The 128,403-nt window shown below is 35.8% G+C and overlaps 1 protein-coding gene across 3 annotated transcripts; it reads left to right on the forward strand.

Moving 5' to 3' along the window:
• The first annotated feature begins 18,189 nt into the window (after nt 1-18,189).
• ATP5MC3 (ATP synthase membrane subunit c locus 3) lies at nt 18,190-118,748 on the forward strand. Of its 3 annotated transcripts, XM_074215666.1 has the most exons (8): nt 18,190-18,468; nt 19,491-19,619; nt 50,801-50,913; nt 98,632-98,688; nt 115,072-115,185; nt 116,315-116,392; nt 116,981-117,174; nt 117,885-118,748. In XM_074215666.1, the coding sequence occupies exons 4-8, from the start codon at nt 98,644-98,646 to the stop codon at nt 117,997-117,999; spliced, it is 546 nt and encodes a 181-aa protein (XP_074071767.1). In that variant the 5' UTR covers nt 18,190-18,468; nt 19,491-19,619; nt 50,801-50,913; nt 98,632-98,643; the 3' UTR covers nt 118,000-118,748. The 3 variants fall into 3 exon arrangements, with proteins under 3 accessions (XP_074071767.1, XP_074071768.1, XP_074071769.1); XM_074215667.1 differs by lacking the exon at nt 50,801-50,913; XM_074215668.1 differs by lacking the exons at nt 18,190-18,468; nt 19,491-19,619; nt 50,801-50,913; nt 98,632-98,688 and adding an exon at nt 114,805-114,899.
• The last annotated feature ends 9,655 nt before the right edge of the window (nt 118,749-128,403 follow it).

Below are 128,403 nucleotides of genomic sequence, written 5' to 3' on the forward strand. Positions count from 1 at the left end.
GAAGAAGGCTGAAGCCAGATAAGTGACAGAAGGTCTAAAATCCAGGGGAAATTTTTTTGAAACTAAAAAATATTTCACATCTAGAAATTCAAGATAAGGAAATGTTTCAAGGGAACCAAAAACCACTGACCAAAGAAGGTGCAGAATGATCTGAACCCCATAGGAATTTACAGGGAGTCAAAGAAGATGCTTTTCGTCAAGTCATGGAATCTCACATGTCAGGAAATGAAGAAGAAATATTCTAAAACAGAATAAATATCCCGATAGATTGTCAGTCTGAAATCATATCAGTCACAAAGCCTCTAGGTTGATAAGACAACTAGCTTGTAGTGAATTGAAGTCAAATGATTCTGAGGAAAAGATATAGAAAGTATCAGTGAGGGATTAGAGAAAAACTGAGAAATAGAGGCAATTATACTACAGTGAAAGGAATACTGTATTTAGGGGTACAGAATCTGGATTTTTGAGCCCTCAATCTGCTATTTATTTGCTGTTTTGATACTAGGCTAATCACTTGACCTTTCTGAGTTTAATTTTCTCATTTATAAAATGGAAATAATAATTCTTTCACCACCTGCCTCACAGGGTTGTGGGAAGTAAATAAGTTAACATGTGTGAAAGTGCTTTGTAAAGTGCTGTATAAATGTCAATTATTATTACATTTGGCTCAGATAAACAGGATTAACTTTTAAGACCTCTGTAACTTTGTGACTTCCTTTTGGTTTATAATTTTAAACCCCTATTAGATGCCTTATGGATAATGGCTGATTTTTAACTGGTCATTTCATATATTACTGGTTAAGAAGGTAATAATGAGTAAGTGCTTGACCACTGAATCATATTTACGGGGTCACTGAGAAATTCTAAATGGAATTAAGTCCTAATTTTGACATTAATGTCTTGCATGGTGACTCATTGATTGTAATGTGTGTGTGTGTGTGTGTGTGTGTGTGTGTGTGTGTGTAAAATGAGATTGGGATAGAGCTATCTTTATTAAGGTAGTCATTTATTTTTCAGAATCTCTGATGAGTTTGTTCATTGGATAAAAACATAAATGGGAAAATCATGAGTGAAATTTTATTGGCATCTGCTGTTGAACATATTTTAACAGTCATGTCAACTCACCAGACTTCTCTCTTGATTATCTGATGAATTTTTTTCTCTATATGTGTCTGATTCAGTAAATAGTAAACATTTTGTCATAAAATATTAGTATATTAGTCTTTCACATAAAACACCGTACTCTTTCCTACCCCACCCCCACCCCCATGGCATTTTCTATAAAGCACTGTCTTTTCTTAAAGGGTCATTTCATCTGGTGGCTCTTTTTCTTAAATGAAACTCATTTGTTCTTCTATTTTCATATGTTTCCTATCTGCAAGAGATGGGTTACCATGGAAACCTGAACTTATTTTTAGACAAATGTAAAGGCAATCTTAAACCATATGTATACAACTAAGAACTAGAATGAAATAAAAACTCATTTTAAATAAATCTCGTATTATCTGCATTTTTATATCTTAAATAATATTTTTATCTTATTCAAACAGGTGGACCATGCCTTCTGCCACCATGACAATAGGCAATTGGCACAGGAAATTACAACATTTAGAGTAACTTCTTTAGATTTCTGTAGCAATAAGAAATATCTTGTTTTCTGAAGATCCAAATATTTGAAAGAAATTATTTTGTTAATTCAAATTTCACTGTGAAGAAGGAACCAGGCTTTTGGTACCAGGGATGTGTAAGTAAATATTTAACACCTAGCTCTTCCCATTCCCTGCCCTCCCCAACGTCTTTAACAAACTTTTATGTTTGATAATGCATTACTATCATTTTCTCCATCACTTTCTTAAACCTAGACAATCAACAGGACAATAAACCAAACCCTGATCAGTAACTTGAAGATATCTGAGTTATAAATGCACAATAAAAATTTAACAATAGGCTCAGAGAAGGCTTCCTGAGCTGACCAGCTTCAAGGACTACTTTACAGTCTTTAAAATTGCATAGCAAAAGTCAGTGGAATTTGAAAAAAGAATACAAAGCTATAATTGTAATTTAACCCCAAGAACTGGCCTTTTCAAACCTTGTTATTGAAAACTTGGCATGGTAGAAAAAACAATTAACTTGGTCAAGAGTCCTTGATTTAAGGCACATCTCTGCATTTCACTAGGTGTGCCACTGTGAGCAAAGCACATAAAAACATTGAAACTGTGGTTTCCTTTATCTTTGAAAAGGGGATATTACTTGTACTTCATACCATACAGAACAATTGAGAGTGAAATCTTTTATGAACAATAAAGAGCTAAGTATCAGCTATTTTTTAATTATTTGTTAATAAAGCAACAAAATGCAGTTGATTTAGAATCAAAATGTGTAGAATCAAATTCTGGCTCTTCCATTTATTCCCTCTGTAACCTTTAAGCAGATAGGTGGGCAATCAGTCAATAAATATTTAAGAGGCAAATCACTCAATCTTTATGAGCCTCAATTTCTTCATCTGTAAAATGAGGGAATTAAATTCTATAATCTTAAAGCCTCTTCTATGATCTTACCTTTCTTCAGAAGAGAGACAGACAGAGAAAGAGAGAGTAATGGACAGAGAGAGAGAGAGAGAGAGAGAGAGAGAGAGAGACAAAGGAGTGATGATTAGAAGTAGAAACTACTACAAAATTGACTCTTCTAGTTTTGCACAGGTGTGTCATATTCATCTAATTTTCTATTTGGAGCTAACATACTCAACAATCTGAAATCTGCATATGATATACTCAACTAAGGATCTAGAGACAATAGATATATTTGTATTATGTTATCATTTTTAGTAATATAATTTTTCACTTGCATTCAGACTTTCTCTGATAATTGATATTAATTAAATTTATATTTCCTGTGTAAATTAAATGTCCTATCAAAATTGCCCTGAATATTCATATAACGTTTTGAAATGTATTTTGAAATGCATATTGGCAAGGGGTATGAAATTTTGCATTTTATGAGTATAAATACATCTCTTTAATGACAATAAATCACCATGAGTTTGATGTACTAAATCCATAATTAACAGATATGCTTGCAAACATTCTGTCTTGATTTTATGAAGAAGTTCTGTGTCTGCTAGAAAAAGAGGTAAATAATAATTGTAATAGAGTTGTTCTATCAATTAATGGAAGAATTTCCTAGTTCTTTGGGGGTCTCTCTACTCATCACAATTATTAACTATGATATAATACTATCAAAAGTTAGTCTTCTTTATCATTGTATTTTAGCTACTTCCCCAGTGTATTAGTTACAATGCATTCCTACAGAGTATATCACAGTTTGATGGATAGCCCAAACTTGATAGATAACTATATTAAAGCTCCATTTATCATTTGCAATGCCTCAATTCACTAAAGGAACACAATAGTCACTGGATTCCAGACCAGGAAAACCACAGATTGTTTTTAAACACTATCGTTATTTTTTTTTTTTTGCTAGTGGTAGCATTGCCATAGGAATCCTTACACGGTGTTTTCCTCCTAATAAACAGATAATTTATAAAGAAGGCAGAGACAAGATGATACAGTAGAAATTTAATCTTACTACTCAGTTTCCTTATCTGTAAAACAGGGGAGGGAAAGGAAGGAGATAAGACTAGATGATCTCTCTTACCTTTTAACCCTGCATATAGGATCTTAAGAAATCTTTCTTTTTTTGTATGTCTATTCTGATTGGTCTCTCCCATCTCTAATAAAAGGAATAGTTTTCAAGACAAAACAGAATTCAGTTATGCTCTCAATTTACTGCATCTCAATTAAGGGGCGGGGGGGGGAGGGGTAGTACCTAATTATTCCTACAGTGACTTAGTCCCAATTGTGTAAAGTATAATACAAAGTCATCAGGAGAGAGATCAATGCAGAGCATTTACTTCTGTAAAAAAAAAACGGAGAATATGAATCATGGGTTTGTGGGTGTGGAGAGAGGAAAGAGACTGGGAGGAATTGAGAGAAGGAAGGGAAAAGAAAAAGAGAAAGAGAGAGAGAGAGAGAGAGAGAGAGAGAGAGAGAGAGAGAGAGAGAGAGAGAGAGAGAGAGAGAAGAGAGAGGAGAGACAGAAAGAGACAGAGAGAGGGAGGGAAGGAGAAAGCAAGATGATAAGAAAGAGAAGAGAAACAGAGAGAGAGAGAGAGAGAGAGAGAGAGAGAGAGAGATTTTCTTAAGCCATCAGCATAGCAGTAGAACCCGTGCCATGCTTTTACACTGGGGAAAGATGTTCATTGCAAGACCCAGATGCCAAATGAGAGAAGATGTACAGTGCTTCCTGCCGCAGCATCTGCCTCTTTGGCAAGTTCTCCACTTTGTTGCATTGATTTGCTCTGGATTTACTCCTTAATCTTTCAGCCAGTTAGAGTGTTGGGGAAGTCATAACCCTTTTACAACAATTCTTTTAATGTGTTCTTCAGCACTTGAATAATTTTTCCATCATTATGTCTATTTTCAAATTCCTATGAAAAATTCCAAGAAAATCAGTTTTTGATAGTAGAGGAAAAAAAATATTGCTGTAGGTATCTGCTATTAGAGGTCACACTGGTAAGGAACTCAACTCACTGACAGGAAACTCACAATCATGACTAAAAATCTCTCTAATCAGATATACATGTAATAATTTTTAAAACCAAGAGAAAAGCAGTGGAATGAAGTTGAAAAAGAACAGGATCTGAAGGTAGAGGCCCTAACTTTGAAGCCAAGCTCTATCTTGGATCCTCTACCTGAATCCAGAAATACCTTGAGCAGACAGCAAATTTTCCCCATCTGTAAAGTGAGTCACCAAAAACTAAAAAATGTAGACCCATAAAGGACCTGAGAGACTATCTAATCAAACTCCCTGTTTTACAAATAAGAAAACTGAGATCCAAAGAGAAATGTTAATATGTCTGAAATCATACAGGTATATCTTTTGAACCCATGTCTTTTGATTCCCAACCTGGTGCTCCTTCCAAGTATTTGAAGTAGTTGAGCTCTGAAATCCCTTCCAACTCTAAATCTATGAGCTGTGTTCTACCATAAAGTGTATAAACTCTATTCCAATAAATGAAAATGTATTTGAAGGGTTAATCCAGTACCTGTCCAATTAGATAAGCCTTTAAGGAATATCATCTATAAGGAATATGAGTTAAAGCCCATACCTTGAGCAAAAAGCCTTCTTTGGGCATATCAGGAATGTGAAAAGCATATAGAGATACCACTGTGTATTTTTATGCTCTACCTTTCACCAAAGGCTTTTACAATGATATTAAATGTTAACTCTGTATGGGTTAATCCCAAGATGCAGCAGCAGTCTTAAGGTTAATCGTCCTTTTAATTAAAGGATAAGTCAGTTATTGAACACAGAAGCTAATCACAAAAGGATTACCACCGAAAATGAACATAGTCTGTGCAATTAGTCTGATAATTAAGACTTAAGTACTGGACAGAGATCAAAGTGCTTGTAATATGCAATAAAGTTCCTGGAGTTGTAAGGATTTTCAAAATGTTAGCTCGTGCTTTATTACCCCCTTCCATTTATTGTGTACCCATGATAGCAACAAACACATTTCCCCAATGGATGTCAGCATGTATAGCTGCAACAGCTGTTACTGCATAAGCCTGGTGTTTCTCACAATATGATTACTCTGTCAACGACGACCATAAAAGGTGGCATCTGTATTCATCAAACAGAGTTATCAATAAATGTAAAGCCATACAACAATTAGAGATCTCAAAGGAAGAACAAATCCAACCAAAAAAATGTCAACCACACTATTTAATTACTAAGATTGTTAATCAATAAAATGCCTTCATAACTTTTAATTAAAAATTTTATTTGAACTAGATGTTTAGAGGATCTGATTCTTTGTTTCTATTACATTTCACAGTTGTACTAGGAGAGGACTGGTGGCATCTGTGAACAAGCATCCTCTGGGGGACATTTCATGTCTGTAATTGCATTTTGTCACCTACAGAGGGTGTTAAGAATCCTTGTTAAAAATAAAGGAAATAGTTAGGAGACATCTCACAGTAGCCATTATTATGGAGCAAATTACCAGGTAGAGCAATCCAGAAGCTGTCAAGAAAGGTTAGCAAGAGACAGTGTCAGGAAATCAACCATTCAGCAATTCATCATGGCCCAAAACTAGCTCTAAAAGGGAAACCTTTAAAAAATGGAGAGAGAAGGCATTATCTTATAAAGTCAGAACTGCTGCCTTTGTTTACAGGAATGATTAAGATTATAAGGACGATTCTTGTAAAAAATAAAAAGATGAAATAATAAAGGAAAAAATTACCTGATTAAATCACACAAATACTAAGGCAAGGAGTTTTGAGACTATACTAGTTAGAATTCAAACGATCCATTCTGTATATATTATTTTTATTTTTCATTTGTTTTATCATCAGGTGTAGAAGGTGACTATTGAATCCCCAAATCACAATCTAGTTTTTTAAGCTGAACTGGAACCTCATTCTGAAAAGGCCACGAAACTGTAGAATTAAGGCACTCTCTTGTTTTCCCTTTTACATTACGTTATTTCTGCATTGTAAAGTATCTCCATTTGGTTTAGGAAATAAGAAAATAGATAAGATTTTTTCCCAACAGATTTTCTATGAATATTTCCATTAGAACATCAATTCTAGTCTTCATCAATTGAGGAGATTGGTTACTGTTTATTTGATTAATTTAAGATGAACAACATCCTCAGACAATTAACATGAATGCTCCTAGTTTCCTTCATACTGCTTCCAGAATAATCTTTCTTATGCATAGATCTATTCATATTGTTCCTGTGCTCCAAAATCTTTGTTGGCTCCCTTTTCTCTCCCTAATAAACTTTAGATTCTTTTGATTGGCTTTCAAGATCTTCCACAATATAGGATCATTCCACCTTTCCAGAAATATTTATAATACTTCTGTCTATTCATTTTATAATTTCAAATGTTCCATATAAAGGGAACAAGGAACTGCTTTAGAATATCCCCACAAAGGAATGATGAAGACTTTTGAGAGTTCCTTGGAAAGCAAGGAAGTCAAATCAGTAAAACTTAAAGAAATTAATTCAAGCTCTTTACTGGAGGGTCAAATACTGAAGTTTGAAACTTAAATACTTTTAGTCACATAACGGAAAGATGTCATTAGAAAAGAACCAGATGTTAGAAAAGATTGAAGGCAAAAGGAAGAGAGGGGAGTAGCAGAAGATGACATGAATAAATAATAGCATGGGAACAATAAATGAGTACTTAGAGAGATAGTGGAGGACGGAAGGACCTGACATGGTATGGGCTATGGAATCACAAAGTGTCAGACATGACTGAACAGCTGAATAACAAAAGAAGTTTGTGTTTGATTTGGTTATGAAGATAATTCGAAAAAGTTATTCTGTTCTATTATGTTCTAGTTGGTCTCTGACACGTTGTAGCTATGAGATCCTGGGCAAGTCACTTCACCTCTAACCTCCTTAGTTTCTACAACTCTAAAATAGGAATAATAACAACAATATTATTGTGAAGATCAAATGAGAACCATGCCAGGAATAGTCTCTTGCTAGTCTACTCAGACTAGTGACCACCCTGACTTCCTTTAAATTCCAACTAAAACCCTACTTCTGCAGGAAACCTTCTCTAAACCCTATTAATTCTAACACCTGCCCTCTGTCAATTATTTCCTATTGATCCTAGGTATAGCTTGTTTTGTTTGTTTATTTGCATGTTATCTCCAGCATTAGACTGTAAACTCCCAGAGAGTAGGAACTGTCATTTGCCTGTTTTTATAATCCCAGCATTTAGCGGAATCAAAGACATAGTAGAATCTTAATGTTTGTCCTTCATTTTCAAAGAAGACCACAACAGTAGGGAGCTGATACCATGTCAAGCATATGAATTGGATCTGAGTGATGGCAGGGGGAGGAGAAGCTATGCTAAGTCACCAGTATCACTTTCTCCTCCAGAACCATCTTGGTTCAATGCCCAGATATGAATGAGGACAATTGGAGATGGCCCTGGATTTGGGGCAAGTTCACACTTGCCCAAATTCACACAGCTTGTTAAGTGTCAGAGGCTGGATTGGAATTCCTGTCCTACTGATTCCAAAGCCGGTACTCTATCCACTGTAGCATCTAGCTGCCCTGGTAGGCTTTTAATAAATAATGATTAATTGATATGCCTCTTTCAGACTCAAATAAATCTGGCAAAATGATAAATGAAAAGGAAACTAAAGCTCTAAATAGGCTATTGGAAAAACTAAATTTAATAACCTTCGGAAATTATTGAATGGGAATATTAAGGAATTACTTTTTTGTCAGCATCAACCAGAACCTTTTAAAAATTAATACTATGTTAAGGCATATAAAACTCACAAATAAATGCAGACATTTCAAACATATTCTTTATAAACTATAACATAATTTTTAAAATAGTCAATAAAAGAAATTAGCAAAAGATATGGATATAAATAACTACTAAATAAAATGCATTCAATGATAAATATGTAAAAGAAAAAATAAGAATAACTAATTATCACACATAAAAGATATACACAGTGATGAAATATACCAGCATTGTAAGGTAGAACTAAAGAAGACCTGAGAAGAAAACTTATATTTCTAAACATGTATATAACCTAAAGAGAATAAAGAAATAAGCAAGGATTTTAAAAAATAAATTTATGCTATATCAACAACCAGACCATCAATGCTAGGAAATAATTTTTTTCTTCTCTTTTTCTTTATTTCACTCACCATGGAAGCTATGCTAGCAATTACTTTCCTCCTGAAACCATCCAGTTTCTTTCCTCTCCAAACACTTTTAAAAGATGACTTCACCTTTCATTTTTTCTGTTATAATAGCAAGTATATGCAATGATCTCCCTTAAGTACCCTCTTGCACTTTTACAGATTTCTTTTATATCCTCTCCTTCCCTTCAGTCTCAAAGGAATATGTGAAGTTTGGCCCCGACAAGGATTTCACATCTTGATCCTAATTAGGTGAATATTTTTTTTAAAAAACTTGTACTAAACAAGTACAAAATAAAATTTGAAAATCAATTAGTGATAAATAAAAATTGCAACCCAAAGGATTACTGAGGTGAAAAACAAAAGAGTCGGGGCAGTTAGGTGGCACAGTGGACAGAGCACTGGCCCTGGAGTCAGGAGTACCTAAGTTCATATCCGGCCTCAGACACTTAATATTTACCCAGTTGTGTGGCCTTGGGCAAGCTACTTAACCCCAGTGCCTTGCAAAAAACCTGGGGGGGAAAAAAAGAGTCCTCTTTTTAAGAACTAGTAGTATTAATAATATTTTAACTAAATTAATACATTTAAAAGAGGAAAAACAAATTATCAGGTTAGAAGAGGCAATTCATAAGAATAGAGAACAGGGGTGTCTAGGTTGCTCAGTGGATAGAGCACCAGCTCTGGAGTCAGGAGGACCTGAGTTAAAATTTGACTTCAGACACTTAATAATTACCTAGCTGTGTGACCTTGGACAAGTCACTTAACCCCATTGCCTTGACAAAGAAAAGAATAGAGAACAAAAATAACAATTATCAGAAATTATTGTACCAATTTACATACCAATAAAACTAAAAAATGAATAAATAGAATATTCAACCCAGAGAAATTTAGAAATAATGACTGAACTCTCAAAAGAAAAAGAAAAAGCTCAGTCCAAATGGATTTATGAGAGAATAGAAAAAATAGAAATAAATAGTGCCAATCCTACAGAAATTCTTCTCAAAAACAGAGGAAAAAAAATGTCATTCTTCCAAACTCCTATAAGACAAATATAATCCTGATCTTAAAGCCAGAGAGGAATGGGGCAAAGAAAGAAAATTATAGAATCATATCACTGAGTCAATATTCATTAGAAGTGAATGTAAATACATGAAATGAATCCAGGAATTATTACAAAGTTGAATCATACCAGGAAGACAATGATGCTTCAGTATCATAACCATAATTGTCAAAAATTGATCATGCCACTGACCAAAAGAAAATATATTATATATAGTCAATATAGAAAAAGCTTTTGACAAAATTTTCATTTGTGATTTTTAAAATTTTTTCCTAAAAGGCATAGGACTCATGGTTTTCTTCAATAAACCAAATATCTTTATTTAATCTAAAAGCTATTATTATTTCTGACAGAAAATACAGGAAACTTTCCAAATGAGAACACAACAGAAACAAACAAGTCCTCTAATTTAACATAGTATTAGAAATGCTAGTCCTTTCACTAAGTCAAGAAAAAAGTCAGGGGACTATGTACTGATAAAAAAAAATGCAAAAATGCCTTTATTTTGTGAATGTTATGGTGATTTACTTAGAAAATTCTAAAGAATCAACAAAAATGTAATGACATTTGATAAAATTTTTTTAAAAGTATCAAGAATCAAAAATCATGACTTGCAAAATATCCAAAACTTGGAACAGCTAAAAAGATAAGCATAAAAAGTCAAAAATGAAAAAAAAAGATGCAAATAAAAGTTTGTATCTTTTTTTGTTTTAGGTTTTTTGCAAGGCAAATGGGGTTAAGTGGCTTGCCCAAGGCCACACAACTAGATAATTATTAAGTGTCTGAGACCGGATTTGAACCCAGGTACTCCTGCCTCCAGGGCCTGTGCTTTATCCACTGCACCACCTAGCCACCCCAAAAGTTAGTATCTTTTACAACCGTACACTGGAGGGAGATTGTTAATTATAAATTAGAGGATGATGATGATGATGATGATGGTGATGTTTGTCCTTTATTCTTGAAAAAGACCATGACATCAGGAAGGTAATGCCATGACATGCATATGAATCAGATCTTAATGAGTGGAGTGCTGTTCTAAGTTCCCAGACTCACTTTCTCTTCCAGTCATCTGGGACCATTGGCCAAATGTGAATCAGGATGCCTGGAGATAGACCTGGATGAGAAGCAATCAAGATTAAGTCACTTTCCCAAGATCATTCAACTATTAAGTGTCTCATATTGGATTTGAACTCAGGTTCTCCTTACTTCAAGATAGGTATTCTACCCACTGCCCCATCTAGCTGCCCCAGAAATTATATAGGCATATCATGAAAGATATAAAAATTTCAATTGTAAAAATTGTAAATGCTTTTGCACAAACAAAATCTATGTCACCAAAATGAGAACAAAGATATGGATTGGGAAAAATCTTTGCATTAAATATTTCAGACAAAAGTATGATATCCAAAATATAGAGAAAATTGTTGCAAGCATAATAGATTGATTCATTCTCCAACAGATAACTAGCCAGAGGATATGAACAAATGATTTTTGGCTCATATCCTACATCACTAATAATCAGAAAAATTCAAATTAAAACATATAAATTTTCAACAGTGTGAATGGAACAATACTCAGGCTACTGAATTTGGAGTCCAAGGACACAACAGGTATCTGGAGAAATATTTAAGCTGGGCCATTGTACAATGACTGTGCACTTAAGAGCATGAGCAGTGATAAACTAGGATTACCATTTGCTCATCTTCCTCCTCTCAGGGTTCAGAGGTCAATCAATTAAAACAGAGAAGGCTCTAGAATTAATAGGGATTGAGGAAGACTTCCTATAGAAAGGATCAAGTTGGAGGAACTTTGATCCTTAAAAACATTTTTAAAGCCACACAGAAAATGAAGATATTAGTCATTGCATATATTTTGATTGAAAATATAGAGGGATGAAATAGAAAAGTCCTATTTTTAAAAAGTCTGCATTTTGCAAAGGTTAATTGACAGGTAGTTTGAATGAAGAGGTTGAACTGGCAGTGAATTGCTAAGTTCTTATTTAACAGAATTGGGACATGGACTTTACATAATGCATGAAATATTTAAATCATAAAATGTTAAGGGAACCTTCATTAAGATAGTGAACAATGAATACCCTATATGAAGGCATTCTGCTACATCTTATATATCTGTGGTATTACCTTTATGAAGACAGAACAGTGCATATAGCTTGATTGAATTTCAAAATAAAACCAGTCTCTTTCAATATGAATTCCAACAGATGTTCACAAATATCTTCTATAGATTTTAAAATGCAAATTATTTTATATTAATGAAAACATTTGCATACAATTGCATTCTTGTCTCTAAGTATATTGTCTGTACATATAGATAGAAATATATAAAATCACTAGCAAACAGATTAGCAAAATACTAGATGTTGGACATTCTGAATGAGGTTCTACTTTGATACAATACTTAAATTTCTCAATCCATCAGTTCAATGCAGTTTCAAGGCACAGAATCATATTTCCTTCTCAAATAAATTATGTTTTACATCAAAGACCACACAGATTCCTACTTAGCAAAATAGGAGAATGTCTGAATAGACCATAAATGTGAAATATGAAAGAGAAAAAAATGAGACAGCCAATAAAAATAAAGATTTGTTAGTCTACTCAAAACTATCGTCAGAATGGCACTACTAACACATTAACCAAGATCAAAAGAGAATTAAAGTGATGCAAGAGAATAAGAGTTTAATGTTCATTTCTCTGTAAAGCTGCCTAAGTTCATAATGTAGAAAATCCTAAAAAAAATCCTGAAAATCAGAACTGGGGGATTAAATCAATGTTCTTTTAAACTGTTATTTTTGTGGGGGGGGGGGTTGGTGAAAAAAAATTGTGCTTCCCTGATAATACAGAAATAAGACATGACAACTTATGAAAAGGTTTTAAAATCAGGGGTGAAAAGATGGAAGGAGAACAGGACATCTTTTCACTCATACACTGAAATCATCAAATGCATATGGCATCTTACTAGTTGTTAAGGAGCAAAGATCAAAGGGGCAAAAGAAACCAAAGCCTGGCATGGTCTCCAAGTAATAAATCAAGTGTGAAATGAATGAGAATCCCTCTGTCAATAATATCTGTAACTTCACCTTGAACTTTGTCCAAATCAAAAAATTCACTCATTTTTTTAAAAAAATATTTTTTCAAAAGAGAAAACCGAGAGAGATAGTTTTGTCACTCATTGATCCAATACCTGATACCAAAGTTTATATCTGGTATAAAGATTTCTGGATCTTACAATAATACCTTTCTTGAAAGACAAGTTACTAATAACTATTTGTAGGTCAAAGTATGTGTTTCATATTTTCTTTAAAATATCTCTGCCACAATATTATATTTCCACACATTCATCTGACTTCCAAAGGGTTAGGAGATTTGTGCAAATAATGGCAAGATATTATCATTCCAGGCTAGGTGGCATAGTGGATAAAGCACCCGCCCTGTAGTCATGAGTACCTGGGTTCCAATCCAGTCTCAGACACTTAATAATTACCTAGCGTGTGGCCTTGGGCAAGCCACTTAACCCCGTTTGCCTTGCAAAAAAATAAAAAACCTAAAAAAAAAGATATCATCAGGAGAGATAGCAAGAAGTGGAAAGAGGATAAGACCTGAAGTCAGGGAGAGATCTGGATTGGAACCCAGGATTTGACCCTTACAAGCTGGATAGTCATAGGTAAAATACTCAGTCTTTCCTAACCCTGGCATTCTCATCTGCATCATATTGGCAAGGCTTATCTCTTATAGGGTGTTATGAAGTGTGTTTTATAATCTCTAAACTGCCCTGTAAATGGGAATAAGCCTGAAGAGAAATAAATCTTTCAGACCTTCTTTCACTGATAATATGTCAACTTTTAGATAAGCTATTATTTCTCAGTTTATTATATTCAGTTCAACAAATATGAAGTCTCTGATATATATACATATATATATATATATATATATATATATATAGAGAGATAGAGAGAGAGAGAGAGAGAGAGAGGTAGAACTCCCAAGATATTTGGAATCAGAAAGACTTGGGTTCAAATCTTGATTCATATGATTACTAACTGTATGATCCTGGGTAAGTCACTCAACTTTTACTTGCCCCCAGTTTCTTCAGTTTATAAAGTGGGGATAATATTAGGATCTACCTCCCAGAGTTGCTGTGAGAATAAATTGAGATGATGCTAGTAAAGTGTTTGGCATATAGTCAGAGCTTGTTTCCTGCCTTCCCACAGGCTAAGAGGAAGACAAAAAGAAGAATAAATGCTTTTCTTCCTACGTGGAACAGATAAGAAATGTGAATAAACAGCCATAGAACATAAAAATGCAATAAAAGAGTTACAAAATGGTATGTTAGTTCAAAAGAGAAAGAGGTCCATTCTGAAGTGGAAGAAAACGGCTTTGCTGAGCAGATGGTATTTGAACTAAGCCTTCAATTTAGTTAAGCATTTTAGATGTGAAAGCATCGAAGAAAGGAGGTGAATATTCCAGGCACGAGGAACTGTATAAACCCAGACAGAAAAGCAGGGAACTGTAAGATATCAGAGAATGTCAAATAACTGAATATGCTGAATAGGGTGTATGAAGGAAAGCAATTGGGTGGTAATTCTGGAAATTGTTGCAGACTTTCAAAACCAATGCAAGAAGTTTAAATATTATTCACTATATAATGGAAGGTAGGGGAAACGCTGGTCTCAGTCTCCTCATCTGTGTAAAAACTCTGCAAATTTTTTATTAACCTGCAAAACTTTTTTTTTAGGATTTTGAAAGGCAAATGGGGTTAAGTGGCTTGCCCAAGGCCACACAGCTAGGTAATTATTAAGTGTCTGAGGCCAGATTTGAACTCAGGTACTCCTGATTCCAGGGCCGGTGCTCTATCCTCTGCACCACCTAGCTGCCCCAACCTGCAAAACTTTAATTACCAATGGTCCTTATTTTTTAACAACTAAGCTTTAAAAATGGATTCCTCTTCTCCCTCTCCCATCATCCTACCAGCCCAAGATTCCTTCCTAGCTTTGCTCCTTTTTCTTAGGCCAGAAAAGTTGCCCAAATGAGGTTGTAATCCAATCCATGTTGGGAAATTTAGATATTTTACCAACTCACATTCTAATTTAGGTTGGGAAACATTAGCTTAGATAAACACTAAAATCCACTTCCTCTAGAATTCTGAGTCTACTGTAATAATCTAAAGGAGAAGAAAGAGATAATTCTTCCCTTCACAATTGCAGACAGGCATTCTTCCCAGAGCTTCCATTTTATGGAGTGGCCAGGATTGTCCTACTTTCATTCTCCTCCAGGACCTGTTCTGGAATCTCTCTGGACCCAAAAATAATGTTCTTTCTAAGTATGGCTCTTCATGGACCTTCTTGTAGCACCTGGGCCCCCTCACCCTGGGATAATCTACTGTGGCCTACTCACTATGAAACATCTCTCCACAAGATTTGGCTACCTTCTTCTATTGTTGAGCTCACCCTGGAGTTTCCATTTCACAGAAGGGCCTGAGCTGACCTGCCTTTATTCTGGACTCTGTTCCTGGCTTCCTCCTCACTTCAAAACCATGGTATGCACAGTCCCATCGTTCCCCAAGCCCATTCCTTCAGCTTCACCCATTCGACTGCATGAAGAATCCCCTTAAAGGAAAGGACTAGCTTGTTTTTGTTGATGTCTCTGGTGCTTAGCACAATGCCTAGAACTCAGTAAGTGCATAAGAAATGCTTATTTCCTACCTCCTAAGGAAACTTATCTGTAATTTATAGTCTTACATAGTTGCTCATGGCTCTGAGAAATCATAAATAGCCTTTGTCACTTAACTTTTATATGCTGGGCAGGAATTAAAGTGCTGATTTCAGGACTAGCACTCTGTCTACTATGCAATCCTCCCATCATCCATTGATTAGGGATTGTAACTATATCAATAATGCAAAGAAAATGATGACCAAGACAGAAAACCAAACCTCTCTTAGGTAGCTCAGTGTGCAGAGCACCATCCCTGAAGTCAGGAAGACCCTATTACTTACTAATTGGATGATTTAGAGTTAACCTTTGCTTACCCCAGTCCTCTCATTCATAAAATTGGAGTCATCATAGCACCTTTATTATAAAGATTTATTGTTTGTCCTTCATTCTTTTTTAATTTATTATTTATTTTCATCCATATGCAAATGCATACTTCCAAGTTACAAAATTTCCTTCCACCCTCCCTTCCCACCCCCCTCCCCTCAATAGGGACAGTCAGGTTAGCATTTTACATACATATTTTGATAAATATGTTTACAAATTGGTAATTTTTGGCATGAGGAATTAGTATTAAGGGAAAGAGATACATAAGAAATAATTTTTATAAAGTGTTCATCAGATTTTTTTGTGTTTTCTTTTGTTTTTCTTCCTCTTGTTGGGTATAATATAGTCCATAACCAGGCAAATACAATTGTCCTAACTCTCTAGACTGTCAAGACAAGTTGCTGCCATCAAGGTTGTTCATCTCATAATGTTGTTGTTTGTTGTTCTCTTGATTCTACTCCTTTTGCTCAGCATCAGATCCTATAAGTCATTCCCTGCTTCTCTAGAGCACAATCCTTTATGGTTTCTTATAGAACAATAATATTCCATAGTATTTAAGTACTTGTTTAGCCATTCCTCAATTGATGGCCATCCCCTCAATTTCCAATTCTTTGCCTCTACAAAAAGAGCTGCTATGAATATTTTGGAATAAGTAGGACTTTTCCCATTTTTTACAATATCTTCTGGATATAGGCCTAGAATTGGAACTGCTGGGTCAAAGGGTATGAACAGTTTTATTGCTCTTTGGGCATAGTTCCATATTGCTCTCCAGAAAAGTTGGATCCATTCACAACTCCACTAGCATTGCATCAATGTCCTAATTCTCCCACAACTTCAATGTTGATCATCTTCCCTTTTCCTCATCTTGGCTTGTCCTTCATTTTCGAAGACCATGACATCGGAGCATGAATTGGATTTGAGTGAGGTGGGATTCTGTATTAAATCACCAGCCTCACTTTCTCCTCCAGAGTCACCTGGGTCCAGTGGCCAGATATGAATCAGGATGACTGGAGATGGCCCTGAATGTGAGGTAATAAGGGTTAAGTGACTTTCCCAAGATCAGTCAGCTAGTGGAAGTCAAGTGTTTGAGGCTGGACTTGAACTCCTGTCCTCCTGACTCCAAGGTCAGTTGGCACAGTGGATAGAACACCAGCCCTGAAGACAAGAGGACCTGAGTTCAAATTCAGCCCCAGACATTTACTATTACCTAGCTGAGTGACCTTGGGCAAGTCACTTAACCCCATTGACTTAAAAATAAAATACAAAACATGATTCATAGTTCCCCCCAGCAGAAAAATAAAAGATAAAATGATATTTAAAAAACACTTTGCAAAATTACATAAACCCTCTTGTCATTGTTACTTTGTCCAAATATCCTTGTTTCAAGCATCCCTGACAGTGGCCCAGCAATTATATCTGCCATATCTTTCAATACCCAAAGATATAGTTTGACATACCCTGGTAACTTAAACTCAATGAAGGTCAGCTAGGAACTCTCTTTCTCAAACTCTATTCATCTTGGGTTTTTTTCAGGTTTTTTTTTGACCTGTACTTATTAGTTCAAATACTATAATTAATAAAATAATTTAAAACTGAAATAATAAGCTAATAAATTAAAAATAAATTAATGTAATAAATTTTAACATAAAGCAAAAATATTTTTTTAAAAAACAAGAGCAAAATAGGACTATCCCCTCTCTGCCATCAATTGCCATCAGATGTACCTTGAAGAATGAGTCTATCACTTTAGATTCTCTCTCTTTTCCAGTGTACCTTTATCAAGGTAATACATGGGGAATGATTAAGAGGCTGAACTCTGTTAAAATAAATAAACCTGGATTGGTAGGTCAACCTAGCAGTAAGAATTATAATCCACATTTTGATAAATTCCAAAAAGGAACCTGTGCTTTAAAAGAATCATTTCCAAGAAGTTCCATGTCTATGGAGACCAGGATCATACTAACAAAACAAGTCTAATGGAAAATACTGTTTTTAGCATGAGCTTTCATCAAAAATAGCCAGGCTCTGTGCTAAACACCAGTCATTAAATTATTATTTCATTAAATCCTCACAATAACCCAGGCAGGTAGGTGCAATCACTATCTCCATTTTACAGATGAGCAATCTGAAAAAAAAGAGAGGGTAAGTTACTTGAGCAGGATCACACAGCCAGTATGTATGTGAGGTCATATTGGGAACTCAGGTCTCCCTGACTCCAAGCAGTGTTCTCTGTGCACTATGGCATCATCTGACTGTTTCTTCTTCTGTGGCATGTCTGCTAACCAGTTGGGCATCACAATTCTTTCTCTCTCTCTCTCTCTCTCTCTCTCTCTCTCTCTCTCTCTCTCTCTCTCTCTCTCTCTCTCTCTTTCTCTTTCTCTTTCTCTTTCTCTTTCTCTCTTTCTTCTCCCTTTCCTTCTGTCCAAGCTAATAATCCTTATCTTGGGTTGCTCTAGCCAAAGGAATTTAATTGTTGATCACTGAAATTTGGCTAAATATCTTGGAGTTTACTAAGCCCCAAAAACCTCTGGCTCTCATTGATTGACCAACAACAAGTCCCAGTTCCACCCCACTTGGTCACCGATGGACCTTGACTGGCTAGAATGAATGTAAGTAGAAATTATCTCTGTTTTGGCCAGAAACCCTGAAAGTTTTACCATCCCCAATTATTTTTTCAACTATTCAAAATTGCAGAACAATTCTTTGTTTAATTTCTTTCTTACTTGCCTTAATCATTGGATGGGTATTGCTTCAGTCAAACTGAGTCCTATTAAAAAACTTAGATTAAAAATGTCAGTGCATCCAGGGCCATCTCTCGTTGTCCTCATCCATATCTGGCCACCAGACCCAAATAGCTACAGAGAAGAAAGTGGGGCTGGTGATTTTGCTCAGCCCACCCTTACTTAAATCCAATTCACTTGCACATGATATCACTTCTCTGATATCACAGTACTCTCAAGAACAAAGGACAAACAATTTTTTCATTTATAAAGATTTTCCATTTTTAAAACAGAAATAAAAATACATGTAATAATACCAAAAATTTATCAAAAAATAACATGAAAACTTTAGGATTTTCTGATAAAAAGTACAGTGCTAGTGTAAGCTAATAGTGTTATTGCTAAAACTACAACTATAAATATGCTTATGCATCAAGTGAATAAAAGACTTTGTAACTAAGGATGAAATTTGATTGATGGGATATAGCTTATGATTAGTCAATTTTCATGGGGCTATTGTAAAAATTTAAGACCTCTAATTTAGAGAGTCGAGTTTATGATTTTGTAATTTTGGCAGTATTCATAATCTCAGCATAATTTATATGTCTCTTGCATTTGGGGTCAAGTAACATTGATTATGTTCTTTTTTGGCTTCCTGGATGAATTATACCATAGTTATTAAGATAGTAGCAGTTTTATGTAAGTAAGAATACAATTACCTTCATTATTCATTTCTGCAACAAAAAACTGTAAAAAGATTTTACTTACATTCTGAATAAAATTAAATTAATAGCCCCTACACTTGATAGAATGGGAAGATTGCCAGCCTAGAATTCAGGAAACCTCTGACTCGGTTTCCTTCTGTATAAAATTAAGGAACTAGATTAACTCTTGCTCAAAATTGTTCCCAGTATCTAACAGCACCATTTGGAACTAGAACTGTTCTCAAAAGACTACAAACCAAAAGTCCTATCAAGGAGGCCAAGGACTGGGGCCAAGAACACCAAGAGACCCAGACTGCAGACTGGAAAGAAGAAAAGGTAATATTATTACATTTACCTCACTCACTCCACCTAGATGGCTAGAGACCAGTCACCCATCTAGACCACAATATTCAGATGTCTTTGTTGTTGTTGTTGTTGTTGAGTCATTTAATTGAATCTAACTTTTTGTGACCCCCACTTTAGGGCTTTTGTTTTACAAAGATACTGGAGTGGTTTGACATTTCCTTCTCCAGCTCATTTGTATAGATGAGGAAATGGAGGGAAATGGTTAAGTGATTTGCCCAGAGTCATACAGCGTGTAATTATTTGAGACCAAATCTGAACCGAAGAAGATGAGTTTTCCTGATTTGAAATCCAGTGCCATTTAGATGCCTTTATTCTACAAATTCCTACCCTCTCAATAATGTCATTTATTAGATATTTTGGGTTTTTTTAATTTTCTTTTGTTTCAGATTTAAGATTTCATTTAGTTGACAATTCCAGGTGAGAATATCCCCTCTACACATGCAGATCAAAAATTGTTCTGCAATCTATTACCTTAGAATACTATATGGTACTAAGAGATTAAACCACTAGCCTAGAGTAAAAGTGTTTTGTTTTAACCAGAATTCACCCTTAGAGAAAGTTTAGTAGAAGGTGGCTCTTGTCTCTAAGTTTATTTACTGAGGAGATGTGTTCATGGTCTTGCACTGCTTTAACCTAGAAGACTACTCCAATTCATTCAGAGGGTCACCAAGATCATGTCATAAGATTGAGAGTAGCATTTTCATTGTGAGTGAGGTGCAAGGGACTAGGGATGGAATTTTTTATCTTAAAAAGGTGGACCAGGGGCAACTAGGTGGAGCAGAGCACTAGCCCTGGAGTTGGGAAGACCTGAATTCAAATTCAGCCTCAGACACATAATAACTACTTAACTGTGTGACCTTGGGCAAGTCACTTAACTCCATTACCTTGCAAAATCCTTCCCCCCCCCCAAAAAAAAATGGAACCAGGATCTCAATTTAGGTTCTGAAAGCACCAGGGTCTAGCTCTTAGACCCGATTTCCGTCACCTTTGAGCAGCCCCCTGCTCTCTTTGGAAGCTGGCAGTCAGTTGATGGGAGCTAGGATTTAGCCCATTTGCCACTGAAAGTTTTCAATTTGAAATTATCAATTCCCGAATCTTTGGCCTGAGAAACCAAACCCCCCATCTGCAGAGAGGTTGGCTATTCTTAGGAAGAATACTCAAAAGACATAAAGAATAATTATCAGTTGTTCTAACATTGATACACTATATGATTAATATTCTATACTAGAACAGGACCATAGATGGTACAAAAAAAATTTAAGAATTTAGTCTATATTCATCTGTGAGGAGGGGAAATAATATCTTAATATGCAAACACATTTCTTTCCTAAAGTCAGATGGTTGTATCTTCCAACATGTCTTATTTTGAAAACTGTCAGGAAAAGGAAGAGGATCATATTTGGAGATGATAACCAAAATTTAAGATAGGTTGAATTTTATTGAAATCAAGGTCATTTACATCATGATTAAATCACTAGCTGAGAAGGCTAGCTTAATCACCAGCAGTACATTTTTATTGTTTCATTTGACCTATACATGTTCTTCACTGCCCTTCATATACATATTTGTATTTATATGTAGACATAAATATGCGTATATAAATACACAAACATGTAAATATATTTCATTTTAGAAGGCATCTTGACAGTTTAAAAATAGCATTTTTCCTTCAGATTAATTTTGCAACTCCATTAAAAGTTGAATGATAGATTGTCAGAATTTTTCAATGTGCTGATTTGTTTTGCTGAATTTTTTTTTATTCTTTATTGAAAGGGGTAGAGAAGAGTTATATTACTAGATGTTGTATTTCAAAAAGCAAAAGAGAGAAACAAAATTTATTTAAAAAATAAATCCATGATTATTTGGTCATTTATTATAATAAAGCATAAACTTTTGAAGTTGTGGAAGGATGAACTATCTCTAGTTCAATAAGTGAATTATGAATATACTACCACTATATTTTAATAATACAATGATTATTTAAAATAAGAGATTTTAATTTGTTTCCATTATCTTAAATACTCTGGAATAATTGTTAAAATACCACCTGGGGCACATCCTGCCACACATGGCTACTCCATGTTCAAAGTGCTCTGGGGGGGGTGGGGTCCTACCGCCACTCAAAATCATAGCTCACAAGCCCCTACTGATAAGTGTTTTCTTTTACTGGTCACACAGAGGGCACAATTAGTTCAAAGCAAAGGCTTTTAATGAAATAGCATAGTAAGAAAAACAGTAATAGAACATTTCCTCCATAAAATTGGAGAACACTCTCCAATAGATACAAACCAGCACTGGACAGAGCAGATACACGTACGATGTATGTGGGAGGCACATTGGGGAATATTTATATAGCTAGTACATGTCCACAGAAAAACATACACTTCAGGAGAATGTACAGCCAGGGCATACGTATGAAAAAACATACATATAGAATGCATGCAAGCCAGAGAAAAACATGGACATAAAGAGTATGTGTCCAAAGTATAAACATAGAAGAACAAATCTTCTGAAATTGCAGGGGAGCCAATCTTTTTTAATGAGGTCAGGCCCCCTTAAGAACAACAGAAACAACAACAAAACTAGCATTTATATATCCCTTTGAGATCTGCAAAGTTTTATAAATTATCTGTCATAAGAGAAGCATGACTTGCCCCTCCATGTGTCTGCATTAGCTGCATGTGTTTTCTGTCTTTAAGATGACTCTACACTTACACCCTGGCCACATATATATTCTCTAGGTGTAGTTTTTTCTACAAATGCACATATCTTGAATGATTCCTCCATGGAACTGATCTTATGGAAGGAAGATTTTGGATGTAGATGTCAGTTATTTCTCTTTTTTTTTAAGAATCAAAGATTATTAAAATTAAACAGAAAAAGTCTTAAGGATTTAGTTCAGAACTTTCATTTTACAGATGAGGGAATCTCTGAGGAAGTAAAATGGAATGCCCAAAATCAATCAGACAATTAGTAGAACAGGGAATAGAAATCTAATTTTCTTTCACCTGACCAATTATTTACTCTAAAATTATGGTGCCTTTCAACAATTTAAGGACTGACCCTAAGACCAAATACCATTAATGATTATAGAAAATAAACTTCTCATGGAATTCATTATAACTTCTATGCAGCTAACATATATCTGAACACATCTATGTATGGATTACATATATTTATATACACATACGTATATATATATACAAACATACACACATATATAGCTTCACCCCTTAGTCTTCCTTCTGAATCCCAATCTCATATCACCATCTATTGAATATTGATCCAGATTGGCCATGCATCTAGGACTTAAAGTTGTAGAATATTGACTTAGATGCTAGAAAGGCAATTATGTCCATTATGGCACAGTTAATATACACCAATTACAGGACTAAATCCAGGTCTTGCTGTTGTTCAGTCATTCAGTTGGACCATAGCAGGCTAGGCTCTTCTGTCTTCCACTATCTCTCAAAGTCGACCCAAGCTCATGTTCACTGCTTCCATGACACTTTCTATATATCTCATCCTTTACCATCCCCTTTTCCTTTTGTCTTCAGTCTTTCTCACCATCAGGGTCTTTTCCAATTAGTCTTATCATCTCATTATGTGACCAAAGTATTTAAGCTTCAACTTTAGTATTTGCTGTTGTAATGAATAGTCTGAATTAATTTCTTTAAGTATTGACTTATTTGATCTCCTTGCTATTCAAGGAACTCAAAAGTCTCCAGCACCACAGTTTGAAAGCATTGATTCTGTGTTACTCAGCTTTCCTTTTAATAGAATTCTCAGAGCTTTACATTGCTACAGGAAAGAGCATCCCCACAATTTCCCACCTTAACCACCCCAAAAAGAACTATGAATAATCTTGTACATGTGAGTCTTTTCCCCTTTCTTGGTGATCTTTTTGGGATACAGACCTAGTAGTGGTATTACTGGATCAAAGGGTATGTACAGTTTTATTTCATTATCTCATTTATTATTATTATTATTATTATTATTATTATTATTATTATTATTATTATTCAAAGGTTCATATGAACTTTTTCAGCAAGGTCATGTCTTGTAACTCTTGCTTCTTGACCCACATACAGGTTTCTCAAGAGACAAGATGATCTGGCTTTATCATTTCTTTGAGGATTTGTATCATTTTATTGTGATACACACTTTCAAAAGCTTTAGAGTTTCTGGAACTCTCTTGATTTCTCCATAATCAAGGGAATCTTGGCAATTTGGACTCTATCTCTGCTGCCTCTTAAAAACCAGTCTGTTTATCTGGTAATTCTCATTCACCTGTTGCTGAAGTCAAATTTGCAAAATCTTAAATATAACTTTGATGGTATGTGACATGAGTTTGATTGTTCTATAATTTGAACATTCTTTGGCATTGTCCTTCTTTAAGATTGGGATATAAACTGATCTTTTCCAATCCAGTGACTACTCTTGTGTTTTCCAAATTTGCTGGCATATAAAATGTGCCTATTATGGCCTTTTATAAATGAAAAAAATATTATGTAGCATTATTTAAAATTATCATATCCATTGATGCTATCTTTTTTACTCTATAAATCTATTTTATATGTTTTTATTAATGTTTTATAAAAAATTAAAAATCAAATTTTAATGACATCCAGTTTTTAAGATTATTATATTATATACTTATTTCTTCTTCCTTTACTTAAAATCTGGTTTAAGACATTTTTAAAAATCATTTTTACATTTATCTTAGAAAGGAAATTTTGAAATAATGCTATTTTAAATTTTTTTATACTCACTTAAACCCATACTTTGATAGAAAGCATAATAAATCTGGGTTGTATTCATCCTGACTTCTACTTATTACCTGTGTGACCTTTGCCAAGTCACTTAACTTCCCTGTGATTCAGTTTTCTATCTAAAAAAAAGTTTAGATTAGATTAGATTATCTCTAAATTCCCTTCTACTTCTAATTCTATGATCTTCTAAAGTCAAAATAAAAATATGCAATTGAAAATCAAGCATATAAGGGATATGGAATATGTTATGGAACTTGAAAAAATATAGCTTGTTTCCTATATATACATAAAGTAACCACTTTCTTTTTGTAGCTAAGTTGTATTACAGGTACCTACAAAATTGTATATGTAATTTTTATGTGTGTACATACAAATACATAATTATATTTCAAGAAATAATTATAACATGTAGATTATCTACTTCTGAAACAGTCATGTAACTAGGGATTTTTCAGGTAAATTCTGAAACTTAATTACCTTAGTTTAAAAGGAGTGTGGTATGGGGGGAGTACCTAACAGGGAGCCAGGGAGCGGGGAGAGAGAGGAAAAGAGTTGTGAGATAAGAAGAAGAAGAAGAAGAAGAAGAAATGAGATAATGAGATAATAATAATAAAACTGTGCATACCCTTTGATCCAGTAATACCACTACTAGGTCTGTATCCCAAAAAAGATCACCAAGAAAGGGGAAAAGATTCACATGTACAAGAATATTCATAGCAGTTCTTTTTGGTGTGGTTAAGGTGGGAAATTGTGGGGATGCCCACAAATTAAAGAATAGTTGAACAAATTGTGATATATGAATGTAAAGGAATATTATTGTCCTGTAAGAAATTACAAGTAAGCAGATTTCAGAAACACCTGGAAGTCTTACATGAACTGATGCTGAGTAAAGTAAGCAAAACCAAAATATTGTACACTTTAACAGCTACATTATGTAATGATCAACTGCAATAGACTTAGTCCTTCTCAGCAATACAGTTATCAAAGACAGACAATATGCAGATCAAAGCATACTATTTTCACTTTTTTAAATTTGTTTTTTGTTTTTTTACTCAGGGAAGTTTTTCCATTTTGTTCTGATTCTTCTTTCACAGAAAGTCTAACATAGAAATATGTGTAATATGATTGTACAAGTATAAGCTATGTCAGATTATTTGCTATCCTGAATAGGGAGAGGGAAGGGTTGCAAGGAGAAAACTTTACAAAAATGAATAATGAAAATTATTTTTACTTAGAACTAGAAAAAAATAAATTTATTTTAAAATATAAAAAGAAAGGAACTAAATATAGGAATAAATATACATCAAAATATTTATAGTAGCATAATAATAGTAGTAGTAGTAGCTAGTGGTAGTAATAATAAAGAACTGGAACAAAGTATATGCCCATTGTTTGGGGAATGACTAAATAAATATGGGAATAAGGATTCCACAGAATAAAAATTCTTCTTATTTATTATTTCTTATAGTTAGTAATAGTTATATTTATTCCTAAGTAATACTGTATACTTAGTATAAGATACTAAACAAAATTAAAGGGAGTACATTAATATATTTCTTTCATAGTACCTGAAGAGATGACAAAATGTACCACTCTGCATGTACACATTGCATGTAGTCACACTTGGTTAATGTGTTACTTTTACTAAATTGCTTTTTTCCTCCTCCATTTCTATCCTTTGTGGCAAAAGATAGATGTCTAGGAAGAGAGGTAGGAGAAATATATTTGGAAAGGAAGATGGTGTATTAAAAATAAAAGTTATCAATGTAAATTTTGAGAGGAGTGTTAAGCACACCAATTCAAATATGTTTATCAAAAAAAGTAAAATACATTTTTGCTACCTATAAGTTGCTTTTATTCTAGTTATTCTTGGCTTCCATTCACAGTGCTCTCCAGGAAGTTAAAGAGAAATTCCATGTGCAAAAAGTCACACATACACACACACACACACACACACACACACACACACACACACACACACTTCATAAAGTATGCAAATACAGCTGAAGAACATGGAATATGCTTTTAGTATGAATAACACAAATTATAACATATGAATAGAATGCAATATTATCACAGCATAAGAATTTGGAGGACTTGATATCAAATCTTACCTCAGACACTTACTAGCTGTGCGACCCTGGGCAAGCAAAAACCTAATCTGAAGAGTAATTTATTTCTAAGTTGCTCTGATCTTTGCTAAATACCAGATGTATTCTTAAATTCAATATTTTTTCAAAAATTGACTAATGTAACAACATTACTAAACTTAACTGACTTGAAATCTCCCATGACACTCTCCTACTGCTTCAAGTAAGAGTTAGCAATGAGAAATACGTTACAATGGTTTGACCCCAGTGGTAATTGCTTTCGCAAAAAGGAAGAAGAGTACAGGATTATTAATTAAATCATCTTATCTTGAGGAAGACCTTTTTTTTTCAGCTACATCAAGATCATCAAAATGTTCTGTTTTCTCTAACCAGTAGAGTGATCTTTACAGTGAGGAGGAAACAAAAATGTGTTAGTAGAGAAGTGAAATCCAAGATCACAATCATAAATAGAAATTTTTCTTAGCTGGAGAAAAAAAACACACAAGATATAGGTGGAATGGGATTGGGATGGACAGTGGTGACACAAAGGAAAATCCAACCTCAAATGTGCCTGTGTAGCATAAGGGAGGAATCTAGCCATTTCCCCTGTGGTAGATGTGTCAGATGGGGAGATGATTTGTAGGCATCGGGGTCCACAGGATGATGGGTTCACAGAGGATCTCTAGAGGAGACATGAGGAAAGTAATTGTCACAGAGAAGAAGCACATGCCCCCAATCGTCAGCATTGTGCCTTGTGATACCTCTACCTGAGATGATTGAAATTGTAGGAAAATATAAACCCAATGAACTCAATTAGGTTTAGAGTTACTAAATCTAAATGAATCAAATGCCAGTGTACTACAGACTTTGGTAGTGTGATTGCTGGACCATTGTCCATGGTCTTTAAGGAATTATGAACAATCAAACAGGTACCATGGGACTCTCAAGATGAGTAAAGGTACTGCTTCCCCAAAATAAGAAGATAGGTTCTGCTTAAAACAGGGAGGTATGTGACTCTGTGGTTTGAGTGTGGATCTAGAGTCAGGAAGGCTGAGTTTAAATACTGCCTCCAACACTCAATAATAAAGTGACTCAAGGGCAAAACATTTAACCTCTCTGCCTCAGTATCTAGACCCAGCATGCTATCTTCTTCACCACCTAGCTGCTCATTTATAGAAAGAATAATTACTTCAAGTTATGGTTGTCTAAATGAGTAGGCTGTTTAGTGCATGTATCAAAAAGAAGTGTAGTATTCAGTGGAAGTCTAGAGGAGCCTGTCCCATATTGTTCAACATTTCTATTATTAACTGGAATAAAAATCATAGAAAGCATATCTATCTTACTGAATTTATAGGGAACATGAAGCTTGGTGGGATTCCTTATATGAAAAATTGATAGCATTAATATTCAAAAAGTTCTCAAAAAGGGGGCAGCAAGGTGGTGCAGGGGATCAAACACTGGCCCTGAAGTCAGGAGGAGTGTCTGAAGTCACATTTGAACTCGGGTTCTCCAACCTCCAAACTCATTGAAAAAAAAAGAAAAATAGAATTCTTGTAATATTCATGGTTAAGTAAAACAAATTCCCACACTGAAATTGTCTCTCTTTACATCACCTCTTTGTTGGGAGGTGGAGGCAGCATTCTTCGTCATAAGGTCTTTGGACTCATTGCTGGCCATTATATTGAACATACATCAGATTCTTAAATCCTCCCAAATTGTTAAAATGTATATTTTTCTGATTCTGCTCACTTTCCAGGTTTCTCTGAAACTCTCTTTCATTATTATGTCACCTTTTTAATGTATATGTCTCATGACCCTGTGTGCTGCACCTTAGGCAATCATTATTACTATCATCCAAGTGCGTGTCAGTGCCATTCATTCTATTACACAGAATCATAACAGCAGTTACAGATGTCTTCTGATGTTTTTGTAATCCTGACTATCTAAGATCTGCTCAAAAAACAAACTCCAGATCTTTGGACTCAGTCTCTTAAATGTTGGGTTGTCCATAAGCAAATTATTATTGATCAAATTTACAAGATTCTGGATAAAGTGTCAAGATGTCATCATTTGACTATCCCAGTGAAACCCCCTGAAAGTCAGAAAACATTACAGTGGTAGTACCTACCCACCCAGTCCTTGTCTACAAGGTAAAGATAGTCAATTCATCTTCCACTGAAAATTTATCATCCAAAGCTCAATACCAAACTTCTGGTTCTTCTCTATACAGGGACATTTTTGTTTCATTTTTTAAAAATTATGAAGGTGGTAATTTTGTTTTAAATCACCTCATTCTCAAATGTCGTTCTATCCCTGCCCTCTAACCAGAATGCCATTCCTTTTATCAAGTTAAAAAAAAGAGGGGGAAAAGCAGAATTTTTTTAAAAAATCAACTGAATCAGATGGTATATGTAATATTCTACACTCATAGTTTTCCATCTCTTACAGAAAAAAAGGGAGATGATCACTGTGAACTAGAACAACCATACCACAACCCCAGTTAATATTCTATGTTTCTTATATAGTTGCTATTATGAAATCAAAATTTAAAAATCCCTATTGTGATGACTTCTCTCAGTATCAGTTTTCACTACCCTCTCTCCCTGTTCAATTCTCCCTTCTTGAAATAATTTTTTAAAATATTTTCAATTTTTATTTTAATTTCAGACTTAGTCATATTAAATATTAATAAGAAATTTAATTTTTTAATTTTAATTTAATTACATAATTTTAAAGTACCATCTTATTAGGGAAATGAATAAACTAGCTCTTTGGTAAAATTCAGCTCAATTTAGCATTTCTTTCTTTTCCTAAGCAATCAACTGTCCAAGGTAGCTTCCTTGAATTGGTCATGAATCTTTTTGGAGAAAAACCACAAGATGATAAAGATCTTGTCGCCGTACAATTTGGGGAGTGGGGGGATGGGAGTGAACAAGGATGAATTAAGTGCCTATTACATGCCAAAGACTACATAAAGTACTTTATGAATACCATCTAATTTAATCTCATTTAACACAGATTCCATCTCATTAATCCCTGTCCAGTAGACAAGGGTTTAAAATATACCCCCGGGATATTACACAGTAATTTGAAAAGTATACTTACTTGTAGATGTTTCGGACAGTAGTTAATTCCAAATTAGATTGAATTACAATGAAATTTAGAGAATATTTAGTCCAATCTCTATTTTATATTTGGAGAAACTGAGGTTCAGAGAGGGAATGAGACTTGCCCAAGGTAGTAGGTAGCATTTAAACCCAGGTTTTCTGGTTGCACATCCAGTCTGCAATGCACGACCCAGCTTCTTTACTTGTAATCAGCATTTATCCAGGACACACATTAAAAGCAATTTAACCCACAATCCTTCCAATGAAAAATATGACTGACCTAAAAATAAAGATATTCCATTCATTGATTCTGAAGTTTATTTTCAACAAAGACAATAGTTTCTGCAGAAAGCTTTTTCTCAAACACGAAAGGAGGAAAAAAACTAAACCTAGTTTCCTGTGGGTTGGGTCCCTTGAGAATATGAAAGGGATAAAAAAAAAAAGTTAATTGTTAACAGTTCTGTCTATGTGTCACTTACAATTCACCGCTGGATTTCTTCAGGCTAACACCCTTTTAGCGGTAGCATTCAGCACATTGAGGCCAGACCAGACTTTTATTACTTACTTCAATAAGGAAGACGGTAAGCTTAAAGGAAAGTATCTTTAAGATTTATCTCTGTGTTCTGGAATAGGCAATTCAGTCACGCACTTAATCCCTGTTCTTAATCTCTCCGGGCTGTCTTTCTCTGCTGCAGTCTAGACTCTCTGGTTAACCCAGGACTTTAATGGCAGTTATCAGACAAACTGCTTACAAGGAGAGTAGCACATCCCATTTAGATCGATTTCACTGAGTAGGGAGTTATTCTTGAAATAATTCGTGAGATCAGAAGAAATAAGAACTAGTTAGTTCCTATGCACTAGAATTCAATCAAATTGTTTCCAGAACTGAGGGTGTGAACAGAAAGGGAGATATATGCATGTGTATTTCTAGACAGTATGTATTTTTTTTAAGATAGACACAATCCTACTTCATGGGAATTTAAATTGATTTATATTTACATTGGGCATTTTGTATGCCTAAAAGGAGATATAATATATACTATATAAGATATAAGATATAATCTATTTCCATAATATTTTGTTCTAGGTCAAAACCTGAAGATTTCTTTAGCTCTGATGAAAAGTAAAGGATCCCCAAACAAGCTTCATAAAAGTTCTAATTTTTTTAATTTTCTCAACCGATAGAAATCTTATCAATTTTAAAAGTGAATCTTAGGTATATGATTTGGATCATATTTCCTTTGCTGAGCAGATGCTGATAAGTTTTCCTGAATATGCTATAATACTAATGTATAGAATAGAGTCATGGAATTATATAACCTGGAGTTACAGAATTTTAAGGGAATCATAGAATCAAACTTACTCTTTTTACAGATGAAAAAAACTAAGACTCAAAAAATCTAGATGATTCTCTCAAGATCAGAGAGCTAGTTATCTTAATTGTGATCTAAATTATTGTAGTCAAATTCAATTTATCTAAATGATATGTGACATTGAATTCACCTTTTTTCCCAAAAATTTTTTTAAAAGCCTTTAGCTATTTGGAAAGAAGTAGTGCATAGCTTATAAAAACAAGACCTTTCACTCAGACACATTGTCAACAGTTTTGTGTTCTATTTCTCCAAGTAAAGATAACATAATGGTGGATAAAATATCAGCTGGCTGTCATAAGAATTTATGAATACATATTTTCTTGAAATACTTTGGGATTCTTAAGAAAAAAGGTGTTATATCACAACTCAAAATGTTATTATTGAGTTAGAGCCTTTTATATACTTCAAACACCATAGAAACAACCAAAATTCAGAGATTTCTTTTTTATAGCAATGGAAACATTACATTTGGAAAGAAATGAATCAATTTTAATCATTTTCATTCATGTTATGGCCCCTTGGATTTTCTCTCCCAAAATAAATTTTTTTTTATTTTTAATTACCTATTAATTTATTTCAGTTGTTAGAGTTCCCCCTGCTCTGAAGATCTTCCACTGGCAAGTACGTAACTATTTTTTGTTGCTGGTTTTTTTTTTAAGTTTTTGCTAGTCAATGGGGTTAAGTGGTTTGCCCAAGGCCACACAGCTAGGTAATTATTAAGTGTCTGAGGCTGGATTTGAACCCAGGTACTCCTGACTCCTGGGCTGGTGCTTTATCCACTTCACCTTAGCCCCCCCCCAATAACTAATTTTTAATTGAATTGAATTTTGTAAAAAAATATTAATCAACATTATTATAGTTTGAGAAAAGAGCACATAAATTATTTGAGGTTGAAAAATATGACTTTTGTAAAAGTTAGAGGTAGACAGTTAATTTGGGAATTTGGAAACTGGCTAAGCAACTTGGGGATTATGGGCAAAAGAAAAAGAAAAAGGTTAAACCCAAATCAGTTCAGTTTACTATTTGTTAGAAATTCTGACAAAAGGGGCAAAGTCAGGAGTACCTGGGTTCAAATCCAGTCTCAAACACTTAATAATTACCTAGCTGTGTGGCCTTGGGCAAGCCACTTGCCTTGCAAAAACCTAAAAAAAAAAAATTCTGACAAAAGACTGTGTGAGGTCTGCTTGAGAATATTTACTATAATTTTTCATCATTCTTGGTTTATTATTTTTATTTTTAAAATTATCTATGAATTTTAAATTATCTTTAGAGAGCCAAGCTCTTCTTGATTGTAATTAGCATGGATGGGTTGTACACTATAGTCAATAACTAGCAAATAGATTCCTAAACTTGTATAATACATAGATTTAACACATAGAAGAAGACAGAAAAATTGAACATACATAAAAATAAAATAACAGGTTAAAAAGCAAGTACTATTTAATAAACTACAAAAAATCTAAAAGGAAGGAAGAGAGAGAGGGAGAAAGGAAGGAAGGAAGGAAGGAAGGAAGGAAGGAAGGAAGGAAGGAAGGAAGGAAGGAAGGAAGGAAGGAAGGAAGGAAGGAAGGAAGGAAGGAAGGAAGGAAGGAAGGAAGGAAGGAAAGGAGGTAGGAAGAGAGGAGGGAGGGAGGAAGAAAGTAAAGAAGGAAGAAACACAAGAAGCTTAATGAAGAGTAGAAAGAAATAAAAGCTAAACTGAGCTCCCCACTGGTCTGGAATCTTTCCAGCAATCATAGGTTTGAAATAATTAGCAATTCCTCTCTACTCTCCCAATTTCAGCAAAGGGCTCCTCCTTTTCCAAATGGAAAGATTAAATTATAGAAATTGGGGGAGGGGTGGAATTAACTTTTTTATCATTTTAAATTTCATTTTATTTTTTATTTACTTTCAAGTATTTTCATGGTCAGGAACTGATTGGTTCCTTTGACAATACATATGCATGATACAAGGAGCCAATTTTCACATAGTCCTGCCTTAGGGTAATTACAGGTACAAATGGGTCCTTATGGGATCAATTTCCCCATGATACAAATTCAGTTGCCTATCCCTGTGTGCTGAAGGAAGCTTGCCAAGTGCCATTTGTATGCAGCAATTGTCCTGCAAGAAACTTCAGTGAAAACCTTGGAAAGGAAAATATGAGAAGAAGAAAAATAATGTTTCATCTTTAGAATAATTAAAGATAAGGAAGGAAGCAAATCCAAAATCATGTCATTTAGATAAGAGGGCACAAGTCTACACTCTCACAATTGACAGATTTAGGATTGGGATCAATCCCAGAGATCACCTTGGCCAACCCCCTCCATTTTACAGATAAGGAAGTTGAGGCAGGGAGAGGTGAAATGACCTAACAAAATCTTACAGAGAATAAACAACAGAATGAGAATTTAAACTCAGATTCTCTGACTCTTTATTCAGCTCTCTTTCTATTGTGTAGTCTTAGATTTTCTAAAATATTTCCCTTCTGGGAGGAAAAAAATGAAATTCTTGATCATCATCATCATCTGCACTCAAATTCCACAATAATAGCTTTCATCTTCAGACAAAACTCAATAAAATCCTTCTTTCTGTCATACAAAGTAATTCATTGCCCAAGGGCAGGGAAACAGAAAAGAGAATAGAGGATAGGGTGATGCTCCCTGAGTTCCAGAAGGAAGAAGAGTTCAAGAGGACGGAAACTATGCCATATATGGAGGGCAGAGGGCTCAAAAACATGGAGGTGGAAGAAAGAAGTACATCAAAAAAGAAAAATGATTTACCCTTTTCCTCTGGATACTTTTTTATCCAAGTTTCCATTGGCAAAAAATGGTTAGTGTAATTATTCAGATGCTTCAAGAGAAAGTTCCCATTTTATTTGAAAACTAATGCCTTTGGCTTTAGCTATGAATATCCAATCATTTAGGTTGCTTTTTCTGCTATTTCTGGGTCTCTATGGTATAAGTAGAGTTATCAGAACTCAAAACAATAATTTTGTTCAAAATTGATCCCTCTAACCCAAAGTGCTTGATCCTCATTATGTCAAAAATCTTGATCATTTTTAGCAATGCTTGCAAAGTAGACAAATCAGTCAAGTAAACATAAATGACAAAAGATTAAACTATAGACTCAAAGTTTAACAGCAAGTCTTTTCTTTTTTAGTCCATGTTACATCATAGAACACTCCTCACACTATTCTATTCGAAGTGAGAAGACTTGGTGCAGAGATTAATAATAAAAACTCTTATTTGGCCATCATTTGCAAAGCTAAATCATTTGGACAGCATTTGAAGCTAAATAATTTGTCTATAATCACAGTCAGTGAATATCTGAAACAAAATTCAAGTCCACGTTTCCTGATTCCAAATTCCTTGTTCTGGTTCTTTGATTACACCAGGGGAACCTTTATATAACAGGTCCATAAATCATGGTTGAATCAAATAAAGGGCTGAAAAATACTAGAACCATGTTTTCATGTCCTGGGTTTGCAATGCAGCCATATTTATAAATTCTGGCAACCTAAACAGAGTTATATGAGTTAGGCTTGACTGGCTTCTAAAAGAAGACATTGGATAGTCAGGGTAGATATCTAAAAAAGAGACATCTGTCTTAGAGCTATTTGTCATGGATAGCTATGGCAAATCTCATTTTTTTAAGAGATTTACTTCTGTACAGGACCTACCAAGACCAAATGCTCAAGGGCACTTACTTAATATTGCTTCATAAAATGGAGCCACCCAAGCCAACCTCCAGCACAAGCTATGTAGCAGAAGACGGGCAAGCATGACATCCTTTGCAGATGAAGATGATTCTAGTGAACTGTCACCAGTAGAATGGGCTCTTCGAATTGTTTTTTTCAGTGGTGACATAATAGATTTATGTGGATACAACCACATTTGTTTGCCCAGTTCCCTCTGTGACTGATGGTACTCATTTTCAATGTGTCAGACCAAGGTTAGGAGTGTAAGCCCAAACTATGTAAAGGGTACAAAGTTTACCAGCACTTATGAAGATCAAACCTGCAACATTGTTGAACCAACTGAGCTAACTTTTTTTTCTTTTTTCTTACTATGAAAACTAAACATTTCACCATTCCTAAAACTGGATAGGTTTTTGATGATGGTCTTGAAGAGCTAAAAGACTATATAGGTTGGTGAGTATACAAAAGCACAATTTTGTATGTGGTTGAACACATATGAGAGCAAAATTAAATCTTAATACCTTTAAGGCTACTTCCCTCTCTCAATTCTGTAATCCATGTTGTACCTGTAACAAACCTAGTCAAAAGACTAAGGGCCATTCAATACTCCAGAGGACTTAAACCTTTTAACTGTCTGTCCTCTTGATCTCTTAGTATGAACCTTTTGGAGAATTAAGTCTGTATCCTTAATTATTGGCACACTGTGAATGTTGACAGATCAACAGAGTCACATCATTTGTGGGTTGAATGTACACAATTGTCCACATGTTTGGAGGCTCCCTGGCCACCAAGCTAATTATAGTCAGGACTCCTACCAGAGGTGAAAAGCCTCACAGGACTGTTTTCCAATCATCATCTTTCCAACTGAGCTGAACTAGTGACACTAAAAAACCAGCAATTAAAAGCCTCAAATTTAGGGATATGTTCAGGTTCCCAGGTCCCTAAATGGCAAAGGTTAAGTGGATTATGTGGAGATAATTCACTAAAGTCCAGAGGGAAAAGGCTGATTGCCTCAGTTCACTGGTTACTTCAAATTTATTCTTGTTCCTCCCAGGCTGGTATATTTTTTTACAGGAGCATTATCAACAATAGATGTTAATAAATTAAGACAATGGGGTTTAAGGAAGGACTAAAAACAATGCATTTGTAAATACTCTTTAGAGACCATTAACAGATCTGATATTCCCATAACACGAAATATCCCCCCCCCATCAAACATTCACCAAAGAATCTTAATATCATTTTCTGCAAACAGGTAATGCTGACCCCACGTTAAAAACTTTTAAATCCTCAATATATAGAATTCACTAATTAAACTGAAAGAAAAAACAGCTATGTGAACGTACACCTTTAGTGTCTGTATTATGGGTGTGAGCATAATTCTAGCCGTAGCTATCAACCCCGCCTGGATTAGAGCCACCAGTTACACCTCGAGCTGTGTGGTAACACCTCCATAGTGTTTCCAATTAACTTTGTAAGTTTTTAATCAGGGACAAATGCATTTTTGCAAATTCAATTTACCTTTTATTGCTACACCATAAACTGTCTTGCAACATTCCGGAACTTTGTGAACATTTTACTTGCTACTGACATAAGACAGCTGTCGGACCTACAACAAAGGCTGAGGTTTATGAGCAACCTGAATTAGGATGTAGGTTAAGCAATTAAAGTAACCAAGGGGGAGGGGTGAAGAGGAAGATAGCCCTCTAAGCTCTACCCTTCACCAAGAGGCTGGCAGACACACCTTTAGAAACTCTCCAGGTTAAAATGTGAGCAACTGAGAAATCCTTTTCTATGTTATTTAAACTCACAGTTATGTTGAAAGAAGGAAGGGAAGTGAAAAGGTCAAACACATTTCATTAATAAATCTACACTGCTATTTATTTTTCTTTTTAATCAGATTCAAATGCATCCTGTTAAAGAGCCACAGAGTGATTAGATCATAAATCTAAATGACCTTGAAGATGATGAAGGAAATGCTTATCTGTAAAGCAATCATCATACTGCCAGGTCTATCCTTTACACATTTCTGCAGGTGTAGGGAAAATGTTTAATTTCAAATCATTTGCAAGGATCATGGAAAATAAAATACTATTTTATAGCATTTTAGGTAATAGACAAATTGGTAGCATGATAATATCTGAAAATATATTTTAATTATGTGTTTGCTTCTGAAGTATGAAAATTAAAAATTAGGAGAAGACAGAGGAATATTGACCTGGAAATATCATTACTGAAAAAAACCACATCAAAACCTTTCAAGGTTAAAAAAAAATTAAATTCCCATTGCTCCTTACACCAACCTTTGGCTACTTCTATTTCTAAATGACAGTAAAAGTATAAGCTTTCATAGTATATGTTGTGCTATATTTAGATTCTAAAAAAATAAATTTTAATAAATTTGAGCAGTGCATTTCTAGAATTTTTAAAACTAAAATAGCTAAGAATATTTTCACTTGATTTTTTTAGGCTTATCAACCTAAATGATATTTTATAGAGAAGATCTGAATCTTCCCTTTTTGTTTTTGTTATTGTCAAATTGAAACAGATTGATTTATTCAAATAGTAAGTGGGAAAGAATTTTTCAAACATTTAGACTTTGTGTTCAAAAGAATAAACTGTACTCTAATACTGGGTACAATCATTTTTATTCTTTTTGAGATATACATGACTGTTTTTGACCTTTTCTGAAGTTCAAACTTTTTGACTAAACTGCTTTGATTCTTCCAAATCCAAAGGGATTTTTGTTAGCTTATAAATCTGTTATAATACACAGCTGTCAAAACTTATTGAGATGAGGCTTTGATTTCATTCTCCCATTTTTCTTTTTCATTACATTTGCTAACTGTGATATTGTCATTGTGACCCTCCACCAAAGATGGTTTTCTGCAGCTGCAAAATTCATCACCTGGTAGCTAGCCTTCTGACCTCATGGTAGAAAAGATCTTCATATTTAGCCAAGCAAGTACTCAAATGGCAAACATTTGGATGCCTCTAACATTGCTTTCAAGAGTAATGGATCGCCACCACCCAAGGAGTCATCACAGTAGAAAATTTTGTTAAAGAAATAAGAAAAATGATTGAGAAAACACTTTATTAGAATATGAAAAGCAGAGAAGGAAATTGGACATTTTGACTGATTATTTTTCACAAGCAGTTTGGTCACTAAATTATGAGCTTTTTAATCACAGCAATCTATGAAATAGATAAAAATGCAAAAAAAATGACAAGACTTTTGCAATCTCCCTTCTGATTCCACCATGATGATAGATAGCAGTGTTGGAAAGTGAGACAGAAGGCACTGACTCAGTTTTTGTAAAAATGAGTTTAAAATCCTCCTAAAAAAACTATAGCATAGCACTATAAACATTTTCACTGTAATTCAAAATAGAAGACATAAAAAGAAAAAAAGGAGGGAATCGCAGATTTCTCTTTGATAAGCAAGTAAAGAAGTTAGCTGTGTTGGATTAAATGTGCACCAAAGGTAAGAAGAAAAATAATATATATTTTTATAATACTTTAAGATCTGAAGTAGACAGAGCAGTAGTATTATCTCTGCTTTTGTAGATATGGAAACTGAGGCACCAATATGTTAAAAGATATATTCATGATCAAATGTCATTAAGTATCTGTGGTATGACTCAAATTCAGTTCTCTTGATTCTATGATCAACACTTCATTCATTTTATGGGTGATCTCTATAAGAAGCATCATTTCTTGAATATTTAGTTCTCCTGACTATATTCATTTCTAGATTTCAGAAGTCACATCATCCTTAAAGGTCTTGATATTTGTTGGGGGTGGAGCTTTGAGAGTCATTTTACAGTGTTTTTTTAAAAAAAAAATATTTATTTAAGGCAATAGGGTTAAAAGTGACTTGCCTGGGGCGGCTAGGTGGCGCAGTGAATAGAGCACCAGCCTTGAAGTCAGGAGTACCCGGGTTCAAATCCAACCTCAGACACTTAATAATTACCTAGCCATGTGGCCTTGGGCAAGCCACTTAACCCCATTGCCTTGAAAAAAAATCTAAAAAAAAAAAAGAGTGACTTGCCCAAGGTCATTCAGCTAGGAAATTATTAAGTGTCTGAGACTGAATTTGAGCTCAGTTCCTCCTGACTCCTAAGCCAATGCTCTGCACTGTACCAACTAGCTTCCCCTTCTTAATAGTCTTTCAATGATGGTATCAGGTTACAAGTGAAGAAATCAATCATGGAGTGCATATTAAAACAGGTACATGCTGAGGGGTAAAAAAGACAAAAGTGAAAACAGTAGAAACAACTTACAGGTGAAAATAATGTGCAAATGTGTATATGTACAAAAAAAAAATAAAAGGTGATTTCTCTGGGGAAGATACTAGTAGCCCAAGGGATTAGGAAAGATCTCTTGGTTATGTTTGAACTAAGCCTTAAAAGAAATGAGGGATACTGAGAGACAGGTGAAAAAATTGTCTTCTAGGACTGTAGTTTGTTGTTGCTTATCCTTCATTCTCAAAGAGAACCATGACATCAAGGATGTAAGTGAATTAGATTAAATGAGGGAGAAAGAGCCAGTGTGAAGGTATGGAGGCAGAGGATGGACAAACAAGGTCAATTTGACTGAATCCAAAGAATCAAAGTTGATAATCATGCAACAAGAAGCATAGAGGAATATGGTGGGCATGAGAATGCTTCAAAATGTATCAATGGCCAAAGCAAAATAAAAAGCAAAAAATCCCCAGTTATACAAAAGAGGCAAAAGTGATATAAAGAAGTATGACCAAAAGAAAAAGTTAGTTGTGACAGAGCAAGAGTGAGAATTAAAAGTAGATAGATTTTATCCCTTGCACATCATAGGTACTTAAATGTTTGTTGAATTAACATTGTTACCCAAATGCAAGTTTTTTTCAGTTAATTTAAATATATTTTTCATTACATTTCAATGCTGTTTACTTCCTTTTTTATTTCCATCTATATAAATAACCTTTTCAAACTCCCATGAAATAATATTTGGAAGTTGCTTTGCCACTACACACATGCCCTTCAAAATAAAAAATCACTCTCCAAAAGGCTAAAGGATAGCCTTTCTTTTGCTGCAAACCATTGCTTCTATTACTACAAAAGTAGCAATCGAATGAATTCCTTCTTTTGCCTTGACTATTTCAAGATGCACATATATTACATCTCTCCCTCTACTTGACTATAATTTATGTTTAGCTTTTTAAATGAAAGCATGCTAATAATAATTTCTCATGCAAAAGGGGGAAGGTTATAGAGTTCTATATGATATGCAAATTGTTTCCATTAAAATGGTTCTGGAAAGAAGATTTGTATACTATCTGCATTGTTCAGTGATAGAAAAAATAGTGCTCTTGAAATAATTAATTAGGGATCATTGCAATTATCATTTTGGATACTGGTTGGGGAACATCTCGGATCAATAAACATTAGTGTCTTCACTTTCTCCCCACCCAAAAGAAAAAGAAAGAAGAATTCCTCTGGTATTCTCAGGCATTGCTTAGCATACTAACATCTGCTATCATTGAAACAGCTCAATCAATAGAGAAGAGTAATACAATAATTGCTGCTACATTTTCTGTAATTCCTCATTGTGGAAGCAGCAGCATTTCAATAACATACAGAGAGACTATTTATGGTGCTGGAGCTAAGAGGTTTCATCCCTGCACAGAATAACAAAACTCAGCATTGATATTTATTAACCCTTAATATAAGCAGCTTTACTCAAAGCAAAAGATGCAGCACAGCCTCTGACATATACACTGGGTTAAGTCCTACCTGTTACACAAACAAGCTGTTGTGACCATTGGTGAGTCACCTAACTTTAACTTCAGCATCTCCAATATCTCTTTAAAACTACAAGTTATAGATGAATTGCAGCTTTGGGTCTTGGGAAAGGGGAGGAAAGAAGGGAGTTCCTTCACACCAGTGAGGTTCTAGATACAAAACAACAATAACAATAAAGAAAAAATTCAGTCCAATAAGTATTGAGTTTGAGGTGAAATGAGATTCTACTTTCCTGAAGGAAGCCAAGAAATTGTTCCTATGCCAGGTTAGGGAGCTGGGTCACTGAACACATCAAGGAACTTAGAGGAATTGAAATTATGGCACTTGATTATTAACGCTATTTTTCTACACAGAGAAAGAAAAATCAGCAAGAGTAATGGAGGACATCAGGGTCAATTGAAGCTTAAACTAGCCTTCAGTCAACCCCCTTCAATGGGACTCCAGGGCTATTTAAGCTAACAGACTACTAGGATTTCTCCTTGTTTTCCTCTTGAGTACTATCAGCAGTAATTCATATCTGAATAAGATTAACTGATTAATTTTCTCCCCAGTAGATAAATTAAATCTCCTGTATTTTCCTGGGAGGAAAGAATTCAAAAGGATTGAGAGGGAATAATTGAAGCTCTACTCACTTTCATAATCATTTTCAAAGATATATTAAACAACAGATTTTTATTTCTATTTTTTTCACTTTCACAAATTAGCATGTCATAAACTCTAAACTTAAAGAAATCTACAGATAGTAAATTAATTTTCAGACTATGAACCTTATACATAGTAAGTACTCAATAAATAATTATGGAATCTATCCATGAATATGTCTTGATAAAAATAGATCAATTAAAAATATGACTCCCAGAACTTCCACACAATGTCAAGTTTAGCACTTAAAAATATTGTGGATTCTAAAATTAATGTACATGTTCTAAATTATTTTCTTAACTTATCTACAAAGACATAAAAAAGGACAGAACTAGCGAGTCAATGAAAGTAAGGGTAGTGACAGTGAATTAGTGCGAAGGTCAAAAGATCTGGGTTCTAGTTCCAACTCTTCCATTAACTCATGTCATGACCATCAGCCAATCATTTTACTTCAATGGATTCTGTTTTCTTGACTGTAAAATAAATGCTATATAGTAGACAGTCTTTAAGATCCTACCTAATACTAACATCCTACAGTTCTATAAATAGAATGATCCACTAACTCACTCTTTTGGAAAAATACTGTCTACAAACGAATGACATTGCCTTTTTTTAAATAACTTTCCAGTTTGCTAACAGAGATAGAAATGAAAAATCTTCTCAGGCTCTTAAATTCTTCTTGGATAACTTGGATTTCCTTTCATATGAGGGAAATTCAAGATAAAAGACTGAAAGTTTGCAGTTTATCTTGATAATTAGGGATCAAGTACCATAAAACTATTCATGGAACTACTTGGGAAATAAGACATTCTTGTCAATTGAATGAAATACTTAACCCTTAATTTCTCTTTCATTGTTTGTGGTTGAAAATCTTTCTAAATTATACATCAATTTTCCTGACATAGTCAGTATAGTCAATTAATTCAACCCACTCAATAATGAGTATGTTGTTGCTACATCATGCCATCCTATTAAACATCAATTCTCATTGTAGAGCCCTATACAAATAGTTGTAAAAGAACTGGAAGACTAGACTAAAATTTTACACATAAGTATATAGTATAAAGTTTTCCTTTTCTGATCTTATTGCTTGTTGTGCTACCTCCTAATTTAGCTTTTCTTGTGCTGTATTATTTTTATGCAACTTCTGTGTTCTCCCAGAGAACTTATCTATGCTTGTGAATGGCATATCACTCCAGTGTCTTTGCCAAGAAAACTCCATATGGGGTTCTCAAGAATCAGATACCACTGAAAGACTGAACAATAGAGAGTGTAAGCTCCCTGAGGGCAGAAATTGTTTCATTGGTTTTTATCTCTCACCCATTACTGTACCCACATTGAAGGCATTTAATCAAAATTTGTTGTGTTTTAATCAAGTTGAATTTTAAAATGTGAACTTGTTTTGTTGTCACTTGGTACATTCTATTAACAAGTTCATATTATTATCATTATTGGAAGAATTCAGTTATTTCAATTCTGGTTAATTGCTTTGCTAAAGAACAACCATTTGTACTTGTTACAATCCTACCTGATAAATGAGAATGTGTGTGTGTGTGTGTGTGTGTGTGTGTGTGTGTGTATTCATAAATATATGTATATATATTTTAGGAAGGGTTTCCAATAAACCCACCTAATTGCCCCAAACCATTTGAGTAATCTCCTGGGGTTATTTTCCTTCCTGAACTGCAAAAGAGATATACAGACTGCTACATACTTTATTACTACTGTTTCCCCAACTGATGAATAATGCCCCCCTTAGCATAATAGGTCTTCAATGTAGAAAAGAAAAAAGCTAGATTTTACTACATTAACTATGCTAGTGAAAACCATGTTTCCCAATTCTTTCTTCTCACCATCAGATCTGAAATCATGTAAGGTACCACTGTAAAGAGATCCTTGTGTGTTATCTATTTCCTGACATGCAAAATTCTTTCCCAGTAACATGAGGCACTGGTAGGAAAAAGAGTCCTTGGTGCACTGAAAAAGAAGGTTTTCTTCTAGTAGGAATCAGTTGGATGGCTATTACCACCTGGCCCTGCTAATGAGTAGAGCTGGGAGAACAAAGCTGATGAATATTCCACAACAGATTTAACAGTGTTCCAGGACTAAGCATGGGGAAATCTTTTGGGGACTGTTGATCATATGAAAATACATTGCTCATATTTTACAGAAACAGCATTTGGCTCTTCAGTTAAAAAAATTTTTGAAAAGAAATTTAATCCAGATTGGTTTTATTTGTACTTGTTACCTAAATAATGTATAATTTCAAAAGCTATTTGTACAAACCCTGAATATATTCTCTCCCTCCTAATTTTTTTTTGTATTTACCCATCTCTTCACAATATTTCATTCTCTCAGACAAATATAAGCTCCTTGAGAGTAGAGCCTATTTTCTTCCTGTCTTTATACCCCACCTTGCAAATAGTAGATCCTCAATAAGTGTTTGCGCAATAAATAATTTAACAAGAAATTATGAAAATTGTTGAAATAAGGTTATTCAAAGTGATAAACCCCATATTGCCCAAATTCTATACCTGTCCTTGGAGAAAATAAGTCAATTCACCCTGAAAGTTAATTTCCCCCCCTTTTATTCAAATATATCAGGCCAGGCCCACAGTTGGAATAAAGATCATAGTCAAGAAAATCTAGGAATAAAAGCAAATCAGGGATAGCTAGGTGGTGCAACAGATAGAATATCAGGTCTGGAGTCAGGAGGACTCATTTTCCTAACTTCAAATCTGGTCTCAGTCATTTCCTAGCTGTGTGACCCTGAGTAAGTCACTTAACCCTGTTTCCCTCAGTTTCTTCATCTCTAAAATAAACTGGAAAAGAAAATGGCAAACTACTCTAGTGTCTTTGCCAAGAAAACCACAAAAGGGGTAACAAAGAGTCAGATATGACTGAAACAACTGAACAATAACAACATCTGATCTGGTGAATGGTTAATGCAAATGTAGGAATAATGTCATGACAAATTTTTCTTCAAAACCATAATAGAGCTAGCATCTCATCAATTCCCTGTATCGTTCCTGACCACAACTCTCTCCTCTGCCCATGTTCTCTCCTAGACCCTCCAGAGGATCAGCTCAATACCCTTGGGGTCTTCCATTTAAATCTTTTTTATATTTCATGGGTAGTGATTTTTTTTCTAAAATTACCATTATTAAAATGGCACTAACAGTTATATAAAATTATAGTTGCTACAATCTTGACTTATAGTCATTTCCTGGGGCACAGGTGTAGCACAAACACAAACATTATTGCTCCCAGCCATTATACTTAATTCAGAGAAAGAAGGAACACAAACAGCAAATTTAAACATATACTGGGAGGGAGGGAGTTGAGCTTTTTTTCTTAAAGTTCAAAGTACAGTTTCCTCTCTCCCCCCCCCCCCAGGGAGAGCCTATAAAATAGCTTTTAGGAGAGTCTTAAGTCTTGAATTCTGTCTTGTAGAAAGTATCATTAACTAACAGGGCAAGTCATTGAAGGCTTGTTTTCTGATGAGACACATGATAAATTAAAAAAACTCATGAACACTGGAACTTGCAAAAGAACATCCTGGCTGGGTACCATTTTCTTATGTTAATTTTGGAGATGACTAAGTGAATCACAAAGGCCCCCACCTTCCTGATACAGGAGTGATGTAATTTGCCTGATAATGTGCTCAAGTCACCTTTTTGTTGTCAGTCAATGGACATTTATTAAGTGCCTGCTGTATACAAGACACTGGTCTAAGGTCTGGAGCTTTAAAGAAAGTCAAGACTGTACCTGACCTTGAGGTAGGTTCTCACAAGAAATTGTGATTGACAATATAGGAACAATGGAGGAAGAAAAACTAGTTTTCTGAGTATTTCAGATGGATTTCAACTGATGACAAGGAACCTGGAAAACAGATATCATTCTTCATTCTGATTTAGATGTGTTAATTTCTCACTAATCTATGACCAGTTTTATTTTATCAAAAGACAAGAATTCGAAGAGCCTAGAAATTAGAATGGTCAGAAGCCTTAAGGCTGGCCCAATTTAATTGTCAGGGCTCCCTCTGCTGGCTGTGAAAGATTAAAAAAAGATAGCCGTGATCCTTATTGTTAGTGTATTATCATTATTACTACTATTTTATCATTTATATTGAAGTTAAATTTATTACATGACAATTACCCAATAAAACCAGATGCTTTATTTTAAAGCTCACCAAGTATTCCCAGTGAAGATTAAGTAGAATTTTTGTGCTTGAATTAATTAGCCTCTCTTTTATTATAGAAAACAGAGCTATTTTGTATTTAAAAACAAATATTTGCCAGAGTTGTAAGGAGCAATTTATTACATCTTTCATAGGAATGATTGCCAACAGCTTGTATAAAAAAAGTGGAGGAATACATTATGGAAGTGATAGACAGTATTAGCAATAACCAAACTTATTTCACTCTTATCCTACCTTTTCCCTGCTCCCAGTAGATTACCTGCTTTCATACTCACTCCCTCCCAAACACACACACACACACACACACACACACACACACACACACACACACACACACACACACACCATCAAGGGACATTTTCTAGGCCCTCCATCCTAATTCCAGGAAAAAAACCCACTAAATCTGAGATCACGTGAGGTGCTTTATATCAACATAACAAAAATTTTCACATCAATAATTTCATTTAATACAATAGCCAAGGAGGTTTGTAAGATATATATATTTTACTTCCCATTTTATAGAAGAAGCAAAAAACAGGCAAGACAAAGAATAGAATCAAGATCTCCTAACTTCCATTCCAGGGTCTCTTCATAAGACCACCTGTTTCAACTGGAGAAATGTTTGCCAAAGGAATGAATGTACAAAAGAATTCCTTCCATTGAAGCAAACCATAAAGCACTGATGTCTTAGTACATAAGCCCTGGAGGGTTATCTGTTACTTACCCAGAGTCAAATAACTGGTATACCAGAAGCAGGATTTGAACCCAAGTCTTTCTGTCTCCAGGCTGATAATAATCTGCATTCCTTTTCACAAAGACCTCAGGGAAAAATTAGAAATAATTTATTTTGTCCCATGTTCTTTTCTAATTGTTGGCTTTACCTTTATGTAACTGTCCATTTCAGTGGTAATCTTATGATGTTGAGGCTTCTACTTCATCTGTTATGACCATATCTTCCAAAGGTTTTAGGCAAAAGTAAAACTGCTCTAAATTTTCAACTGAAAGGTGATGAGTTCACAGATAAAAGAAACTTTTTTCATTCCCTCAAGAGAAAAGATCACTCAATGTGCAAGTTACAAAACTGAATCAAATCTGTTTTCTGGTCTGTTAGTGCTCACAGGTGTTGAAATTAGGCATTGTTCCCTTTTGACATTTTAAATCTACAGGTCTGGGAAATATCTTAACTTAGCAAGGTCAAGGTAAACCACTGCATTCTGTGTGATTGTCCCGACTTGTCTTGCCCCTGGATTTCGATGGCTGGAGGAGAGAGTGTAACTGATAACTCTGTGCAGCTCTGGCTCACTCAAATCCAATTCATGTGAAAGTCAAGACATCATCCTTAGGGCAGCTAGGTGGCACAGTGGATAGAACACCGACCCTGGAGTCAGGAAGACCTGAGTTCAAATCCAGTCTCAGATATTAATTACTTACCTGCATGACCTTGGCCAAGCCACTTAACCCCACTGCCTTGGAAAAAAACAAAAACAAAAAAAAAGACATCACCTTTGTCATATCATTGGTCCTCTTCAAGAAGGAAGGACCAACAAGTACAACTTTCTTTGGAACCATAAATTACAATTTTGTTTCTGAAACATGTATACAAAATGTGCCTGGGTAAGGAATATAGAAGGCATTCAATTTATTTGGGAGAAAAAAAACAGCAATGATGACTCCAGGACAGGAAAAGGCCATTGTTAGGAAGAATAGAGTCAAGCTTGGTTCAGCAATTGAAAAATAAAATACACCCTCTTGCAGCATTCTACTATAACTAATTATTCTTGCTAGGCATTAAAATCCAGTCATTTCTACATTGCTAAAGAACTGAAAGTATAGCCAACACCTAGAGCAAAGCCTAGTTGCCCCATCTCAATTACAGCTCTGGCCTTCTTTATATTTTCTATGATATGGGTAATTACAAAATGGACCATGTGTGTGCATTTAATTTAGAGCACAGGGAATAGTCAGTGGACTTTTATTTTTTTCTCAAACTGACTTCTATTGGTCACTCTCAAGGCAAGAATGAATGAACATCTCTAGTTCCCTTGAGCCACTGAAACAGACATGTCTTTGCAACCAAATCACGAAATACCACTTTTTTTCCATGCAGAAGTGAGCAACCTCTTAGCAAAGTTTAATAACAGAGTTGAGACCAAAGATTCCAGTCTAACTACCAAGCCTAAGTGAAATAGGTTTGATAGTCTCACTTCAGTGCATAAGATGAAAGCACTCTGGCACAATTGATAGGATGTTCATGGGGAGGTAATATACAGATCCCCAGATTAAATTACTTTTCACCCCCAAGAGATATTTATAGGGGTGATCTATCAAGGTTACAGTGGAGTACAGTGACATGACAGTGAGAATGCTAGCCCTATGTAAGACTATAAAGATACCTTACATTTTATCTTATCTCAACTGACAATCTTTCATTATAAAATATTTTCAATACAAGAAATCAATTCTATATAATCATCATTTTAAAATTTTAATGAAAAGTTAATCATGCCTATTTAGTCTATTACTGAAGTAGGTTTTGCATTTTAAAATGACAGACAAAAAATACCAGAAATAGGAAATAATTGTGTGTATATATATACATAAATTAATTTTATTGATAATATAACCAGATTCTTCTGCATATGATTATGTTATTGTTAATATCTTATAATTAACATGGTGAAAAATTTGACCTCTTCAAGATCTTTTATGAGAAAACCACAAATACAGTTTTATTTTCCTAGTGGAAAAAAAAGAAATAAAAATAACTAAATGCTTTTTACCTCCCTGAAAATTTTCATTTAAAGGAGTTAATGGCAATAAAATCAAGGCTACTACTACATATTTTGCCAAAATTATTTTTTTTTGAATTGTTTCTTCTTTCTTTCTTTAGGTTTTTTTTTTTTTGCAAGGCAAATGGGGTTAAGTGGCTTGCCCAAGGCCACACAGCTAAAATCGTTTCTTCTTAATAAAGGATCAAAAGATCTTTTTTTTTTTAGGTTTTTGCAAGGCAAATGGGGTTAAGTGGCTTGCCCAAGGCCACACAGCTAGGTAATTGTTAAGTGTCTGAGACCAGATTTGAACCCTGGTACTCCTGACTCCAGGGCCGGTGCTTTATCCACTGTGCCACCTAGCCGCCCCCAAAAGATCTTTTCAATCTTTTAAGTGCTTTTAAAGTTCAGTAACACCTTATTTATCTAACAACCTCAGTTATCTGGAACACAGTCAAAACTCATATTTAAGCAAAAAAAAAAAAAAAGACCTCGGAGGGGCTAAAAAAGATGAATCAGAGTGCAGCAATTAAAGTTCATACATTTGAGTTTCACTCAAACTCTATATACCTTGATCACACACACACACACACACACAGACACTTTTAAGAGGCCTAAATGATTTTCCAGTTCACAACAGATTAAAAACACCAAAGTGAAAACACCAAGTAGGTAGGTGTTATGGAGCAGCTAGAGTCAGGCCCACTAACATCAATTATTGATCATCTTCAAAAGGAATGGACGGGAAAACTATTAAAAGCAAACACAATGACTGAAAAAATAAAAACCTACAAGCCTAGGGAAACAATCCTGAGATAACAATATTCCTCAATACTAAGGACATCATGAATTTTCCTATACTATAGCTATTAATATTCACTATGATACCTTTGTAAAAAACCTTAAATTATTTAATTATTTTAAAATGTTTAATTATTCCATTGTTATTTAAATTAAATTGTTTAAAATTATTTAATTATCAATTAAATTATTTAATGTTATTGATTTAAACATGAATTTTAGCCCCCTCTGCCAATTCTTTCATCACGCTTCCATAGTCATTTTAGAAGGAAGTATTTAGAAGGAAAATTCATTTTGAATTTTTGTCTGCTTCCCAGGTCATTATGGCCAGAAACTTTCATCTCCTTCTAGTGCTGATGAATGTCTCCATCCACAGGTTGGCTAGTCCTCACACACCAGACAATCCGTTGACAAGGCAATACTCAAAGGCTTTCCAGCTTTATAGGTCTTGTCAGCGTTTGCACTCCCCTAGTACCACCTCTGAGAGTCTACAGATGCCACTATGATACAATGAACCATCACAGAAGGAATTTTCACTCAGGGAAGATTTCCATCCAAAACAAAGGAAAATTATTTTCTTTAAAGTTTTAGTGTTGAAAGGGAACAGGACTTAATTTACTCATATTTAGCACATTCCCTGTTGAAGCCAGTTAAGTGAAGTGTTAATATATGACACTATATAAATATAAGGTATTTGTAATCATACTCAGAACAAAGAATTGCTCCATGTACACCTGGTGATGAGACCCATCAGTTGAGTAACACAAGCCATGAGGATAAAGTTGTTATACTGATTTTCTTGCAAGGTTTATGGAAATCTGTCTCGTTGTACTATAGAGTCTGATAAACTTATTAAGTCATAAAAGAATATAGTGATTTACATTGTAAAGTGAAACCCTACCCTGGCCAGATCTAGAAACACTAGGAAAAATTGTCTCCTTCAAGAAGAGCTGGGTCATATGTTGAATTTACATGGCACTGGCCTTCCTTCTAGAGAATTCAAAGTGCTTTCCCAGGTTGTCCATCATTTTCCTCATTTAACTATATGGGGAAAATGCCTCCACAAAAAGTCCTCAAATAATAACTGGAAAAAGATCTCAGATTTTCCAAGATTTTGCTTGGGAAAAATTAAGTTTTGTCAGTCCCCCCATGTTCTGCTAGATGTAGGACCTGATCCATTTGATGACTGCCTCCAATGAGACATTGTCCATGTCTGTCCATTCTGTGTCACTCTTGTCCATTTCCAACTATAAATGTACCATGGGGGTCCACCTGATGTCCTGAGGACCACCCTCTGATTTCTTGATGCCTGGGTGGCATAGTGGATAGAGTGCCAGGCCTATAGGCAGGATGGCCTGAGTTCAAACTTGACCTCTGACACATTATCTGTATAACCCTGGCCATTTAACCTCCATTTGCCTCAGTTTCCTCATCTATAAAATTGGGGTAATAATATCACCTACCTCTCAGGACTGTTGTGAAAATAAATGAGTCTTATTCATTATGCTTTGCATAGTGACTGGACACAATATAAATTATTCTTACATTCATTATCATTAATAAATTATAAAGCATATTATTAAGTCATTGTTATAAATATTATTATTATTATTCAACAATGGAGCATACAGACCATCATTCATCCTCTCTTCCTTTATGATAAAATCATCTCCTTTTCTTTTTTCCCTCCTATCTCATATTTTTAATGACCCCTCCCCTTTTTATACTGCTTCTCATTTGTCATGTGTGTTCACAGTCAGCTCATAATTTGGCTCTAAGTCTAAGCTTTGCACTTTGAGTGCTCTTTAACTGGAATTCAGGCAGCCTCCCCCAAAACATAGTGGCACAAAAAAATATTAACCTTTGTTGCCAGAAGCAGCTTTGGGGTGGTGGGCAATTTCCCAAAGGTAATTCCCTTGATTCTCCTGCTAACTCTGACAGATTCTTCCATGATGAAGAGGATTCCAATATGGACCTTGTTTACTCCAAAGGTCCACTGAAAATCAATCTTTGCTAGTTTGCAGAAGCTCAGCACCAGGAAGTTTGACTACCAAGTGATATTTGATTTTGTTTCATTTTTTTCCATCAATAGCAATTTATTAAGACCAACTAGTTAGGTACAGAGAAATCAGAAGTCTTCACAACTAGAAAACTACTCAAACCATTGAAATCATTTCCTATTTGTAATACTAAGGTCTCACATTTAATACAGTTATTGAATCATTGCCTCTTACCCAGTTCTGTGAAAGGTGCTATAAGAAGCTTTTTCAATCTTTCCATATTCTAGTAACTTTACTTTCCTCTAAGGTTTATCTCCAATTTTTCCTCTCTATAGTTTCTTGTATGTGGTTGTTTATATATGGTCTCCCCCTTACACTGTGGGCACCCCACATGGAAAGACTTTCTTTTGCCTCTCTATGTATCTCTTTGCTTTGCACAGTGATTGTCACAGAGGAGGCGCTAAATAACGGTTTATTGACTGACTAATTCTGAAGCACATGGAAGAAGTTGAAAGCATGGGCCATGACTTCAGGGAGTTTACAACCTTGTTAAGAAGATGAAAATAAGGGCGGCTAGGTGGCGCAGTGAATAGAGCACTGGCCCTGGAGTCAGGAGTCCCTGAGTTCAAATCCGACTTCAGACACTTAATAATTACCTAGCTGTGTGGCCTCGGGCAAGCCATTTAACCCCACTGCCTTGCAAAAAGAATCCTAAAATAAAAAAAAAGATGAAAATACATAACACTGATAGTAGCATATGACATATGATTAGATACCAAAGTGATGGACAAGGAGACTGGCTGACTGCAATGCTCACTTTGGCAGCTCATATACTAAAAGTAGACCAATATAGATGAGATTAGGATGCCCCCCCCGAATAAGGATGACATGTAAATTCAAGAAGCCCATATTTATTTGATATCCTATTGCTCACCTTCTCAATGAGGGAGGAAGGGGCTAGTGGGAAAGAGAAAATTTAAAACTCAAAATTTTTAAAAAATGTTTAAAATAAGCAAAAAAAATTTTAATTCAAATTTTAAAGTAAAGTGACTGACCAAAGAACCATATGATTAAGGATTTCAAATGGGAAGGGTCTCATTGCCATAAAAGATTGGAATAAACTGCCTCTGGCATATAAAGGAAGGGAATAAGCACTGACACAGAGCCTTTGACATACCAGAAACACTTCTAAAGCACTGTTTTAGAAACGTCATCTCATTTGATCTTTACAACAACCCTGAGAGATAGCAGCTATTATTATAATCCTCATTTTACAATTGGGGAAGTTGAGGCAAATAGAGTCATCCATCAAGTAAGTGTTAGATGTGGAATTTGGATTCAGGTTTCCTGACTCTAGGCTCAGAGCTCTATCCACTGCACTGATGATGCTTGTCCTTCATTCTTGAAGAAGACAATGACATCAGGGAGATGATGCCATGACAAGTACATGAAATGGATTTGAGTTGGCGGGGGGGGGGGGGGCACTGTGCTAAGTCATCAGCCTCACTTTATCCTACAGAGTCATCTGTGTCCAGTGGCCAGATCTGGATCAGGACAACAGGAAATGGCCCTGGATGAGAGGCAGTCAGGGTTAAGTGACTTGCCCAAGATCTGAGTGTCTGAGCTTGGATTTGAACTCCCATTCTTCTGACTACAAGACCAGAGCTGCACCGCCCAGCTGCTACAACATTACCTAAGCTATATCCTCCCAGGACTTCAAAACTATCTATTTTGACTGAATCAAATAGGAATGTCTATCAAACAACAAAGTTACATTACATTTTCCCATTGCATTGATAGTCAATTTACTAAATTGGTCAGACATCTTTGATAATGTCAAACCCATGTATTTATTCAATAATAATGACAATGATGGACCAGGAATCAAAAAGAGCTGGGTTCAAGTTCTAGCTTTATTACTATCTAGCCTCAGACAAATGATTTGTTTGAACTTCAGTTTTCTTATTTAAAAATTTATTTAAAAATCAATGGAGGTGCAGTGGATAGAGCCCTGGTCCTGGAGTCAGGAGGATTTGAATTCCAATCCAGTCTCAGACACTTAATAATTACCTAGCTCAGTATGGCCTTGGGCAAGTCACTTAACCCATTGCCTTACAAAAACCAAAAAAAATTTAAAATTTTTAAAAAATTGATAGATTGAACCAAGTGTTCCCTTGAGATCTATACTAGATGTAGCTTTAGCATCATAACCTAACTAATATCAGGCACCTAGATAGTATAGTGGAAAGACCATCAACCCTAGAATCAGAAGGACATGAGTTCAAATCCAGCCTCAGACACTTCCTTGCTTTGTGAACACAGGCAAGCCCCCAACATTGCCTTGAAAAGAAAGTGGAGGGGAAAAGTAGTTAAAGTCCCTGACTTCAAGAAACTTACAATCCCACTGTAGAGTCCAAATTCACATTAAACAGATAATAGCATAATTTCTTTTATAATTATGACCCCCCAGTACTAAAATGTAGGGAATATAATAATCTTATCTACTGATAAATGCAAAGACAAAATAAAAAATGTTCCCTGCTGTGAGGGAATTTACATTCTTATTGAGGGATAAAACATGCAAAGAAGTAAATATATGCATAATTAATTATGATAATTAAGAAAAGAGCAAATTCTAACTAGGCAGAGCAGAAAAGGTCTCCTATAGGCAGTGAACATGGATTGAATTTGAAGGAAGTCAAGAATTCTGAGGTGGGAGAGAAAAGGGAGCATAGTCCATGGATGGAGGACAGCCAGTCTGTGCAAAGAGAGGAATGAAAGCAAGCGCTAAAATACCAAATTTGGGAATTAGCAAGTAGAGCAGCCTGGCTGGAATACATAGTGTGTGAAGGTGAGTAATATGGGAATAAATCCTAAAAGGCAGGCTAGAGCCCTGTCGTGAAGGGCTTTAAATTCCAAGCCGAGGAATTTGTGTTTCATCCTCCAGGCAATTCACAGATAAATAAAATGTGAGTGCTTTCAGCCACCTGGAAGAAAGGTAACCACTAAATATAAAAAGTATTATTGCAATATGTAAATTATGTATCAGAAACATAAACCCATAAGTAGATGATAGTTTGTAAGCTTTCATAGTAGTAAAACCAGACCTGATACAATTGTACTTTGGAATTATTATGAGTCTTCAATAAGGCCCAAATGGAAAAGGTAAAATTCCAGAAGAACATGAATCTAGAGCTTAAATGATTAAAATTTTGAAAGGATGAAAATTACCCTGAATAGCTTTGCTAAGCTAGTGGATTGTATTTTTGTTTCTTGTTTTGTTTTCTTTATTTTTACCAAAGATAATCCATGCCTTGCTCGTGTGATATTCATTTCATATTGCAGTGGTAATTATATGCATCTGACAAAAGACCACCATAAAATTAACTGTAAATTTTGTGTTAACATCAATTTCTGAGTCTAAACAGGTAGGGGAATGGCATGAAGAAGTTGAAAAGACATTCCAAATTAAGTCAACATAAATCATACTATGATATTTGATGACTTTGATGCAAAAGTAGGAAAAGGTAACAGTGGAGAGAAGAAATTATAGAAGTCAAATATTTTTAGATTATACAGAAATTTCATACCTCCATATTATGACCACTTTCTTCTTGAAAAAGGGAGGGGACTAGGGCAGCTAAGTGGCACACTGGATAGAGCACTGGCCCTGGAGTCAGGAGGACCTGAGTTCAAATCCAGCCTTAATAATTACCTAGCTGTGTGACTTTGGGCAAGTCACTTAACCCCATTGCCTTGCAAAAAATAAATAAAAAAGTAAAAAGTCAAAGGCTTATAATGGATATAGAAGTTATTCTTGAGCAAGCCATCTAAGCAATCATACCATCAACTCATCAAAGATAAGATCAGAATGTATAATTAACAAGAAGAAGAATTAGAAAATGTGATTTTTAAAACTTAATTCTGAATTAATTTAAATTATTAAAAATTATGAAATGAGAAATGGACAACAGAAATTACAATGACACTGACTATAATTATTTCATTCAGAAGTTAAACCAATGTAAATTAATTACAAGAAGCCCAAAAGAACCCAGAAAGCACCTTATTTAGCCAGCATCTAACTTACTTGACAGATGGACAGAGATGCTGCCAAATGCAACACCAGACTAGAATTATAAATTCATCTATAAATCTTCTGAAGAAAGATGATGGGTGATTACAAGTAGCAACATCTTACAAGGCACCAAAAAAAAAAAAGTTAAAGAAATTAATTTAAATGATAAAACTACTTTAAGGAAAGAGGAAAATATTCGACTGAACAAAAGGTGTTAAAGGATAAAAATGGACGGAGTACAAAGAGAAGAAAAACAAAAAAATATTGCAAATCCATTTTAACAAATACTTTTCTCCACCAATGATAGTAGAACCATCACATGTGGACACTAATCACTGTCCCTTTAACATGCTTATAGAAGAGATAGAAATGTAACTAATGAAAACAAAGACAGAGAAAGGGGACAACTTTGAATAAGTAACTACGAAGGAATCATACTGGAAGTAATACAATTGTAAGAACATGGAATAGCAATAATCTGTAAGGAATCTGAAAGAGTTTAGGTAGAAAAGATATGAAAAAAATCTCAGATCTTGTTATATCCAAAGAAATGTAATCAAGAAAACATTAATATTTAGTAACCTATTTAACTATTCTCCCCAATTTTTGTGATAAGTAGGAGAAAAACAGGATTTCAGAAGTGATATTCTACAATGGACCACATGTACTATTATAAAATTGACTTAAATATTTAAGTAATATAAAATCACTTGCTAATTTCATAGCCCAAAATAGACTTGGAAAAGTATTAGATCTTCTTTCCAAGTCAATTTACTTTTATGATTCTCTCTTTCTATTTTGCCATTGTAAATACTGAAATATTTAAAAAAAACCTTTTATAGGAAATTGTCTCTAATTATAAATCAAGATCATTCAGAATTCCTTGGAAGATATAACAACAGAAACAGTAGAAAATAAACATCAGGGGAGGCATACAGCAAGAGGAGTATTCAATACAAGAGACATAAAAATATAAAATGTAAGTTAAAAGGGGATTCCTATGGATGGAGAGGTCCTCCAAATGCTCCCCAGTTGTCAAATCAAGGAACTGGACTAGGTGATCTTTAAGGTTCCCATTCTAACCACATAGTCTTATGACATCCATATCCTCATCTCTAAAATATGGGACCAAGGTGAGATAATCACAAAATTCTCTTTCTTTCTTGAACCTCAGTTTTGTTGTTTTTGAAACTAGTAACTTGGTGTATAGGGGGACAAGGGAATTTTGCTTCAATTAGCAGTAATATAAAAAAAGGGGAAATATTTAAAAGTCACCTCTTTGCTTTTACTCATAAGCCAAAGAAAGAGGCAAAATGTGTTTTCTCATATGGGATATTTTCAGTTAAATTTTTTTCATTTCTTTTGATCTTTTTTCTTTTTTTATTAATATAAACTTTGGCAAAGAGACTGAGATTTAATCCAAAATAGACTTGGCAAAGTATTAGATCTTCTCTCCAAGTCCATTTTAACCTTGTGTCTATCTTCCTATTCTGGGTTTTATAAGCCATGCTACTGTAAATACTGTAATATTAAAAACAAAGCTTATCCATGAGTGCATATAACTTGGACAGATACTGCAAATGAAAGTTGAACTGAATCCAGAATTGAACAGGAGGAAGACAGCAGGTTGGATAGCCTTTGGGAAATTGTAAAGTTCTACCAATGACCCCAGACTTCTCCCTGAAACAAAGGAGTATTTTTTTCTAAAATATTCTTTCAGTAATGCTGTGTTGCTACAAGTCACAGAATATCACAATATCTGGAGAACTGAAGGAGAAACAAGCAAAAAAAAATGGAAAGAAAGGCTTCAAGTGTGTGTGAGCAGACTGCAACACATCAGAGAAAAGGAATTCTGGGGGCAGCTAGGTGGCACAGAAAATAGAGCGCCAGCCCCAGAGTCAGGAGGACCTGACTTCAAATCCAGACTCAGACACTAGAGACTTATTCATTGTGTGACCCTGGTCAAGTCTCTTAAGTTCAATGACATGACCAAAAAAGAAATAAAAGAAAAGAAATTATGGAGGAGAATTTTTATAAAGGATGTTATCATAGAACTGGATGCCCATTGCAAAAGATGTGCTGGTCACACAGCAAGGGTAAGGGCCCTCTGGTTGTTCTCACAATATTCAGAGGTCTAGAGGAAGAATCCTTCATAGTAGATGTCCAAGGAAGAGTTAGGGGAAGACAGACAAGAATCTTAAGGGAAGGACAAGCATATATGTGTGTGTGTGTGTGTGTGTGTGTGTTGCTGTTACCATTGATGGAGCGTAGCAATTTTCATACTGTTCAAATCATAGAACCTTGTATTGATAGGTTAAAAATTCAAATTTATTAAGACCCAAGTTCGACTTCCTCCATTCATCCTTCCTGATCATTCTAGTCTTTTATCTTGTATGCCTGACCTTGTGTCCTTTTTCAAATTACATCTTTAAAATTGTGGTTTCTCTTCCTATGTAAGTCCTATGGGGTTAACTGTTCATATGTCAATGTCTTGTCCCTCCAACTAGATTTTGAACTCCTCCAAGAATAAACCATGCTTTACATTTCTTCTACATACCCCTATAATAAGTCAGTGAAAAATAGTGTCTGTTGAATATATCAGTGTGATCCTCAAATGTAAATTCAACCATGATAATGAGATCAAATGCATTATCTTCATTTCCAAGGTTTAATATATGACAAGAGTTCTTCCAGGTCTCTCCAAAAAAAAATCATAATCATAAGTCAATGTAGGCTAAGACCACTGAGAAACACAAGTTTATATAATGAATCACTTAAAGTGAAATTTAGAGTTTACAGCACCTCATCTTTCACTTAGCAAGTTGAAATTCATAAAATCCCTTGATTATGACATTAAAGATTGCATTTTATGAATTCAAGAAGACCTAATGTGATTTCCAAGAGAATTTCTAATTCTTTGAAAAATATAAATGCATTTAGAGTTACTAAATGTTTATTTAGGTGTAGAGTATACTTTGCTTTATGTAATATACCATGAAAAGACAGATTTGGAATAGTCAGTGTATAAACACTGTTATAATAGTGATATTTAGGAAAAATCAAGTTAAAAAAGAATACAATTCAACTTAAACTTCAGGTGATTTGATGCTAAATGATATCTCCTGACCAATGGCAATGAAATGGTGACCTATATTCATGAGACATCTATTTGTAAACAGTCAAAAGTATTATTGTTTATATAAGTAAATATCATTATAGGGAGAATTCTATTGGGGTTGGGAGAATAGTGTAAGAATAAAGTGACATTTAAATATATATTATATATATATATAAAATATTTTTTTTAATTTAAATCTATAAGATTCTGCCAGAAGCTATATACAAAACAAACTTTGGAATTTTATTTCTGATTCTACCATTCTATTACAATTTTTGGTGATATCCTTTGTCTGATAACCCTATAATTTTTTCAGAAAGATTTTATTCTAAAATAGAATACAAATACAAAGCAAGTGAAATCACTTCTCATCTCCAGAGAGAGGTAGAATTATGAAAGTCATGATAGATTAATAGAGTCTTAATATCAAGAGGCAATATTCACTGTTTTGATTTAGCATAGTAAAATGGAAAGAGACCTGAACTTGGAGTCAGAAAACACGAGTTTGAATCCTGACTCTGATAGGGAAGAGAGGAAAAGTAAATAAGCATTTATTAAAGGCCATGGGGTAGGGGTGGCGTAGTGGCGTAGTGGATAAAGCACCAGCCTTGGAGTCAGGAGTACCTGAGTTAAAATCCGACCTCAGACATTTAATAATTACCTAGCTGTGTGGCCTTGGGCAAGACACTTAACCCCATTTGCCTTGCAAAAAAAAAAAAATCTTAAAAAAAATGCCAAAGCAGTGCTAAGCACTTTATGAATATGATATCATTTGATCATTAATATTTATTAACAGAATACTCGGGAAAATTATTTAATATCTCTGAATGTTACTTTCCCCATCTATACCTAAGAGGATATTGATGAGGAAGTTCATCAATTTAATGAATTTACCTGGTGAAACTTCTAATCCTACAAATTAAGAGTGAACCAATTTACACCTTTGTAAGAGGACAAAACATTACTCCCCATTGTTTCAACGACTGGGACAAAGTCCATTTGATTGCCTTCTGCTGACCCATATGAACCAACAGACTCTTTCAGCTTTGGAGGTTACTTTTTACCTTGTTTTTTCATTTCTATGAGAGCAGGAGAAATAGCAAAGGCTATGGGCATGTGAACAGTCCCCCCCCCCCCCAAGAAGCGTCAGTGCATTCTGCTTTGAAGCAGAAACACATAGGAGCTATGTGTACTTGTCCACATGATGTAAGGTGAGGAATTTGAGAGTGTTCTTGCTCAGTTCAAGAAAACGCAGCAGTGAATTATCAAGAGTACCACACAAAAAAAATAAATGAATGAATGAATGAATAAATAAATAAATAAATATCAAAAAATCATTAAAAATAAAAAGGGAGCAGCTAGGTGGAGCAGTGGATAGAGCACCAGCCCTGGAGTCAGAAGAACCTGAGTTCAAATCCAGCCTCAGACACTTAATAATTACCCAACTGTGTGATTTTGGGCAAATCACTTAACCCCATTGCCTTACCAAAAGAAAAAAAGAATTCACTAAAGAGTACCACACAGCTGAAACTAGTATCAACTCATTCATCAAGCCTAACAGGGGAGTTCAGAGATACCATTCCTGAACATGTACCTCCTACCTGGAGGAGAGGAAATCTCCTAAACAGAACTTTTTAGCCTGAGAATTTTTGAGTTCATATTAGTATTCTAAGACCTGGCCTGCTAGAGAAAAAAGGAGAGGTCCTGACCATCATGACTCTTGGAGAAGGATATGCATGTGGCTTCTCATAGCTGTTGATGTTGTTGCTATTCTTTTTCTTCTTCATCTTGCACAAAATCCTCAGCCTCACTTTCTCTTCCAGACTCATCAAAGTTCAATGACAGGACAAAAATCAGGAGGAAGTGTCTTTGAGGTCTGACCAATCACTCCAAACACCTACTTCAGCTGCCTTCATGACCATTGGAACAAATTGCAGGGGAAACCTTCACATGCTTGGGGGAAAACATTCCTCTAACTCAACAACAGGCTTGAAGTCTGTCAGTTCCCCTCAACCTGGTTTAGCCTGTCTGCCAAAACAGTTTATTGGGGGTGTCCCCACTGCACACATTACAGCTCCTTGGAATCATAATTGGAGCATTAGTAAAGAACTAAAACCACCATGATATAGCAGAACAGAAGACTAGTATGTACTTTGTTCCTCCTGCACCTCACTCTATGAATCTTGGGGTTAGACCTGATGGGAAAGGGAAAGGTCTAATTTGTCCATAACTGAAAAATATTTGACTTTTGGAAGAGTCCAAACAACTGGGAACATCAAAAGCCTGGAAGAGAAGGACTGTATTATACCTTATGGGGAAATTGGGTAGTCAATAAACTGTCATAGTGTGACCCTGCCAGCTTATCTCTTCCAAGTGGCATCCAAACTACAATTAGATGTTGAGTCAGAACAATTCTACAATCCTCAGAGGGAAAGAGTGGGAACTGGGACTTCCCAGACAGAAAGGAGAATTATATCAATTATTGATAAGTTATTGCAGGTTCCTTATGTGTCATCTGTATCTGTTTATGGGCTTCTATGAGTTCTTTAAATTTCTTGTATTTCTGTGAGGGAAAATAAAAGCTATACTGTACCTGAGATACATGTTTTACCTAGGAGCTAGAGACTCTAGTTTTTGCTGATCAGTTGGGGTATTCTTGGCAGAGATAATGGAGTGGCTTGCCATTTCCCTTTCCTAACTCATTTTACAAATGAGAAAACTGAGGCAAACAGGGTTAAGTGATTTGTCCAGGATCCAAATATCTGAGACTGGAGCATCTTTGGATCTGAGAGTCTATCCAACATGTTCCCTCACTGCTAACCACATTTATGAAAGTCAATACACAAGATATAATTGAACATTTTCTAGAATATATTTTGGAAGATAGGAAATCAGGTCTGGAATCAGAAGAACCTGAGTTCAAATTTGATCTCTGACACTTGCTACTTGCTAACCATATGACCTTGGGCAGGACACTTAACAATATTGCCTCACCATCAAAAAAAAATGTGTGGGGGGGGGGGAAAGAATATATTCTGGATGGGGAGACTAATGAACCAAAAAAGATATTGAGTTTTAGGGCTACCACCAGAATTGGACTAGATCCATATAACTGAACAGTGGGAGACCCCTGAGCTACTTGTTTTATGTAGAATTGGGGGAGGGGAGTAGAGAAGATCACCTGAGGTCTCTTAACATTTCTAAATCTATAATCTTTTTTATACCAATACTTAAAAGTACTAATCAAATAAAATATATCTATTTTGATTTTTTAACTATCACTAACATTTTATAAAAGCATTATTGATAACTTGACTAAGAAATATTTATTCAGTTATTCATACCAGAATAGACTGTCACAGTTAGAAAAAAAAAAAAGGCCACCCTCAAAAGGACATGCCGCATCCTTCCATGCCTGAGAGCAAATCTAGCCATGGAGCCCCAGACAGAAGCATAAGCATGAATAGGGAGAAGGCAGAGTTGGCAGCCCATGTAAAGGGGTATGCTCCTGGTCACACAAACCACTAGTACACTTCCCCTGTGGCCCCTTTACTGATCCACTTTTAAAGCCACATAGGAAAGCTGCCCTGATGGCACTTTCTAGGGAGAATTCAGGAGTGGGTCAAAAGAAGGGTTTTCTCTTCTCTGCACCAGGCAGCTGCCCTCTGGAGCATGAAACAGAGCTTCAGGTGAAACAGACTGAAACAAAAGGTCATTTAATGAGAAAGCCAGTTGTCCTCCTAAAAATCTCCAATGTGATGAATCATAACTTAAGACAAAAAGGCAGATTAAATCATTCTGTCAATCAGATCTGAAACTGAAAATAAAAAAGATTTCCTTCTCCCCCCCCCCCATGCATAATGAAAATTAAAGTTCACTCTATAAAAGGAGCATGTCGATTTGGGGAAATTGACTCTGAATGCAGACATTTATGCTGAATGAATATATTTGAGAATCTGTGTAATGCTTTTATATAATAATGATAATAGTTAATAAAATAACTACTTACTGTGTGACAAATACAGAGCTAAACAGTTTACAATTATTAAGTCATTTGCTCCAAAAAGAAAACCTGGGAGGTAAGTAATATTATTAGCTTCATTTTTTGCAGATGAGGAAACTGAGGCAGACAGACTGAAATGACTTTAGGGTCTCACAACTAGTAAGCATCTGAAGCCAAATTTGAATTCAGATTTTCTTAACTCCAGGCTCAGAGTTCTATCTATGTCATTGTTTTAAAAATAGTATGGGAGGCAGCTAGGTGGCTAGGTGGCGGAGTAGATAGAGCACTGGCCCTGGAGTCAAAAGAACCTGAGTTCAAAATCGACCTCAGACATTTAATAACTACCGAGCTGTGCTACCTTGGGCAAGTCATTTAACCCCATTACCTTGTAAAAACAAAAATAGAGGAAACAATTGAGCAAAAATATATTTTTAGTAGACTAAACATCCTAATTTGTCAAGTCCATTACATTTTAGGCTTTTCTTTTTAATCAATCACACTTTCTTTTAGGTTTTTTACAAGGCAAATGGGGTTAAGTGGCTTGCCCAAGGCCATGCAGCTAGGTAATTAAGTGTCTGAGGCCGGATTTGAACCCAGCTACTCCTGACTCCAGGGGCAGTGCTTTATCCACTCCGCCACCTAGCCACCCCCAATCACACTTTTAATAGGCATTATTGGAATGAAGAGAAAGAGACTGAGAAATAAACTCTGACTAATATAAAAAAGGAAAAAAAGGAGACCTTAACATTTTGTTTTTGGTCCAGGAAGAGAAAGCATTCAAGGCTGAAATAATTTTTTTTGCTTTTTAAGTGAGACCAATTCTCCAGTGGCCAATCATGAATCCAATCTCATTGATGATCAGCATGGATACTTTGACCTGTTCCATTTCTGACCCATTGCCTTGTAAAAACAAGAATAGAGGAAACATTTGAGCAAAAAATATATTTTTAGTGGAGGAAACATCGCAATTTGTCAAGTCCATTATATTTTAGGTTTTTTCTTTTTAATCAATCATACTTTTAATAGGCATTATTTGAATGAAGAGAAAGAGACTGAGAAATGAATTCTTGACTAATATAAAAAAGGAAAAAAGGAGACCCTACATTTTGTTTTGGTCCAGGAAGAGAAAGCATTCAAGGCTGAAATAATTTTTTTTTGTTTTTTAAGTAAGACAAACTCTCCAGTGACCAATCATGAACCCAATCTCATTAATGATCAGCATGGATGCTTTGACCTGTTCCATTTCTGACCTCAACCAGTGGCTATGGACAACTTGAGGGCTCACCATATTGGTGCCAAACAGTGTAGTCACCCAACAGACTTAAGTCTTTCTTTAGCTTAGAGCTCTTAAGCTCAAGTGACCCACTGACCCTCATCTTTCCCAGAAGCAGGGGATTACAGAAATATGCCACCAGGCCTGACTGAAAATAGTTTTTTAAAGGAAAAGTAGAGAAATTAAGAAAGAGAAATTTAAAATATATAACATTGCTCACGGAACCCTTGGAATTCAAATGGAAATACAAACAAGATTTCTGCTTAAAAAAGAAAGACAATTTTAGTCTTTAGGGGAAATGGCAGATAACTTAGTTGGACCAACTAACTAAATGTTTGAGTCTAAAATGCAGACATAATGGAGACCTCCTCTCACTTATCTCATCCACATTGTCCAGTGCCACTCCAGGAAACAGGGATGAGGAAGTATTTCAGTTTCATGATCTTGGCTTCTATGCTGAGACTATGAATATTAAAGGAATAGCTTCAGAACTAGGGATGACAGTCAAATAATAATTGGAAGAGACACCACCAGTTTGTGTCACAGGGATAGCTGAATAATTATGTGATGACTGGAGCAAGTGGAGATGGAGACAGAAATATGTATACTGATACTTTCTGTTGATCAAATGAAGTTCAATAGGTTAACGAATAGGCTGAAGATGTACTTGTGAACTATATAGTATCTTTTTTATTTTTAGTTTTTGCAAGGCAATGGAGTTAAGTGGCTTGACCAAGGCCACATAACTAGGTAATTATTAAGTGTCTGAGGCCGGATTTGAACTCAGGTACTCTGACTCCAGGGCCAGTGCTCTATCCACTGTGCCACCTAGCCGCCCCCATATAGTATCTTGTACTTGATTCACTAGGGAAAATATACTCTTCACTTATCTGAAACTACTCATGTGAATAATAGCCTGTTTTTAAAGGTAATGTTGCTAGGATAATTTTCTCTCAGACTTATGATTCTATCCATGTAAGGAACGCCTAGTATGGAAACTCCATCAATGTACCTCCAATGCAAATTCCCCAAAGTAAATAGTCTCCCCATTGAAGCAGATTATATCCTAAGCAATTCATTTGTAATTTCTAGTAATAGTATGCTATAGTAATAGAAAACGGTCTGGGATCCCTAAAGAGTAAAATGACTTGCCCATGGTGGTTGTTGTTCAATTGTGTCCAACTCTTTGTGATATCATTCAGGGTTATACTGGCAAATATACAAGTTTATCATTTTTCTCCTACACATTTTACTGAGGCAAATGGGGTTAAGCAACTTTCCCAGGGTCATACTGCTAGTGTCTGAGACCAGAAATGAACCCAGGAAAATGAGTCTTCTCGACTACAGACTCAGCACTCTATCCACTCCTAGACCTGCCCCTTGCCCAAGGACCCAGAGTCTGTATATGTCAAAGGCAGGATTTCAATTAATCCAGGTATTCCTGACTCCTAGACTGACCCCTTCTCTACCCATTTCATCTTGTTTCCACTCTTGGGCTAATATGTTGCCATTTTCCTTTTTCTTCAAAATGTCACTAAATTATGAATTTCCTATAAAAGAAAAGAAAGATACTAAAAATACTTTCTATAATTTTTAAGATATAAAAATATCACATCTAGTTCTCTGCTACACATGGTAACATCCATAGCAGGTCTGTTTTACTTTGACTGTACCCAGGTATGGAGATCAGTTGACTAGGAATTTCCTTTTCTGCTGAAACTTAATAAAATACTCATGAGCCTCATATGAGGCTAATATAAGGATTATAACACCAAGAAAGTGTCTGATTCTTGGGGATGTTCCCTGAAAACCTGGAAAAAATCATGCTCCTAGCACCTAAAGGATCAGTGGGGAGAGTTCAATTACAGTCAGAAAGTACTGAAAAGAAGAGTCGTCCCTAATTCTCACAGTGCTCATTACCTTAGGTATTCTGCCTTAGCAACTGCCTTGTATCACATCAAGCGTGTAAGGGTTCGTTGCAGAAGGCACTCTTGGCACAACCTTCGGGCCCTCATGGCAGAGACTGGGTTAAGAGAAAGCAAACACAAGACATCCAAAACATGACCCCCTAACTTCTCAAAAGGTTGAGGTTTTAATCACATGACATATGCTGATAATAATCATAATAATGTCCAGCTATACTATATAACAATTAATGAATTAATACACATAACAACCCTATACATAGCTATGCAAACCTTTCTGCCATTTTCCTTCGGAAATTTTCTCTTTCTGTTCACAGTGGAGCTGTTTGTTTTTTAATGAAAGGTTAAAGAATTTGTTCAAAGTCATATTTCAAGCTGCCACAGAATTAGGACTCTTGGTTCTAATCTCTTAGGGCTATTAGCCTGTGCTGAAGTCAGCAGAAGTTGTCTACCCTGTTCTTTCATTTCACATATTCTTCTTCCTGTCACATGCTCTTTGGTTTCAAAGGGTGCAGACCAGAAAACAAGGGCCAGGGAAATTAAGTTTTGTTTGCTGTTAAATAAACCTATTATAATAGTATAAAATAGGAATCTTCCTCTGTTATTGAAGTATTCTCTTCAAGAGTATATATAGAATTAGGGGCAGTTAGGTAGCGCAGTGGGGGCAGCTAGGTGGCACAGTGGATAGAACACCAGCCCCAAAGTCAGGAGGACCTGAGTTCAAATCCAGTCTCAGACACTTAATAATTACCTAGCTGAGTGATCTTAGGCAAGTCACTTAACCCCATTGCCTTGAGGGGGGTAGGGGGAAGAGTATATGGAGTCAAAGACTTGAATCCTAGTTTCTTTACTAGCAATGAGCATTTAGGCATATTACTTTACATCCTGGTACCCTAATTGTTTTACCTGTAAAATAAGGGGGGGGGTTGACCAATGGTCAAAACATAATTGGAGAGATAGATTTCTAAGAAAGAAAGCGAAATTATCAACAGCCTTTTGAAAAGATGTTCTAAATCGCTAATAATTAGAGAAATGCAAATTAAGGCAACTGAGATTCTACCTCATACCCATCCTATTGGCAAAGATGACAATAAAAGGAAAATGATGAATGCTGAAGAGCATGGGTGGAGTGGGAGTTGAGGGTAAGGGGAAAGCATATTCATGTATTGTTGGTGGAGCTATAGATTAGCTCATCTGTTTTGGGAAGCAATTTGGAACTGTTTTCCAAAAGCTGCTCAATCATGCATACCCTTTAGACCTACTTGCTTGACCCTCTTCCTAGAAATACTGGTTAACAGAAAAGATCATCACAAATAGCAAATAGCAGCTATCATTTATTCAAGCAAGCAGCAAATAGAAGTTCTAACAGTTGTACAAATTGTTGTACAAATTAGAACAAACCAGAAAAGAGTGAATGAGTTTTTTAAATGGGATCAAGAACAAATCTTAACTCAACCAAGAAAGTCTTTGATCTCACTCATGGGGTAATTCTCCAAAGTCTCTAGAGAAGTTACTTGAAAATCAAGGATATGTTGAATTGCCAGTTTCTCTTTTATGTTTGTAGCTTTCAAAATCTCTCTCACTCTCTACCAAACTTCGACCTCTGTCTCAAGAGTCTTTTTCTCCAGAGAAGCTCTAGCACTGAAGGACATATGTAATATTGAACCAGCCTTTTCTCCACCAAATGGGAATCACATCTCCTTTCACATATGTAGCTTAGACAGTCTAGGGTTTCCCCTTTCACCACTCAGTTTCAATAGAACTGCCATCCTCAAAAATTTCCATCTTATTGACTCTGTGACCAAACCTATCCTACAATTAGCATCAAATATCCTAAAACTAGCAATCAAACTTCACAGATTCTGCTGTCAAATTCTATTTAAAGCAGAGAGGATTTAGGAGGAAAAGAGAAAAGAATGAATCTAGTATTCTCAGCAAGTTGGATGGAGGACAGTGATGAATGCAGCCCCATCACCACCCCTAAATTTGCAGGGCAGGGTCTTCCCCAAAGAATTTCTTGAAGCTTGTTCAAGAACCAAGTTCTAGGTTTTCAGTGAGTTCACATCTACTCAAAAGCATAGCTAATTATTGTGTCTGTTGATGACATATTTAACTTTACTAGTTGGCCAGAGGACACATTTACTTCAAAGGAAAAAGCATTCAATGAAATGGCATGCTAGGAAAGGTTGCAATAAAATCTTTCTCCCATAAACTTGAGACTTACTCTCCCACCAATATATACATCTTCAATGGGAAGAGTGGGTCCACTGTTGGAGATACACATACATTGGGAGCATGTGGCCAGAGGGAAGCTGCAGAGTACTCACTCATAGTGAGTAGTGAGTACTCACAGAATACCTGATATGCCTCCAACCCTCCTGATTCCATGAAGTTGGCACACTGCTTCTGCTATCTTGCCCCCCCCGTTGGCCTCTACTAGATGTGACTCTACTCAACAGGAGTTCTTGAACAACCTCATAAAGTTGATGGTCATCATTCCACCAGCTGCTGACCTGCTGGATATGTTGTCTTTGGCAGAAGAGGCTCCATAAGGGATTTCTCTTCTATTTGTCTCTTCCCTGCCAGAGGGTGCCAGGTCCCACAGTATGCACAGCTGTAGAGTAGTTCTCTTCCAACTATATGCCTCAGCTGATGCCCTTGGTTCACTCTTCTTCAAAAGAAGGATTGGCTTAGCATAGTTCTTCCAACTCAAAAGTCGTAAGATTAAAAGGAAAAATAATACAGCTTTTAAAGAACCACTTATTCTAGCCACAGGATCAAAAAAGTCCTAAATACAAAAAAATTAAAAACCTTTTCTGCTCCCTCCCTAACCCATTGCAAAATCAGGGGAAAAAAATGTTATTTTCTTCAGAGTATTGGTGCTGGACTTGAGAATCTCCATCAGAGATTTCACCCTACCGCAAAGGCAAAAAATTCCTATGTCTTTTAATTTTAGTCTCTGAAATGTAAATCATTCCCATTAATTATCATATAAAGCTGTAAGGCATAGGAAGAAATATGCAGGATTTAAAAACCACAAGACCCAGGTTCAAATCCCAGTTCAGCTAGTTACAATCTATGTGCCTCTGGTCAAATCATGTAACTCCTCTAGCCTTAGTTTCCATTTCTGTAAAAAGAGGGTATTGGACAAGAAAGCTTCAAATGTCTCTTAAACTGTTCTATGTTCCTGAGAATTTTCCCAAAAGAAACTACTAGACAGCTTCCATCCTCCCATGTATATGAATGAGCCGGCAAAAGGACACAGATACTTGCCAAGATAGATAGATACATAGATACATAGATAGAAACATAGGTAGATGGATGGATGGATGGATGGATGGATGGATGGATGGATGGATGGATGGATGGTTGGATGGACAGATATAGATATGCATATGTTGTGTTACATATACAAATATATGCATGTACATAAGCATATGTGTATACATACATATGTTTGTAAGAATGTATTATAAATGTGTATAGGGGTGGCTAGGTGGTGCATTGGATAAAGCACCAGCCCTGGAGTCAGGAGTACCTGGGTTCAAATCCAGTCTCAGACACTTAATAATTACTTATCTGTGTGGCCTTGGGCAAGCCACTTAACCCCATTTGCCTTGCAAACAAAATAAAAACCAAAAAAAAAATTTTTTTTAAATGTGTATAAATGTGTATGCCAAATACGTACAGCCAAAGCTCAAAGAGGCTTTGAGCTTGCCCTTACACTGCATTTGGTTGCATAAAGTGTTGTACAAAATAGAACAAACCAGAAAAGAGTAAATGATTTAATAATGATGTCAGACTCCAAGGGCAAAGTCAAAAGGAGGTGGAAGGAAAAGCGTGAATCCTGGCTGAGAAGAACTTCCCATAGTCATTCCAGCTGCAGAGACCTCTCTGGATCTCAGTTCTCTCATCTACAAATTGAGGGACTTGGCTTAGAGAGTCTCTAAAATCTCTTCCAGCTCTAGATAGATGATCTATGGTTTTGTGTGATAGGCTGCAAAGAGAAATGTAGCTCCTTCCAGAAAAGACAAAGTGAAAAAGTGAAAGAGAAAGCTGTTACCTCCATAAATATTGGGGAACTTGAGTAGTCAAAAGGTATCAATGTGACTTGGCAATGGAAAGCCAAACACACTTGGGATCCCCTTGATGGGAGCAATCAAAAACTGAAGGAAATCAGGACAAAGCAACACCTGATGACACCTGCTGGAAGATTAAAGAACTACAAAGAAAACTGCCCCAGAAGGTCTCGCTACCTGCAAAGGTAAGCAGGCAACTTCTGCACGGAACTCCCTAAAAAGAGGGATTTGCATGTAAGAAACTGTAAGTGACTGAGATTTCCATAAACATTATTCAGTAGGAAAGTGTTGGTTTGAGGGTAATGTTTTGTTTCTAAGAATTTTATCTTGTTTTCCTCATTCTCTCTGTCAAGACTTAGATTTTTTGAGAACTACAAACTTGTAAGCAAACCTGGGGTCAAACTGGGAAATGACAGGTAGAGATTTTCCTTTATTTTCTCATGGAAATTTGAGAATCTTGGAAGTGAAAAATTCCCCATACATATGCCACGTGGTGGAGATCCTTATGATAGTAGAATAGGTCCTACACTATATCAAAACTATGACTAGAAATTTTGGCAGTTTAAATGAGAAGGGAAAAGATGAGGAGGAGAACTCACCTGAGTTGTTACTAACAAAGAGAGTAAGATGCATCCTAAGATACAAGGAGGTTGCTATTCTGCTGAAGGACAAACAGGTCCCAGAGAGACTTAAGTGGAGCCAGACAGAGAATGATCTGCATAGACTGTGGCTATCTCCAGACTCTGGAAAGAGAAAAAGAAGCATGCCCTAAGATAGTACTATCAGTACCTACTAAATTTGAGCTGCCTGGGTACCCTCATTAACAAGTCTTCCATCTAAAATTATAGCTATTCCAGTTTGCCCAAACTGCTAGAGCAGCCAAAGAACTTCAACCAAGGAACTGTTGAACTTTAACAGTTTCTAGAATACTTAAATATGACTTACGCAACCATATATCCCTTTGGTAGAAGCTTTTTAGGATCATATTTAAAATTTATATCAATATATACATAAATACATACATATATATATATTTATATATATACAGAGAGAGAGAGAGAATATGGAAGGCTAGCTTTTGAACCAGGCTGACCTGGATTTGAGTCCTACTTCTGACATATATTGGACCAAGTTACAGCCTCTTCTGTGCCCCCCAAGCACCTCTCTAAGATAAGGGTTCTTTACTTATCTGTAAAATAAGGGGAAAATATTTAATATCAATATAAGTTGTTTCCTTTGTAAGCTCAAATTTTGTTTTGTGCACTTCAAGATAATATTCTGAGGATACTTCAAACTATCAAAGGGATCCATGACGGACAAAAAGGGTTTTAAAAAATCCTTCTCTAAGACAACAAATTGTAAGCAATTGTTGATCTGCATTAATTCAAGAAATTTCCTCCCTGGGAGCACCATATATCAGTGAAATCACAAGTCTAGACTATTTCAAAATCATTAAACCTGTATCCCAAAGAGATCACAAAAAAAAAAGGAAGAAAGATCTACAAGATCAAGATTATTCATAGCAGTTCTTTTTGAGGTGGCAAAGAATAGGAAATCAAAGGGATGCCCATCAATTGAGGAATGGCTGAACAAGTTGTGGCAAATGAATGGAATATTATTGCTCTATAAGAAACAATGAGTAGGCAGATTTCAGAAAAACCTGGAAAGATTCTGAAGTGAATCAGAACACTGTACATCTTAACAGTAGCATTATGCTGTGATCAATTTAGCTCTTCTCAGCACTACAACAATCAAAGACTATTCTATAAGACCTGGGATGGATAATGCCATCCACATCAAGAGAAAGGACTATGGAATCTCAATGTAGATTAGAGAATACTAATATCACTTTTTTAATTTTGTTTTTTGCATTTCCCTTCTTGTGGTTTTTCCCTTTTTGCTCTGATTCTTCTTTCACAGCATGACTAATATGGGAATATGTGTAACACAATTGTAAATGTATTAACTATATCAAATGACTTGCTATCCTAGGTGGAGGGGGAGGAAAGGGTAGGAGAGAGAAAAACTTTACAAAATTGAATGTTGATAATTACCTCCACATGTAATTGAAAAAAATAAATTTTAAGAATCAGTTCATCATAGATGCTCCAAGACTTTTATCTATAATATCCATTTGGTCTCTTATCCTTATAATATTGCTGGGTCACTAGAAGATAATATTTAAGTATAAATTCAAAATTCATGGGTCTAGATTCTTAATTTTTTCCTTCATTTTTGGTAAGTCACTCTTCATAGCTTGTTGTGATCATATTGATGTGGTTTTTTTTTGTTTGATTCAGTTTTTCTAATATAGCCATTAAACAGCTTTATACATCCTAATAAAATGAAGGCAACCTAAAGTGCCAGCATCCTGCCAGTGACTTCCATGTGGTCTGGCAGCCCTTGTAGCCTTATTTCAGACTCAATCACTTTATTTGTTAATGTTGATGAGAGCATAATGACCAGTCACACATTTGCTCTTAGTAAATTAACCAACTAAGGATAATGAGTTGTATTTTTTAAAGTGCAAGGAATAAAAATATTTACTCAAAAATAAGATCATTATGCCACTTTATTCATTTGTCCAAGTCTAACATATTGTGCTGCCCTTGGCAAACTATCTAAACAGGAGCTTACCTACCTTATGGAATATAAGAAGAGAACTATGGTGCTATTATTGGAACAACTTAAACATAAGATACCATGGACTAATGTATATATAATAAGTTATAATGTTTAATTATATGTTTAATTATCAATCCACATTTTTAATTGTTTCTTCTTGAGAGGCCTCTTGGTAATTGTGGATTTCTATCTTGTGGAAGAAGATTAAAAAAAAACAAAGGAAGAAAGATTGCAAAAGATAAGGATAATGGGTGAATAGATAATGGAACCTAACATCTTCAGCTACTAAGGAAAACACACCAACATCCCATATCAGGATTGTTTGCTGAAATTGTCTTCTTGGTGGCCATTTTGTGAGTTCTGAATGTCTAACAGCCAGTTCTAAGCAAACACACATGACTGATTAAAGAAGAAAGGGAACTATTTTTACAGGGACCATTAAACTTTAACTACCATCTGGCAGGGAATGATTAGAGAAGATCAAAATTAAGGCAGTCAACACAAATGCCGTATGGTTACCTCGGGGAATTAACATGGATAAAGACAGTGAACTTGTGGTTCAATAAAGAGACAGACATGAGAGGGAAGTGATGAACACATCCTTTATAGTTTTGGACCTCATGGTCATATTCATTGCCAAAGGAGCTGAAAGGAGGAAGAAATAACAAGGAAACCATGGGAAAAAAAACTGAAACACCTGGGAATGATCAGATGCTCTGCTCCCATCATAAAAAAAGAAACTTAAAGACCTACCCAGGACCACACTGTTTGGACTTCCTCCCTGCTCAGGAAGGAAATGTTTATAGGAGAGGTGTGATTAACTTGGCAGGGAGTGAATATTCAGATTTGATGAATATTTTAAAATAGGAAATAGCTTTTATACACTCTTAAGAAGGAAGATTGTAGTGAAGATATTTTTGTAAAAGCATTGAAACTCTGTAGATTTCTGGATATCCTTGTTTACACAAAAAATAAGGAAAATCCTAAAGAAAATAATTGTCCTGGTCCTTTTACTGGGATCTTGTCTAGTTTTCATCAATTGACACAGTGTATCACTTAATATAAATTCAACAGCAGGTAACTGATGAAATACAAGTATAAAAATAGAGGAGAGAACTATTTGTTTAAAATTATAGTATCTGGAATTTAAAAAGCACTTTAAGATTGACAAAGCACATTAAAGGATTATCTTATTTGATCTTCACAATAATACTAGAATAAAAATGCCATCTTTTCACCATTCTTCAGATGAGGAAACTGAGGCTCAGCTGTTAAGTGACTTGTCCTGGGTCACACAACTTGTTGGATATAAGAACTCAGGTCTTATTAAATCCAAGTCTAGCAGTAAACCCATAATGCCACCTAGCTGCCTAAGGTAATGAAATGCTTGTAAAAAGTGATGAATATGAGGAATACAGAAAAGCATGGGAAGATAAATTGATGCAAGGTGAAATAAGCTGAACTAAGGGGAAAAAAATCTATTGTACACAACTATAATAAGATAAATGGGAAAAAACAACAAAACTTTGAATGCTGTGAAATTATAATGATCAGATTTCACCACATAGAAGTACGTGAGGGCATTTCCTCTCCTTCCTTGAAGAGGTGGAGGAGGGTGATGTGGAACACTGAGTAGAATGTCGGATCTTTTAACAACTTCATTAGTATTGTTGAACTGGTGTTTTTTGTCTTCTTTTATTCTTTGCTATAAGAGATGATTTTCCTGAGGTGGGGTGAGAGAAGCATACATTAGAAAAAAATGGCATAGGGGCAGCTAGGTGGTGCAGTGGATAGAGCACCGGCCCTGGAGTCAGGAGTACCTGAGTTCAAGTCCCGCCTCAGACACTTAATAATTACCTAGCTGTGTGGCCTTGGGCAAGCCACTTAACCCCATTGCCTTGGAAAAAACCTAATTAAAAAAAAGAAAAGAAAAAGTGACATGAAAACAAACAACAATTTATTTTTAAAACTTCATTGAGGGGCAGCTAGGTGGCACAGTGGATAAAGCACCAGCCCTGGAATCAGGAGTACCTGGGTTCAAATCTGGTCTCAGACACTTAATAATTACCTAGCTGTGTGGCCTTGGGCAAGTCACTTAACCCTATTTGCCTTGCAAAAAGCCTAAAGAAAAAAACCTTCATTGAGAGACATTATAGCATAGTAAATATCTAGGAGGCAGAAAGACCTGAGTTCAAGTTCAAGTCCAAGAGACATGATTCTCAGTGTCCCTGATTATTTTCAAAGAATATAAATTAGAGTGGAATTGCTGATCATAAGAAAAGGAAGTTTCTTTTGCTGATAAAATCACAGGTCTGAACAATCAGACTGTGATTTTCCCCCTCTCCTTCCCTTCCTTCTTTGGTCCCACCCCCACTTGTCTTTCTTTCCTTAAAGACAGGATACTTAGTATTCCAAGCAAACTGAAGAATTTCTAATGTGTTCAAGTCTAATTTTAGGTGGTCCTGAGGTAGTAGCAGCAGGTGATTAACTCAGCAGGTCTTCAGCTTGATAACCATCTATCACAAGAACAGGATAGGGACCTACCCACATAATTGATGATGCTAGAAAAAAAGGGAATCAATTTTTTTTGTCTCATTATCTGGATATATTTAATCTCACTCACCAAAATCAAGATATTGCATGTTGGAACCAAGGTGAAAGTCAGCTAGATGTACTTGATATAAGTGCTAGGGATTACTTATTAGATTGGAAGGTACCTTAGAATCCCCTTGCCCAATCTCCTGAGATCACAAATACAGAAACCAGAAGTACCAATGAATCTAAAAGATTTACTCAAACTCAGTCAATAAACTTTTACTCAGCACCTAATGTTTGCCAATACCTACTATATGCTAAACTCTAGAGATACAAAGAAAGATGAGACAGTCTCTGACCTTGAACAGCTCACAATTTAATGGACATACAGTGAGTGGGGAGGATAGCAGATAGGAGAACTCAGGTCTCCATTACCACTCCAGAAATCTCTCCATTACTCCATGGAGTAAGTCCTCTCCATTTCTGTTTTCCAATTAAGGTTTCCTTTTGCCCATTCATCCCACCCTATGATCTACTCAGGAAAAATTACCTTTTGCCCTCCCTCTCACAAAATCAGTTTGGGCTCAAATCAATTTGGGCTCAACTTTCAGTTGGAGGCTGAAGATAAAATCGCATTAAATCATAAATGTAGTGAAAGAAACCTGTTGAAACCAATCAGCAAGAGAAGGCAAGGATGATATGTCTATTCAAATGAAATCAATTTTGTTAAGCCCTGTGCCCAGCACAGATTAGATGATTAATAAATATTTGTTCCCTTCTTTCCTTCCAATTCCATGAAGAGAATAATTGGCCCAAGGACAGGATAGATAGTAATAGAACTTATCTGTACAAGGATTTGCATAAATAAAAATGAACGGGAAAGATACTTGTTCTGATTTTTTCTAACCTTAAAAAAGATTCTGTTTTTTTGTTGTTGTTGTTGATATTTCCAAGAAAATATTTAGCTTATTTTTCAGATGAGACTGAGACTGAACTGTTGTGTTATTGTGTGAATCTCCTTTTCCATACTTAACTCCAATACAAAATAAAACATTTCAATTAAAATTAAATTTATGACATGATTCACACATATTCATCCCATGTGCAAGAGCATCCAGTGTGAAATGCAAGATAATTCAGTGGCATGCCAAAAAACTTACCCATTTCCTTATGCCTTTGTACTTCTGGAATCTCTAAACATCTGGTGATTTTACCATCAGGAAACAGTGCAGTGTCCATCTGTTAAATTAGACTTTTTGCTTGATTCACCTGGGATGATCAACCAGATGTGGGCATCCTTTTCATTATTAATTATTTTTAGTCTTTCCTTTGTATAAGCCTTGGAAGGCCAATGTGAGGGGTACAGTCTATATAAATCACCAAAAAGTTTAAAAAAGTAATATTTTTCTTTGTGTATAGGTATAAAGAATATGTGAAATGCATTGAGTTTATCTTGTCTGAGTTAATAGCACAGAAATAAGAGGACCATGTGTCATACTTTTTAAGAAACATTTCATATTTTATATATTTATATTTTGAAATTCCTTGACAATATTCCTTATACTTCTATTTGTGCCCTTGATTCTACTCTCTCCCATTACATCCAGCATAATACTACTGCAATTATTTCTTTTGTATTCACTATTTTCTATCTAGTGGCTCCTTCTCTGCTGTCTGCAAACATGCCAAAGTCTACCCATCCTTAAAAAATCTTCACTTGACCCTACTAACCTCTCAGGCTATTATCCAATATTTTTTCCTTCCTTTCATAATTAAACTCCTAGAAAAAGTTATGTCATTCCCCTCTCCTCCTCTCCCTCTCTTCATTCTTACTCTGATCTCATCACTCAACCAAAACTGCTTTTTTCCAAGGTTACCAGGCCAAGTCAGATGGCCTCTTCTTAATACTTATTCTCTCCTCTGCAATTTCTGACACTGCTGACTGCACACTCTCCTTCTTGGGTTTTCATATCACTGCATTCCCCCTGTTCTACTCTTACCAACATAGCTGAGTTACCTTGGTCTATTTAGCTGAATCATCATCCATCTTTAGCTTTGATACATATGTATGGGTGTAGACCAGGGCTCTGTCCTGGACCTGCTCCTCTCTTCTTTCTATCTCTACATGAAACCCTTCCTCATCCCACTGCTGTAGGTGCTTTTCCCTCTTACCCCTTCCCCCCAAAAAAATTGCCTTGTATTTATTTTGCATGTATTTATCTAGGTGGCTGCTATCTCAGCTAACAAAACGTAAACTTCACAAGGGTAGCAATTTTGTTTCTTTCTACATCTAGAAACCAGTTCAAGAGCTGGTGTTGTCTGAATACAGATTGATGCATTTTTTTTGAAGGGAGGGAGGTCTATACTTACTTTCTCATCATGAGTATTATGAAAATATTTTACATGACTATTCATTTATAACCTTTATCAAATTGATTGCTTTCTCAATGAGGAGTGGTGGGGTAGGGAGGGAGAGAATTTGGAACTCAAAAATTTTTTAAATGAATGTTAAAATTGTTTTTACATGTAACCAGTAGAAAACAAAATACTAAACATAAAAAATTGAACAAATGCTAGCTGATTGACTAAATAACCACAGATTCAACCATCATCTTGATGCAGATAATTTCTCTCTCTCTCTCTCTCTCTCTCTCTCTCTCTCTCTCTCTCTCTCTCTCTCTCTCTCTCTCTCTCTTTCCATATATATATTAATCCAGCCCTACCTTCTATCCCAAACTCTAATCTCATATAAAACTAGATGTCTCTAGACATCTTAATCATCAATACATCTAAAACTGAATTCATTGTCTTTCACCAAAATCCATCCTTCCTCTTTCTAACTTCTCTATTACCATCAAGAGCACCATCCTCCTCCCAGTGCAACCTGAGTACAATGTGCAGTTCTTCCCTTTCACTCATCACCATTTCCATAGTCAATCCATTGCTGAGTCCTGTCATTTCTATGTCTAAAACATCCCCCCCTAAACCCCCCCAACCCCCCCCCTTACACCAAGATTTACAACAACCCTTCTGGTTGATTTCTCCACCTCCATTCTTTTCTCACATCTCCAATTCACCCTCCAGTCATTTATCAAAGTGAAGATCTTCTTAGATTCAGGTTTGACTGTGTCAACCCTTTTCAATATACTCCAGTGCTCCCTGATATCCCCAGGATTATATATATGAAATCCTTGAAATCCTTTCATCATCTGGCTCTTTCCTACCTTTCCATTCTTCTTAGACTCTCCTCCCCTCCACATAGTCTGATCCATGCAGCATTGTCATGTTTTCTGTTCCTCTCACAAAACATTCTTTCTTATGACTCCATATATTTTTACCAGAAGTTCCTTAAGCCTGGAACTCTCTCCATCCTCATCTCTCTATCTCTTGGCTTCCATTGCTTCTTTCAAGTCTCGTGGTCAGTTTCAAGATCATACTGCACCAGCCACCAGTCAAATCTGCTCAAGTCATCCAGAAACAACCCATGGAGCACCTGGGTCCCTTGGGGGTGCCTGGGTCCATGGCAGTGGCAGCAGTTTCCAGACCTCTCAACCCAGCAGGAAAACTCTGCTGCACCAGAGTGAGCTCAGAGCCCAGTCCAACACAGGCCTTAGCACAGACTTGGCCCAGGGACCAGGAAAAAGGCCCGAGGAGCCACCTGGCAGCTCCTTCCAGAGCACTCAGCTCACAGATAATAAGGGGGGATGAGAGAGATTGCAGAAATCTCCCTGCTATCTATCCCTGAGGCAGGACTCTGTGGCTTTGCCTGTACTCAGATCCAGGCTGCATCCCTGGCCCCAGTCTCAGGAAAAGGAGCTTTACTGCCATAGCAAAGACCCTCCTCACAGCTCCGAGTGCTGATGGTCTTCCACAGATCATAGTACATGCCAGGAAAGCAGGAAAACTTTGGAGGAATTGAGGTTGCTGGGGGGAGAGTCCCTAAAGACAGTTACAAAAATCCTTAAAAGCTTAGGACAGTGCATCCTCCATCCTGGAAGCAGAGCCCCACTTTAACAACAAGTTAAAATGAAGTCATAGGCTGGGGAAATGAGCAAACAACAGAAAAAAAATCCAAACATAGACAATTATTTTTGTCCTATGGAGGATAAAAATACTCAGAAAATGACAAAGTCAAAGTTTCTGTATCCAAAGCCTCCAAGAAAAATATGAATTGGTCTCAGGCTATGGAAGAGCTCAAAAAAGATTTTGAAAATCAAGGAAGGGAAGTAGAGGAAAAATTGGAGAGAGAAATGAGAGTTATATCAGAAAATCATGGAAACCAAATCAGCAACTTGATGAAGGAAATACAAAAAATAATGAAGAAAATAACAACTTAAAAACCAGTTTAGGGGGTGGCTAGGTAGTGCAGTGGATAAAGCACCAGCCCTGGAGTCAGGAGTACCTGAGTTCAAATCCGGTCTCAGACACTTAATAATTACCTAGCTGTGTGGCCTTGGGAAAGCCACTTAACCCCATTTGCCTTGCAAAAACCTAAAAAACAAACCAGTTTAGTTCAAATGGAAAAAGCAGTCCAAAAGGTCAATGAGGAAAAGAAAGCCTTACAAAGCAGAATTGGCCAAATGGTAAAGTAGATTCAAAAACTCTCAGAAGAAAATAATTCCTTCAAGTGTATAATGGAACTCAAGGAAGCTGATGACTTTGTGAGAAATCAAGAAACAAGAAAAAAATCCAAAAGAATGAAAAACTAGAAGAAAATGTGAAATCTCTCATTGGAAAAACAACCAATCTGGAAAACATATTCAGAATAGATAATTTTAAAATTATTGGGCTACTTGAAAGTCATGACTAGGAAAAGAACCTAGACTTCATTTTTCAAGAAATAATCCAGGGGCAGCTAGGTGACTCAGTGGATAGAGCACCAGCCTTGGAGTCAGGAGTACCTGAGTTCAAATCTGGCCTCAGACACTTAATAATTACCTAGCTGTGTGGCCTTGGACAAGCCACTTAACCCCATTTGCCTTGCAAAAAAAAAAACTAAAAACTAAAAACTAAAGAAATAATCCAGCAAAACTGACCTGATAGCCTAGAAGCAAAGGGTAAAATAGAAATTGAGGGAATTTACTGATTATCTCCTGAAAGAGATTCCCAAAATGAAAACTTCTAGGAATATTATAGCCAAATTCCAGAACTCCCAAGTAAAGGAGAAAATATTACAAGCAGCCAGGAAAAAAAAAACAATTCAAATATCATGAAGCTGTAGTAGGGAACACAAAGGATTTAGCAGCCTCTACATTAAAGTCTTATAGACTTGGAATATGATAGCCCAGAAGGCAAAAGAGCTTGGATTACAACCAAGAATCAACTACCCAGCAAAACTGAACATCTTCATATTCAGTTCCCTCTTGTTCCTTGTCAATATATGCTCCTTTTAACTGTCCTAATAAATGAGAAGGTTCATATGAGTTATCAGGATCATCTTCCCATGCAGGAATACACTCAGTTCAACATCATTAAATCCCACATAATTTGCTTTTCCCATCCACCCTCTCTTTGCTTTTCCTGAGTCCTTTACTTGGAGATCAAACTTTCTATTCAACTCCAGTCATTTCAACAGGAAAACAGTCCCCTTTTTCATATCATATTCTCCACTAGATTTTGAGTGTCTTAAAGGATGGAACTTTTTTTTCCTTTCTTTGCATTTATAGTGCCACTATTTAATAAATATTTGTTGATCTATCTTTAATTTACCAGGGTCATAACTCAACCTCTTTCCAGTACAGTAGGAGCCATCAGAGTTTGCTTTCTCCCAGCAAAGACGTAGAGAAGCTGTAGTCACTCTACCCATAAAACATTTGGATATGTGATTTTAGTGGAGCTAAAAAAAAAGTTTCAATTGCATAAATACATGATTTTATCTAACTTTAATATGACTTCTAAATGATTGCTTCTCTCCAAAAACCCCACAAAAATTTCTTTTGAATGTATGAATAAAAGAATATTTATGAAACATATATGTACCAAATCCTATGCTAAAGTCAAGGAATAAAAAGAAAAAAAGTGAGACAATCTCTGTTCTGTAGGAGGAGTCACAATCTCAGCATGTGAAAAGATAAAGAAGTCCTTGGGATTATGTGCAGTTTATATTGAAATGCTTGCCTTCTCAGTGGAGCAAGTAGAAGAGAGTGGGAGAGGAAGAGAGAGAATTTGGAACTCAAAGTTTTTTGTTTTGTTTTGTTTTTGTTTTAAAATTTATTTATTTTTAAAATTTTTCCTATTAACAAATTATGAAAGTTTTTCAACATTCATCCACATGCATATATGCATGTTACATAATTTTCTTCCACATTCCCTTCCCCAGCCCCCTCAGTAGCAGTCTAGTGAACATTTTACATGTACATTTGTGTTTAACATGATTACATATTAGTCATTTTCTGTTTGAGGATTAGGACTAAGGGAAAAGAAAGAAAGAAAACCATGGTATAGAAAGGAAAGCATAAGAGAAATTTTTACCTGGAGTCAGGAGTACCTGGGTTCAAATCTGGTCTCAGACACTTAATAATTACCTAGCCATGTGGCCTTGGGCAAGCCACTTAACCCCATTGCCTTGAAAAAACCTAAAAAAAAAACCAAAAAAAATAAGAGAAATTTTTAAAAAGTGAACATAGTGTTCATTCAGATTCTGTAGTTTTTTTGGTTTTGTTTTTGTTTTGTTTTTTCTTCATCGGTACATGGATAGCCTAGTCCAAAACAGATCTCCCAGGGTTGTCTTAGCTCTCTGATCTGCTGGGAGGAGCTACATTCATCGAAGTTGATCAACTCATAAGGTTTTTATTAATGTTCACAATGCTCTCTTGGTTCTGCTCCTGTCACTCATCATGGAACACAAAGTTTTAAAAATCATTGTTAAAAATTGCTTTTACATGTATCTGAGGAAAATAAAATACTAAAATTTTTAAAAATGAAAAAAAGTTCTTAGTATTCTCAATTTAATTAATTGATTAGTTTAACTGGTACATAGGATTATAGGACTCAAAGCTGGAGATCATCTAATCCAACCCTTCATTTCACATTGTAGACAACTGAGACCTAGAGAGGTCACTGGAGTCATACACCTATATGAGACAAACCTGGGGATGTCAACCTAGCTGCTCTGACTCCAAACACAGCATTCTTACCCCCTTATCATACTACCTCTCAACTGAGACATTTATAGTAATTTTTTGCCATTTGAAGATACTGATGGATCCCTGGTCCCTCTCAGATTTCCCCCTTGCCAAATTCCTTCCAATTTTTATGTTTCATATTTATTTATATAGGAACTCCTTTTTAATAGTAACAAGACTGTATGGTTTTCACTGTTACAAAGTACTTCATATACATTGCTGATCCTATTAATTTTATCATTCTTTTCAAACTCTATATGCTTCACAATTTACATTGGGATACTTTTTTTCCCCAGATGCACATTTATTTTATATTCTTCAACAAATCTTCTAAATTCATTTCCCAAAATTTTCAAATACAGATTTAAATGTCAAGGTGCTTTAAAAATGAAGCCTGACCAAACAGAAAAAGTCAAAATAGCTTTTTTCATTATGCTAAAATATGTTCCTCATCATAAGTTTTTTTTAATAAAAAGTATTTAAGGGCAGTTAGGTGGTGCAATGGATGGAGTATTGGCTCTGAAGTCAGGAGAACCTGAGTTCAAATCCAGTCTCAGACACTTAATAATTACCTAGCTGTGTGTGACCTTGGGCAAGTCAACATAATCCCATTTTCTTAAATAAAAATTTTTAAAAAGACCATTTAATATATCCTTTTTAATTGTTCAAGAAATCCACAAATATTAAATGATAGCCATATCTCTGATAATTAAGGCATAAATTTGTAAGTTTTTAAAACAATAAATTTCTCCAGTTGATAAATTAGAGATATGACAAATGTTCAGTGCACATAAATAGACAGTTTGCAGAGCAAGAAATCAATAACCTCAGGAAAAAATGCTCCAAATCATAAATATTTAAAGAAATGAAAGTTAAAGCAACTCAGAGGTTTGACTTCATACCAGTCAGACTGACAAAGCTGACAAAAAAAGAAAATGATAAATGTTGGAGGGACTTTGAGAAAACAGTTAATACAATATTGGTGGAAATGTAAATTAATCTGATCATTCTGGAAAGCAGTGTAGAATTATGCTCCAAAGTTACTAAACTGCCTTCCGTTTGACACAGTGACTAGAACCTATATACTCCAAAGAGATCACAGAAAGAGGAAAAGGCAACATATGTATAAGCAATTCTTTTTGTAGTAGCAAAGAACTGGAAACTGAGGGGTTCCCATTATTTGAGGAGTATTTGAGCAAACTACAGTATATTAATATAGTGGAATACTATTTGTGGTGCATGAATGATGGCGAAAAATTCAAAGAAATCTGGGGAGATTTCTATGAACTGAGGAAGAGTGAAGTGAAAAAAATCAAGAGAACAATTTTACATAATAATAACAATGTTGTAAAAATAAACAATTTTGCAAGATTTAAGAATTCTAATTAATACCATGACCAACAATGAGGATAATAGAGGATAAATGAAGAGGCATGTTCTCTATCTGAATAGAGAACTGGTGGATTCAAATTTTGTTTTTCTATCTTTTTTCTTTTTCTTTCTTCTTTCTTTCTCTATAGGATGTGGGGTGAAGGTGGGAGGGAAAGAAAATAGATGTTTATGAAATTAAAATTTTAAAATAAAACTAATGAAATAAATGCAATGATCAGTGTTGTATCTGGTGAAACAAATGAAGATTATGGAAGCAGAATGTTGAATACCTTGTGTGACATAGTTGCTGAGTCAATTATTTTTTACTTACAGATTTATTTATTTGTTTGTTTGTTTGTTTGTTTATTGTTGTTTTAAGAGAGTATTCCATGTGGGAACATATGGGGGAAATTATTATGGTATAAAAAACAAAAGGCATCAATAAAACTTTAAAAAGTAGAAAATAAAACCAATGGAGTCACATTTGTTACCTTACTGCCATGTTTATTAACAATCTATGGAAGAAATACACTCCAATTTACACCTTTTATAAGCTAATATCTTAGAGAAACTTTGGTAATTCCTAGCATTTTAATACTTCATATGATTTCGAATTAGGCAGCTAAGGTGTGTGAATAGTCCTATGGATGGTTTTTCCAGATTGCAATCAATTCCTTAGCTTCCTGCCAAGCAAAAGACAAAAAATACTTGGAAATTGCAGTGGAACAACTTTTTTTTCCATTTCTTAGGATCTAATGTAATAACTAAAAGCCTCCTACCTTCCATGTAGGCAGTCCCAGGATTATCATTTGCCCAACCTTGTACTTCTTCAGGTTAAGACCATTCATTCTAATCTAATTGATCTGCCTTTTCTACATGAGGCTAATTGTCCTTGGGTCCATGTCAAACACAGAGATCTGACCCCACCTGAACAATATTTGAAGTCAGACTGTTCCACTCAGCAACTTTGACATGCATGGCTAGCTAAAGTCAAGAATTTTCACCTTTTGAGACTTTTAAAAAGTTGACAAATTCTTTAAAAATGATTCTATAAAAATTGCCTCTTTTCAATAAGTTTTATATATTTATATCTCTTTTTTAATATTAACTTCCTATCTTGTTTTTCACTATTAATGTCATGAAATTTTCTTTACATGTAACTGGGAAGTATTCCAAAGAAAATCAAACCATAAGGGAATAGTTATATAGAATAGGATTCTGGCCCATGAACTAAATAATGACTAACTTTGGGAATTTCATTTATATATAATGTGCTCTCATCATTTGACCTATTTCCAACTGCTAGGATGAACCAGTCCTGGAAATTTCCAACATAACTGAATATGTCAAAGGTTAATTTATCAATCAATTATCTAGGACTTCATACATTTTTTCCTAGATAATTATATACTATTAATTGTGTCTAACTCACTATAGACATTTCAAATCATAATTTAGTTAAAAGGCTACATATTTGCTATTTTTAATAGCAAAAAAATAATTTAGACACCTTTTTATTCCCCAAAACCAATATAACTAAACATAAACATAGAGTAGTTCCCTGACAGGGGCAGCTAGGTGGCACAGAGGATAGATCACTGGTCTTGGAGTCAGGAGGACAGGAGTTTGAATCCAGCCTTGGAAACTTGCCACTTACTAGCTGTGTGACCTTGGACAAGTCACTTAACCCTGGTCATCTAACATCTAGGACCATCCCCAGTCGTCCTGATTCCTATCTAGCCACTGGACTCAGATGGCTCTGGAAAAGAAAGTGAGGCTGGTGACTTAGCACAGCATCCCTTCACTCAGTTCCAATCATGTAATTGTCATGGTGTCACCTCCCTAATGTCATGGTCTTCTTCAAGAATGAAGGACAAATATTATCAGTTTCCTGACATGTTGTTAATCTAGTAACTAAAGAACACTGGAAAATAATAATAGATACTTAATGTTTGCAGAATTATTGAATGACAAAGTTAAATATGAAGCAGGTTTTTTATTATTTTAAATACTGGTTCTTTTGGGGAAAACAGATTTAGAGAAAGGTAAGAAAAAGGGAGACAGATAAGAAATTCTTATGGAGATTCTGAAAGTGATGCTTCTAATGTCACACATATATCTGGGATGCTCTTTCGCACAAATGTATTTTTTTTTGGCAAGGCAATAGATTAAGTGACTTGCCCAAGGTCACACCCACAAGTAAATATTAAATTTCTGAGACCAGATTTGAAGCCAGGTCCTTCTGACTCCAGGGTCAGAGCTCTATCTATTGTGCCACCTAGACACACCTTTTCCTCCACCTAAACACAATATCCTTAAACATATAAGCAAAGAGTAGTTCCCTGTCAAGGGCAGCTAGGTGGTGCAGTGGATAGAGCACTGGCCTTGGATTCAGGAAGATGGGAGTTTGAATCCAGCCTCAGACACTTGCCACTTACTAGCTGTGTGACCTTAGACAAGTCACTTAACTCTGATTGCCTAGTATCCAGGGCCATCTCCAGTAATCCTGATTCCTCTCTGGTCACTGGACCCAGATGGTTCTGGAAGAGAAAGTGAGACTGGTGACTCAGCCCATCACCCCCTCACTCAAATCCAAATCATGTGCTTGTCATGGAATCATCTCCCTGATTCATGGACTCCTTCAAAAATGAAGGACAAAACTTAAGAGTACCTGAGATGGGGGGATGGCTAGGTGGCGTAGTGGATAAAGCACCGGCCTTGGAGTCAGGAGTACCTGGGTTCAAATCCAGTCTCAGACACTTAATAATTACCTAGCTATGTGGCCTTGGGCAAGCCACTTAACCCCATGCAAAAAAAAAAAAAAAGAGTACCTGAGATGTCATTGCTCCTTAATTATCTCTAATTTCACTTCCAAATATATGACTTTTGTTTAACCACTAGCTCTGTTAAGGTAATTCACCATATATTTCTCAGTTCTTAATTTGTCTTTAGTTTAGTTCTTGGAGTATGAAGCTAAAAACACCATTTCCCTACAGAGCCCAATTCAAAGTCAAATCTTTAGTGTTAAAAAAAAAAGGGGGAATTGATATTTGTTTAATCTTCCCCCTTCCATCATGAATCTCCATAAAATGGCCAAAAATAGCCTCACCTTAAGTAGAAAAAAAAAGGTTGTATTTGGGGCTTCTACTTTTACTTCAGAGAAGAAATGTTATTACTTATTTCTTTAGATTCATTTAACAACCTTCAAAGACCTCAAAAAAAAGTTAAATACAGAACTAACTTTTTCAATTAAAAAAGTAAAATACAGTAGCTTACTGTATCATCTATTTGTTTTTATTGTGAAAACAAGAGAAGTACACATGAAGCCGAACTCTTTCTAATGAAATATGCTACGAGCTTTTTGATGGAATCTTTGAAAAAAAGGATATTTAGTCATTTCGCATCACAGAAGGACCTGTGTATTGACCACTGAAAAGCAAATGCTGACCACTTGGCTGACTTTAAAAGGAAAGACAATTTTCATTATCATTCTAGCCTTCCTCCCTTCTGATTTCTTGTAAGGGAAAAGTAGAGAATCATCCTCCTCCCCTCAACCATGATGAAGCCCCTACAAGATAGCATGAGCACGTGTTTATCTATGTGGTCCCAAGAGTAGAGCTCAGAGCCATGGCTGCCTCTCCTGTTTTGTCATCCTTTCCCTGAATGCAGGTGACTAAACAGCAATCCTGAGATGGGCATTTCATACCTTCGAAATTATCTTATGTACTCTAGGGATCTGAAGTCACTGAAACATCCACATGACTGACAGCAAATGTTCTCCCTGAAGTTATCTCTATATTTCTTGGAGGAAATGACCCCCATCAGGATAATGAGCCCAAGACATGCTCCAACTTTTTAGAAGATATAGACCTTGATGGAATTGTTCAGACAGTATAGAATCAAGATAAAGGTCCATAAAAGTGCCACCCAGTATTTTATGTTTTAATGTTCAATGTTTAAACAATATTATTAATTAATAATTTAAGTATCAACCTCCTGGGAGAATTTGTGAGGAGAAATCAATTATTGTTTGAAATCTTCTAAGGTATACTTATGAATCTTTTGCATTTTTGATATTTCTTTCATGATCAAAGAAATAGTTTTCCTAAACACGATCTACTTTTTACATATAACAAGTATTGTTTTAGAAAAAAACCTTGAAAATTCCTTTTGGAGAAAGCCTAGATATGAGCCAAACCTAAGATTTGGTCTTAGAGATTTTCCCTGACATGGGAACTTAATCTAACAAAGTTTAAGAAGAGTCTTTCTTTAAGTCTGAACTGAATCCAGGGTGCTAGTACCTCCCACCTTAGTAGAAGAGAACACTCCAGATTCAAACCCATGGCTATCATTACATAAATATCTATTCATGAGAAGAGCATACCTGAAGTAAACAGACAGCTGACCTTGAAATCAAGACCCTAACTCATACCAGTTATATGACACTGGATGTACCCCCCCCCAATAATTATCTAAGACTACAAATTGCAAAATGGTTGTTTATATGCTTTAGTAAAAAAATATTTAAATGCTCTCTAATAGTATTCTAATACTGTCATATAAGCATGGTCCAAAAAAAAATTCTTTGTGATATGGAAACTCTAACACTTCCCTTAAACTGTAGATTTATATCGGACTCCACCATAATTTAAAATGTTAAAGCAAGAGAATGATAAAGATGATTTTTTTCATTAAAGAACACCAAGAAAATATTTAAAGGGAAACCCTACGAAGACAAGCAAATCATGATAATGACAATTTCAAAAGACTAATTGCACCCAGTCAAATTCCTACCATTATAAAGACATTTATAAAATGCTCAATTGTAGGGTTCCATTCCTATGGGTCATTAGAATAGTTTGTTTTCCCAAAGGGAGAATGTTCTTCTCCAATGCTAAATTACAGTTACTGAGGCAGAATGAAATTGAAATACAACCAAACATTTGTTTTATTTATTTTTTAATCATGTCTGCAAACATCTGCAGATGTGTTCCCATGTAGCAAAGCATGTGGCCCAAAGCTGGAACTGTTTGCAAACAGCAGGATGGCCAGGCAGAAGAGACGACACTTGCTGTGTGATGAAAGCTGCCCTTCCAGAGCCATGTTTGGTTAGCACCTATGCCCTGCTGAAACTGGCCTCGCACGTCTCCATGGGCATTCTGCCAGCCGAACAGATGGGAGTGAAGGTAGCGCTGCCAGAAAATCAGAATACGCAGTGATTTTCAGCACTGGGGTTAAATTTCTTTCCAAGAACACTCTCTGTACTGGAGCTACATGGTGATATTGATGACTTTCATGACTTGAGCTGCATTAATGAAAATTTAGATTGGTTTTGAAACTAATCAGAATACATAACCCAGAGGCTCCCTAAATGCCATCCTAAAAGAACAGAGTGAAAAGTTTCAGACTCTAGTATAGGAATATGCTTACAAACCTTTGCCAAAGTAATTCTATAATTTAGACCAATTCTGATAAGTGGGTCAGTTGAGTGTAAGTTGTATAAATAGCATGAAATTTGTGCTTGGTTATCCTTCACTGTGTATCAGCTATGTGTTTTCAACTAGAAATGTTCAAAGTCCATTTTTACCTAAGTATTATTCTTAGGATCAGTCATAACTTTCTAATTTCCTGTTAAAAAGTTTGAGATACATGAAAACTGGACAGTTTTTGCTATGATGTCCAAATGATAAATATAGAAGAATAAACCAAAAAGCAACCCTTCTGTAGGCAAGTCTCTCCTCTGTATTTTGGGTCAGGAAAAAAAATATATGCTGGACCTTGAGTCAGGGAAGAACTATGTCCTAATTCCATTTCTGACATTTATGAGATGCTTGACCATGGGCAAATGAAGAGAGCCCTCGGGACCTCTCTTTTTTAAATCTGTAAAATAAGAGTAAAAGTGTAACTTATAGAACTTCACTGGGTTACCATAAGAATCAAATAAGATAATGTATATGAAACATTTGATATGCCTTAAGGAACTATATGAATGTTAACCATTATTTTTCCCCTAACAAATACAATGTTCCAAGCATTCAGTTTCATAGAAACTGTTTGGCATGTTAAACACAATTGTATATGTACAATATTCACCTGACTGTTCATTGCTGAAGGCAGGGGATGGGAAGGGATGGTGGAAGGAAATTATATAAGTTAAAAATATGCACATGCATGTGGATGAATGTTGAAACCTTCAATAACATGTTATTGGAAAAATAAAGTATCAATTGAAAAAAAAGAAACTGTTTGGTATATCATCATGTCAGAATCAATGCTCATAAGTCCCTATTTCCTAATCTCCAAACTAAAATTAAAATTAATCACATGACATTGTAGTAAGTGAACATTTACTTTAAAGTGCTAAGTAAATAACAAGGAATCAAAATAAGCAATAGGGATTTTCTCTTTTTTGTCTTTTTTAATAGCATTTTATTTGCTTCAATTCTTGTAAAACTAATTTTTAAGATTCATTTTTTATAAAATTTTTATAAAATTTTCTACTTCTTCCCCTCCCTAAATTGATATGCAGATTGATATAGGTTACATATATATATATTTATGCATTAATGTAGAACATATTTCCATATTGTCATGTTCCAAAAGAAGAAACAGTTAATAAAACAATTACAGTTTTCAAAAGGAAAAAACACATGCAAAAAGTGAAAACAGTATGCTTTCTATTTGTATTCAGACTCTATCAGTTCTTTGTCTGAATGTAGATAACATTTTCTGTCATGAGCCTTTACAATTGTCTTGAATCATTGCTAAGAAGAACTAAGTCAATCATTGTTGAGTATTTCACAAAAGCAACATTTTCAATATCCTTTCCAAAATCTAGTTGCCACTTCTTGACTATCACTTGGGATCACTGATGAAGCTCTTATTGAATATTCAGTCTTCTAAACTGATCAGGAGGGGGAGCCATAAATCTCACCTAAACATTAATCTGCGAAAGAAGTTAGCATCTGCAAAGTGTTTGACTTGATCACCTTTTTCTTCCTTTTGGAGTTAGCTTACCTGACCCAGTATTGAGGGCCAACTTACCCAACTGTCACTTGCCCCATTTCATTAGCAACTATTAGTACTTTCATCCTCCTCCTCCCAATCTCTCCTTATGCTATAGCCTGGAATACAAGCAACCTTAGTTAATCACCACCCCTTTACCCTCACTGAGACAGGGTGACCTTCCTCCCTATGAAGATATAAATTAATATGAACTTGGAAAACCCAAGTTCAAAGCAATTAACATGAGACTTTTTTACCTTTACAAATAGATTTTTTTCTCACTGTAAAAGGGTTTCCTTAAGTAACAAGTGGATCCAGTGCATTTACCCATTGGTTTATATACCTTTGTTGATTTCTTAACAGAAAGACAAGAAATGTAAATCTAGACTGTTAAAAGTAACTACTGATGATTATATTTATGGCTACCTCTTTTATAAGGTTGTCATGAGGAAAAGCCTTTATGAACTCTAAAATACTATGGAAATAGTATTGGCAAGAACTAGACCAGAACCCAAGTCATCCAGATTAATGTCTGTCCTTTACCACATTTCCTCCCACACTGGCTCTTCATCATGAACCCCACTCATGTCAGATTCCCAGCATGTCCCCCCTCAGTGACTGTAATTTTGCTATTGAATTCCCTGGAGAACTCTGCCAACCTGAGTCCTTGGGATGAGACACTGAGGAGGAAAGTGGTAAGGAAGACTTCTCAAAGAACAGGGATTCAAACTACTCTTTGTATCCTTTGGTCGTCTCATCCAAGCAGAAATGTTTTTAATTTCTGAGAGGAAGACAAAGAAATGAAAGGATGGAAAAAGAAGTACAAATTGGGTGGGTTCTTAAGGTTGATTCTATTCCGGGAATTGGTAACAGGGTGGAGAGGGCACAAAACCGGTATCCAGAAACCGTGGTTTCTTTAGCATAGGAATAAGAATGATTAAATTTATTCATATATATATATAAATATATCATTCTAACCATATATAGGTAGATTTTTTTCAATCCTAATCACAACCCCATGAAAGATTCTCATTTCACCCTTCAAGAAGCATGTCTTATAAGAGAAAATAAGTTAAATTACAGATTCTAACATAACTTTCATCCTTCACAAAGCTGCCAAAATAATCTTTCAAAGGAGAAGACAATTATCCAGTTTAAAAACCTTCAATAGTTCCTTGTTGCCTGTAGTGTTATATATATAAACTTCTTTGCCAGGTCTTAAAGTTCAGGGTTTTTTTTTTTTTCAATTATCAAGGGTTAATTTATTTTTTTCTCTTGCCTACCTCTCTCTACTCCCTCCCCACCACTCCCCTGTCCCCTCCCCCCACTGGCCAACTTCAAAAATTAATGAGCATTTCTCTAATTATTCATGATTTAGAATTTTTTCCCCATATGGTTATAGGCAGCTTGAATTTCTTCCCATGAGAATTGTCTGATCATTTTTTGTTGTTCAGTCATTTCAGTTACATCCAATTCTTCATGGCCCCATTTGAGTTATTTTGGGCAAAGATACTGGAGTGATTTGCCATTTCCTTCTCACAGATGAAGAAACAGGTAAACAGGGTTAAGGAACTTGCCCAGGTTCACACTGCAAGTGTCTGAAGTCAGATTTGGGTCTTCCTGTCTCCAGGTCAGAGCTCTATCACTGTACAATCTAGTTAATCTGTCTATTCATATGTTTTTAACTATTTATTGATTGGAGAATGACTCTCATAAATTTGGATAGTTTCTTATGTATCTGGAAAATGAGAACTCTATCAGAGAAACTTTTTTAAAAAAAATACCCCCCCCAAAAAAATAAATCTTTACTTTCTAAGTAAACTATAGTGGATTTGTTTGTGCAAGAACTTTTAAACTTTATACAGTAAAAATTGTCTACTTGATTTTCTAAGATCCTTTCTCTCCCTTGTTTGTCCAAGAACTCCCCTATCCATAAATCTGAAATGTTCATTTCTTCCTTCCTTGTTCATCTGACTTGTTTATGGTTTGGTCTTGGTGCTTATATTGTTAATGATCTGATGTGTTGGTCTAAACCTAATTTCTGTCAGATAGCTCTCAGGATTCCCAGTAGTTCTGGAGTCTTAAACCCTACTAGCTGAAGTTTGGGGGTATATTGAACTTTCAACTACTAGTTAATTTTCTTGCATGTTTTATGTACCTAATCTGTTCCACCAATTGTTCTATTTTTTTTTAACTAAAATAACAAAGTTATTTTGATGATTACTCCTTTAAAATCTAGTTTGAGATGTGGAGCTATCTTCCACTTTTTTCATCAATTTTCTTGAGATTCTCATCCTTTTGTTCCTTTACATGAATTTTTTTTTAGTTTTATAAAGTAATATTAATATTTTAATTGTCATGGTATTGGATAAGTTCATTTCATTAGATTGGTTCAGTCTACCTATGAGTATTTAATATTTTCTTAATTGTTTAGGTCTATATTTCTCTAAATATGTTTTGAACTCATAGTCATATAATTCTGTGGCTCATAGGAGGTAGATGCCCAACTATCTTATATATTCTGTAGGTTTTTGAAATGGAATTTCTCTTTCTCTCTTTTGCTACATTTTGTTGGCACTATATAGGAATTATTTGGGGGGGGGGTTATATCCTTAAACTTTACTGCTGTTATTAACTATTTTAATTTATTTTAGTTAAATCTCTAAGGTTCTCAAAGTATACCTTATCATATGTAAAAAGTAATAATATTGTTTTTCCTTTGCCTATGTTTATTCCTTCAATTTATTTTTTTGTCTTATTACTATAGCTATTATTTCAGTCCTATGTCAAACAGAAGTGGTGATAATGAACATCCTTGCTTCACTCCTAACCTAACTGGAAAGAACACTCCAGGGTGTCCCCATTAAATATGCTGACTCATGGTTTAAAAAATATGCTGTTTTTGTCAAATGATCAAGACTTCTATCTTGTCTCCCTTTATGACCCCTGAAGAAAGAAGGGCTCTAAAAAGATCCTTGTATCATCCTCACCTTCATCAGCATGTAAACAATACATCTTGATAAAGTTCCTTCCAATTATTCACATGTTCACTCACCTTTTTATGTTTCTCTTGATTTCTGCATTTATATTTCAAAGGTTTTATTAAGATCTGGTCTTTACATCAAAAATAGTTGGAAGCCCTCTATTTGATGAAAGTTAACTATTTTCACCTTATGGAATTATACAAAAATCTTTCTAGGCAAGTTATTCTTTTTTGTTTGTTCTTGGTCTTTAATCTTTTGTCTTTAGGGATATCATATTCTATACTCTCTACTTCTTTAGGATGGTAACTGCTAACCTGACTATAATCTGTGCATGAATTCTTTCTTTCTGAATATTTATAATTTTTTCTTATTTGAACCAAAATTTCCAGATTTTGGTTATGAGATTATACAAAGTTTTAATTTTAGGATTTCTTTCAGGAAGTGGTCACATTCTTCAGGTTTTAGATGATTTCCTAAATGTTTACAAAAAAGCTAGTCATTCCAAAGCATTACCATTTCATCCAGTCCAAATTCAATTTCAAAATTATTAGCCTAAAAAGAGAGCAAATTGTCAGACTTTTTCATATAAATTATTCATTCTGTCAATTACTCAAAGCAAATTAATCATCTAATTGGCTTTACCTGTTACTTATTACATTTTCTGAGCATGAGAATGAAAGTTAATTTTTAATACTGATTTGTTAAATATGATTTTAAAAGCAAAACTGGTAGGAGAAAATTATATAATACATGTCTAAATTGAACATACAATAAACTAATTTTGAGAAGCTCCCTATTGTACTGTTCCCTCCTTTTATTATCATCAGTAATTGAGAGTTGACTGCAGTGCTAAAAAAAAAAATCCTATAGTCTTAAAAATTTAATTGCTTCAAGTCTAAATGCCATAAATCACAGAGCCCAGTGTATCTTGTTTCACAATACTGATTGTAGCTTTTACTCAGTTCATTTTAGAGTACTACTTTCCAAGGGTAAAGGTGGAAAGGAACATTTACCCCAAGGTCATTTTTATCTATGCCATTAGGTTTCTCTCTACTTTCTCTAGGCCCCCCAAAATTGCCAAAGACATCAGAAAAAATAAAAATAACATCAATATGAGTGTCTCAAAACAGAAGGAAGTTAAGAATGGGAGTCAGACTAAGCTAGGATTAATACACAGACTGGCACATGTTATAAATCTCTTTTTTTTAGTTGGTTTTCTTTTTGCAAGGCAAATGGGGTTAAGTGGCTTGCCCAAGGCCACACAGCTAGGTAATTATTAAGCGTCTGAGACCGGATTTAAACCAGGTACTCCTGACTCCAGGGCCAGTGCTTTATCCACTGTGCCACCTAGCCACCCCTGTTATAAATCTTAAATACAAATCCAGTTGATATAGAAAGGAGGAATGTGGTTAGTATGAGTCTTTTTATTTTTGGTGGGGCAGTGGGGTTAAGTGATTTACCCAAGGTCCCACAGCTAGTAAGTGTCATGTGCCTGAGGTTGGACTTCAGGACCAGTGCTCTATCCACTAGGCAACCTAGCTGCAGCAGGACAAGTCTTTAAGGTAAACCTGAAGTCAACTTCAAGAGGATAATCTGGGATATACAGAACATCCATGACCTGAGTAAAGTTCAAGCATTGGCAATGAGCATGTAGCTTGATAAAGCCAAGACCTCAAATAAGGAGTTTAGGAGATATAACTTGAATATCAGAAAGAATATTTGTTGAAAGGTATCCACAGTCATAAGAAAAATTGCTCCAAATTATTACTGATTAGAGAAATGCAAATTAAAGCATCTCTGAGGTATCACCTCACACCTCTCAGACTGGCTAATATAACCAGAAAAGACAATGATCAGTGTTGGAAGGGATGTGGGAAATCTGAGACACTAATACATTGTTGGTGGAGTTGTGAACTCATCCAGCCTTTCTGGAGAGCAATTTAGAATTATGCCCAAAATGCAATAAAAATGTGCATACCCTTTGATCCAGCAATACCACTACTGGGTCTATATCCTGAAGAGAACATGAAAAAGAATAAAAACATCACTTATACAAAAGCATTCGTAGCATCTCTGTTTGTGGTGGCAAAGAACTGGAAATTGAGGGAATGGCCATCAATTGGGGAATGGCTGAACAAATTGCCATATGTGTATGTTATGGAACACTATTGTTCTATTAGAAACCAGGAGGGATAGAATTTCAGAGAAGCCTGGAAAGACTTGCATTAACTGATTTTGAGGGAGATGAGCAGAACCAGAAGAACATTATACACTCTAACAGCAACATGGGAGTGATGATCAATCTTGATGGACTTGCTCATTCCTTCAATGTAATAATCAGAGACAATTTTAGAGTATCTGCAAAGGAGATCTGTATCCAGAGAAAGAACTGTGGAGTTTAAACCAAGACCAAAGTCTATTACCTTCTATTTTTTTTAAAGTGTCTTATGAACTATATAATTTTGCTATCTCTAATATTTTATTTTCTACTCAAGGATATGATTTTTCTCTCAACGCATTCAATTTCAATCAATGTATACCATGGAAACAATGTAAAGACTATTAGACTACCTTCTGTGAGGGGAGGAAATTGTAAAATTCAAAACCTTACAAAAATTATAGGTAGAAACTACTATTGTATATAATTGGAAAATAAATAAAAGATTAATTTTAAAAAAAGAATATTTGTTGAATAACAATGGACACTCCATTGTACTTGAAGTTTAGTTTTACAAAGGGATCTTCAATTCATTGGTTTTCCTTGATCTTCAATGTAAATGGTGATCCTAATAGATAGCAATACCTGGTGTGGTTCAGATCAGTCTATTTTGTCTTCTACAGCTATCAGATCAAGATTTTAACAGCTATCACTCAGTTGGCATCCTCAACTCTCATTTGATGAGAAATATAGGATGATAGACTAGATGCAAAAATAAAAATAATACTCAAAAAAAAATGGACTTCAATTGGGCAGCTAGGTGGCGCAGTGGATAGAGCACCGGCCCTGGAGTCAGGAGTAGCTGAGTTCAAATTCGACCTCAGACACTTAATAATTGCCTAGCTATGTGACCTTGGGCAAATTACTTAATCCCATTGCCTTAAATAAATAATTTTTTAAATGAACTTCAAGAGTTGAGCTATGTGAAAAAAATGTTATATAAGAACTGAAGACAGAAGCAGCACTAGTTGTCTTGCTGATAATTAAAGTAAAGGATGCTAGATTTAGTGTCGGAGAGGACAACAGGTCTAACTCCATCATTTTATAGCTGAAGAAACAAAAGCACAAAGCAGGTGCGTGACTAGTTCAGGGTCACACAGGTAGAAATATCTCAACCCAGATCTTAATGACCAACCTTCTGTGCTGCACCTTTTCACTACCCTACTGGTTCCTTTCATGATGAACAGGCATACCTCAACTGAAGACCACAGCTTAATCCCAGTAACTGGTAGCAATAAGAACAGTCCTCTGGGGAGTGCATGTGGTGAGGAGTAGCCTACTGAAAAGGAGACCCAGAAAAGAAGTGGAATATAAGAAAACATCAGAGTCCTGGAGTGTGGGAAGTAAGAGTTGCCTTTCCATTTGTTTGTACTGGTTTCACATGTTCCCTATAGCCACACTCTCCTCCCTGCTTAACCCCCTCCATGCTTATCAGTATTCATTCTTGCTGTGTGTGTGTGTATGTGAGGAAGATAATGGGAAGCTCATGAGGGGGAAATGTTATGTTGTTTTTTTAATTCTATTATACCAACTGGATTTGCTTTGAATAATTGCATTTTATGGCTGTCTAGTAAAAGTAAGCAAATTTCTAGAATCTTCCTTTCTAGTCATAAATTCCTCTAATAAAATTTTTATTAATAATACATTTCAACTTAGTATGTACCATGTGCCCTTTGGATGTCCCTTAATTTTAATTCTTTGGAGGTCTATCATATTAAATGATCCTCAAGCACACAATAGCAGCTGAAGACCCTTGGATTTTTAAAAGGCAGAACTTTATTTCAGGGAGAAAGCTAGATTTATTGAAAAACTACATAATTTCTCAAATACAAACCAGTCTAGTTTCAATTCTGGACTCAGAATTGTCTGTAAGAATTGTCAGTAGGGGAGGCTAGGTGGCACAGTGGATAGAGCACTGGCCCTGGAGTCAGGAGTACCAGAGTTCAAATCCAACCTCAGGCACTTAATAATTACCTAGCCGTATGGCCTTGGACAAGCCACTTAACCCCATTGTCTTGCAAAAACCTAACAAAAAAACAAAGAATTGTCCATAAACCAGATCCAGTTCAAGATGTATAAATTGATAATAAAGCTCTATAGGTTGCTCATCTAAGTAAATATAAGTCCTGATAATATGCATTTTTCATCTACAAAGTGGGTAGTTGGAATTTATTATTATTATTATTATTATTATTATTATTATTTAACTAGATCACAGTTTAGGAAATTTACAATGTTCTGAGTCTTGAAACAATCAGCATAATATCAAAGAATAGGAACAACTGAGAAAACCTCATCATTTCTAGGGAACCCCTCTTTCATTTTGATTCTGCTTAGGCCATCTTCCATGATGATGGCAGATAATCTTTATTGAACATAATTCTCCATGGTTTATGCCTTGCCTGATATTTATAATTAGAACAAAGTTCTAATTGAACATAATTCTCTTTTGTTTTAAACTCTAGTAGTAGAAGTTAATGTTCTCAGTAACAAGACTACAAAAGGAAGTCACAAAGACCAATTTAAGGTGAAAACATCTCAAAGGAAAAAAGAAATTCATTGTTTAAAAACAGCATTACAAAAAATTGTGTTCAACAAAAAAGACCTCAAATTCTGAGTCAATATCCTTTTTATTTCAAAAACATTTTTCATAAGAAAATTCTAATATAGGGGTAGCTAGGTGGTGCCGTGGATAGAGCATGGGCCCTGGAGTCAGGAGTACCTGAGTTCAAATCCAGCCTCAGACACTTCATAATTACCTAGCTGTGTGGCCTTGGGCAAGCCACTTAACCCCATTTGCCTTGCAAAAACTAAAAAAAAAAAAAAAATCTAATATAATCAACAGAAGTCCTAGAACCTCATTTAAATGGATTTGACTTGTGAATAGTAATTGCTAATTGCTATTCCAGCTCCTTAAAGCTATAGCTGATAATGCTATAAAACATAACATTACATTTTAACATGACCAAGAGACTTTCAAACAACTTTTGGCTATTATAATTTAATGGTGGATTCCAATTCTATTATTAAATGAACCTTGAATTCATTTATCAAAGCATTCCCAAGTTACAGAATTCTAAGATAAATTTACAATGATCCCATTTGACCAAATAAGACTTTAGGAACAAATTAGATTGGTAATTTAAAAATAGAAAATGTAAAGGCTTAACAAATACATAAAGAATATAAAAGTGAATATAATATAGAATAATTATTTTAATGTTTCCATTAAAAAACTAGGGTTATAAATTTTGAATATTCATTTTAAATGTAAATCATCAAAATTTACCATTTAACTTTAGAGAAAGGAATCAGAAACAATAAAAACCAAGAAAAATGTCACCACTGGTAACATTTAATTTCTGTCAAGGCCTGAACATGGCTTTTCAATCAGAACAGTAACCTAATGAATTTACTATTTTCTGTGTTTATAGTCTTCATAAAGAATGGATGCACAAAGATGGGCTGTACCCTTGGAATTGGAAGATAAGGTAAAACATGATTTTTAAAAATGACCCTTGAAAAGAGACAGTTGTAAATGTACTGCTGATAAGACTAAGCTACTACTGGGATTCAGGATTTCTCTTAAAAAAGAAAGCATCAACTTGAGAGGTAAAAAAATATAACACACTTTAATATCTAAAAATGCAGCAGCTCTGTCATGGGGAAATAATAGACTTTTCAGTGATTGAAGGAATGTTTAAAAAGAAAAGTTTGTTTTAAATATAAATGGATAAAAGGATTTTGTATACCAAATGCAGTATCTTAGAAAGAAAAAATAACATGGGAAATGTAAATAACTCAAATAAATGTCATCACCCAGAATTTAAAAGGAAAATTATAATATGTATATATACATATATACACACACATAAATATATATATACTCACAAGCATAGATATAAAGGTAATCATATATGTACATACCCTCATAAGAAATGGCTAAATAAGACTAGTTTTGGATGGATGGAGCTTTAACAGGATTACTATGCCCCCATTATTCCTTGAGGAAAGGAGTTACTGACTTCAGATAAATTTTAAAATGGTTGGTTCTGACTACTAGCCAATTTGAAAAGTCTGTTAACAACCACCCATGTGGTATGGTAGGTCAACATAAGGCCAGAAGATTTTGTAGTTGATCCTGGAGAAGATAAGGAGCCACTGCAGTTTGTTAGGGGCAGGGAGTATCATAGTTGGACCAAAGCTTTAGGAAAATCACTTTGGTGACTGAATAGAGGATAGACTAGAGTGGGGAGAGACTTCAGGTAAGCAGCCCCACCCATCAGACACTATTGCATTATGCTAACTGCCTTTAATGAAGTTGAGCTAGATGATTTTTTCCAACTAAAAATCTATGATCCTATGGAATTCATAGTAACCCAAATTTCAAAACTTCAAAATCCCTAAGTAACCAATAAATATAAATCAAGACAATGAAAAATCAAGATACCCACTAAATTGTCAAAAATAGCCACTAAAGGCAAAGAATTAGAAATTGAGGGAATGCCCATCAATTGTGGAATGAGTGAACAAATTGTGCTATGCTCGAATACTATTGTGCTGTATTGTTCTGTAAAATCATGAGCAGGTGAATGTCAGAAAAAACCTGGAAAGGCTTACATAAACTGATGCTGAATGAAGTGAGCAGAATAAGGAGAAATTTCACAATGAATTCCAATGAATCCAGGGCCATCTCCAGTCATCCTGATCCATATCTTGACTCAGATGACTCCAGAGGAAAAAATGAGACTGGTGACTTTGCACAATCCCACCTCACTTAAATTCAATTCACTTGTATGTCATGTTTTCACCTCCCCAATGGCATGGTCCTCTTCAAGAACAAAGGAGAAACAACAAAAAGAAGCATTTTTAAATCTGACTTTTGAATTCCTTTTCCTCCCATTGCCTTTAATGATCCTTCATAAATTCATAAATGAGTTATGATTGGAAACTCCTTTTAATTTCTTTTGTTGTTGTCAGTCAATTTCAATCATATCTGACTCTTCATGACCCTATTTGAGGTTTTCTTGGGAAAGATCCTAGAATGGTTTGTCATTTCCTTTTCCAGTTCATTCTACAGATGAAGAAACTCAGGCAAACAAGATTAAGTGTCTTGCCAGGATCACATCTCCACTAAGTATCTGAGACTGGATTAAACTCAGGAATATGACTCTTCCTGACTCCAGGTTTGATGCTATATCCATTCTGCCACCTTTAACTTCTATCACATCCTAGATAGATAAATAGATAGATAGATAGATAGATAGATAGATAGATAGATAGATAGATAGATAGATAGATGATAGAGACAGAGACAGAGACAGAGACAGAGATAGAGATAGAGATAGAGATAGAGATAGAGATAGAGATAGAGATAGATATATACACCCTCTTATCCTAAGCAACTTTTGTTCAAGTTGTCTTAGAAATCTTCCTCTTGATGTCAACTCAATAAACTGAGGACCCTTCCCTCTAAATATCCTAACACTACTGCTTTATTATTACTGAAGCATGTGGCATTACTTGTTACCCTTTCTCTTATTATCCTGTCCATCTTTTACTCCTTACTTTCAATGTAATGCCAGCCAACTTCCATTTGTGGTCATTCAACTCTTATTATTTTTGTGTAAAATCTGTTCTTGGAAACGTAAAACAGTCTACCGAATGCCCACAGTGTTTCTTCCCATTGCCCTTTGAAAGATGTGTAATTTTGATTCCATAACAGGGTATTTATAGTCATATAGCATAATTAGGGAAAGACTGCTATTTAAAATATAGTTTTGTTCAGAGAGCAACTTGAGGTCATTAACAATGTTGCACAATTTCTCAAACACAATTCAACCTTCTTATTCCCATCCTTCCCCATTCAATTTTGGGTTTGGTTCGTTATCCATTAAAAATGTCTATCTGAGATATCTTCATAGGTATGTGCAGATCATAAGCTAGGTGTGCCATTATCATACTTCACCTACACTCTAAGTATGTGTGTATATGTTGTTTTTCTGTCTTGTCTGACTCTCCATGTTTCATGTGGGGTTTTCTTGGCAAAGAGTGGTTTGTCATTTGCTTCTTCAGCTCATTTTACAAATAAGGAACTAAGGCAAAAAGGATTAAGTGGCTTGCCCAGGATCAAACATCTAGAAAGTGTTGGAGACCAGATTTGAAATCAAGATGAGTCTTCCTGACTCATGGTGCCACCTAGCTGCCAGAAAAGGGGGGGATTTGTTCTAAGAAAAATAAATTTCTAAGCTGGCACAAAAATATTAGTTCTTTTTGAGGTGGAACCAAATGGGAATGAGAGGGTATCCAAAAATCAAGTGATAGCTGAAGTTATATTTTATAAAAGTGATGACATACTATTATGTTGAACTCTTATCAATGCAATGGCCAACCATGATTCCAGAAGACTAATAAAGACACATGTCGATATGGTGTTTGCTGCCCAACAACTCCAGGAAAAATGCCAGATACAGAACAGAGGTCTGTATACAACATCTGTAGATCTGACCAAGGCTTTTGATACTGTCAGTCATGAGGGCTTATGGAAAATTATGAGAAAATTTGGTTGCCTGGAGAAGTTCATCAGTATTATATGTACATCAATTCCACAATAGCATGCTTGCCCGGGTTCTGGATGGTGGACAATACTCTTGAGGTTTCCCAGTCACCAATGGAGTAAAACAAGGCTGTGTCCTTGCTCCCATGCCTTTTAACTTGGTGTTTTCTGCCATATTGTCAAATTCTTTCACTGAAGGTGAACACAGAATCAAGGTCAGTTAACACAATGATGATCAACTTGAAAAGGCTTCAAGTCAAGACCAAAGTGGAGGGAGTGCTGGTGCATGATCTTCTGTTTGCAGATGACTATGCACTCAATGCAGCCTCTGAAACTGAGATGCAACAAAGTATGGATTGATTCTCTGTTGTTTGTGCTAATTTTGGTCTAACAACACCAAGAAAACACAGCCAGCACCATACCATCCATAAGTGGAACATCCATTAAAGCAAACAGACAAGTTTGGAGTACTGTGAATGAGTTCACTTACCTTGGAAGTGTCCTTTCCAAGGAGGTACACATTGACAATAAGATTGATACTTGCCTTGTCAAAGCTAACTCAGTATTTGGGAGTCTCCAAAAGAAAGTGTGGAAGAGAAGAGGTATTAGACTGACTACCAGACTGAAGGTCTACAGTCGTTGTGCTGACCTCATTGCTATATGCCTGTGAAACCTGGACAGTCTACCAGCACCTTGTTGGGAAACTGAATCACTTCCATTTAAATTGTCTTAGGAAGATTCTGAAGATGACCTGGCAGGAAAAGATACCAAACACTGAGGTCCTCTCTCTAGATAAACTGCCTAGCATTCCAACATTACTACAGAAAGTGCAACTCCGATGGGCTGGGAACATTGTTAGAATGCCAGATGTACACTTGCCAAAAAAACAGTTTTATGGAGAACTCACACCGGGCAAGCACTCACAAGGGGGTCAAAAGAAGCAATACTGGGACACACTGAAGGTCTCATTGAAGAACTTAAGAACTGGTTGTACAGCATGGGAGACACTGGTACAGACCGCCCAGCATAGTGTTCTCACATCAGAAAGAGTGCTGTGCTTTATGAAGAAGGCAGAATTGAAGAAGCTCAAAAGAAATGTGACATAACATAAGTTTAGAGTAAGCAACCTGGGTGTTCATGGACTATTTATGTCTGACCTGTGGTAGAGCATCCAAGCTCGTATTGGTCTGATCAGCCACAGTCGGACTCACTGTTATTTATCTCAAATATATTGATGTTGTTTTGGTCTTCTTCAATAAAGAAGAACAAGAACCAAGAACCAACCACCTACCTCCTGATAAAGAGATAAAGGACTCAGAATGTGGAATAAAACAAAAAAACATTTTTTAAGTAGCTAATTAGAAAAGTGTTTCTGATGAACTATATAATTTGTAAGATGTTTTCTTTCTTCAGTTTGCAAATTGAGGGGTTGGGGGAGATGGAAGGATGACAAGGACAATTTGTGCTGATTAAAACAAAATATTTTTTAAAAATAAAGAAATAAGGAAACCAGAGAGTACTTGACCCCAGGGCATCTTGTTCCTTGGCATTCAAACCAAGCATAGCTACAGATAAAAAGTAGAGTTAAAAAAAAATGTGTTCCAATGGCACATTTCATTGTCAAAAATGTCAATCCCAAAGGTAAAGTAATATATGATATTTAAGAATTAGAGCTAGGATGTAGAATTTCAAAAAACACAACCATTTATTAAACCTTTGCAAAAGTAGTAACACAGTGATGATCAATTTGATGGGTGATGGGTCCTGGGAGAGATATAGTTTGGATAAAGTACATTTTTTCACAAAGTTTATATTCTAGAAGGGGCCAAGACAGATAAGTATAATATTCCATGATATATGATGAATACATTAGAGACTTCATAGAATCATAGATCTCAAAATGGAAGGTGTGATAATTTAAATAGTTCAACAGACATAGTTTCTGGGTAATTTAATTATTTCATTAATAAGGCTGGCATGTTATTAATAAGAAGTCATGTCACACTTGAATGCCAAAGACAATCATGGCAGCAGGTTCATGGCTTATGTGACCTTGAAAGAGGAGTGTTCCTCAGAGTGGCAACCAACTTTGATGGGTTAACAATTAACAAGAAAAATGAATATTATGATGGATCTATTCTAATGAACTTTGATTATCATTTATTTCTAAATTACCCCCAATCTAATCAAAGAATCTATCCCCACCCAGAACCTGATGAGAACCTATAGGATTAAATTCCGTGTAAGATTGGGTGGGGTCTGACCAAGATTGAGGAGAGTTAATTTAATTTCTTTCACAAAACTGAACTTTGAGATGAGGACTATAGAAAAAAGGGGAAACACTGAATCTCCCCAAATCATTGGTTATTAATAATCATTTCTCTCAAAGGGGTCATGAAAATCATCTAGTCCAAACACTTTATTTTACAGATGAAGAAATTGAGGCCCCAAAAGTTGACATTATAAACCCAGGATTATACAGAAAGTTAATCATAGAATCAGAATTTGAATCCAGGTCCCCTGACCCCAGAGGCAATGCCTGTTCTGTAGTAGCACAGCACCTTCTGGACTTTCACTTTTTGAGAATAAGGACTCTCTGAAGTCCAAGTAGGAAGATCATAGCTGACAATCAAGGAGCAAGGCTTGGTTTTGTGTTTTTTTCAGTCTGACTTTAAAGGATGGGTAGAAATTCAACAGATGAAGAAGGCTAGGTAGGATATCATGGCATGGGGAAGTGTGAGCAAAAAAAGAGAGGGAAGTGGCATGGCATTTTTTAATTCTAGAATAGGTCAGTCTGGTCAGAGGGTAGAATGCAGGATGAGGAGTAATACGAATTCAGGCCAGACTATTTTGTGACACCCAGAGTGAAGCATCTTTAATGTAAGGTCAAGCAGTATACCATGAATAAATCTATGGGCAAGGAAAGTTGCCTGGGCAGTGGTATGAATGACTGATTCAAGAGGGGTATGAGTAAAGGTGGGAAAACCTGGGAAGAGGCTTTTGCAAACCTGCATTAGGGTGGAAAGAGTGACACCTGAAGCTGGGGCAGATGTGAGAAATTTTGCATGAAATTCTTCATTGGTCAAAAGAGAGAACTAAAGCTAGGGGGAATAGGAGAGGGGAGAGGGAAGGGGGAGGGGAGAGGGGAGAGGGGAGAGTGAAGGGGAGAGGGGAGGGGAGAGGGGAGAGGGGAGAGGGGAGGGGAGAGGGGAGGGGAGAGGAGAATCGTGAAATAGTCAACCCAGAATGGAGAACATCCTCCACGGTGCAGAAAAGCCCCAAAAGACTATAGCATTTTCTCTGTGTTCTGCTTCAGTATCACTGGGTCAAAGGGTATGTACAGTATAACTATGTAGCTTTTGGGACATAGTTTCAGTTTATTTTCCAGAACGGGTAGACCAGTTTTCAGCTCTGCCAACAGTGCTTTTATATATGTGGTTTCCCAGAACCTTTTCAGCATTTTTTTTCTCTTTTTTTGGTCAGTTTTGTCAATGTATATAGTAGAATCTCAGAATTTCCCTAATTATTTGTGATCCAGAGCATCTTTTTTTTACATTGCTATCTTTGATTCCTCTTTCTGAAGATTATCTGTCAATATGCTTTGATCAATTATCAGTTAAGGACTTTTATCCTAATAAATTTTGACCAACTCCATAAATAGCTTAGAAATGATAATTTTATAAGAGAAACTTGCTGCAAAGACTTTCCCTTTTGTGTGCCTCTAATGGTAACTATAATAGAGAAGAGGTTTCCTACCATTGGGGCACAAATCTAACAGAACTGAAGTTGTTTGAATTCTAAAATGGATAACTAAAATAGTCGTTACAGGAAGCTTCATTGGTAGAGCATTGACAATTATTACAAATTGGTAGTGATTGTCAATAAAATCCAGAGATAGCAAAACCTATAAAAAGGAATAGGAAAGGTAAGAGAGGAATAATGGAAGAGGGGTACCACTTAGGAAAATAGGCAGTTCCTTTGGGATGGCAAAACTGATCCTTGAGCATCAGTCAAAGGTGGGAAACAACCATACTATTAAAGGACTGGCAGGTTGATTTATTATTTGAATGGGGATTTTGTAGGGACATTCAAGGATGTTCACTATCTCCCTGTGCAGGTAAACAAAGGCTCACCCAAAGCTCTGACTTTCATCATGGATGTGTGTGTCTCTGAGTCAGGTTAACTTGACTTGGAGCCCAATTTGCCTATCATGGAGTCCACTGTGTGGGTGGTTTCTCAGTTCCATCATCTTTTCGTTGTACTTCTAGCTGCTGTGCTCAACAGAGACCTTTCCTTTACTCCAGCTCCATGAAATGAACCTGGCGTTTTTGTTTCAGGTGCTGGAGGTAGCACTCACAAGATCAGGAGTTCCTGCCTCGGCAGCCTTGGATCCAGAACTGAAAGTTTGGTGGTGCAGTCATCTAGGCCACTATAGAAATCTTGAGAAGCCAAAGCACCTGAGATTGAGTCAGTAGAGGGTTTTCCATTTAGTACTATGACTGTGCTCTATGAGATCTAACTTAAGCTATGAATGACTCACCTTCCCTTCCCCAAAGAATCAGATGATACAAGGAGAAAGGGGGATTATGCCTCCCACATGTTGGGAGCAGTGTGTATATTTGTAATTATCTTTTGAAATAAATATTCTTTATAAAAGCTTTATTATGTTACACACAGTCAGGGAAGACCAAGACTTTGGGAAAAGGAATCAATGAGGTGTGCAGAGTGTAGAGGAATTCAGTAAGCTAGCTAGTAGGTTTCCACAGCAAATTAAAACTCTTTAACAAGTCCACCAAATGGAGTCTAAGAAGCATCAAAAGATCACACAGGGAAAAGAAAAAGAAACAAGCATTTCTACAGTGCCTGCCTGGTGCCAGGTACTGGGATAGTCGCTTTACACATATCATTTGATCGCCATAACAATACTGGAAGGTAGGGGGCTGTTATTATTATTCCCATTTTACAGATGAAGTAACTGAAGAACACAAAGGTTAAGTGACTTACCCAGAATCACACAGCTGAAAGTGTTGAGGCTGAATTTGAATTCAGGTTTTTCTGACCCAGGTGCTAGTGCTCTATCTACTGAATCACTAGCTGCCTCACACAATAATGCATATTTCCACTTAAAGTGCATCTCTTCTAATTTTAGTTGCTTTGGTTTTGTTTGTGCAAAACCTTTTAAATGTTATGTGTATTTTACCTTCTGTGATCCTCTCTAATTTTTGTGTGGTCATGAACATTCCCCTGTCCACAGATCTGGTAGGTAATTTCTTCCTTGCTGCTCTAATTTGTTTTATAATGTCACCCATCACGTCTTAGTTATTGACACTGAACTAACTGTGTGTGACCTTGGGTAAATTACTTAACCCTGATTGTCTCATATTCAGGGCTATCTCCAATCATCCTGATTCCTTTCTGACCACTGGACCCAGAGGACTCTGGAGAAGAAAGTGAGGCTGGTGACTTAGCACAACAACGCCTCACTCAAATCCATTCATGTGCTTGTCATGGCATCACCTCCCTGATGTCATGGCTGTTTTCGAGAATAAAGAACAAAGCATCATCTTTTTGGAGCTTATTTTGGTATATTGGGTAAGAATCTGCCACATTGCTTTCCAATATTCCCAGTTTGTGTCAAAAACTAAGTTTTTTCTTCCACAGACTGAAATCTTTGATTTATCAAACATCACGGTGTTCGTTTTCTTCTACATATCGTGTACCTGATTTGTCCCTTTGTTCAACCTCTCCACTTCTTAGTACCCAATTGTTTTGATGATTACTGCTTTGTGGTACAGTTTGAAATCTAGTACAGTTTAGTCCCTCTTCTTTCCCATTTTCTTCCATAAATTCTTTTGAGATTCTTGACCTTTTGTTCTTCCAGCTGAATTTTGTTATTTTACTAGCTCTATGAAGTAATTGTTTAGTAGTTTGATTGCTATGATGCTGAATAAGTAAATTAATTTAGATAGTACTCTCATCTTTATTAGATTGGCTCAGGCTACTACAAGCAATTAAAATTTAGATGTTTGTTATTCATTCTTTGTTCTGGAAGAGGACCAATGACATTAGGACTTGCAAGCGAATTGAATTTAAGTGAAGCATAGTTGTTCTAAGTCATCAGTCTTGCTCTCTCCTCCAGAGTCTATTTCAATCTACCTTTATTTATGTAAAGAGTGTTTTTTAATGTTGGGCTCATATAGTTCCTATTTGTTGGCAAGTAGACTGAAGTGTTTCATGTATTCTGTAGTTATTTTAAATGGAATTTCTATTTCTATCACTTTCTGCTAGATTTTGTAGACAATCAGAAATGCTGATGATATAGATGAATTTATTTGATATCCTACAACTTTTTATTTTTGTCAGTAGGGGTGGCTAGGTGGCACAGTGGATAGAGCACTAGCCCTGGATTCAGGAGTACCTGAGTTTAAATCTGGCCTCAGACACTTAATAATTACCTAGTTGTGTGGCCATAGGCAAGCCACTTAACCCCATTGCCTTGCAAAAAAAAAAAAAAAAGGTTTTCTGCATTTAATGATGTAATCCTATTCTTAAACCTAGTCAATTATGTTTCTAGTTTTCCTCGTGTTGAACCATCCCTCAATTCCTGGCACAAATACAACATGATCATAGTGTAGGGGCACCTAGGTAATACAGTGAATAGAGTGCTGGGTTTAGAATCAGATTCTTCTTGAGTTCAAATCTAGTCTCAAACACTTAATAGCTGTGTGACCCTGGACAAGTCACTTAACATGTTTTTCCTCATTTATAAAATGAGCTAGAGAAGGAGATGGAAAATTATTCCAGTATCTTTGTCAAGAAGAACCCAAATGGGATCAACAAAGAATCAGATACAACTAAACAAGAAGTGCTAGTATACAATTTTTGTGATATGCTGTTTAGTCTCTTCGCTAATATTTTAAATTTTTGCATCAGTGTTCATCAGAAATATTTTTCTTGCTCTACTTTGAGTTTCTTTGCTTAGATATAAAGATGACATTTGTATATAGAAGGAATTAATAGGTCTTGTTTTCCTATGGGATTTTTTTTAGATAGTTTATCTAATATTATATATTTTTTCCTTTGCGAGTTCATTTATGGTTAATTCAATTTCTTCTTCTAAAACTGACTTATTTAATGTCTTCTACTTCTTATTCTGTTAATCTGAATATTTAGTAATTTTGTAAATATTCATCTATTTCATTGATTGTCAGTTTTATTGGTATAAAATTGGGCAAAATGGTACCTAAATTTTTTTTATTCTTCATTGATTGTGAATGAACTTTTTTCATTTTGGATACTGGTGATTTAGTTTTCCTTTCTTTAAGCTAGCTATTGATTTATACCTCTTCCTCAGTTTCATTTTACAGAATCCCTCATTTCCTTCAAGACTTTTGATTTTGCTTTGATCCAATTGTGTCTTCTGTCTGATTGTTAAAAGTTAACACATCTCTGGGATTGAGAACTATGTTTTGAATGAATACAGACCTAAAGAGTCCCTTAAACCTAGGATAATTTTTCTGGCTGACTAACCTGCAAGAAAAAGAGTGCTACAATTGCTACCTGTAAAAATATAAACAAGAGTACTTGCTAAGTGATTAGATATGAGGTAAGATAGAAGAAAAAGTATCATTGATATAAATCATAATATCTAGAGTAATAGATTTAGAAGGAAACTAATAATTTTTATTGGGACATAGTGACTTTGAGTTAACAGTAGAGCAGTTAGGTGATGTCCTATAAGTAGTTGAAGGCAAGAGTTTAGAATTCAGAAGAGAAATCAGGACTGGAAATATAGATTTAGGAGTCATCTGTATAGAGATGGCAGCTGAAACCATTGAAGTGAATGAAATTGTCACAGAGAAAAGAGAAAGGGAGCAAAAAGATCCTTGAGACATTTTAAGGATTCAACAGGAGCATGGAAAACCAACAGAGACAGGAGTGTTAGTTTGACTGAGCCAGAGAGTATGATGTTTTAGGAGCTAAAAACAGTAGAAAATGGTCAACAATGTTAAGAGTTGGCAGAAGTCACAGAAAATGAAGTCAGCCACAAATAACTTTTTCAAGAAGTTGAGCAGTAAAGAGGAGGAAAAAGGGATTATGGTGTCTGAGTGAGGAAAATGAGTAAATATGAGACTTGAGCCTTTGTAGGCAAATGGAAAGGAGGCAGGGGAGAATGGGAGCCTGACTTATGCCTAAGAGACATAGTGGTATTACCCAGTGACATCACACAGTTGTATTTCCCCACAACTAGACATGCACTGCCCTCCCTTCAGACAGGCCATGAGGCCACTCAAGCTAAGTTTAATGCGAAGAACCTGGAAATTTGGTCTGGTTTATTCTAGATCAAATGTGACTGGCTAAAAAGGACATTTGTTTCTAGGGAAACAAACATTATTAATCTGCTACTTTTAGGCTCAGTGGATAGAGTTTGGGGCCTAGAGTCAGGAAGATTCCTCTTCACTAGTTCAAATCTGGTCTAAGATACCTACAAGTTATATGAACCTTGGTAAATCATTTGACCCTGTTGCTCATCTGTTAAATGAGCTAGAGAAAGAAATGGAAAATTACTCCAGTATCTTTGTCAAGAAAACCCAAATGGGGTCATGAAGAATGAGACACAACTCAAAACTAACTAAACAGCAGAACTTCAGGCTAAAATATTTGAAGAAAATGTTTTAATTCTCTTTCTTGAAGATACGTAAATTACAAATCCAGAAACTAGGTTGAAGATCAGTTATGATTAACTATCACTCAATTCACAACAAGAGTATGTGACAGAAATTGGAGAGATAATCAAGTCTAAATCCTAGAAATTAAGTCTATAAATCAAGTCTATTTAAATCAACAATTTATTAAGCATTTACTGAATTTCAGCCACTATGCTAAGCTGTAGGGATACAAAGAAAGATAAAAACAGTCCCTGCCCTCAAAGAATTCCTCTAATGAAGGAGAAAAGATTTAAACAACTACATACACATGAAATAAAAATACAGGATAAATTGGAGTTCATCTCAGATGTGTAAGTGTTGACATTGAGAAGGAACAGTGCTTTCTGTATAAGGCAGAATTTGAGCTAAACTTGAAGACAACCAAAGGTGGGAGTATTGGAGGAATAAGGAACAATCAGTAAAAATTCATGGCATCAGGAAATGTACTGTTATGTTTGAGGAATTGCAAGGGGGTCAGTGTGGCTGGATCATTAAGTGTAAAAAGATTGGAAAGTTAGAAATAGTTCAGATTAAGAAAGGTTTTTGATAGCCCACAGAAGATTTTATATTTAATACTGGAAATGATAGAGAGCCACTGGAGCATGATCAGCCATATGTTTTAGGATGTTCACTTTGATAGTAGAATGGAGGTATGGATAATAATGAGGAAAATTGAAGCTGGGAAGACACCAGAAGAGCATTATAATAGTCTAGGCATAAGGTGATCAGGTCCTATACCAGGGTGGCACCAGTGTCATAGAAGAAAAGGATTTGTCTAGGAGATAATGTTGAAAACATTGAATCACCTAGGCAGTAAATTAGATTTGAAGAGTGTGAAAGTGAGAAGTCAAGGTTGACATCTAAGTTGTAAGTCTAGATGACTGAGAGAATGGTGGCCCTTGATAGTAGAAAAGAGAAGTTAGGAAGAGAGGAAGCTTTGGAAGAGGAGAAAGATAAGCTCTGGATAGCATGAGTTTAAAATGTCTATGGGATGTTCAGTTTTAGACATCCAATACAGGCAGCTGGAGATAGGAGATCAAAGGTCAGGAAAGAGATTAGGAAAGAGATCAATAGATCTGAGAATTATCTGCATAGAGATGATAATTGAATTCATAAGAGTTAAGATCACCAACAGTATAGAAGGAGAAGAAAAAAGAACCTAGGGCAGAGTTTGGGGGGCACTGAGTAAGTGATGATGACCTGATGATCCACAAAAAGAGATTGAAAAAGAGCAGTTAGGAGATTGGAGTGACACAAAAACACAGAAGAGGGATTTTCAGGAGGAAAATGATCAAGAATGTCAAAGGCTGTAAAGAGGTCTAGAAGGATGAGGATTGAGAAAAATCAATTGGATTTGCTAATTAAGTGATCACTGACAACTTTGGAAAGTGAAGTTTCAGCTGAATAATGAAGTGGGAAGCCAGACGGCATAATGATTAGAAGAGAGAAAAGAGGAAGTGGCAACACCAGCTGTAGATTTAACAATGGAATGGATATGAATTTGTAGATAGGGAAGAAGTCAGGAGAAAGAGACTGGAGAGAGAGAGGGGGAATGACATAAAGGGCAAGGAGAAGTCAGGCTGGAAAGAGATCAACAGTGCAACATATGAAATGAGTGAAGAGATACTGGGGAAAGACAAATCCAAGCTCTGCAATTTACTTTCTTTTTTTTTCTTTTTTTTTTTTAGGTTTTTGCAAGGCAAATGGAGTTAAGTGGCTTGCCCAAGGCCACACAGCTAGGTAATTATTAAGTGTCTGAGACCAGATTTGAACCCAGGTACTGCTGACTCCAAGGCCGGTGCTTTATCCACTAGCCACCTAGCCGCCCCTGCAATTTACTTTCAAATGCCTCTTCAGGCTCTAGTGCCTATTTGAACAAAAAGAATAATTAATACTGACTAGGATTATAAAACTTATTAGAAATGCTTAATTTCAACAACTTTGACAGGCCTTTCAATAAACTCTGATTCCCCACTTACTTGGGTTAGGATAAAATATAAACTCCTGGCTGGCATTTAAAGCCCTTCACACCTGGGCATTGACCTACCTTTTTCTAATTATTATATGCTGTTCCCACTTCATGTGTTCTTTGATCACTAAAGGAACTTGTTGCTTACAAAAGACTCATCATCTCCAGTCTAAATGCCTTTGCACAACTATCACTAAAGCTTGAAATGCATTCCCTTCATCCCTAGTTTCTTTCAAAGTTCATTTCAAGTGGCACCTTCTAGATAAGGCCTTTACTGGTTTCCCCTTCTCTTGGTACCTCACCACCAAATAGTTAACCTAATGTTTTTTAATATGTGTACATATACATATGTGTATATATATATATATATATATATATATATATATATATATATCTCCCTAGAGAATGTAATAAATTCTACTTCATCTGTGTCTTTAGCACCTATCATACATAGTTCTTGGCACATTATAGTTTCTTTAAAAATGCTCATTAATTGATAAACAAAAATTCAATTAATACATAATAACTCATCAATAATTAGTGATATTTTGTTCTTCTTTCTCAAAGAAGGTGCTATCAGGAAGGTGAAGCCATGACAGCAAATGAATTGGATCTGAGTGAGGGGTTGCTGAGATACCAACCTCACTTTCTCTTCCATAGTCACTTAGGTCCAGTACTCAGACACATTTCAGGGTTAAGTGACTTGCTCAAGGTCACCTAACTAGTAAGTGTCAAGTGTCATAGGCTAGATTTGAACATAGGTCCTCCTGACTCCAGGGCTGGAGCTCTTTATCCATTGCACCACCTAGTAATCTTTTGCTGTGCCACATAAGGGAAGTTTATGTTGGAATGAGTAACATCCATTTCAGTTTTCTTTTACAGCCAGGAAAAGTGATTTTTCCTTCTTGACAAATAGGGACATGGAAGTCTAAAACCTAGGGAAATTACGGACCAAAAATGACTTTTTTCCAAAGTAGAAGTTATTTAGTGGCAGAGCCAGAACTAAAATGTAAGTCTTCTAACTTCCAATCCAGTGGCTTTTTTACTTTTGAAACCTAAGGACACATTTCTGTGGCCTGAGATTTCATCTGAGAAAAATGATTTGCTGAAGCTCACCAAAGACTTTCATGCACAATCACTACTAAGTTACCCAGCTTAACCTCATTCTTTATTCTTCCAGTTACCTAAGTACCTGAGCTCCAGCAAACTTTGGCTGTCATCCAGCCTAGTCCCTTTATTTTGCTGATGAGGAAGGTGAGGTCCAAAAAGGCAAAGTGTCTTTCTCAAGGTTACAGACCTAAGTAGTTGCACTGAGACTATAGAAGCCAGAGGTTTCAAGACAGCCAAACCTCCAGCTTCTTGTACCCAGACTTCCTAAGTGCCCCACCCTAGATGCAGAGCAATTTTCTAGGCATTTAAAAAAGACAGGAATCAACCTTGATTCCCTCATCAGTGCAACAGCCAGGGACAATTTTGAGCTGTCTGCAGTGGAGAATACCGTCTGTATCCAGGGAAAGAACTGTGAAATTTGAACAAAGAACAAGGATTATTACCTTTAGGGGGAAAAAAACTGATATATATTGTCTGATCTTATCTCTTATACTTCTTGTTTCTTCCTTAAGGATATGATTTCTCTCTCATTCCATTCAATTTGGATCAATGTATACCATGGAAACAATGTAAAGAGTGGCAAATTGCCTTCTGTGGGGGGAGGGAAGTAAGATGGGGGGAATTGTAAAACTCAAAATACAATCTTTAAAAAATAAAAATAAAAAAGGTATGAAGGGCCAATTAGGTGGCGCAGTGGATAGAGCACCGGCCCTGGAGTCAGGAGGACCTGAGTTCAAATCCGACCTCAAACACTTAATAATTACCTAGTTGTGTGGCCTTGGGCAAGTCACTTAACCCCATTGCCTTGCAAAAAAAAAACTAAAAAAAAGAAGGGAAAAAAAAAGACATGAAAACCATTTCTCTAAGAGTTCTTAACTGTGACTTCATTCACTGCATATGAAAGTATTTGTCCGCCCTTGAGGGCAGTTCCTGGCCCGCGAATACTCAGCTTTCACCCATCCTGGAGCTGGAGCCCCAAAGTTCTCTAAATATGTTCCTCAAGAGGAAATAAAAGGTCCTGATTTAAAAAAAAAAAAACTTGGAAAATGCAAAAAGCTGAATCCTTAAAAATCTGTAATGGGGATGGGGTGAAGGTGGATCCTCTGCGAGCCTCCCTTGCCTCCCCCTCGTACTTGGTCCCGGCCGCCCGGTTGTCCTTCCAGTTAGTTACTAATAAAGTTGCTACAAAGTGACCTTGAGCGTCTCTTTCCCCACACCCCCCACTCCGACTCCCCCGCCCTCTGCGCGGCCCCCTCCGCCTCCTCCATCCGGGTGCTGGGCCCGGGATAAGAGGCCGACTGCGCCTGCGCGTGCAGCCCCACTCGCTTCGACCTCTGCCGCCGCGGACGCCCGAGAGAGGTGAGTCCTGAGCGCGCCGGGCCCAGGCCGCCGCCTCATTCATTCGGGCCGCGTCCCGCGCCGGGCGCAGCGCGGCCAGGAGCAGGGCTCCGCGGCCGTGGGCCCCGGGTGCTGGGGGGGTCGGGGGCCCAGCCGCGAGGGCGCGTCTGACCTTGTTCCCCTCCGCCCGCAGAGAGAAGAGGAGCCGCAGGGAGCCGAGCCCGCGCCGCCCGCCGCGTCCCGTCTTCCGCCCGCGCTCGCCCCGAAGATGTTCGCCTGCGCCAAGCTCGCCTGCTCCCCCGCCCTGGTGAGTGGCCGGGCCCGGGGCCGCGCGGGGCCCCTGCGGGCTCGGGCGCCCTCCACAGCCCCGGCCCCGGGAGGCCAGGAGGCCGCGGGGCCTAGCTGTCAGGCCTCAGCCCGAGTGGAGGTCAAAGCCCGCGGCCCGGGGGCGCGGCCCGGCCCGGCCCCAGCGGGGGCCTCCTGGGGCTCTGCCCCGAGCGCGGGCGGGGGGCGGGGGCGCGGGGCCCGATGGCCGCCGCTCGGGGGGCTCCATGCTGGAGGTCACACGCGCCCGCAGCCGCGCAGGGAGGGGCTGGGGCTCCCCCGGGGGCGAGGGGGCGCCGCTGGGGAGCCGGGCAAGGCTCTGCTAGGACCCGGGTGACCTTAGGCCAGGGGAAAGCCAAGGGCACAGGCCGGAAGGAGAGCCCGGGCCTCGGCTGCAGCAGTGACTCCCGGGCCTTGGGAGGCCACGAGTACTAATGCTCCTGGAGTCACTAAGGTCAGTGTTGTACCGAGACTTTGGAAGAGGAGATTGCAATTAATCTAGTAATGCCCAACTCTTTTATTTTTAAATGATTTTTGTTTAAAAAATTCAAGTACTAAACACGGTAGAATGTTTGAATGGCAAGTATGGGTTTCAAAGATAACCAAGGTCCAACAAGCTTTTCTTGTAGCTAATAAAGCTGTTAATTTCAGTAGATTTTAGATTCACCAAACATTGCATCATTGCATTTATGGGGTAAAATGCTAGAAATCGTTTATAGTGTTACAGTATTAAAATTTAAAAATTTTGAATTAGATCATTGTGTTATTTTTGGAAAATCTGACCTATAATGTGGAATGTCCCCTAAAAGACCTCCAAGTCAAAAAATATAACTAGCAATTCTTTCCTTTTCCTAATCTGAAGAATTTCCCTATCAGTTTGGGGTTTTGGTTTTTTTTTAGTTTTTTTTTTTGCAAGGCAAATGGAAGTTAAGTGGCTTGCCCAAGGCCACACAGCTTCTTAAGTGTCTGAGGTCAGATTTGAACTCAGGTACTTCTGACTGCACTGCACCACCTAGCCACCCCCTAATCAGTTTTTAATCATTGCAGTTACACAGAACACAACACCTATCTACTTAATATTTGGGGACTTAATTTATTTTTTCTTTTATCAGATCCGTGCTGGATCCAGAATTGCATACAGACCAATTTCTGCAGCAGTGTTGTCTCGACCAGAAGTCAGGACTGGAGAGGTAATTGATTATAAGAGGACTCTTATCAAACCAATAATGATTCTTAGTTGTTTTATATTTGTTGTAGTTTACATCCTTTCACAGGGATAAAATAAGGAATAAGCAGATAGATAGATAGATAGATAGATAGAGATTGAGCCATCTGAGAAGTAGCCTTGCATTCAACACAAGATTACATATTTGGAGTTAGAAGGGAATTTAGAGATCTTCTAGTATTCTGGATTAGCTCCTTATTTTACATATGAGGAAACTGAGATCTAGAGAGGTTAAGTGATAAGCAGATTTGGGATTTAAACCTAGGCTCAGACTCCAAACATTGTGCACTGCCTGCTTACTTAAACAAAACTATAGCAGAACAGAGCAATAGTTTGACAGTTTAACATTTAAATAACTAAAAAAGAAAACCATGTGTTCTGACTTCAAATGATGTACATACTCAAATTCTATATTCATGGTTTCTAATGAATATCTTTCTTACCCAGATGTATTAAAACTAAAACTAAAGCAATATGGTTATGACAGTAACTTGAAAATAGAGTAATTTAAATAATCTTAAGTACTGATTTGAACTTTATCTTTTTTTTCTAGAGCAACACAGTATCTTATGGGGCCCAGAACAGGGTGTCTCAACTAGCACTAAGGGAGTTCCAGACCAGTGCTATCAGCAGAGACATTGACACTGCTGCCAAATTTATTGGTGCAGGTGCTGCCACAGTAGGAGTGGCTGGTTCTGGTGCTGGTATTGGAACTGTCTTTGGTAGTCTGATTATTGGTTATGCCAGGTAATTTTTTCTAAATCTAAAAGAATTCATTATCATTTGCATTGCATTCTGTGTTTGAAAATGACTTTATAGATCAATACTTGAGAAATTTCATTAATTTTTCAATCATCAGAATCATTGATGGAGGTGAGGCAAAGGCAGGGAGTAAAGTCCTCTATTTTGGACCTGGAACTAATTTCATTGTGTGAATATCCTATTCAAATTTCCATAGTAGGAGACTTTTCAGATATATTTCCATATTCTTTATTGTTGAAGACCTTATTTTAAAACCATGTCTTTGGTTTACTAAATGACAAACTTACTTTAATCTATTATAAAACCTTTAATCTAGTGTGTATTCACACAGGCGGAATGATAAAATGGCTCTGGAAAATATATTAAAACCTTTATTGCTTGCTTTTCTCACTGTTTTCTCTCTACCTTATTTATGTTTTAGGTCTTGCTTTCTAGTAATTTAGTTTGAACTTAGTTGTAAATGCCTACCTGTTGAATTTTGTTAATAACAACTACACAAAACTATTTGGCTCTCAGGATGGAAGTAGTTTTTCATATTATGTTGTTTTAACTTAGAAACAAAACAGTATGTTCCATGGGAAAATGGTTTTCAAATTTAAAAAAATCAAGACTAAAAAGTTCACTTTGTTAGGCAAGTTAAAAAAAAACAACTATATCAAAAGAAGATAGTCATATTTGTTCTATCTCTTTTTTAGAAACCCTTCACTGAAGCAGCAGCTGTTCTCATATGCTATCCTGGGATTTGCCTTGTCTGAAGCTATGGGTCTCTTCTGTTTGATGGTTGCTTTCTTGATCTTGTTTGCCATGTAATAAATTGCTGCTTAAAATGTTGACATTTAATACAAATTACGGATGTAATTCTGTGTATCTTACTGTGGCTCCGAAAACTGTTGTGTTGGTGTCATGGAAATGTACATTATTTCCAAAGTCATTTCATTAAAGATGATAACTTTAATTTTTGCTGTCACTTGTACTTATTATGTTGAACATGGGAACACATACTCTGGTATAAATTGTACTGCTAAACTGAATGAATCTATTAACTTGATCTATAGTGGTATTTGAATGATGTAAAATGGAGATTGTTGTATATTGCCTCTGTTTTTTTATGTTTGCTTAAAAGATAAAATATGTACGTATAAATGATTCTTCCATGAGAAATACTGGAAGTTGTATTTGGTAATGTTATTACAAAAGTTGATTTAAAAAGCAACATATGGAATTAAGATTCTTCTAAGTTAGAAGTTCATTCATTTTGGCATCAAGCCTGCATTTTAAAGTTCTTTGAAATATGATTGATTGCCTTTTATTGTGACTTAATTTCTAGTTAACATCTACTTAAAAATTATATGTGCAAGAGCCATAGTAAAGATTCTTAACAATGAATCACATCACTTGTTTTAGTAAAATTTTTAGATGTTATAACCTAAAGTTATAAAAATCTGATTTGATTTCAGGTTTCATCTTAAATAAGTTTATGTGATAAAGGAAGTGAAAGTAATTAACAATTGAGTCCCTTTTTCAAATCATGTATTCCAATAAAGTAGCCAACTAATGTCTCCAGGTGTCACTGGTATTTATGTGGAAGAATGAGGAATAGAATTGGCTAAAAATTTGTCATGATTGGATTCAAGTGCCATAGTTTGCCCAAGCCCTGATCACTGATATGTAGTGAAGTTACATTCTCTATGCAAAGATCTATCAAAAGGGTAAAACCATGCTTATAATCATATAATGCTCATGTAATGGTTTATAAAAGTATTTTCAGTTGCAAAGGATTATAGAAATGGAAAGGAGGAAGCTTTTCCTCCCATATATTTTTTGTTTCTGGTAGCATATATATTGCTTAATACCTTTGAGTTGACCTAGGGACAGTTATGGATAATAAAAATTTAAGAATATATGAACAATAGAGGCTATCCTTAGCACTTAAACACTTAAGAGAAATAGCATTAAACTAAAAAAATATTCTAGGTAGTAACCATATTGAATGAGAAAGCACTGTTTTCAAAAGCTTCGTAAAATTTAACACTTGAAAAATAACAGTATGTAACTGACCCTTCAAAACATGATTCAGAGTAAACAAAAGCAAGGTATTATATTAATATTACAATAAATGGTGCTCCAGGTTAAAAGTCAGTTCAACAACAGATTGATGAATAAAATTCAAGTTTCCAACAAAGAATAAGAAGTGGAGATACTTGGATTTTATTTTTGGAGACTTGGAAGTATGGTTTTATAAGGAACTATCTTTAGTATCTCCCAGAAGGCAGACCAGGGCAGTACTAGGAATGGGAAAGGAAGGTAGGGAGTGGGATACCCTTGTACTTGAGACGAAGTTGGGTCTCTACTGGACTGCAACTGTGAATCCCATTTCTGGCCAAAAGACCAAAAGAAAACCATTGTATTTCTGTCCTAAATTAGAGAAAAGGGAAGGTAAGTGATTTATTGTTGCCAAAGTATGTTAATCCATGTCACTACATTGATGTTATTCTACTTCTGGTAAAGAAAACTGACAGTGAATCAGTTTGTTAGCACCCTATCCTTGTAATACTGAATTATGGGGGTGGGGGCAGGAGGGAACCCAAGTAACAACCTCTTATTAGGAAGCACAGTCAATTTAACATCATTGGATTCTTTAACAGTTTCTGGAAGAAGCAACTATAAAGGTGCTATTTTTCTAAGAGCTATGGTAAACTAATAACTTTCTATGTTGATTGGCAGTTGAACAACAAAATATTCAGACATTTTAAACACTGGATTTGTAGTTACTGAAGCAAAACTATATTTGGATTATTGTCTGGACTATTTGTGACTCATCTAAGGAAAATATGGTATTAACAGATATCTGAAGCAACTGGCAAACTGCTTGGACTTATATTACTTGTACTATCGCTTAATAAATGCAGATAATAAATTGATGTTTTTAAGGGTGAATTCCTTATTCAAAAAGTATTGAGTTTGTACCATGTGTAACATACTTGCTGAGAATTCAAAGACATAAAATATGGTCTTTGCCTACAAGGAATTTACAATCTGATAAAACATTTATACAAATGATAAAATAGAAAATATAAATGTGTTTTTTTAGAGAAATATAATTGAAATGTCAGTTATTTAAATATCTCTGGAAATTCATTTAACCTTGGTCTTCTAGTTTTAAATCTCAAAAGGTAGATATTGGAGGAAGAACATTCCAAGTATCATGAATGCCATTAACAGAGCCAGGAAAATAATTTGTTTAAGAAATGACAAGGCCTCTGGTCAGAAAAGAATATGGAGTTCAAATAGAAGAGTGAAATAAGGCCCAAAAGGTAAGTTAGGGTAAGGTCATAGAAGAATTTCAAGCTAAGAAAATGGTTTTAGAAGAAACAAACAGGTAAGTCATTTATGGGCCTCAATTTCCTCATTTGTAAAAAACAAACAACTGTAGGTAGGTCCCTTCCAGCTCTTTTCATATTCTGAGTTTAGTTTTGGACACATTGAATGTTACTGGTACATTCAGGTGAAATATTCAGGAGCAGAAATTAGAGATATACCTAGTACATAATAGACAAAACGATTGGTGCCCATTAGAGATCAAGATTGGTGATCAGGACTTAAATCATCTTCACAGAAGTGAGGGATCAAACTTTGGTAATGGATTAAATTGCTGAAGGAAAAGTAAAATGTCAAGGGCAAAAAATGGAGAGTCATTGAGAGGACAAGAAAGTCAATGAAGGAAAATCGTGAATAGTCATGGTAGAGAAGTACAGAGAGACATGGAAACTAAAGAAAGGGGTCTTCAATTACCAATTACTAAAAAAAATGATGAAATATTATTTGATTTGGTAATTAGATGGTCATTGGTATTAGCTGAGGGAATAGACACAGGGTAGTGATGTAAACCAGATTATAAAGTATTAAGGAGTGATTTGAGTAGTGAGGCAGTAAAGATGGCCACCATGTCTGTCTGTAATTGGCTTATTCTGAGAAGTTTGATAATGAAAAGAAGGTGAGAAATGGAAGAGGGCCAGGAAAGTTTGCTTTAGGATAGCAAAGATACAAGGATTCCATAGGAAAGAGGGGAAGGATGTCTATGAAGAGGGAAAAATCGAAGATGCAAGAGACATGATTCTTGGAGCTAGTTTCTAGAAGAAGTAGGAAACAATATTATGAGAAGCCTAGATGGAGGAGATTGGTCTTAGAAAGGATACTTCTTCATCTGATAGAGGATGATGAGGAAAGAAATTTAATATTAAAAGAAGAAAAGTTTCAGTAGATTTTTAAGATTTAAAGCTGAACAGGGCCTTGGAGATCATCTAATCCACTCCACTCAGTTTAGAGGATATAAGGAGTGAGGAACCTTTTTTATGCCAAGGGCCATTTGGATATTTATAACATAAGTCAAACTAATTAATTTAGTGAAACATTTAATTATTTATATTTAGTTAATTCATCCCTAAAAAGCCCACCACCACCCCACCACCCCCCCGCCTGTGGTTGCCTTGGCAACACCAGACTAATATTGAGCTTCCAGACCCTGATATTTGAGCCTATGGGCTCAAAGAGAGATGAAGGGCTTGTTCTAGGTGTTGATATTTGTGGAAAGGGTAGTCCCAGAGTCCAGATTTCTTAATCCAGTACTCTAAAGGCGGGGGGGGGGGGGGGGGGGGGGGGGGAGGCTGGATAGGTGGAGCTACTCTGGAGTGAGTGTGCTGGTAGAGGTACTGAGGAGACTCCAAATACCCTCTATACTTGTCTGCTTTATAGAATGGCCTCCACTGCTTCATGAATAGAAACTGTGGACCAATCAAAGTGTTCTGGCAGCCTTGAAAGAGCTCAACTGAGGTGTGCCAGAGCAAAGCCCTTTCAAAAGGAGACAGAGAATGAATTCTGAGAGCTGGAAGGGAATATGGAGGTTATCTCCTTCATCTCCTACTGGAAAGGATCTCCATTACAACACGGGCCACAAATAGTCATCCAGCTTCTGCATGACGATATCTAAGGAGAAATAATCCAAAGCCTCTCAAAGTAATACATTTCACTTTGGGACAATTCTAATTGTTAGCATTTTTTTCCTGACAAGTCTCAATTTGCCTTTCTGCAGCTTTAATCCTTTGTCCTTGGACTTTCTCTTACATCCTCTTCTGCTGGCTCTTTTCTATGTATGCTCTCTTACTGGCTTCATCAGCACCTCCCATTGATATAATCACCATTTCCAGCTGCAACCCTCTATCACCAGTTACTTATTGGACATTTCAAATTGAATCTACTAGACAAACCTCAAACTCAATATTATCCCAAGAAACCCATTATCCTCTTTCCTAAAGCTCTTCTGAAGTTCCCACTTCTTTGAGGGCACCACCGTTTTTCCCATTCCAAGGTTTGTACCCTCAGTAGTATTCTGTTTTTTGAATTTAACAAAATTTTATTTCATTTTAAACAAATATAAAATGGGAAAAGAAAAAAGAACATTTCCATGAGCACTGCAGAATAGGAGAGGATTCAATATTAAAATCATTTCTATTTCATAGAAATCTATGTAATAAATACTATTTCTATGATTGATTCCCTCTTAAGTTTTTTTTGTGTTCTCTATACTTTTTTATTTAATATTTTTTACTTACCCCTTCCCCTACAATTAAATGCAAATATATTTAGATGTATCCACACACACACATATAGAGACATATGAGAAAGACCATATTATGTATATTTTTATTTATCATTTCTTTCCCTGAAGATGGGTAACATCTTCCTTCCTAGATCCAAGTATTTCAATTTTTTTTCTAAATCAACCAGCACATCATTTCTTATATCACTGCGGTATTCTATCACAATCATTCCCTATCTGAGAGATTGTCCATGAAAGTTTTCCCCCAATTTTCTGTTTTCCTTCTAATCATGGCTATAGTATTTTTATTTATACAATAAATTTTTCATTTAAAATAATAAATATCCATTTTATACTTCAATAATACTCTTACCTTATAATATAGTTTAAGGTCTGGTACTGCTGAATCTCCTTCCTTTTTATTTTTCTCCCTTAGTTTTATTGAAATTGTGTTCAGTAAAATAAAATTTTTAGTAATTTAATTGTATGGCATACAATCTACGGTAACCATAGATTGGGTAAGTAAAATTGTCATTTTTTTTTATTATGTCATCCCTTCCACATTGCAACTTTCTCTAATTCTTGTTTTGAAATAAGAAATAAAAATGGGAATTTTGGCAGGGGAGGGGTTGAAGAAGCTACACTCTGAAGGCCAGCAAAGAGCTTATGATCAAATACTTCATCCAATTTTACAAGGTATGGTAAATATCCCCCAAAAGAAAAATAAAATTCAGACTTCTCTGATACTAAAGGAGAGCCAAAACATTTTATGCAGATTTACCAGATCAAGGTGGTGTCACATCTTTAATTCCAGCAAGATGAAAAGGATAATTGTAACTGCAATCTAACATTTCATACATTTTGGTGACATGGTCTCTCTCTGCCATTCTTCAGTTCAACATTCGATAGTCTGGTTTGATTCTTTTTCTAGTTTTGTAGGTCAATAGTAAGTGATGGTATATACCCCTCTTATTTTGAAAGAATAGAGATAGGCAATATGACCCTTTTTTTTAATCATATTTGAGATTTTTCTCAGCAAAGCTATTGTAGTGGTTTGTCATTTTCTCCTCCAATTCATTTTACAGATGAGGAAACTAAGTCAAACAGGGTTAAGTGACTTGACCAGAGTCACCAGAGTACTCTATTCACTGTGGAAAGGATAAGTGTATATTGGCTTTATCTACTCGTAGACAACGAATACTTCTCCAATTATTTAAATGACTATTTGTATAAATAACATTTTATGTTTCTGTTCATTTAATTCCTGTGTCTGTTTTGGCAGGTATGTTCTCAGGTATTTTATATTAATTATTTTAAATGGTCTAAAACAATATTAAATAATATTAGTGACACTATATAGTTTCCTTTCTTTCTCATTTAGTTTTTTAACTTTGTCTAAGATCATGACAACTATCCCGATCTTCCTTTGTAACAAATTCTACTCCATTTTTTTTATCTCTACTATCTATCTATCTCTCTACTTCATTATTTTATCTCTGTGGTAGAGAGAGAACACCAAAGGAAGTTAGGAATACTGCTCCATAGCAGTGACAAAACTTCTCTGATCCTGTGAGAATGTGAATGCAGAAGTTCTTTGATGCCTTCTTTGTGATCTGTAGTAGAAGACTCTGAGTGATAAAGACTGAGCCTATCTGCTAAAAAGAGTCTATCTGCTAAAAAAAAATGCTAGCAGAGGACACTGCAACAGATTCCAGGCATTTTATAGTTTACAGGTGATTCTGGTATACATAAGAAGGCTCTTGTTGCTATGATGTTAAGGAAATGACAAGATCTTTTGGACTTAATGTTCTTGTATGTTTCTTGTTCATTTATTCCCCAACCCCTTCTTCAAATAAAATCTTCCTCTGACAAATGATTGAAGTGCAAGATGTCCCTAGGCTTCTGGGTAGGAGCTTGAGCTAAGTTGAAATTTGAATTTCTCTTGTACTTTCCTTCTACCCAAATATACTATCATCAGATTTAGGGTCATAAAGATCAGAAGATCATTTAGGCCAATCTCATTCATTTTACAGATGAGGATACTGAAGTCAAATGATCTGGGCCCCAAATAGTCATGAAAGAAAGTACCAGGAGCATTGTTGAAATGGTTGGTACCCTGGGATTAATGTAGAAATAGATTCAAGGAGTAATGAGGAATATGGAAAGTAAAAGGATGCTGTGGTCAGAAAGGGAAATAGGAATAAAAACAGTGTGAAAATATTTGTGGAACCAAAAAAATCATGTTGACTATACCATAGTTGTAAACTTAAGCTTTAGGTAAAAACCCACTAAATTTTTGTTAGCTTTTTTTTACAGTATTTTTAAAATACCTTATGCATTTATGAATACTTCTCGTATACTATGTTATTTAGAATTGGAACTGAAACTTTTGAATTTTTTTCCTTGATGGGTACTTTAATGCTTCAAAATTAAATAATATTCTTGATTTCATTATCTCATAATTGAATATATCAAAATAAATGAAGGCAGTAATCTTTGTCTTATTAATGACAAAAAAGCAAAATTATTTCACATATTAGCTGATTTCATTTATAAACTGTAGTTAGAGATGTCATGACTCTTTATATTGTGATAATATGCTACTAATAGTAATTGGAAATGTAATGATCTGAGGCATGGTGTTAGCAAAACTAGTTTTTGCTCCCCCCCCCCCCCCCCATTCACCTTGAGGACTTTCTGGCTTATTGATAAGGGAAGATTTGAAATATTGAAAAAATCTGAATTAGAATTTGTCAAAAAAAGATTAAAATGTCTAACTCTTTCTGTGTGAGAAATGTATTGTTGAAAAATAAATGATTTCTGCAACTTTTGTTATTTAGTTGTTTAGTTGTATGAGGAAACTAACAAACTGCAACTGATTGATCCCTTGTGAAACAATTGATCCCTTGTGAAAATTTGGACCAAATTTGGCCCAAAATATTCAGTACTGGACGAAAGGGAAAAAAAGTTTTAGCACCATAAGAGTTAAAAATATCCCTGGGTTACCAGCCTGTCTCACCAAAATAATTTCTAAAAGATCTCCAGTTATTAGATTTTTGTAAAACACTGAAAGATAATTACAATTCTTATACATTCAGTAAAAACAGTTGTATATAACTTCAAAATAGAAGAACATAATAAGGTCCTGTTTTGGAGGGAATTTTATTTTTTCAAGCAAAAGCAAGAAATATAATGATTGTATAGAAAACTAAAATGATTAGGCAAAAATCTGTATAGTATAATTTGTTTTCCCCTAAAAGTTTTAAAATTGTTCTTCCCTTTTTTTTCAGCTTTTTCTAAAAATATGCAGAGTAGGAAGGGTTCTCAGAGTTCCCAAAATATGAATCTTAGATTCATATCTACATATCCCTGATACCTAGTCATTCAATCTCCACTTGAAGATCTGTAGTGACAAGGATTTTATATTCTAATGATAGTCCATTCTTGGTTTTTTGAGACCTCTAATTATTGAATGTTTTCCTTATTTGTCTCCCTGCAAGTTAAATCCAGTGAACCTGGGGCAGTTAGGTGGCACAATGGATAGAGCACCCACCTTGGAGCCAGGATGACCTGAGTTCAAATCCAGCCTCAGACACTTAATAATTAGCTAGCTGTGTGATCTCGGGCAAGTCACTTAACTCCTTAAACATAAAAGAAAAAATTCAATGAAAGTGTTAATTTTATTCTTCCCTCAGGGACCAACCAAAAAATTAATCCTTTCATAGTACAACTCTTAAAATATTTAAGAATGGTTATAAAATCTTTTTAAAATTTTCTCTTCTGGGGCAGCTAGGTGGTGTAGTGGATAGAGCACCATGGAGTCAGGAAGACCTGAGTTCAAATCCACCCTCAGGCACTTAATAATTGACTAGCTGTGTGACCTTCGGGCAAGTCACTTAACCCCATTGCCTTGCAAAAACAAAATAGAAAAAAAAATTCTCTTTTCTGGGCTAAACTTCTGTTTCTTTGATAACACTCCTTATCTAAAATCTAAAACTATCAAATATTTTCTTATAAGTTTTATCTTATTAAATTCTATCTACAATTCCAACATGTTTGGATCCCAATTCTGTCATTCAAGTTAACAACTTATTACTTAAATGATAGGGCTAGGTATTGGACATAAAAAAGATGAAAATGAAATATCCTCTGCTTTTGAGCAGTTTACATTTAACTGAGGAAATCCATGCATATAAAATGACTAAATATAGAACATATGCAAAGTAATTCAAAGAAATTTTGAGTGATAATAATGGGGGATTGGGAACTGTGTCATGGAGGAAGTGACTGAGTGGTGCTTTGAAGGAAGATGAGGATTATATAGGGTAGACAGGGAGAGAGTGCCTTCCAAATATTTGAACTAAGGCAAAAAGGCAAAAAAAGATGGAGTATAGAATGTCATGCACAAGAACAGTAGATTGGAACTAGAGTGGTAAGTACATGAAGAGGAGTAATATGAAAAAGACTGGAAAGGTAAATAGGCACTGGATTGTGGAGGGCTTTAAATACAAAGCTGAGGAGTTTGTATTTCTCTTTGAAGAGAAGTCAATGAAATTTTTGAGTAATAGAAGCATCAATTTGACAGCTGTGAAAAGGATGGATTAGAGATGGGATGAAACTAGATTTAGGGAAACCCATCAGGAAGCTATTGCAATAGTCAAGATGAGAGGTGATGAAGATCTAAGCCAATAGAGAAGCTGTGTGATAGGAGAGGAGGGAGGAAAGAAAATAAAGTAGAGAATGGGATATTGACCAAATTGGCAAATAGTGGATATAGTGACTGAAACAAATGAAAAGTCATTGATTACTCCAAGTTTGTGAATCTGAGTTATTGAAAAGATAATAGTGTCAGTAACAGAAATACCAAAGTTTAGAAATATAGTCATCTATTAGCCATGCTCTTCAAACTGAATTTGCCCACAGATTTGAAAAGAATGTTGCCTTTATCTAAGTCATTGATCAAATGTCTATCTAGCCAAGGACAAACAGAACTCTGTAATTCTCCTGGAGAAACCTCTTTGAGACTTACACTCATCTTTAATCATCCTAATTTTCTCTGAATTAGTTATCTGGTTCTTAATACCCCTCAGTCACTTCTTACGTCATCTATCCCCACCAGCCTCACAAGCTACTTTCATCAAGCTGATTTCTCTCTTTTGACCACATTTATGATTTTACTGATAAAGGGAGCTTCCTGTGAGGATAGTCTTAGAGTTGTTTAGGGTGGTGGGACATTAGGTGACTTGCCCATAGTGATACAGCCAGCAGGTATCAGAGACAATATATGAATTCATATCTTCCTAATTCTGAATCTGGGCCTTCACATCTTCTCAAAATGTTTATAAGAAAGTTACAATAATTCACATTTCTATAACACTTAAGAATTAGCAAAGCACTTTCTTCCTACTATCCCTATGAAGTAGGGAGAGATGAGAAAATGAAAGTTCAGAGATGTTAAATAACTTTCCCAAAGAAACACCTAACTTAATATGTTTGGGACAGGATTTGAACCCAGATTTCCTGGCTCCACATCCAGGGCTCCTGTGCTCCTCCACATAGAGATTTTGTACAATTTCTTGCTGACACCCAGCTATATCATTGTAATGCTATTTCCGCAA

This window comes from Macrotis lagotis, chromosome 1, assembly GCF_037893015.1.
Source record: "Macrotis lagotis isolate mMagLag1 chromosome 1, bilby.v1.9.chrom.fasta, whole genome shotgun sequence".
NCBI lineage: Eukaryota > Metazoa > Chordata > Mammalia > Peramelemorphia > Peramelidae > Macrotis > Macrotis lagotis.

Excerpts from the sequence above, each read along its gene's own strand:
- ATP5MC3 (XM_074215666.1), top strand. The coding sequence starts at position 98,644 with ATGGATGCACAAAGATGGGCTGTACCCTTGGAATTGGAAGATAAG. Across the intron at positions 115,186-116,314 it reads TCGCCTGCTCCCCCGCCCTG|ATCCGTGCTGGATCCAGAAT; the intron begins GTGAGTGGCCGG and ends TTCTTTTATCAG. Across the intron at positions 117,175-117,884 it reads CTGATTATTGGTTATGCCAG|AAACCCTTCACTGAAGCAGC; the intron begins GTAATTTTTTCT and ends TCTCTTTTTTAG.